The sequence below is a fragment of the Schistocerca nitens genome, chromosome 1 (genome assembly GCF_023898315.1).
Source record: "Schistocerca nitens isolate TAMUIC-IGC-003100 chromosome 1, iqSchNite1.1, whole genome shotgun sequence".
In the NCBI taxonomy this organism is placed as follows: domain Eukaryota; kingdom Metazoa; phylum Arthropoda; class Insecta; order Orthoptera; family Acrididae; genus Schistocerca; species Schistocerca nitens.
In genome coordinates this window covers 592,259,911-592,404,089 of record NC_064614.1, presented here as the reverse complement: position 1 = coordinate 592,404,089, position 144,179 = coordinate 592,259,911, and the positions used below count along the sequence as shown (strand labels likewise).

Genomic DNA, 144,179 nt, shown 5'->3' with positions numbered 1-144,179 from the left:
AACGGCCAAACGGAGACCAACAATGTGGCCACTTTCAAATTATGTCAGTTGCTGATAACAATGTCTCGGACGAGTACGCAGCATCTCTGAGTCCTTCACAGTGAGCACTCACAAGGGGAGGCCACGACGTTTGGAACGTGGATTTACTGTAAACTTCGTACACTCGTAGTAATCCATAAGGACAACAAAATGTGTAAGCAGGGGCGCTTACTTCTCAAGCGTTACTGAGAAAATCGCAAGATAATTTCGGTCGTCATATATATATATATATATATATATATATATATATATATATATATATATATATATGTGTGTGTGTGTGTGTGTGTGTGTGTGTGTGTGTGTGTGTGTGTGTGTGCGTGGCCAGTTTAACCATAAAGAGGCTGCAGCCTAGTGGTGCCGGTATGGTAGCTCAGCGTGTTCGGTCAGAGCGTCAGCTCTCCTTTTTAATAACAAAATTGAGCGAACGGATGAACGAAGAAGCTGAACGGGTGTCATCGGACGTCCGCCCTGAACAAATTCAGCGATCAATGTAGAACAATTTTTTTTTTTTTAAGTGGTTGGCGTTCAAGCTGCTATATCGCTAGATCGAGTTCCATTCGTCAGTTTTTTTTTTTTTTCGACACAGTCATTTTCTTTACTGTTTATATTACAGTTGATATAATGGGAAAAATACGTGTAATCGGATGGACTTTTATTAAATTATCAATGTTATTTGGCAGTCTACTAACTTTTATTATCACAAATAATATAATATTCATAACTATCGACTAGTAAACGACCAAACGCATAAAGTGGTACTGAAAATGTATGCTTGTCCGTGTCTTCAAAACTGTTCGTATTTAATCGAAAGAGAACGAGAATTTGCTTCTTGGAAGACGCTATTAAAATACACTCGATACTACATAACCAATTATCAGCGCCGATTTTAAGGAAATACTGCGTTATGCATGTTTGCTTCCAAACTATCGTCTGAAAGAGAAGTTTTTGAAAATGTTAACGAGGTTTGTTTTTCCATGGAAAACGTCAAAAGACCTTGTGTATGCGGAAACATAGCATTTATTCAGTGCAGCCGGTGCCGTTTAACTTTTTGTTTTCCATGTTTTTACGAAAAATACAATCCTGTAACTTGTACTCGTAAAGTCTAAAGCGATGATTAATTGTACATCTTTCGAAAGCCGTCTGTACCGGTCAAAACTCGGAGGTAACAAGTCGTTTCGGGCTCCTTCCAGGTATAAGGGATTTCTCAAATTACGGACAAGCATACATTTTCAGTATCACTTTATGCGTTTGGCCGTTTACTAGTCGATAGTTATGAATATTACATTATTTCTGATAATAAAAATTAGTAGATTTAATAAAAGTTCATCCGATTACACGTATTTTCCCCATTATATCAATTGTACTATAAATAATAAAGAAAATGACTGCGTTGAAAATTTAAAAAAAACCGACGAACGGAACTCGATCCAGCGGCTTGAACGCTAACCACTCTTTGAAAAAATTGTTATGTATTATTCGTTGAATTTATTCAGGGCGGACGTCCGATGATACCCGTTCAGTTGGTTCGATGACCGTTCGCTCAGTTCTTTAATTAGAAAGGAAAGCTAACGCTCTGACCGAATACGCTTTTTTTTATCTCATTTTGTTCGCTTTCGTTCATTGTATCTTCTCGGGGCGGACGTCGTAAGACATCCGTTTAAGTTCGTTGTTGATCGATTAACCCAGTTTTTTTTATTACAGAGGGCTGCTAACCCTCTGACCGAACACGCTGAGCTACCGTGCCGGCAACACGTTGAGCTACCGTGCCGCCACCACTCGGCTGCAGACTTCATGGTTAAAAGGGCCAAGCACAGATATATATTTGACGACCGAAATTATTTTGCAATTTTCTCAGTAACGCTTGAGAAGTGCGGGCTACTGCTTACACATTTTATTGTCCTCATGGAGTATTACGAGTGTACGAAGTTTGCAGTAAATCCACGTTCTGTGGGTATTTTTAGTATTTTGGAAACAGGGACCGATGACCTCTGCAGTTTGGTCCCTTTCATCCCTAAACCAACCAACCAACCAAATCCACGTTCCAGACGTCGTGGCCTCCCCTTGTCGGTATGTGACGCAGTTCTCGCCCTTTATATACTCTACCAGGCCTGGCAGCAGCATTTAGCTCTCTGGTAGCCGTACTACCTGCCACAGAGAATTGCAACTCTAAGCATTTACATACCCGCCGATGGTGTGTACGTCTACAAAGTTAACTGACATCCAGTCCTGTCTTCTGAGTGCTTCAAACATTTTTTTAAAGGCAGTAGGTTTAATGAAAATGGTTCATTATTCATAAAATATTACTGAAATAGACTACATTAACGGACAATATTGCACACAGTTAATTAAATATGTTAGTGTAGTAACTAACTTACGAATAGTATAAACTTCTAAGAAAAACTGAAAGTAAAACAAAATCTATATCTTATTGTTTATGCCAGGGACTGTACGTTGGTCCTCATAAGCATTACTAAGATTTACAGCGAAACTGGCTGTCCACTGTGATTTGATGCAAGTACTACACGGGTTAATCATTTACCACAGCGACTAGCAAAGTAACTTGAGACTTTCGGTGCTTTAGTGTGTGTCAGAGTTTCATTCGCAGTAGAATAACTGTAAAGTACCTAATATACAAGTATGGTCCACTTCCAGTGGTCTGACACGAATGTTTTAGCAGTCCAACGGATGACCAGTGACAGAGCATTTGTTTGTTTGCACGAGGATAAACGTAGTTGAAGAGAGTGCAACTATCGATAGGCACCATGATTAACGCTAACCCTCATATTATTAACCGGCAATAGAATATTAATGCTTGTATTGTTTTCTGTTTACGCAGCAGAATGTATCATCTGAAACTCGAGAGCAGTGAAGAGTACTGTCTGGAATGCAAGTAAGTTCACCTTTTTTTTTGCTTGCTTCCTTCACTGTCGCTGCTCTCTTCAGTCCAGGGTCGGCAGGAAATGGCATAAATCGGCAGCCTTCGGTCAAAGAGCATACAAATAGCGTGTCTGCTTCAGGCATCCGCGCGCTCACCTTTGAGACCCTACAATACCGTAGCGAAGATGCAGCAAGAACTCCTGTGTAGGCGGCAGCTGTGTGAACCAAGCACATTGATGCGCTGATGCTACATTAGCCGTGTTAGTGACAGTCGTTTGTTCGGTACTAGTCCCTTTATGTTGTTACTTGGACAAAATAAAGAAAAGACCCGTCGGAGGTTCGAGTCCTCCCTCGGGCATGGGTGTGTGTGTTGTCATTAGCGTAAGTTAGATTAAGTAGTGCGTAAGCTTAGGGACCGATGACCTCAGCAGTTTGGTCCCGTAAGACCTTACCACAAATTTCCAAATTTCCAACATGAAGCGTTTACACTTGCGGGCTGAGGAAAGACTACTCCTCGTAGGCACAACATAGCAAAACGAGGGTAGGAGAATTCGGGTTCCATCTTCCTTCACACACACACACACACACACACACACACACACACACACACAAACACACACACTCACACACACACACTCACACACACAGACAAGTCTGGCTGTCTAAAAAGAATAAAATTACAGAGCCTTTTTTCTGTCTTCCTGCAATTTCCTCATTGCCCATGGGTGTCGCTCACTTCTGGAAAAAGTACATTACCACGTTTTAATTTTATAATGACTGAAGTGAGGCATTACAGCACAGTAGCATTATGTGACAACGAAACCAAAGAAGGTAGAGCTGCCGTTGCAAAGGATGGTTATTCTCAGGAGACAACGCACGCTTGAATCTAGCAAAGCGACAATCTCATAAATAGTGTCTTGCACTAATTTACCCTAAGCGTGTACTGAGTTGGTGCATAAGTTCGTAGCGTTTTTCCGTAAGCTTGATAAACGCAGCAGATACACATAACAGAGACTTGAGTCATCCATAATGAAATCTCCTCCACTGTTTACAACAGTCCGCCAACGCTAAGGTAACTTTTCGATTCCGCGAATGTAGAAAGCAAGTTCATTTGAGGCGAAGAACTTTCGAGCCATTTTCAGAGCGCGTTTTCATCCGCCAGGGAAGTTGCACAGTCCCTGAAACAAAGGCGGTTTTCTTTGCGGCGTGATCTATTTACGAAATTTCAATCACCAGCTTTCTCTTCCGAATGCGAAAATATTTTGGTGACACCCACTTACGTAGGGAGAAATGATCATCATAATAAAATAAGAGAAATCAGAGCTCGAACGGAAAGATTTATGTGTTCCTTTTTCCCACGCGCTATTCGAGAGTGGAATGGTAGAGAAGTAGTATGAAAATGGTTCGATGAACCCTCTGCCAGGCAGAGTAACCATGTAAATGTAGATGTGGATGTAGATGCATGAAGGCTGTTTCACAGAGAGGGGAAAAGGTGAAAATCTGAAGACGCAAGATCAGGTGAATAAGGCGGGTGCGGAATCAGTTCCCGACCCAACTCCTGTATAGTGTCTAGCAGAATGTGGCCGAGCGTTATCGAGGAGTAGCATTGCTTCACTTAGTCTTCCTAATCGTTGTTCTTGGATTACATCTGCAAGACGTCTCAGCAGTGAACATTAAATGACAACAGCGACGGTTATACCTCGAGGAAGCAGTTCGTAGCACGCCACACTGTCGCTGTTCCACCAGATGCATAACATAATCGTTTGTGGATGCGCGTAGGTTTTTGTAAGGGGAGTTGCATCTTTGTTTGGGCTCAACCATTCCTTTCGTTTCATTATGTTAACGTACAGATACTGTTTCTCGTCACCAGTAACGATACAGGATAGGAATGGCCGGTATCATTCACGAGCCAAATGGTAACGAACAAGCAGAGATGCACATCTGGGCACCCGCTGATTTTTGTGATTTTGGCCTAGAGCTCGTTTTTGAACCTTCCCCATTGCATACAGCTGTCGCGCGATGGTGTAATGATCACATTTATCACATCTGCCAGTTCTCAAGTATACTAATGTGAACCATTGTGGATTAATGCGTTTAAACGATCTTCATCAAACCACGAAGGTCTTCCTGAATGTGGAGAGTCACTAATGCCAAAACGTTTCTCCTTAAAACGAGAATCATTGTTTTGTCATCCTCTATCCATTGACATTACCCTCATACACGGCGCAAATGTTTCTGGCTGCATCCGCTGCTGTCACTCCTCTGTTGAACTCAAACAGAAGAATATGTCGGAAGTGTTCCGATTTCTCCACTTGGCACTCCATTTTCTGGCGTCCACAGCTCCACTCAATATCTCCAAATGCCGGCCGGAGTGGCCGAGCGGTTCTAGGCGCTACAGTCTGGAACCGCGCGACCGCTAGGTCGCAGGTTCGAATCCTGCCTCGGTCATGGTTGTGTGTGATGTCCTTAGGTTAGTTAGGTTTAAGTAGTTCTAAGTTCTAGGGGCTGATGACCTCAGAAGTTAAGTCCTATAGTGCTCAGAGCCATTTTTTAACTATCTCCAAATGACAAAATAACAATATTTAAAATCAAACAGCGACTGTGAACTACAAATAAAAAATGACAATCGATAAATAAACCAATAGCAACCGGAATACCAACAAACAAAACAAAACGCTACCAACTTATGCACCAACCCAATAAAAACGACAGCCTTTATCAGTTTCTAGGTTGTGTGTCTAGCATGCCTGTGTTCGAAATGTGGGATTTCATGGCCTCTGTAACGCCTCTAGAAAAATTTGTTTTTTACAAATAAGGCAAAGCTACTTCTGCTTCTGAACTTATGTTTTAGGATTTTGTGGGGAAGAGCAAGAAATAATTGTTAATAGTTAGCAAGAAAGATAAATAAAGGAAATTCAGATGGAAGAAAGAAAGAGTGAAAAATAGAGAAGTGGAAAGCCGGAAGAGGTTCGACAATATACCAGAGGTATTGGTTCACTGTTGGACAGGAGAGAAGTAGTGAAACATATCGAGAGGATAACTACGCCAGTTATGACACGATAATTTTTCTGGAATGTAGTGTCGTTCCGCAGCATTTGCTATTTGCTGGAGAGTAATATGGCTAGCAGCTATCCAGAACACTTTGACTAACATTTAATCCCTGCCGACGTCAAATTTAGTCATTGACCTTCAAAGCGTCGCATCATCAATGAATTTAAATGAATGATGTCATTAAGCTGACAGTTGCAGAAAATTTAAAAATCAAATATGACCGACGGTAGAAAATTAAAAAAAAATCAAAGCTGACGTTCTTGGAAAATTTAAAAATATACAAGATGTCGTTGGTGGGAAACTTAAAATTGCAAGATGGTACTGGTGGAATAATTTGAAAACCCAAGATGGCGGCGGTAGGAAAATAGAAAAGTGCAAAATGGCACTGGCAGGAAAATTTTTTTAGCCATTCACAGTTGGTAAAGAAATTTTTCATTGAAACAGCTAATGACAATACTACATTTTTACCAAAGCTACATTGTTCAAAAATATCCAAATATATTACACAATTTCCACAAGCAATTGGGCACCAAGTTCAAAAGTATGCGATTACTTATAAAAAATTATGTAACCAAACGTACATACTCACGAAAGGGAGTATGCCGCCTTGATCCCCCTCATCCCCTGGTTGCTCCTCTTCTCTTCAACCCCCTCCCCCCTCTGACGCGCCTTCACCATTGTCCCCCCTACCCTCCACATCTACACCATCTCCTTTCCCAAGGTGGCTTCCGTCGACTCCCCCTCCCAGATAATGCCCTCTCTTTCTCCATTTATCCCTCCTATCAACTCTGATCCTCACCTCCCCCTCCCTTCCTCTGTCCTTTTCCCGGGCTCCCTCTCACCCCCTTCAAATGATTAAAATGGCTTTGAGCACTATGGGACACAACTTCTGAGGTCATTAGTCCCCTAGAACTTAGAACTAGTTAAACCTAACTAACCTAAGGACATCACACACATCCATGCCCGAGGCAGGATTCGAACCTGCGACCGTAGCGGTCTCCCCCTCTTCCATCCTGTTTTTTCCCCACCTACCCTCTCTCTGCCTCCCTTCTCTCCCCCAAGTCCTTTAGCACTCCCTTCCTCAGCCTTTGGCAACTTGCTCTCGTGTTTGACCTGCCCCCCCCCTCCCCCCCTCATGAGTCCACTACCTCCGTCGGCTCCTCCCCCTCCCCCACTTCGTTTTTCCTCTCCTTTACCCCTTTTTTCTCCTCATCTGTCCCGGTCCCCCCATTCGCCTTTGGCTGTGGTGTGACATCTTCGTGCGAACTTTTTAGTCCAGTGTTTTAAGTGAGTGTTCAGTGTTGTGCGTCTTTTCCGAAGTGTTGCGAACAGAAATCATACTGTCGCTGGGTGTGATTTTTATATCTCTTGCGATCAGAAATCAGAATATCGCCGTATTTTTTTAATTCTCTGTCTACTATTTTACCTATCTGCTTCCTGTGTATTTTATTTGCATCGCCCCTTTGTTTTATGTTTTACCTTCCGCAATTTTCCACCGTTTTACAATTGAAGTCACCGTTTTTGTCGCCTGCTTTTATTGTTTATTGTCTTCTTCTTCTAGTTTAAAAATATTGTTGGCTGAAGAGAGGCGTACTAAGCTGCTGCCAGCCCGCCCCCTTTGGCGGGGAATAGAAATTAGATAAAGGAAAAAAAAAGGTTGTACCAGAATTAGTTGTGTGCTGGTTGTCATTTGATGGCTGCAGAATGGAAAGTTCGAGTTGGATGTTGGCAAAAACTGGTGCTAAGGCGACGGCTTTTACGTTGCATAATTCGAGCCACGGTGATGTAGATGAGGATACTCAGCGTCTCCACGAAACAATGCCTAGCTATAACCATACTAAAATCCGAATCCGAAAGCAGGATTATCAGTGAAACACAATACTTAGCACTAAAAGCACGTTTACTATCAACGTAAGCGTATACCCAAAGCAGAACTGACATCATGGGCAGAGAGTACATAATGGTTTCATAAACCATGGTTAACTGTATCTTGACCTGTGTTGTCAACATTATTGTGTCGTAGTCCCACTACATTAACTTTGCCCTGCGATGGAGCTGATTAGTTGCTGTTTGCTTAGGTATCCACCTCAATACACAACTACTTTCTATGATAGAGGATTCACTTCCTGCCACCTTTACAAGGTATGTTGGAATGCAATTGTATTTGATGAACACAATACCGTAAGTCACCTTAAGTCATTTGATATTCCGAGAATTTTGTGACGGTGGGGAATCTTGACAAAGGCTTGCAGTACACATCGTAACACTTCCAAAACTTAAGCATAAAATCATAGCCGGCCGGAGTGGCCGTGCGGTTCTAGGCGCTTTAGTCTGGAACCGCGCGACCGCTACGGTCGCAGGTTCGAATCCTGCCTCGGACATGGGTGTGTGTGACGTCCTTAGGTTAGTTAGGTTTAAGTTCTAGGGGACTGCTGACCTCAGATGTTAAGTCCCATAGAGCTCAGAGCCATTTGAACAATAAAATCATAAGCTTTTTTAATGATTGGAAAGTTCTTTGCTGAATGGAACGTATGGTGTAATATGTATTTTTGTTTGAATATTCTAAAGCAGTTGCTTCAGATTTTGACAGTTGCAACAGATATTACCCCAAAAAACATTTTCTATCATAATTTAATTCAAGGGTGCTTCCACACTATTGCTTCAGATCTTAAGAAGAGTCTTTTCTACGTAAATTACAAAATGCAGAGTGTGAGTTACTATAAAATACTGCATCTTAGCTTCATATGTGAGTAGCCGTATTGGAAAATTTGGATCTTTGTAAGGAGCAGGTGATTGACGTTTTCGAAAAGGACAACGTTGTCCACCTTAACTGCTCCACCTTAACTGTTCTCCTGTGATAGTTCACCATGAAATGCGTCAACGTATACCGTTTCTTTTAAGAGGACACTGTCCTTGTGTCAACCATGTTTACGTGTTCCACGTGTATAAAATTACTTCCTGTAACAATATAATATCTCAAATCCATGTCACCTGCGCACAGAGTAATTTTTACATGTAGTCTTACTTTCTTTTATATAAATGAAGAAGAGGAAAATGTCCTTTTTAAAATACTGCAGGAACTAGTAAACAGAAAATAGAGGAGGAGCTCATTTAGAAGAAACACATTTCACTTAGCTTGTGTCTGGTATTAATTCGTAAGCGTATGTTCAATTAACAATTCGTGACAAATTCATCTGATTGGTTGAAGTTAGATCAGAGGAAGGAAGGTTAGAGGTAAACGTCCCGTCGACATCGAGGTCATTAGAGACGGAACACAAGTTCGGGCATGGGAACGACTGGGGTTGAAATCGGCTGTCCCTTATCAAAGGAACCATTCTGGTATTTACATGAAGCGGTTTAGAGACATCACGGAAAATCTACATCTAAATGGTCGGACGGGGATTTGAACCGTCATTGGATCGTAATATACCTGATCCGTGATCCAAGTTTCCGTATTTGAACTTTGTAACATAATTTTTATTTCACTCATTTTAAAAAATCAAATGAAAGTTAACAGCATGCTACAAACAGTTGACATAAGAGCGTACTTTAACTGAAACATTTCTCTCTGAATTCTCTGTTTTGCTCTGAAAGTTTTGAATATAGACATTTTTCCTACACATTTCGGTATTTTTTTGTATTTGGTACAACTTTTATCTTGATGACCGATTCTAAACTGAGTTTCCAGAACGTATCTTCTCATTGTGAATGTCACGGAATTGATCGTATGGGAATATATAGGATGTAATGGGTGTAAGTGCAAATACTTCTATTGGTGACAAAGAACACTGCGCTGAACAACATAACATCAGTATTTATGTCGTTCGCAGACTAATAATTACAGCCATTGCAAGTCGTATGTTTTTAGGTAGGTAGGTACCTCCAAGTACATGTGTCAAGAGCAAGCCATTAATGCTTACTGTCCCCTGGGAAGCGGGTCAAGTTTTGAACTGTGGTCGCGTGGACCTAAAACTGTGTATGCTGACAGGCGTAGATCACTGATGAGGAGAGCAAGGCAAATGCCATCACCGGAATTCCCAGGAACTTCGCTCAGCGGAAGAGAAGGAGTCAAAATAAGAGAACACATGTATCGGCGTATCTATAGATACATGACCGTTCCTAAAAACAATGGTCAAAGTTTCTGAGATATTTTCGAGGTATTTTATGTGCCATTTACTGTGCGATCTCCTCAGACGAAATGGTGGGTCAGTAGTTAGTATCAAAGCTTCATAATTTTACGCTCTGTGTTCGAAACCCGATTATTTCTATATCACTGGCCAACCCTACCTGGTCGTCTGCGACGAACACGACAGACAAACATTGATAGTTTGTTATCTGAATACCCAATCTTGCATATATCGTACTCCACAGTCTAAGATTGTCTGTATGTGTATCTTAAACAATGTTGGAGACAAGCTGCGTCCCTGTTTTAATTTTCTTGTACTTTTGAAAGGCTGTGACAAAATTTTATTCATCTCTTTGATTGCACACCCAACAATCGTGTGTAGGTTGCATATGCTTCTTTTCAATCTCACACCCCATCAGGGCTTCAGTTTCGTCAGTGGCGCTGTGCCATGCGCCTTCTTGCGAACTACACACATCAAAAAAAGTTTTGCATCAACCCGGTTCCCAGAACTCTTGAAGACAGATGTTGACTGTGGATATTGTATTACAGACATGATCCCTTTCACTGTTCAGAGATGTCACTAAACCCACCCGAAGATGTAAACAACCATGCATGAGCAGCGCCTATTAGACGGAGAGTGTCCGACAGCCGATCAGTTCCAGTCATTCCATCAGGAAGGAGGTACACGGCTCGTGTTGTCTGCTGTGCAACTATGCCTAGACGGTCAGTACCGCGGTTCGATCGCGTCCGCATTGTTACTTCGTGCCAGGAAGGGCCTCAACAAGGGAAATGTCCAGTCATCTCGGAGTAAACCAAAGCGATGTTGTTCGGACACGCAGGAGATACAGAGAGACAGGAACTGTCGATGACATGCCTCGCTCAGGCCGCCCAAGGGCTACTACTGCTGTGGATGACCGCTACCTATGGATTATGGCTCGGAGGAACCCTGACAGCAAAAATGGTTCAAGTGGCACTGAGCACTATGGGACTTAACTTCTGAGGTCATCAGTCCCCTAGAACTTAGAACTACTTGAACCTAACTAACCTAAGGACATCACATACATCCATGCCCGAGGCAGGATTCGAACCTGCGACCGTAGCGGTCTCGCGGTTCTAGACTGCAGCGCCTAGAACCGCTCGACCACCCAGGCCGGCCTGACAGCAACGCCACCATATTGCTTTTCGTGCAGCCACAGGACGTCGTGTTACGACTCAAACTATGCGCAACAAGCTGCATGATACGCAACTTCACTCACGACGTCCATGGTGAGGTCCATCTTTACAACGATGACACCATGCAGCGCTGTACAGATGGGCCCAGCAACATGCCGAATAGACCGCTCAGGATTGGCACCACGTTCTCTTCACCGATGAGTGTCGCATATGCCTTTAACGAGACAATCGTCGGAGACATGTCTGGAGGCAGCCCGGTCAGGCTTAACGCATTAGACACACTGTCCAGAGCGTGCAGCATGGTGTAGGTTTCCTGTTGCTTTCGGATGGCATTATGTGGTGATGACGTGCGCCGCTGGTGGTCTTGAAAGGTGCCGTAACAGCTGTACGATACGTGAATGCCATCCTCGGACCGGTAGTGCAACCATATCGCCAGCATATTGGCGAGGCATTCGTCTTCATGGACGACAATTCGCGCCCCCATCGTGAACATCTTGTGAATGACTTCCTTCGGGATAACGACATCGCTCGACTAGTGTGGCCAGCATGTTCTCCAGACATGAACCTTATCGAACATGCCTGGGGTAGATTGAAAAGGGCTGTTTATGGACGACGTGACCCATCAACCACTCTGAGGGATCTACGCCGAATCGCCGTTGAGAAGTGAGACAATCTGGACCAACAGTGCCTTGATGAACTTGTGGATAGTATGCCACGACGAATATAGGCATGCACAATGCAAGAGGACTTGCTACTGGGTGTTAGAGGTACCGGTGTGTACATCAATCTGGACCACCACCTCTGAAAGTCTCGCTGTATGGTGGTACAACATGCAATGTGTGGTTTTCATGAGCAACAAAAAGGACGAAAATGACGTTTATGTTTGATCTCTATTCCAATTCTGTGTACAGGTTCCGGAACTCTCGGAACCGAGGTGATTCAAAAATTTTTTTGATGTGTGTATGTGCGCTAAATGGCTACTCATCTTCATTTCCAGTCTCTTTGCCATTAGTTATGTTAAAGCAAAATGTTGTCATTACAAGATCTTCCCATTCAGGACTCCATTTTGCTCCACAACATGCATCGACATTACTTCTACTCTATCATTTTGAGACTCAATCACACAGTCTATTAATAGAGTTTCTAACATTGAGCCGGCCGGTGTGGCCGTGCGGTTCTAGGCGCTACAGTCTGGTACCGAGCGACCGCTACGGTCGCAGGTTCGAATCCTGCCTCGGGCATGGATGTGTGTGATGTCCTTAGGTTAGTTAGGTTTAATTAGTTCTAAGTTCTAGGGGACTGATGACCTCAGAAGTTAAGTCGCATAGTGCTCAGAGCCATTTAAACCATACACTGACTCCACGACAATTTTCACATACCTTCTTGTTAGCTTTCTTATAAATTGAACTTAGATATGGCCAACTCCATTTCTCGGGCACTTATTCTTCCTCTAACGTGCATCCGGTAAACTTGTTCATACATTTCCATTACACACTCGGCCCATACTTCACTAATTCTTTTGGTATGCCTCCTAATCTAGGAGATTTTTCATTTTCCTTTCCTTTAACAGATCTTCAAAGTTCTGCTGTATCTATTGAGTCTACATTTCTCACAGATAATTCATTCTCGAAATCCAGTTCTATGTCTTTATTCTGGGTTCTGTCTTCTGCAAGCAATTTCTTGAAATGATTTTTCATTCCCCCAAGCCAATAACTGTTATATTTGTCCCTTCTTTCATATCTCTTCTTAAATTCTTCACTGTTTTCCAGGCTTCTGCTCCCTTTGTAGCCCCGGTACATCTCTCTTCTCATGTCTCTTCTCCCACATCTTATTTTTCCAATCAATTATTTCTTTTTTGGTCTTCCAGTTTATTTCCACGTATTTGTTTCTTTCCTCTTTTCCGTTATTTTGTTTTAAACAAAAAAAACAGTAAATTCAAGTAGCACCGCATGCTCTGCACTCATACCTCCTACTGTAAGGCAACAGTGGCTATGGTGGTAAATATCACCTACATATCGTAGTTCAGGACATAAAACGTCATATACAATAAGATGCGAGAGAAACTGCCACATTGCGCATGATGTTTAAATTTATTACTTCTTTGCTACTAACGCTATTCGTAACATATTTCGCAGACAGTATTGAGACAAGCAGCTGAATGTAAAAAATTGTTCAAATGGCTCTAAGCACTATGGGACTTAACTGCTGAGGTCATCAGTCCCCTAGAACTTAGAACTACTTAAACCTAACTAACCTAAAGAGATCACACACATCCATGCCCGAGGCAGGATTCGAACCTGCGACCTTTGCGGCAGCGCGGTTCCGGACTGAAGCACCTAGAGCCGCTCGGCCACCGCGCCGGCAGCTGAATGTACACTCTTTGACATAAAACTTGACCGGCGGCCGGCCGCTTCAGAGGCTAAGTCCGCGCCGATCGCGACATGGGACATAAAAACTGGCCAACTCGCTAATTCTCTAAGTCCGGTTATCTGCACAATCTGGCAACACTGTAGACTGCGGCACTTCCTGGAGGAAAACTTGTCCCATGATAGAGAAACTCTAGGCTGATTACGCCTGTGGTCTAGCGGTAGCGTGCGTTGTTTCTGTTCATAATGTCAGTGGATCGAGGGCAGCTGGCATAAAATATTTTTATAGCCTCTTCTGTCTGAATGCTGAAGACGTGAATGTAATGGTAGCGCAGATTCAATCTATTTCGCTTTGTGACACACCGATATCAAAATTTTATCCAGTAACGATTTTGCGGCAGATTTCCTGCAGACTGTCCTCCTCTGGACGCCGTATGCGGCAAAGCTCCGGGATCCATTTGCTGGCTACTAGCAGCGGCCGTGGCGACAGCAGCGGCGCTGCACTCCCCCGTTCTTTATCGAAAGCGCCTGCTACTGCTCATCGCTTTTGATGATTTAAAACGCTTTATCATTAAATGTTGCTCCACAGAAAATTTCTACAATTTCCATTCACGCTCAAAAGCAACGGAGACAGACGCCCTGATTAGTAGGCGGGTATTATATTACATTAATCGGCAAGAGCTGAGTATGGCCCGAAATTAATTTTATAGACTGGGACGAAATTAAACCACCTCACTACATTCGATGAATTTATAAATGCTTCATACCTCGTTTCTTTTCCTTTCAAACTCAATTATTTGTGCAACTTTTGGTCAATGTTTGGATGTTTTCGTCAAGCCAGAGTGAGCGTCTGTGGTGTAAAGTGTATTACAGTTCTTGTTTCATTCCTTATGGTAAGTCTATGCGATAAACTGTGTGAATACCTTGCAATGCTTGCTCTGTAGCAGTGCAGGAACACTGCACATTTGGAGTTCCATGTATGGGTTCATGAAGTATTTATTGTTGATCGGAAGTGATAGTTAAGGTCATCAGATTTAAACCAGAAAAATTTGTCGTTTTGAAGGTTTCAGAGAACGGAAAGGAATTGCTAACGCCGGTGTTAGAAAACGTCCACAGTTAAATGCTATTGCAAAAATTTAGAAGAAGGGAACTACATTAATGAACATGTGCACTTCATAAACAACCTTCTGACATGTTAGACCTATATGACGAACAAAGCTCAAATTTATATCGTTGACAGTCGGTTTGAATCTTTTCAGGGTCTATTTTACAGTGAAGCACCTTGGAATTTGCAAAGCAGAAATCCATGATATTAACTTAATTTACTAAGTCGAAATCGGACGAAGATTGATGTTTAAAGGCATTCTTCAGATTTCGCATAAGAAATTTTTACTAGCAGTTTGCAACTCCATTAATTAAAATGGAAAATAAAAGGTTGTAGTCAGCGGCTTCTACCGTGATTCGAACTGCTATGTCTTATAGTACAAGCACTGCAACGCACAAGGGAACCTCTGAGCTAACGACACACTGGCGGCCAGAGGCGGAATATAGTCACTGCGATGTTGCCTGAGCCTCAAAACGCAACCTTAAACACACGAACAGAGGAGGTGGAGATTACTGTTTTAACGTCCCGTCGACAACGATGTCATTAGAGACGGAGCACAAGCTCGGATTAGGGAAGGATGGGGAAGGAAATCGGCCGTGCCCTTCCTAAGGAACCATCCCGGCATTTGCCTGAAGCGATTTAGGGAAATCATTGAAAACCTAAATCAGGATGGCCGGGCGCGGGATTGCACCGTCTTCCTCCCGAATGCACACACAAGCAGGTGTTACTTATGTGAAGAACGCCGTTCTTGGAGTCCAGAAATTAAATATACTTTCTAATTGTGTCATCTTGCAGTGGATTATATCGTACGAGTCTTCGATGTGGAAAACGAATGTCAAGTGAATTTAGCGAGGTAACGCCGACCTACACCCGGAAGTAAATGCACTATCAGAGTGTTGACAAATACTTGCTACGACGCTGCCATTTCTAGGCTCTCTGACGAGGCAGCTCTTCAGCGAAATGCTTGCCGTGATTCTCCGATACGGTTCTTCAGAGTGGAGACGCGCGCGCACGTTTGGTTTTTATGCGGCGTTCTCCCCTGATGGTTTCTGACGTCGCCTTGTGGGCTATGTATACATATGAGACATTCAATTATCATTAATCCAGAATGATACAAGTTTCAGCTTCCGGCGTGGAATAAGGCTGTTGACGCCGACATTATATCATTTCAACGTAGGGAAAGCAAAACGGATCATTCAATGTTTCTCATTAACATAAAGCATGTGAGATAATTTTCCGTATCGTTCATAATCATCTAAAAATACAAACGAAGTAAAAATACACCGGAAGCTTATTCGAACTGAATATAACGCTTTGCACCTCGATGTCGAATTCGTCCACTTGCAATCTTTTGCAGCATACACATAGAATGTCATGATTACCACGAGAATGAAGAAATATGTTGGTAAGGATGGAAGCAAGAAGAGACGCAGTCAACAAATATTCTATTCCTCATGGCATTCATTTCATTTGACACGTAAGAAGAGGTAAAGCGGGTATTTACTTTCGTTAACACGAAAGATATGCCGCACATATTGATAACGAGGAAGTCTGCGTCTTCATACGTTTCCTCCTTGAAATCTGTATGCTCTATTATATACTAAGTAGCCCGATCATTGTTTCAGTAATGTTACCCTCTTGTTTGACCCCGTAACGATGAAAAGATTTCAAATGCATGTCTCCCTTCCTGGGTTGTTTTTTGTGTTTTATTGCTTGGAATTCCTGAAGCAGACCACTGTGCCTTCCCCCCTCGTGGGTTAGGTCTCAAAACTAAACCGCTTTGTATCCAATGGCATAATTTATTCAGACAGCATCAGCATAAGACTATCAAACAAAGCCTTCCATTTACAGTTGCAGCACTCTAACCAGCACTGATCAAAGTGTAATCCACGGTCATGGTCCTAAATTACCAGCTGTCTGCTACTGTGGCAAAGTCCGTACTACACTGTCGATTCCGCAGCACCATTTTATCTGGTAACACTGTGTAGTGGCACAGTTGTGCTACCAGGTCTGTCCTCACACTGTCAACTTTATGTATCTCACTTCTCCTGTAGCGTAGATCACGAGGAGCCGAAGTAAAAGAGTGTATTCTGCATGACGTAACATTCAGTATTCCCTTCTTTCATAGCCACTCTTCATGTGCATCGATACCAAATAGGAATGCGAAAACTCTTGCGAGTGAGAGAATGACAATAACAATCGTAACAAGAACAAGCAAATAATGAATGATGTTTATTCCAACGCAGAACGAGAATGGCTTTAAATATAAAAATCTGTATCTATATCTATATCCATCTCTATTGATCTTTGAGTTGGCACAATGCAAATATATTCTTAGCATTTAGTTACTGCATTTAGTTCTGGATGTTTGCAGAGAAAAGGAAAAGTCGGTACTTCTCGCTAGTGTAATATAATGTGAACCAGCAACTACCCTTTCCTTAGAACACGACTCAAGCAGGTCCTCAAGTAGGTAGCAAGGCACTGCTGCATTCTGTTCCCTGACATTGCTCTGATGACGGTTAATGCAGATAGTTCCGATTATGAAATACAAAACGTATTGCAGGTTAATTCCTAGGATAGTAGCATTAAATTTGCGTTGTAGACGGCACATGAACGTGACGACTATCCATATTACTCATCAATATAAAAAGACAATATTTTGGGAATTTAGCAGGATTACTCAAAATGAATTCTGAAATTGGGTGACTGACTGCACAGGTGCTAAACGTCGTCAAGAGTATACGATGTCCTAATCGCATTAGGAATATGAAGAACGTCTTCGACAGCTCGCAACTTTCACATTGCTATCTCCACCCTACTCCAGACAGCCCTCGGTGGAGTTGCACTACGTTGCCGATGTTATGGGAGGCCTTCAAACCGACAACAGACCACATATTGAAAAATACAAGCGAATTCTCTTGCAGCGTAAGCTTATTGTAACTAATCTAAAAATTATTGGAGAGGAACATTGTCCTATTCAAAAAAAGCAAAATGTTACACACTGTTGACGTCAAACGGACATTATCTATGTCCTGTCTTGTGTCCTACTCATCTATAATATCAAGTGTACTATGAAAATGATTATATATATTGGATGATAGGGTAATGCATTGATACCAGATGGTGGGGGCTGGCCGGATTGGCGTGCGGTTCTAGGCGCTTCAGTCTGGAACCGCGTGACCGCTACGGTCGCAGGTTCGAATCCTGCCTCGGGCATGGATGTGAGTGATGTCCTTTGGTTAGCTAGGTTGAAGTTGTTCTAAGTTCTAGGGGACTGATGACCTTAGAAGTTAAGTCCCATAGTGCTCAGAGTCATTTGAACCATTTGAACTATTTAACACAAAATGACATTAAAAATTAAAGTTATTCACGAGCAGCTAGTTGAGAATATGTATGAACATTAAATGACACGACGAACTGAAATAATATGACGAAGAGTTCAGCGCTCACTGGGAATAGAGCCCCACACATATCGTTGTTGACTACACACAAATAGACGTCAGCTACCGAATTCTTCTCCACCAGCTGCTCAGAATAGCATCTTGAACTTACAGTCATCTCGCAAATAGTTCTGTGTCTCACTGGGAGTTAAAAACGTCAGATATCGTTAGTGTTGACAACGAATGAAAATACATTAAAAATCAAAATTATTATCCACCAGCAGATAGGTGTTCTCATGATAGAGCTTGATAATACATAATTAAATCTTTAGTGCCGGGCCAGGATTCGATCCCATTCACGCGTAATATGTGAAGGTGTTGAGGAATCTGCAGTTTTGAACAAACAACAAATTGTAGCCGAGCTGTATTGCCACGAAGGGATCAAATTCCGCGTTAAGGGCGGTCTGAGTTGCATTCCCAGTTTAGAACCAATTTTATCGACATACAGAAGCTCAAATAAAAGATGGAATAAGTTTCCTGTGACCATACATAGCGTTTGTGTCGTCACTTGAAATAAATAACTAGTATAAGAAAGGTTACTGGTGATAGAGTTTCTACATTTCGCCACTCCAGACTTTATTGTGGTTCAACCTACCGTCTACTTGGTAAAGAAGGAATATCATCTTTAATGTGAATTTTCAGACCACGCAGCCATTATATCTCCTTCACTTGGTGTAGCCAGGAGAGAATGGAATCTGTCTCTCCCTATCTAAAATCATTGACGGAAGTGGGAATCGAACCCAGACCATAGGTATAACAACCTACCATCCGTCCAACAGACCACGAAATCCTCTTCTCTACGAGTCATTTTTCTATCGTAACGCAGTTGCGCCACACTGGATGAGAATCCTGACACACAGGCTCCCTGTAGTAATTTGCAGCATGTTCAGTAAATTCATTTACTTGGTTGACCGAATCACCATGAACTAGCTGCCTCGGCTACCCAGTGCATACATTCGACTATTTTGTAATCACAGAAATAAAATCACGTAACTGCCACCTACACACAACTGCCAACAGTGTAGGATGCAGAAGTTTAAATAGGAAGTGTTCCTTTCCACTTGAGCTATTCTATTGCGCTATCTGTTACTAGAAAACGTCGTTCAGTCCAAAAGAAAAGCTGTAACTGTTTGTCTCTCAGAAGTCAAGACCTGGCCATATGCATAATCTCACAGTGCTGTGGAATCCAAAAGTTCTGGAGGAATAGTTGCCGAGCTCTGGAGCTGCTGTAGCTACGTGTCAGCTTGTAGCATAGATAAGATGTCGCGAGTTCGAATACATTCAGTGCTACATTTTTTAAAACGCAATTCTGCTCTCTGCTGAAGGTATCAATCTAATGGAACTTTGAAATAATTCCCTTCACTTCTCAACCCAAAGTAGTCGCATGTGGAAAAAGGGCTAACTACTGTGACATTTTGTTCTATTCAGGTTTAATAGACAGCAGGCAGCAGATGCATCTCGAAGATGTGCAGGGAGAGCGCATCGTGCCATAATATGTCAGAAAAGTATTTTCTACATTAGCCGTCGTGTGGTAGTGATATTTTATTCTTCTTCAAACTTTGTTTGACAGCTTTAACTCAGAACAAGTTTTCTACATGCATGTAATCAATAAACTGCATGTGCATTGTCAGACTGTCATAGGTAACATCTGAGAATTCGCATATATCGTTGATGATTAATTTCTCTCTCATGTTTACTATTGTTTTAACAACACTAAAGGAAACCTTACGAAAATTGTGCACTGTATTATAAGAAATGAAATAAAACTAACCATGATAACCTTACGACGAAAGTATCTGTACACAAGCATGCCTCTATCGACACGAATTAGTAAAATACTACTCACTTAGATTTTGATTGGGTCTGTGTTTAATTGGTATGCTGTGTCATACTCAAGAGGTATGCAAATGTGGCATTTCTTAAATATAGTTACGTATTCCTAAAAACCCAAAATTCGCTTGTCAGCAGCGGAAAGAGGCCTTACCTGTTGTGCAGCATTGTAAGTTTTTTCAACATTGCACTATGAGCTGAAAGCATTTTCTTGCGATTTCCTTATTGATGGTTGATCTGACTGCTTGTAGCTCTTTCACAGAAGGGATAAAAACGTTACAGTCAGTGAGACTGGAACTGCGAACCGTAACAGACGCTTTTTCACAGGTCAGCACGTTACCACAGAGCTGGCGAGGAGGTATGGGTCTTAGCTTCCTATTACGAGAGCAATAGTAACTAGAACTCGTAAACCGCTATTTGAAGGTCGAGATTAGTTGCGGTTTCCACCTGCAACGACTTTCCTGGGCTGAAAACCGTAAATTTTCAATCTTTTGTTACCCTTCAAGCGATAATAACTCAGATTATTCAATGGAAATGACACGTAAAATCAAGTGAACTTCGAGGCTTAATTCCGTGCACACCAGGAAGTAACTCGTCGATCACAGAGTTGCCAAACATACGTTGCCTTGTTGCCAAATCTCAGTTACAGTACCAGCAGGAAGAAGACGAACCGATGTGATCCTACAGCGGTCTGGGAAGTGACCATAGCTGGTGTTGGTTGGTTGGTTTGGGGGATGAAAGGGACCACATAGCTGGTGTCTCCAAGTCACGGCTGCTACGGCCTGGAATACGTAATGCGTCTGATTCGCTTTCTGTAACTAGGTTTAGGGACTGGAGCGTAGTTACTAATAATACTCAGAACTGACTGCAAACTGAGCATCATAAATCAGTAACTCTCATTGTTGTATTTATATTTCTTTCGTAAGTGTACTCAAAACTAAGAAAGTCATTCACAGGCGTTTTCGTGCCTCGCCGATAGTCGGGCACAACATACAAATAAAAATAAAAAAGAATGTGTGTGTGTGTGTGTGTGTGTGTGTTTGTGTGTGTGAGAGAGAGAGAGAGAGAGATAAATAAAAAGCAATGAGAGAGTGTAAAAAATTGTTGTAAAGAAATTGAATCATGGTTTTTAAAGAAATCTTTCATTAAAATGACACGTTCCACATCATTACGAAATGTCGTATTCATGATCTATGGAACAAGAGTTAATCTAATGCAATCTAATCTAATCACATCATATTGATGATTAGCCATGAAGAGTCATGAATTACCGAAATTTTGGCCAATACCAGTAACCAAATCTAAACTTGAAAATAAAAGACGACAATTTTTGTAATAAACCGTGACTCCTATCAAGACCCTTTCGTCCCTGTTATCTAACCAAGAAAGATGTCTGATATACCTCCATTCTGAAGTAACAAAGTGTGCATGCATTTACAGATGAAGTGCATGATGTGAAGTTCTGTGACGGAGATACGAACCCAACACGTAATCCGATTGTTAACTAAGAAAAATCAAATGTTACGTATCGGTTTTTCTTACGAGCCGCTAGGTGTCTGAATCTAAAATAAGGATACAAACTTTTGTGCCTAAGCGACAATCGAACTGCACACCTACCGTGCATCCACGAATATAGCTTAAGTATCAGTTGCTTACTCATGAACAGTAAGATGTGTGCGTGTTTGGCCAGAAATAACGACACCTGTTGCGATTGTTGGAAACACATGAACAGACATTGAAATTGCGCGTTAATTTTCACTAGCAGGTGGGTGTGCACTTGATAAAGCTAGAAATGAAATTATGAATATTTTTGTACTGGATCAGGTTTCAGACCCACATACTTACCTTTGGAGGAGACCTAGAGAAGATTGCAGTCTTGGGAAAAGGAACGAAATGACTGAATTATACTGTTCCGAGAGATTCAGATCCTCGAAAGAGGAGATACGAATTCGAATCACAGTCCAGCACCAAATTTTTAAACGTCTCTAGTTCAATCAAGTACAAGTAAAATAAGAGCCCTGTCCCTTTAAATGGCTATCGGGTCATCAAATAAAATAAAATTTTCTAATTTAAGTAAGCTTACTGGCGACTGTATTTCTGTTTACCATGACTTCCGCTGTGTCATTTCCCAACGTAAACCGGCTCTGCCCAGTTGGTAATGAAGGAACGTGATGTTTAATGCGGATTCTGGATTATAACGTCTTTCTCTTGAGGTTACCAGAGGTAAAATAAATCTGTTTGTGCCTCTTAAAAGTAAATGCCTGAACCCACGCATTGCACCTGTGATAGCTCGTTCCACCATACCATTGTGGCCACATTACCCAGCCCCAAGAGTGTGCTGTAACGGATGATGTGCTTAGCTTACAAAATTAGTCACGGTGGAAAAAATGCGAATCAATTAAATGGTCAAGTAGAAGCAAGCTTCTGACGCAGAGATTATGCTATTCTCATGTCAGCAGGATGTAAAGACTCTTCTAGGCATCATAGGCTGGATGTGAAGCCATTTTGATTTTTCACAAATTCAGCAAATTTCTTAGTTCGAGAAAATCCACTGTGAAGTGTGAAGTTGCCGGATAATTCGATTATTACTGTTATTATGAATATCATTTTATTCATACCGCTGCTGTAACACAAGTGCTTGAACATCATTTAATGCCTTTTGGTCACTATAGATGTAGTTTCCCAAGAACAGGTTCTTTCCCTGTCTACGGAATCCTTTTCTTGTTAATATCAAACACCAGCAATTACTCGTAGATTACTTTAAAACTAAAGTAATTGACGAAGACGTTACTTGGTAACAAAAACGCACTGCCTTTCTTCATTTACTTTCGCCTAGAAATGGCTATCGAGTACTGACAAACCAAAAGGCAAGAGAACTTACTGCCTTCCGATATACGTTGCTGTTAGTTCTTCCACATGATTTGGTCGACATGACCTGTTTCAAGTTGTGTATGACAGACAGTGTTTTAGAAAATCTATTGTTTCCCTTTGAAATAAACAGAAGTATTTTCATTCTAAGCTGTCCAAGTACAAAATTTTCGCAATATTAGTTCAAATACAATATTCGCTTCTATAATGTAGGAAAGTATTTCACAGTCGCCTGTTCTTGGGAAACTACATCTATAGTGACCAAAAGGCATTAAATGATGTTCAAGCACTTGTGTTACAGCAGCGGTATGAATAAAATGATATTCATAATAACAGTAATAATCGAATTATCCGGCAACTCGCCACTTCACAGTGGATTTTCTCGAACTAAGAAATTTGCTGAATTTGTGAAAAATCAAAATGGCTTCACATCCAGCCTATGATGCCTAGAAGAGTCTTTACATCCTGCTGACATGAGAATAGCATAATCTCTGCGTCAGAAGCTTGCTTCTACTTGACCATTTAATTGATTCGCATTTTTTCCACCGTGACTAATTTTGTAAGCTAAGCACATCATCCGTTACAGCACACTCTTGGGGCTGGGTAATGTGGCCACAATGGTATGGTGGAACGAGCTATCACAGGTGCAATGCGTGGGTTCAGGCATTTACTTTTAAGAGGCACAAACAGATTTATTTTACCTCTGGTAACCTCAAGAGAAAGACGTTATAATCCAGAATCCGCATTAAACATCACGTTCCTTCATTACCAACTGGGCAGAGCCGGTTTACGTTGGGAAATGACACAGCGGAAGTCATGGTAAACAGAAATACAGTCGCCAGTAAGCTTACTTAAATTAGAAAATTTTATTTTATTTGATGACCCGATAGCCATTTAAAGGGACAGGGCTCTTATTTTACTTGTACTTGATTGAACTAGAGACGTTTAAAAATTTGGTGCTGGACTGTGATTCGAATTCGTATCTCCTCTTTCGAGGATCTGAATCTCTCGGAACAGTATAGTTCAGTCATTTCGTTCCTTTTCCCAAGACTGCAATCTTCTCTAGGTCTCCTCCAAAGGTAAGTATGTGGGTCTGAAACCTGATCCAGTACAAAAATATTCATAATTTCATTTCTAGCTTTATCAAGTGCACACCCACCTGCTAGTGAAAATTAACGCGCAATTTCAATGTCTGTTCATGTGTTTCCAACAATCGCAACAGGTGTCGTTATTTCTGGCCAAACACGCACACATCTTACTGTTCATGAGTAAGCAACTGATACTTAAGCTATATTCGTGGATGCACGGTAGGTGTGCAGTTCGATTGTCGCTTAGGCACAAAAGTTTGTATCCTTATTTTAGATTCAGACACCTAGCGGCTCGTAAGAAAAACCGATACGTAACCTTTGATTTTTCTTAGTTAACAATCGGATTACGTGTTGGGTTCGTATCTCCGTCACAGAACTTCACATCATGCACTTCATCTGTAAATGCATGCACACTTTGTTACTTCAGAATGGAGGTATATCAGACATCTTTCGTGGTTAGATAACAGGGACGAAAGGGTCTTGATAGGAGTCACGGTTTATTACAAAAATTGTCGTCTTTTATTTTCAAGTTTAGATTTGGTTACTGGTATTGGCCAAAATTTCGGTAATTCATGACTCTTCATGGCTAATCATCAATATGATGTGATTAGATTAGATTGCATTAGATTAACTCTTGTTCCATAGATCATGAATACGACATTTCGTAATGATGTGGAACGTGTCATTTTAATGAAAGATTTCTTTAAAAACCATGATTCAATTTCTTTACAACAATTTTTTACACTCTCTCATTGCTTTTTATTTATCTCTCTCTCTCTCTCTCTCACACACACAAACACACACACACACACACACACACACATTCTTTTTTATTTTTATTTGTATGTTGTGCCCGACTATCGGCGAGGCACGAAAACGCCTGTGAATGACTTTCTTAGTTTTGAGTACACTTACGAAAGAAATATAAATACAACAATGAGAGTTACTGATTTATGATGCTCAGTTTGCAGTCAGTTCTGAGTATTATTAGTAACTACGCTCCAGTCCCTAAACCTAGTTACAGAAAGCGAATCAGACGCATTACGTATTCCAGGCCGTAGCAGCCGTGACTTGGAGACACCAGCTATGTGGTCCCTTTCATCCCCCAAACCAACCAACCAACACCAGCTATGGTCACTTCCCAGACCGCTGTAGGATCACATCGGTTCGTCTTCTTCCTGCTGGTACTGTAACTGAGATTTGGCAACAAGGCAACGTATGTTTGGCAACTCTGTGATCGACGAGTTACTTCCTGGTGTGCACGGAATTAAGCCTCGAAGTTCACTTGATTTTACGTGTCATTTCCATTGAATAATCTGAGTTATTATCGCTTGAAGGGTAACAAAAGATTGAAAATTTACGGTTTTCAGCCCAGGAAAGTCGTTGCAGGTGGAAACCGCAACTAATCTCGACCTTCAAATAGCGGTTTACGAGTTCTAGTTACTATTGCTCTCGTAATAGGAAGCTAAGACCCATACCTCCTCGCCAGCTCTGTGGTAACGTGCTGACCTGTGAAAAAGCGTCTGTTACGGTTCGCAGTTCCAGTCTCACTGACTGTAACGTTTTTATCCCTTCTGTGAAAGAGCTACAAGCAGTCAGATCAACCATCAATAAGGAAATCGCAAGAAAATGCTTTCAGCTCATAGTGCAATGTTGAAAAAACTTACAATGCTGCACAACAGGTAAGGCCTCTTTCCGCTGCTGACAAGCGAATTTTGGGTTTTTAGGAATACGTAACTATATTTAAGAAATGCCACATTTGCATACCTCTTGAGTATGACACAGCATACCAATTAAACACAGACCCAATCAAAATCTAAGTGAGTAGTATTTTACTAATTCGTGTCGATAGAGGCATGCTTGTGTACAGATACTTTCGTCGTAAGGTTATCATGGTTAGTTTTATTTCATTTCTTATAATACAGTGCACAATTTTCGTAAGGTTTCCTTTAGTGTTGTTAAAACAATAGTAAACATGAGAGAGAAATTAATCATCAACGATATATGCGAATTCTCAGATGTTACCTATGACAGTCTGACAATGCACATGCAGTTTATTGATTACATGCATGTAGAAAACTTGTTCTGAGTTAAAGCTGTCAAACAAAGTTTGAAGAAGAATAAAATATCACTACCACACGACGGCTAATGTAGAAAATACTTTTCTGACATATTATGGCACGATGCGCTCTCCCTGCACATCTTCGAGATGCATCTGCTGCCTGCTGTCTATTAAACCTGAATAGAACAAAATGTCACAGTAGTTAGCCCTTTTTCCACATGCGACTACTTTGGGTTGAGAAGTGAAGGGAATTATTTCAAAGTTCCATTAGATTGATACCTTCAGCAGAGAGCAGAATTGCGTTTTAAAAAATGTAGCACTGAATGTATTCGAACTCGCGACATCTTATCTATGCTACAAGCTGACACGTAGCTACAGCAGCTCCAGAGCTCGGCAACTATTCCTCCAGAACTTTTGGATTCCACAGCACTGTGAGATTATGCATATGGCCAGGTCTTGACTTCTGAGAGACAAACAGTTACAGCTTTTCTTTTGGACTGAACGACGTTTTCTAGTAACAGATAGCGCAATAGAATAGCTCAAGTGGAAAGGAACACTTCCTATTTAAACTTCTGCATCCTACACTGTTGGCAGTTGTGTGTAGGTGGCAGTTACGTGATTTTATTTCTGTGATTACAAAATAGTCGAATGTATGCACTGGGTAGCCGAGGCAGCTAGTTCATGGTGATTCGGTCAACCAAGTAAATGAATTTACTGAACATGCTGCAAATTACTACAGGGAGCCTGTGTGTCAGGATTCTCATCCAGTGTGGCGCAACTGCGTTACGATAGAAAAATGACTCGTAGAGAAGAGGATTTCGTGGTCTGTTGGACGGATGGTAGGTTGTTATACCTATGGTCTGGGTTCGATTCCCACTTCCGTCAATGATTTTAGATAGGGAGAGACAGATTCCATTCTCTCCTGGCTACACCAAGTGAAGGAGATATAATGGCTGCGTGGTCTGAAAATTCACATTAAAGATGATATTCCTTCTTTACCAAGTAGACGGTAGGTTGAACCACAATAAAGTCTGGAGTGGCGAAATGTAGAAACTCTATCACCAGTAACCTTTCTTATACTAGTTATTTATTTCAAGTGACGACACAAACGCTATGTATGGTCACAGGAAACTTATTCCATCTTTTATTTGAGCTTCTGTATGTCGATAAAATTGGTTCTAAACTGGGAATGCAACTCAGACCGCCCTTAACGCGGAATTTGATCCCTTCGTGGCAATACAGCTCGGCTACAATTTGTTGTTTGTTCAAAACTGCAGATTCCTCAACACCTTCACATATTACGCGTGAATGGGATCGAATCCTGGCCCGGCACTAAAGATTTAATTATGTATTATCAAGCTCTATCATGAGAACACCTATCTGCTGGTGGATAATAATTTTGATTTTTAATGTATTTTCATTCGTTGTCAACACTAACGATATCTGACGTTTTTAACTCCCAGTGAGACACAGAACTATTTGCGAGATGACTGTAAGTTCAAGATGCTATTCTGAGCAGCTGGTGGAGAAGAATTCGGTAGCTGACGTCTATTTGTGTGTAGTCAACAACGATATGTGTGGGGCTCTATTCCCAGTGAGCGCTGAACTCTTCGTCATATTATTTCAGTTCGTCGTGTCATTTAATGTTCATACATATTCTCAACTAGCTGCTCGTGAATAACTTTAATTTTTAATGTCATTTTGTGTTAAATAGTTCAAATGGTTCAAATGACTCTGAGCACTATGGGACTTAACTTCTAAGGTCATCAGTCCCCTAGAACTTAGAACAACTTCAACCTAGCTAACCAAAGGACATCACTCACATCCATGCCCGAGGCAGGATTCGAACCTGCGACCGTAGCGGTCACGCGGTTCCAGACTGAAGCGCCTAGAACCGCACGCCAATCCGGCCAGCCCCCACCATCTGGTATCAATGCATTACCCTATCATCCAATATATATAATCATTTTCATAGTACACTTGATATTATAGATGAGTAGGACACAAGACAGGACATAGATAATGTCCGTTTGACGTCAACAGTGTGTAACATTTTGCTTTTTTTGAATAGGACAATGTTCCTCTCCAATAATTTTTAGATTAGTTACAATAAGCTTACGCTGCAAGAGAATTCGCTTGTATTTTTCAATATGTGGTCTGTTGTCGGTTTGAAGGCCTCCCATAACATCGGCAACGTAGTGCAACTCCACCGAGGGCTGTCTGGAGTAGGGTGGAGATAGCAATGTGAAAGTTGCGAGCTGTCGAAGACGTTCTTCATATTCCTAATGCGATTAGGACATCGTATACTCTTGACGACGTTTAGCACCTGTGCAGTCAGTCACCCAATTTCAGAATTCATTTTGAGTAATCCTGCTAAATTCCCAAAATATTGTCTTTTTATATTGATGAGTAATATGGATAGTCGTCACGTTCATGTGCCGTCTACAACGCAAATTTAATGTTACTATCCTAGGAATTAACCTGCAATACGTTTTGTATTTCATAATCGGAACTATCTGCATTAACCGTCATCAGAGCAATGTCAGGGAACAGAATGCAGCAGTGCCTTGCTACCTACTTGAGGACCTGCTTGAGTCGTGTTCTAAGGAAAGGGTAGTTGCTGGTTCACATTATATTACACTAGCGAGAAGTACCGACTTTTCCTTTTCTCTGCAAACATCCAGAACTAAATGCAGTAACTAAATGCTAAGAATATATTTGCATTGTGCCAACTCAAAGATCAATAGAGATGGATATAGATATAGATACAGATTTTTATATTTAAAGCCATTCTCGTTCTGCGTTGGAATAAACATCATTCATTATTTGCTTGTTCTTGTTACGATTGTTATTGTCATTCTCTCACTCGCAAGAGTTTTCGCATTCCTATTTGGTATCGATGCACATGAAGAGTGGCTATGAAAGAAGGGAATACTGAATGTTACGTCATGCAGAATACACTCTTTTACTTCGGCTCCTCGTGATCTACGCTACAGGAGAAGTGAGATACATAAAGTTGACAGTGTGAGGACAGACCTGGTAGCACAACTGTGCCACTACACAGTGTTACCAGATAAAATGGTGCTGCGGAATCGACAGTGTAGTACGGACTTTGCCACAGTAGCAGACAGCTGGTAATTTAGGACCATGACCGTGGATTACACTTTGATCAGTGCTGGTTAGAGTGCTGCAACTGTAAATGGAAGGCTTTGTTTGATAGTCTTATGCTGATGCTGTCTGAATAAATTATGCCATTGGATACAAAGCGGTTTAGTTTTGAGACCTAACCCACGAGGGGGGAAGGCACAGTGGTCTGCTTCAGGAATTCCAAGCAATAAAACACAAAAAACAACCCAGGAAGGGAGACATGCATTTGAAATCTTTTCATCGTTACGGGGTCAAACAAGAGGGTAACATTACTGAAACAATGATCGGGCTACTTAGTATATAATAGAGCATACAGATTTCAAGGAGGAAACGTATGAAGACGCAGACTTCCTCGTTATCAATATGTGCGGCATATCTTTCGTGTTAACGAAAGTAAATACCCGCTTTACCTCTTCTTACGTGTCAAATGAAATGAATGCCATGAGGAATAGAATATTTGTTGACTGCGTCTCTTCTTGCTTCCATCCTTACCAACATATTTCTTCATTCTCGTGGTAATCATGACATTCTATGTGTATGCTGCAAAAGATTGCAAGTGGACGAATTCGACATCGAGGTGCAAAGCGTTATATTCAGTTCGAATAAGCTTCCGGTGTATTTTTACTTCGTTTGTATTTTTAGATGATTATGAACGATACGGAAAATTATCTCACATGCTTTATGTTAATGAGAAACATTGAATGATCCGTTTTGCTTTCCCTACGTTGAAATGATATAATGTCGGCGTCAACAGCCTTATTCCACGCCGGAAGCTGAAACTTGTATCATTCTGGATTAATGATAATTGAATGTCTCATATGTATACATAGCCCACAAGGCGACGTCAGAAACCATCAGGGGAGAACGCCGCATAAAAACCAAACGTGCGCGCGCGTCTCCACTCTGAAGAACCGTATCGGAGAATCACGGCAAGCATTTCGCTGAAGAGCTGCCTCGTCAGAGAGCCTAGAAATGGCAGCGTCGTAGCAAGTATTTGTCAACACTCTGATAGTGCATTTACTTCCGGGTGTAGGTCGGCGTTACCTCGCTAAATTCACTTGACATTCGTTTTCCACATCGAAGACTCGTACGATATAATCCACTGCAAGATGACACAATTAGAAAGTATATTTAATTTCTGGACTCCAAGAACGGCGTTCTTCACATAAGTAACACCTGCTTGTGTGTGCATTCGGGAGGAAGACGGTGCAATCCCGCGCCCGGCCATCCTGATTTAGGTTTTCAATGATTTCCCTAAATCGCTTCAGGCAAATGCCGGGATGGTTCCTTAGGAAGGGCACGGCCGATTTCCTTCCCCATCCTTCCCTAATCCGAGCTTGTGCTCCGTCTCTAATGACATCGTTGTCGACGGGACGTTAAAACAGTAATCTCCACCTCCTCTGTTCGTGTGTTTAAGGTTGCGTTTTGAGGCTCAGGCAACATCGCAGTGACTATATTCCGCCTCTGGCCGCCAGTGTGTCGTTAGCTCAGAGGTTCCCTTGTGCGTTGCAGTGCTTGTACTATAAGACATAGCAGTTCGAATCACGGTAGAAGCCGCTGACTACAACCTTTTATTTTCCATTTTAATTAATGGAGTTGCAAACTGCTAGTAAAAATTTCTTATGCGAAATCTGAAGAATGCCTTTAAACATCAATCTTCGTCCGATTTCGACTTAGTAAATTAAGTTAATATCATGGATTTCTGCTTTGCAAATTCCAAGGTGCTTCACTGTAAAATAGACCCTGAAAAGATTCAAACCGACTGTCAACGATATAAATTTGAGCTTTGTTCGTCATATAGGTCTAACATGTCAGAAGGTTGTTTATGAAGTGCACATGTTCATTAATGTAGTTCCCTTCTTCTAAATTTTTGCAATAGCATTTAACTGTGGACGTTTTCTAACACCGGCGTTAGCAATTCCTTTCCGTTCTCTGAAACCTTCAAAACGACAAATTTTTCTGGTTTAAATCTGATGACCTTAACTATCACTTCCGATCAACAATAAATACTTCATGAACCCATACATGGAACTCCAAATGTGCAGTGTTCCTGCACTGCTACAGAGCAAGCATTGCAAGGTATTCACACAGTTTATCGCATAGACTTACCATAAGGAATGAAACAAGAACTGTAATACACTTTACACCACAGACGCTCACTCTGGCTTGACGAAAACATCCAAACATTGACCAAAAGTTGCACAAATAATTGAGTTTGAAAGGAAAAGAAACGAGGTATGAAGCATTTATAAATTCATCGAATGTAGTGAGGTGGTTTAATTTCGTTCCAGTCTATAAAATTAATTTCGGGCCATACTCAGCTCTTGCCGATTAATGTAATATAATACCCGCCTACTAATCAGGGCGTCTGTCTCCGTTGCTTTTGAGCGTGAATGGAAATTGTAGAAATTTTCTGTGGAGCAACATTTAATGATAAAGCGTTTTAAATCATCAAAAGCGATGAGCGGTAGCAGGCGCTTTCGATAAAGAACGGGGGAGTGCAGCGCCGCTGCTGTCGCCACGGCCGCTGCTAGTAGCCAGCAAATGGATCCCGGAGCTTTGCCGCATACGGCGTCCAGAGGAGGACAGTCTGTAGGAAATCTGCCGCAAAATCGTTACTGGATAAAATTTTGATATCGGTGTGTCACAAAGCGAAATAGATTGAATCTGCGCTACCATTACATTCACGTCTTCAGCATTCAGACAGAAGAGGCTATAAAAATATTTTATGCCAGCTGCCCTCGATCCACTGACATTATGAACAGAAACAACGCACGCTACCGCTAGACCACAGGCGTAATCAGCCTAGAGTTTCTCTATCATGGGACAAGTTTTCCTCCAGGAAGTGCCGCAGTCTACAGTGTTGCCAGATTGTGCAGATAACCGGACTTAGACAATTAGCGAGTTGGCCAGTTTTTTTGTCCCATGTCGCGATCGGCGCGGACTTAGCCTCTGAAGCGGCCGGCCGCCGGTCAAGTTTTATGTCAAAGAGTGTACCTACACAAATACATCGTTGTACGACACATAGATGAAGAGACAAGACGTCATAAACACTGTGATGCGTGAGAAAATGCTGCATCATTACATGAAGTTTTAATACATTTATTCTTTACTACTAAGACACTCGTACAGTAGAGTCAACTTTATCCCGTTATGCCTGCAAAACTTTTTATAAAAAATACTGAACATTTTGCACAGAATGGATGCAAATAAAGTCGAAGCAAGGATTACCGTGCAATGAAGGAGAAAGTACCACGGATATGATAAACGAATTAGGGTGGCAGTCATTAAAACAAAGGCGATATTCGCTGCAGCGGTATCTTCTCACGAAATTTCAATTACCAACTTTCTCCTCAGAGTGTGAAAATATTTTGAAATGATCATCATAATACAATAAGAGAAATCATAGTTCGCATGGGAAGATTTAATGGTTCGCTTTTCCCGCGCGCTGTTCTAGAGTGGAACGTTAGAGAAGTAGCTTGAAGAAGGTTCGATGAACCCTCTGCCAGGCACTTAGTTGTGAATTACAGAGTAATCACGTGGATGTAGATTTAATGTAATTTTGTATCATTTTGTCAAAAAGGTGTCCTTTTAAAAGCACAAGAGGAACATGGGCATATATTTTATCAGCATTTCTATAAAACTGTTATTTAGTCTTTTGTATGGTAGCTAGCAAAACATGTTACATGAAAGGCAGCATTAAACGTCTGACGAAGATGGCATCTTGTTTGTTTTTCTTGTATTATTATGAGGTGATCAGTTCTGTCATACCTTGAATCAGTGTTTTCCAAGCTAGATGGTCTGCTCCGTTTCCTACTGCAGAGTCATTGCAGGCGCACGGCGGAATGACAGCTGATTTAATCGTCCACCATCGTAATGATGTAACTGCCAGGCATTTCGTATAGCAACATTGATGCAGTGGGATATCAATAGCACTACGAATTGAAACACGGTAAAAACCTATATTTTGGGCACAACAGTCCAGTCCACCCCTACTCTGGTTATACAAGTGGACTGTACGTGGCTGGGTGACAGAAATTTTCTTCTTTTCTTTCCTGGAGCATGTTGTGCAATGGTTCGGCTGGAAAAGCATTTGAGGCAACATCTACTATGCTGTTGTCATTCCACTTTGTTATCACAATGGATGCATCCTCTGTCACTAGAAATTGATGAATCTCCGGGGCTTCCTTTCCATTTCATTGTTTTGGCATAAAGGGACACTCTGATGATCTATTTTCCCTTGTAGTTTCTGTCCTTCGTAGCTTGTGATTCTTCAGTTCTTCTAGAGGTGGTACTGTAAGTTGTGGAGAAGTTGTCAAAAACTAAGTGGAAAGGGAAGTTACGAATCCTTTCTGCGATTATACCTACATATTGCAAAACAATGGATGATCCTAGCTTGAACAACCTGTATATACCTAAAATTTTTCTTTTTAATCCTTAAAAAGGCTCTGTCCATAAAATGCAACCGCTTGAAGTGGCACGTACCCACAATTTTTTATCGGTATCTAATTGACTTGCCTCTTACAAACGGTTTGCACCAATGGCGCCCACAATGTGGCATAACTGACTTATCAACACTGTGGTTTTCATGGCGAGGAGCGAAATCTTGAAACAGGTAATTTAGAGCTTTGAAAAGAGGATGAACCTTTGAAAAACTATCATTCCAGTCAAGAGCATCATTATCACTACAGTGAGGTTGGAAAAAATAAATTCAAATCTGTCTCTAGAAAGTGCACTTGCAAGAGCTTCATTTTGAAAGTATCTTTATTTTTTTTCACAACACAGTCTTCGTCTCGGAAGTGGAACATAACCACTTAGAAGCAGGATACCTAAGAAACATTTTACTTCTTCAATGCTTATGTCACCAAGTTTGTTCTTTCTTGCAGCATATCTGTTGCTCTTGTCCACTAGAAGTTGCAGCACATCATTGCACTGTGTTTACTACAACATGTAATTGTTTTACTTTCGTCCACATTATTGTCTTCACGATTACTACTTAAGCACTGATATTACTACTTTTATCATTTCCTTGGAACTGATTTTCCATTAACTGCTGTTCTTGCCTTTGTTCATCTCTATCCGTACCCACAGTTTTAGAAATGCAGCGTTGAAAGATTTCTGTTTCAGCCCTCAACATACTCCCTGTAAGTTGTTGGGTGACATGCTATCTTCTTCCCCACGATCTTCGTCCGACAAGTCAACATTTGATGCATTCACTGGTGGCATTATAGCTATTTCTGAAGTTGTATCAAATGGTGTGTACTCTACCTCCCCGTCAAGAACACGCTGAGCTCCATCAAGTGTTAAACCTCTGAAACAAAATTGTACCGCTGAAATAATCCTGAAATGTCTGTAAGGATGACTATTACTCTTTAAAAGGACACCAGAATATATCTGTTGTATTAACAAGGCTATTATTGTTAAACTTTTATACATCGGGATCGCACTTTCAGGCACTATAGCACAACAAACCGAGAAGAAAAGGACGCCTCTTGGATAGACCTTTAATGCACTGTAGTATTGAAACTGCATATTTGCGCAATGAGCAGGTATAAATACAAAAACCACCAAATACTGCACGATAGCTTCGGAAACTGTTAAAACGAGATTGCACTGTACAATGTGTTTTATTAGGGAACGTGAACTCAGGACATGTGATCTAATTAGCCAATTACAGCGAGCATAGCAGACGTGATCTATTCAGCCAAGGGCAACGTGGCTATTTCATCGAGCGCACACAGAAATTAAGATACATACAATATACAAATAAGTGGAACTATGGCTTCACATACAATTCTGGTTCTGCCTTTTTTTCGTCAGATATGTGGTTAAGCTGCAATGTAGTTTTCTACATTACGATTTTCGAATTATAAGTCAGTGCCTCATTTCTCCTTCTTCATACCTCGAATACGGTATTTTATTGCATAAGCTCCCCACTAGAAATTTCCCTCCCCCAACATTATTCATCATTCAAAAATTATTTTATTAATATCGCGCGTAATTGCCTCTCCCGGCTCGTTCTCTTACTGGGGCGGCCGTCAGATGGCTTGACTGTGGACAACAAAAGACACAGCGGTACTTGGCATAAAAGTATTTCCATTGTCACAACATACCGTAAGTGAAGTTGCACACCTATTTCTAGGTCAGTTTGTTACAAGTCGTCACAATGTCTAAATATTCAAACTAAACGGCAAAATTTAAATTAAATGTGTTATCTTACGCCGTTACGAAGGGAGTGAAAGCTGTAGGAAGACAATTCTCCGTTAGTCCTAATTCAATACGGTATTGGCAGAGCAGAAAAGATAAACTCAAGACTGCAAAAGCAAGCTCCATATCTTTCCGTGGGCCTAAAAGAGGGAAATATCCCGAAATTGATAATGGTGTGATTGCTATTGTCAATGAACTTCGGAATGATGGTTGTGCTGTCTCTTACGAAATAATTCAGAGCAAAGCTCGCAAGATTGGTGCCGCTCTCAATATTGACAGAAACGATTTTAAAGCAAGTATTGGTTGGGAGATTCGTTTTATGAGATGGCAAAATCTCAGTCTACGAACGTCTTTGTATCAGCTTTTACCTCGAGACTACACAGGTAAGGTAAACGAGTTCCATTGTTACGTAATACAAGTGTGACAGCAATACATTTGCTCTCCCAGGTTGGTAACGGTGACCAGACGCCAGTGTTTTTTGGTATGCCATATAACACCGTCGTTGCTCCAATCGGCTCAAAAGTTGTTCTTGTGAAGACGACCTCCGGCCGGAGTGGCCGAGCGGTTCTAGGCGCTACAGTCTGAAACCGCGCGACCGCTACGGTCGCAAGTTCGAATTCTGCCTCGGGCATGGATGTATGTGATGTCCTTAAGTTTGTTAGGTTTAACTAGTTCTAAGTTCTAGGGGACTGATGACCTCAGAAGTTAAGTCCCATAATGCTCAGAGCCATTTTGAAGACGACCGGAGCGGAAAAACTAAGGTGCACAGGGATGTTGTTCATTACAGCAGACGACAATAAACTTATACCACATGCCATCTTTAAAAGGAAGACATTACCAAAGGTAGACGTCTCCACATGGAATTCACTTAAGATTTCAGGAAAGGGGCCGGATGACAGCAGATTTGATGGTGGATTGGTTGGACAAAGTCTGGGGAAGACGACCAGGGGCATTATTACAAAAGAAGTCGCTTCTTGTCGTAGACGGTTTTCGGGGTCACCCTGTGGAAGCTGTAAAGGAGAAAATGAAACAGATCTAGTCCCATCCTGTCATCATCCCTGGAGGTTTAACGTCCATTCTTCAACCTTTAGACGTCAGCGTCAACAGACCTTTCAGAGAACATCTTAGACGCCTGTATTCAGAATGCTTGGCGGCGGGATCTCATCAGCTGACTCCAGGAGGCAAGATAAGGAAGCCACCAATACGGACGATGTGCGAGAGGATAATCCGTGCAAGAGAGAAAATTAGTGGCCATGTTGTTAAGAAGAGTTTAAAAAACTGGAATTCCCAAGACGACATGTCGTGGAATAGTGAAAAAGGAGATGACGTGTTTTCTGAATCTGAAAATAGTGATGATAGTGACGAAAGTGAGGCCGCAGAATAGTGAGAGAAAAGAAACAATGAAACACTGCATTGCTGCTCTTCATTGTAGGCACAATGAAACTGTGGTATGAATCCAGTTCTTTTGCGTTAGATGCAAATAAATACCGGTAGGCACCAGTTTTTTCACAAGTTACCGTAAATATAACTTTTACCTACCTAATACATTGTTTCCTTTCCGTTCTGAATTCCTACTTGCATTATGCCCTCTCTAGTGTTTTCAAGAAAATTTTTCGAAGAAAAGGAGAAATTACGCGATAAAATACGGCAGTACTTCAGAACATCATTATTTTCATTATCAACTATGCGTGTTTCTGATTTATTTCTTGAACTCTACTGACCTTTAAAGAAATATTTGATTGCTTTAACAAAACTGTCTCTGTTGTTGAATCTGTGCCATCTGCTGTCTTAAATGATGAACTGTAATGTCTACCCAACGTAAGTTTGTCTTCAGTTTTCTTCATATTTTATGTTTCCGTGGTGTCTCGTGTCAGGCTTAGTTTTTTACGTTCTCCGGAATCCATTTACGAATAATTTTGTTTCGGTATATTAATAAGTATTCATTTTATCGGAATTTATTATAATAACAGCCCAACAGATCATTCGATAACTATTGAATGCAATGGCCTGTTTTAGTATCCTCGTACGGGCAGCTGACATCATAAGCCTATAGCGCACTGTAGACTCATTGTAGACTTCGTGACGCAGAATGTAAACAGGTTGTGTTCTTTAGGTAAATGAAACATCTAGATATTTCAGATCGTCAAGAATTAAATGAGACACCTCGGAACAGTTTTGCGATGTAGGATTTCATTTTACTATTTGCCGGACGTCGTAAGAGATTTTGCAATGCAGGGCAGAGTTTGGAGGCGATGTGCAGCGTCATGTTGGAACGGAAATGTGAGCACACTACGTAGCTTTGTTACGCCAGCTTCGTCACTTGCAGGCCGCAAGTCAGCGTAAAGTTTAGCTACAAGTCCGAAAATAGAGGCCGGTGTGCGTCCGTGACCCTGGCCTGCGGCGGTGACTCGCGAGATTCCAGCCAGCCAGAGACGGCATTGCACGAATTGACGTAAGCCAGAGAGGCGGAGCGGAAGGGCTCCACCGGTGAAACATGCACTTACAGTACGACTAAGAGCGTACCAAAATGGACTTCGAAGATATTCAGTTCCCTCTTATCGCTATACCTTCAAGTCACTTAATGTCTTATCCTCTAGAGTCCTGAAGCGTAATTTAAATAGCAAAAATACTGTATAGGTTGGTTCCATTACTGATACTATATAAGTTCACCCGACAAAATATTGGTCAGCTCCATAAAAGAGCACACTTCTCGCTTGGTATCGCTGTGTATAGAAATGATACCAGGCGGTCATGACATTGAAGTGTGGTGTATGTCCCGGTCAGTTGTACAGGGGTTGCGCAAAAATATGGAATGCCCGCGAGAAATGTGTAGCCTACTTCAACATAAATGCAGATGCTAGCTAGGCCTACAGGTTGTGCTGCTGTATTTAACCACGAACGGCCCCTATGCAGTATCCCCAATACGTTGCAAGTGTCATTAGTGGTCAGAACAGTGTTATGTATAGTTGTGAGTGCGTTATGTCGGACATGCGTGAATTCGAACGTGGGCATATGGTTGATGGTCGTATGGTCGGTGCTTCTGTAACAAGGTAGACGCAGTGTTTAGTGTTTCGAGAGGCACAGTATCGAAGATTTATGCTGCATATAAGGAAAGCGGAAAAACATAATCCGCTAAGTCACAAAGCGGTTGGAAGTGTTCGTTGAATGACTGTGACAGGCGGTCAAGATGATACAGAGGCGTGTGGCGAAAAATATGAGGACGGTAGCTGAAAAAGTCACTGCAGAACTGAATGTCGCACTCGCGAACCCTGTCAGCACCGAGCTCGAATTCCAAAACCACCCATCAGTGACAAAAATGCTCGTAGCAGGAAAACTTGCTGCCAAAACCATAAAATTTGAACTATGGAGCACTGGAAGATTGTCATTTGGTCGGATATGTCTTGTTTCGTAGTATTTCCAACTTCTGGCTGAGTTTACGCCTCAAGAGTGAAATATGGCGTGGGTTGTGGCGATTTGGGCAGACATTTCTTGCTATTCATTTGGCCCCACGGCTACCTTGCATGGTTGCATTACGGCCAAGGATTATGTGACCATTTTGGCTGATCAGGTCCACCCTATGGCACAGTGTTTGTTCCAAAGTGGTGACGCTATGTTTCAAGACAAGGCTCTTCTTCATACAGCTCGCATCGTCCAGGAGTGGTTTTGTGAGCATGAAGATGGACCGTCACATCTCACCTGACTACCATAGTCACTAGACCACAATATTTTCTTTTTTTGTTGTTTGGAAAGAAGGGTGCATGATCGCTATCCATCTCCAGCTTCGTTTCCTGAACTTGCCTCTGTTTTGAAGGAAGAATGATATAAGATTCCCTTGAAAACCACACAGTACCTGTATTTATCCATTCCGAGGCGACTGGAACCAGTTTTGAATGCCAACGGCTCTCCTACACCGTACTGAGTTCGATATGTTGTGCTCTGGCGTTTCCATATTTTTGTCCGACGTCAGTGTGTAATCAGTGATGAAGAATGGGTCGACGTGGAGATGTGATGAAGTGGCAGATAAGATTTCTCGTGTTTGATCATGCTCAAAACCACGTCGTGAATGAAGTTGCCCGGTATGTTTGTGTATTGATGCAAATGGTCAAACGTTGTTACGAGGAATGGTGTACACTCCGCAACCATGTAACGCAGCATAACAACAGCTGGAGAGATCTTCAACTCAAACCAAGTGTTAAATGATTATATGTTTTCATTGCACGCGTAACTGATGTTCTTCAACATCACTATGAGGTGCGACCCCTCCCGCTCCCCCCCCCCCCTCCTCCAGGAACATAAACGCTAATTTAATCGTTGTGGCTAGGATGCAAACAGCCTCTTAATCCCATCTTACCTCAAACACACGTGGTGTCAGTCCATAAATATATTTGGCCAGAGGCCAGTATGAAAGTATACGTATCCCCATAACATCACAGATATGCTCCATGGGTGATAAATCAGCGGACAGGGCAGGCCAGTCAAGGATTGATACCTTCCTCGAGGCGTTTGTGATGTGAACAATAGTGAGGTGCCCTGTGTTGTACAGCTTGAATATGCTATTTGTCAACATGATCATGAAGGGTGTGACAATAGGGTTTACCTTTCTTGCCCCATACTGACGAGCCTTCAGCCTCCCTTCATCAGTCCTATTATCATATCCGGCTGCTCCTCACATTATGGTTTCAGGAGTTGGAGAGTCCGAGAATCGGTGCGTCCTGCGATCTTTCATCGGGTCATAAACGGACTCGTTGTCGTCGATCTGTCCGCCACAGACAGAAGGGAGACTCATCGCTGAACGCCGAAGAACGTCACTCAATGTTTCAGAGGACTCTGGCTCCACTCCAAGCAAGTTTCTGTTGCCAGTGGTATAGTTTCATCGGTAAACGACGTACGGCAACTCCAGTTCTCAACCCAGCTTCCAGTAGTCTATACCCTGTTCGTGATGCCCAGATTTCATTTGTTGTCATCCATCCATTCCTCAGAATCAGCCGACCACCGTACGATCTTCTCACGGCCTAGTCCTTCTGGAACGAGCCATGCCTACTTTTCTGGGCACATTGTTGTCCTAGTCCACCCCTTAACCACTCGTCATTGCAATACAACCAGCTGTCTGTGCAATCTGTCGTTGTGACGTTCCAATGTGCCTCATGCCAATGATTCGACCATTCTCTTAAAGTCTGAAAGATCCAAAAAATGCAATAAACTGCACGTGCACGCTCTGTTTGGTAGCTTTCAGTCAAGGCGTTATCGGTATAACACTTTCCATTTCCGTCAGTGTATTCACCACAAAAATGGCCTGAAAGCTCTAGCACGACACCAAAGTGTTTTCAGTGTTTAGGCGATGAAAACACAAGAATAATTCTTCTAAAAGAAAATAAGAAGAAATCAACAAAGGATATGAACAGCGTGCTTCATCCTGCAACAATGTTGCAAGCGAGGGTTTCGACATGGTGAACAACATGCTGTAATGGATATCAACGAATCAGCTGCTTATTGAAATACAGAATTGTATCATAGAAATGAGATTTATTGCCTTGTTTCGTGACATGACTACTCTCGAGTACCTTGAAGTACCTGCTGCTATCAATACTTTTACATTCGATAATCAGCTTCGTCATCATGTCATAAAACCTCATGGGCTACGTTCTCGTTGACGAGCAATAACATTTTTATCTTATATAATCCTCGCTTTTCTGTCACCGCTTATTGTACCATCGAGAAAAAAAGCTTAAGGAGACGAGTATTGGGTAATCTGATAAGCGATGGCCTCAGACGGTGGATCGTGGTGTTCGGACGGATAGAGCCAATGCAACAGTGACGTAAATTGGTGAAGAAATACCATGAAAAATCTAGGAAAGAATAGCTATACGGTGTATTCACTTAGTGTATATGTCCAGGAGGCAACTAATGCAAAACGGTCCAACAGCAGTTGTATGTAGTACGTACTGCCGTAATACAAAAAAGCTCGTAGTTGAAGTACGATTCACAAACGAGGACGGTGCGCGGAGGTCGAAGCACGGACGGGCATTGTTGTCGGTTCCAAGTGACAGCTCCAAGACGCGCTTACACTTTCTTTGATCTTCAAGAAAGCGTGTATGCTGGAAATACGTCTCTCTCCCTTGCTTATGTAGAATTTGTCGCTTATCATCACCATCTGCTATGACAACTCTCAGCAAATGCAATAAGAATTCACTAAATAACTCCTTAAGATACGGCACTGGCTACGACATTCACAGCAGATTCCTCAGAACGCTACTGAACGCTCATTGGTTCTCAGAGAATGCGTGACGTAGATGCCCAGAACGAGCCTAAAGTAGACCGTCATCGTTTATGATTTCATCTACAGAGTGTTTGGAAATTCCCGTTGCAAACTCCTAGAACTTGTATAGGGGAGTGAGTACATAATATTTTGAATAGGAACACATGTCCGGAAACGTACCGTTTCCGTTCTACGACGGCTTCAAATCAGATGTGTAACTTGTCTATGTCCGCTGAGGGAAAGGGAAAAATCTCAGAATTGTATGCAATGGGTTAGACAGGATGACGTGTACTGCTTCAGTCACCTGATGTCAATTAACGTCTGCCTTGCAAAGTTTAATTTACAAGACTCCTGTATATTTGTTGACACGCGTTGTGGCCGCTGCACTAGAAATTGAAGAGACGTCAGGTGGGATGGAGATTATGTACCAGAACATGCTTCATACGTATAATGTCTGTAACAACATAGGTGGTCGCACATTGAGCCGCTGTTGTAATGCATCACTACTGTTCTGTGCGTACGGTTTGCTGGGATCTTTAGCTGGGTTCTTTCTCATTTTGGAACAATAATAAACACATAATGTTAAAGTGTTAATATGATCAAACGTGCTTAAGTGATAAATGGGTGTTTCGTTGTCTCCTTTCGAATTGTTATCCAGTTATTGTACTACCTCACGCCTCACGCCTAATTCAATTCTCAGTGGTTGTAGATGACAAACTGTGAAAAGAAACATCTGTAACACAAAATACAGAAAAACTCACGAAAACCACAGTACAGTGTATGTGAAGAAGGGAGCAACAAATAAAAAAATTATTTGTTCTGAAATTTGTGAATACTTTCGTAAAAACTGAAATTTCTATATTTACAGATAACAAAGAAAAATTTTCCACTTCTTTAGTAGAAGGAAAACAAACATCCCACTGATCATGCAATAACTTCAGCGAAACATATCTAGGTAAAAAGATGAGACAATTGTCCTTGTGCAAGACGGAACACATCCGTAAACAAATTTAGAGGGATTTCGGTTTGCGATTTTAAAGGAAGCATAGGAATTTTGGCATTAATAACTTTGTTTTATAGCTCCTGCTCTGCTTGTGCGAGTACGTATGATTGAAGATTTAAACATGGATTTAAACATGGACAGCCAGCTGATGAAATTATGACTCTCGAAACTTGTAGCTGTGTTTTATTGTTAGTAGTATGCTGATATGTAGGGATATTGTAGGAAATGACATGTTTTGTGGTGGTAAGATCCTAGTCTGAGGTTATGAGGAGGCAACATGACGAGCGTACGGAAGTTCACATATTAACTATATATGACGGTAGTATCTGTTCCCGAAAGAACAGTTACCGTGGATGACCATGCAGCTTTGCTAGAAATGAAATGACAATTAAATGGACACCCTAGCTGCAAACAGGCGTTGCTGTACTTCATTGGGGACATGTTGAAAATGTGTGCCCCGACCGGGACTCGAACCCGGGATCTCCTGCTTACATGGCAGACGCTCTATCCATCTGAGCCACCGCGGGCACAGAGGATAGTGCGTCTGCAGGGACTTATCCCTTGCACGCTCCCCGTGAGATCCACATTCCCAACATGTACACACCACTACATTCGTAGTGCGCCTAATAGGCAGATGGATAGAGCGTCTGCCATGTAAGCAGGAGATCCCGGGTTCGAGTCCCGGTCGGGGCACATATTTTCAACATGTCCCCAATGAAGTACAGCAACGCCTGTTTGCAGCTAGGGTGTCCATTTAATTGTCATTTCAGTTCACATATTGTCTTTGCTCAAGGCGGAACACATCCGTAAACAAATTTAGAGAGACTTCGGTTTGCGATTTTAAAGTAAGATCTCAGGCAACACGAGGTGACTACAGGAAGTAAATTATACGTGTCGTACCACGCTGTTTTTACATGTAGTGGAGTGGGTCCTCTGGTCCAAGTGAACGGATCATTGACTATAAATAGTTACGTTCGGCTACTTGGAGACCATTTACAGGCATTCGTGGACGTCATGTTACCAAACATGTCACAGGGCCACAACTGTTCGCGACTGATTTGAAGAACATTATGGCCACCCACATTGCCCGACATAACCTCATTTAACGTTTATGAGACATAATGGAGAGGTCAGTTTGTGCAGAAAATTCTGCACTGCCAACACTTTCGTAATTATGGACGGCTTAGAGGCAGCTTGGCTCAATATTTCTGCAAGGGGACTACCAACGACTTGTTTCGTCCATGCCACGTCGACCTGCTGTGCTACGCCGGACAAAAGGAGTTCCGACATGTTATTAGTAGGTACCTCATGACTTTTCTCACCTCAGTGTACACATGATACGCCAGGTGATGCAACATATTTTCTGGAAACTTGTGGCATGTGTTCTCTTAATAATTTGATAGGCTGACAGGTAATGACGCTCGGCTTCCGGTAGTCTTGTATTACAAAAATAACAATCATAAGGTTTGCCAGGGAAACAACGAGTTTACTCCGAGACAATTCGAATACTTGTAGATATCAAGTCTTCGATTGATGCACTTGTGAAACAATTTGAATTCACGAAATCCAGGGTATATGGCATTATCGTTTATTTTGAGAGATGCGTATGGGGCCTGAAGATGACATAGTGGAATTCCGAAACTGGTTGTCGTCAAGATAAAATAAAATAGTATCTTAGTTACACGGCTGCTGGAGAATTTCATTGATATTGATAATTACTTGTAGGTATGTCTTGACCACTCATCACAGCAGCCTGTGTCCCCATAGCCGCTCCAAAGCGACGTGCACTGCAACTGACCTTGAGTGGGGAACGAGATGAAACGTCGTCTCGAGTACCGACTGAATTGGCGTAGCACTTCAGAATCTGGACTCGTAATCGAGGAAAACTTATCTCCAACGAGACGACAGGGCACAGTTGCTATGCACTCTAATAGAACAACTTTCTAGAAACAGTACCACAAGCTGGTAAAATTTAAAGTTTAAATTAACTAATACAGCCAGACATCGTATTTGTATTTAATTTCATACATCTGTACTGCTGAGCATGCGTAACGTCTCTGTACTCTACACTGAAAATGGTATATGGTGCTAATATTAGCTACTTTTCCCCCGTCTCTGATGACGTCGTCGCCGACAAGACACAAACCCTAATATACCTTCCTTCACTCCTTTTTTATCGTTCACGGTAGTATTAGTTACATATTGAACGTACCTCCAACAGAGTTCTACAAGTCATGAACATAGTCAAATTTAGGTGAAGTTTATTTCAATATTTGCAGTTTGATCATAACAAGTGCACTGTCCGCTAATAATTTCACAAACTCCAGTTGCACCAGCCTGGAACGCGAGATCAGACCTACAAAATGGTTCAAATGGCTATGAGCACTATGGGACTCAACATCTTAGGTCATAAGTCCCCTAGAACTTAGAACTACTTCAACCTAACTAACCTAAGGACATCACACACACCCATGCCCGAGGCAGGATGCGAACCTGCGACCGCAGCAGTCCCGCGGTTCCGGACTGCAGCGCCAGAACCGAGATCAGACCTACACTTGAAGGCGGTGTTAAAGTATAACTGCTCTGTCTGCACCGTAATTTTTCCAAAGTTGACGCGTTTTGTGACTGATGTAGTTTATGGCAGGCTGAAAGATTATATCTCACCAAGCCTTCGTAATCACGCGCCATTGAGGAATGATTTGGTGACTTTAACCAACCGTTACAACCTGCTAAAAGCTTCGTCTTTTGAATTTTTTCAGATGGTTTCGCCAAACCAATGAAAGCGAGCACTAGGACGGTTTCCAACAACAGTTATGGCTGATACCTTCCTCATTCCGTGTACATTTATTTGTAATGTGAATTTAATATTCTATGCACACATATTGTCATGAAAATTTTTATTATTATTTACTTAATATTGTAATATATTTCACGAGACTGTGACAGTTATAGCATCCGTATGGCAGATAATTTAAAATAAATATTAGGCTGGAGCATAAGTTCGTAGCAGTTTATAAGTTTAATAGTAGACACAACGGTAACACATAACAGAGAACGGGGAGGCGTTATCGTGGAGTAACACCACTTCCCGCAGCCTTCCCGATCGTCGTTTCGTTGTTCTTGGATTGCGTCTGCAAGACGTTTCAGCTGTTGACAATAAATGTCAGCAGCGATGGTTACATCTTGGGGAAGCAATTCGTAGTACACCACATCGTCGCTACCAGATGCATAACATTATCTTTTGTGAATGCGCGCATGTCTTTGTATGGGGAGTAGTTGCTTTGTTTGCGCTCATTCATTCCCTTCGTTTCCTTATGTTAGCAGAAAGACACCATTTGAAGTCACCAGTAACGATACGGGATAGGAATGATTGCTGTTGTTCACGGGCCAAATGACGACGAGCGAGCACAGGTGCACATATGGCCACCCGCTGATTTCCTGATTTTGGTTTAAAACATGCAGTACCTATTTACGCAATTTTTGAAACTTCTCAATGCATGTTAATATCGCACGATGGTGGAATACTCACATTTCATCACATTTATGAGTTCTCAAGTACACTGACGTGGACCATTATGGGTTAATGCGTTTAAGCGATCTTAATCAAATCCCGAAAGTCTCCTGAAAGTGGAGAGACACTAACGTCAAAACGATCTTCCTTATAACTTGAAAACCGTTTTCTTTCCGTGATCTGTTCAGCAGCATTATCCTCATAGTGAGCACAAATGTTTCTGGCAGCATACCCGCTGCTGTCACCCCTCTACTGAACGCAAACAGAAGAAAATGTCGGAAACGTCCGATTTCTCCACTTGGAAAAAAAGCAACAGTGAACTACAAATGAACAATTAAAATCACTCCACTCCATAACTGCCGCAGTGGTACTGGTTACGGCAACCGTAATAGATCTTTAAAACAGGAAAAACAGTCTTGGTTGCACAAGACAGGTTTATTTGACCTTCATATGTGACGCGATTAGCCTATCTGATAATGCCTAGAATAGGCGAAACGCGTCAAACTTGAAAATTAAATAAACCTATATTGTTCTACCAAGATTGTTTGTTCTGTTCTAAACAAACAATGGCAAACAACGGCAGTCGATTAATAAACCTATGGCCTATAGCCTATAGCCTATACCGAGAAGAAGGACTCGCATTGGGGAGGACGACGGTTCAAACCCGGCCACCCAAATTTACGTTTTCCGTGATTTCCCTAAATCGCTCCAGACAAATACTGGGATGGTTCCTTTGAAAGGGCACGGCTGGTTTCCATGTCCTTCCTTGACACAATCCGAGTTTGTGGTCCGCCTCTACCGACCTCAGTGTCGACGGGATGTTAACCCCAATCTTATTTCCTTTTAATACATAAAATATAAATGCACGGATGCTTTATAAAAACAGCGAATGTTTTTAAGGTTCTCCCAAGAGATGGCAGTATGCGTTATAGACCGTACTCTCGCAGACACTCTGCTCACGGTGTAGCCTACCTGCTGGCGGCTGCGCAACGTTACACAACGGCTACCGCGTGAGTCAGCTCAACAGGCGCCGAGGTGCGCCGTGACGTCACGCCGCCGCCGGCCACGCCAGTCATGCTGAACCCGGGCGATGCCTGAAGGCGCTGCCTATCCTCCGTGATCCAGCGGTCTACAGGTGTTAACGCCAGAAACGCACCTGCGCAAGGACTCCGCTTCTTCTCCGTCAGCGAAACTTCCAGTTTTTCAATGATATGTCACAACTGTCCACCTAATTTGAGGCATGCTTCCATGAGGTACGACGTCGCGAAGAAACTTTCAGAAACATTGTTTAACGAAGTTCGGTGCCCTAAACATCAACACTGACGTAAAAAAACTCGCAAAACCAAAAAATAATTAATGTAGAGTAAGGAAATTTCGGGAATACATATTTAAGTATTAACACTGACAGATTACAGGCCAATGTAAGTGTGAGATAAGCCATTGCAAATGTGAAACGTTGGTACATTAATATCAGGTGTAAGCACTAGAATGGTGAATCCAAAAAAATGGTTCAAATGGCTCTGAGCACTATGCGACTTAACTTCTGAGGTCATCAGTCGCCTAGAACTTAGAACTAATTAAACCTAACTAACCTAAGGACATCACACACATCCATGCCCGAGGCAGGATTCGAACCTGCGACCGGAGAGGTCGCTCGGCGGCTCCAGACTGTAGCGCCTAGAACCGCACGGCCACTCCGGCCGGCTCTGTTGAATCCATGCATGCGAACATGGATGCATTGTGTTGTGTAGGTGCCGTATGTCAGTTTGTGGGTTAGAGTTCCATTACCGTTGCACTTGGTCGGTCAATACAAGGATGGTTAATGCTGGTTGTAGATTACACTCAAGTTGTCATCTTATGACGTCTCATATGTGCTCGACTGGAGAAGATCTGCTGATCGAGTAGGCCAAGGCAACATGTCGAAACTCTGTAGAGCATGTTGGCTGCAGCAGCGGTATGTGGCCAAGCGTTATCCTGTTGGAAAACACCCTGTGGAATGCTGTCCATGAATGGCACCACAACAGGTCGAATCACCAGGTGACATACAAATTAGCGGTCAAAAGTGCTTGGGATAACAAAGAGAGTGCTCCTATTAATAACTCCAGATGTAGATCCAGTGTGTCTAGCACGCAGACAGGTTGGTTGCAGGCCCTCAGTTGGCCAACACACTGGCACCGAGGCAGAACCAGCTTTCATCAGATCATGATAGGCAGTGAATACGATTAAAATAGGCATATGTACTGCAGTAAGACACACGAATGTGAGGTAGCTCTATTACAAGTTTTCTAGCAAGCGCGTACAAATCTGAGTGATTTGGCACGAAGCTACCTTGCTGCAGGTCAAGATATTAAACCAATACATCAAAACGCTTTGATGCTGAACGAGATTAAATCCAGTACCCAAGAGAGCAAGGAATGATTGAACGAGAGAACGATAAGATGCCAGCCAAGAGATCCAGAGCAAGGAATGATTGAACGAGAGAACGATAAGATGCCAGCCAAGAGATCCTTATAACGGGAAAGGAAGCAGGGCCGATCGAAAAAGCTTACCTCATTGAGACTGGTGAGATCGCTGTGTAAGCGGTGTAATTACTCGGTGGTAAACAGCTTGACTGCGCCAAGCTTCCGAACGCAAATCATGCTGATCTACACGGACGGCCCTAACACAATGTCGCTACCGAGGGGATGACAGACAACACTTGAAAAACAAAATGGCGGTAACTTCCGCAATACTATTGTCAGCGAAGTGAAGGCGTTCGAGATCAGCAAACGAATGGCATGGAGAATGCCTCTTGTGCTATGTGTAAACTCGGGCACCGCGTCGCAGTATGCGTTGCAGTTCGCAGTTCAGAAGTAGGTATCAGTAGCCAAGATACCACCGGGAGGAACGATCTGTTGGTGCAGCCTCCTCCGAAGGTCGGCTCGGTCTCTTTTCCACACAGGGTGAGACACCTGTTTCGGCGCGAATTCTGCGAACAAGTGCCTACACCACCACGTGGCTTCACCTTACTTTCAAACATTACGGCCAATAACTGTTAAGAAAATGCGCCATTTTGTGCATTATATACATTAACCAAATGGAGAATGTGAAAGTTACTCTGCCCCCTTCATTTGATTGTTCTCCATGTAAGGAATCCGACGGTAATGCTCGTTGGCTGAGGAAAATTATTCTGACTGCATAAAACGATCGATTTAGTTTTGTGACTTGTTAATTAAAGATCTGCCCGTTCTCAGATTATGATCTGCAAGTTTTAAATTTTGTAAGAAACTCGAATCTGTGGATAGAATTATGAGATTTATTTTATTTGGCTTTCTACCTTTGTTATTATGAATATCAGCCAGCTACCCTGCTCTATAAATGGTTTTTATTTTATAAGTCATTCACGATGAGCCTATTTCAGCATGTTGCTCTGTAAATACATAAGTAAGTGATGGTCTTAGTATAATGGTCTGTAACTACGATCAGAAAAGTTGTAATGCAGTCGTTTTGGTGTTTGTACCTGGCATGTAATATCGTTGCTTCCATTCTTTTTTTTCTGTTTTAGAATTGTTAATTTCTCCTTAGATGTACGTTGATGATGTATATCTGACTTCAGCCCTTCTTATGTATGATATTTTCTCTTGACAGCTTGGATGACAGTGGATCAGCGATATTACATGTTTACATAGTTACCATTATAAATAAGTGATGTGTGGAAAGTCGGTTGTTTTTTTATAATTTTAATAGGTTTGCTCTAATTATGTTTTTGCCGGAGTTTCGTTTTAGTTTTGGTTGAGATTTTTATGTTATATTTTTATTTTTTTCGTAATAATTTTGTTATTATCTATGAGTTGTGATGTTTTCTTTGTGTTATGTCTTTGTTGTATACTCTTCAAGCTATTATGGCTGTTGCTGTGGATATGTATTATTTAGTGTCTCTGATTTATTACTTTGCCCATTTTCTTGCTTCATAATGTGAATGAGTTTTCCATGTACTTTCTGTACTTTAGGTCGGTTTGTTCATTCAGTAAATTTGTGGGGCTCCCGTATGAATGTCAATATATCTCTATTTCCTCAAAGATATTCATGATTACTCCCTTTTGGGTAATACGGAGGATTTCTAATGCTTCGTTTATGGGTTTTACGTTGTGTTTTCCTGTTTGTAGACGTTGAAAAAATGTGGATGGATTGTTTTTAATTTCTCTGGCGCACAGAAAGTACATAGAAAACTTTATTCATTTTATAAAGCAAGAAAACGAGCAAAGTAATAAATCCGAGACGCTTAATAATTCATACCCATAGTAACAACCATAATAACATGAAGAGCAAGGTTACTAAATAATAAGGTTGGGCATTAAGCGCTCTGCTCTGCCATTGGCTGGCCAGTGACGTCAGCGTGGAAGCAAGCGCTCAGAAGCAGACGACACGACATGCGCGTTTACGTCAAGTTTTTGGCGGAAGATTTTGTTTATACGAGAATTGAGATGTCTAAACTGCTTTTCTACTGCTAAAATATTACAGTGAAAACTGATGAGTTATATTCTTTCGCAGCTTATGCCTCACACATCGGTAAAATATCAGATCACAACCACACTGACACACACTTGAAATTCGAAACCTCGGCTCAGATAAATCAGAAACTATTCATTTAATCGCATTGAAATAAATTTAATTAAGAGCTCGAAGTTGCACACACTTGTATGTAAGAACAGCATTCCTTATTTCTAAAGCCGCTATAGTATTCATCAAAGTAACTTTATCTGTGTCTGAAAAAAAAACTATGTGTACATGTGCTCTTATTATGATGTTTCTTATTTGGTGACAGCTTTTCCAGAGTTTCCAGAGATCTCTTATGTAGTTCTCGTTTCTTATACCATTTGATCTGTCTTCTTATTGCGGGTGACACATTGACAGTCGCACTACTGCACGGCAAATTGCACGAAGGAACTGCATCTGGCTTGAGCATTCTTTTTCGGGTCAAATTAAGCAATTCAGACTGTAAATACCTTAAGTAATCTGTTTCTGCGAAATGGCGAGAACATATTCGTGCATGCGCAACATTTACACTGCCTTTCCCACAACAATTCGACAACCATAGTTTTTCTAATGTTTCATTACGCGGGAAACTGTGACACATTACGTCAGCTCCCTTTGTGCTCCGGTTGTAGGAAAAACAGCCCGTAACAGCATAGCTTGGCATTGTAAAAATTAATTTTCTCACTCACTTGTAGATTCTCCAATAAGAATTTCACAGGACGAACCATAAACTATAGAGCTGGCGAACACAATGTTGATCCCGCTGTCCACTATCGCTAACTATTTCAGTTCCGAATCAAATATCAATTACAGCAAAAACCGTTAACACTCCCGAATTCCGAATGTTTCCGCTGTTGACTGAGTACCTCAGAAGAAAGAACTCAATCAAAATACTCCTTCAAACACAAAACAACACAATAAAAACAATCACACACAATTCGTACTGTGTACTGTTTGGCACACCTGCTTCCACCGTGACGTCATGCGCACTACTGAGAAAACACGTTGCTTTCTGCGCATATCTTTCTGCGCCCCCCCCCCCCCCCCCCCCGATGAAGAGTATACAACAAAGACATAACACAAAGAAAACATCACAACTCACTCATAGACAATAACAAAATTATTACGAAAAAATAAAAATATAATATAAAAATCTCAACTAAAACCAAAACAAAATCGAAGGCTAAAACATAATAAGAACCAAACCTTTAAAAATTATAAAAAACAGCCGAATTTTCACACATCACTTATTTATAATGGTAATTATGTAAACATGTAATATCGCTGATCCACTGTCATCCAAGCTATCAAGAGAAAAATAGCATACATAAAAAGGACTAAAGTCAGATATAAGTCTTCAATGTACATCTAAGGAAAAGTAATAATTGTAAAAAAAGGACAAGACATGGAAGCAACTACATTATATGCAATGTAGAAACACCAAACGAATCCATTACAACATTTCTGATCGGAGTTACAGACCATTATACTAAGGCCATCATTTACTTATGTATTTCCAGAGCACCTCATGATGGCACCATGCCGAAATGGGGTAATCGTAAGCGACTTATAAAATGAAAGCCATTTAAAGAGCAGTGTGTGGCTGATATTCATAACAATCATGTCACTAGAGAACATATTTTACACTACCGGCCTCAAAGAAGAAAAGTTATGCTCTTTCTTTGTTATAGAAACTGTGACTGCCATTGTGGACGCGCCCCGGGCGTTGTTAGCACTCAAAAAATCTTCGCGTTACAGACAGGACATTAAACAATAATTTTCCTTCTTTTTCCTTCTCACATAAATATAATCATCAGAAAATCCGATGACAGGATGAGATTTATTGGAAAAATCTTAAGAAAATATAACTGATCCACGAAATATGTCGTCTAGATACCACTAATTCGTCCTATTCTTGAATATTGTTCGTTACTCAGGTACTCTTACCAGGATGTATTAATAGAAGAGACAGAGATGTAATGAGAAGCGGCGCATTTAGTCACAGGTTCGTTTAGAAAAAAAAGAGCATTCCAGAGATGCTGAAGAAACTCCAGTGGCAGAAGCTGAAAGAGAGGCGTCGTGCATCACAGAAATTTTTAGAGCTGAAATTCAGAGAGCCTCTGTGCCTAGAAAAGTCGAGTAAAATATAGCTTCCTCGCATATATCTCTCTCTATACACTCCAGTGGCAGAAGCTGAAAGAGAGGCGTCGTGCATCACAGAAATTTTTGGAGCTGAAATTCAGAGAGCCTCTGTGCCTAGAAAAGTCGAGTAAAATATAGCTTCCTCGCATATATCTCTCTCTATACGACCACGACTAGAAAAACAGGGGAATTACTGCCTCATTTGGAAGTTTCCACAGTGTTTTTTTTTACAAACTGGAATAGGGTAAGAGGAAATAATAATTTTATATAAATACCCTCCACCACACAGTGTAAAGCAGCTCGCAGAATATGGATGAAGGTTTAGAAACTATATGCTGCAAGCCTTGGTATGCAGTGTTCGATGAAGTGCCTGGTTGGAAAACTTACGAAGCAGTTACTAACAATTGCTGACTCAAGTTGACAATGAACTACAGAATTGTCCGTCCATGAGTAAGCTGTCGCAGTAAACAGTATAAATGCAACGATGAGTTTCTCTTAATTTTTCGAAGTAATGGATGAAGAATTAATTGCATCCTTTCTGTTAAAGCGTACAAACGGAATGTCACCATTATGTACCAGTTACACGCTTCAGTTTTAGTTGTGCAAAGAACATCTGAACATTATCGTGAATATAGTGATTCTACTGTTATTCTGTGAACTTAATTCATCTCTATGACGAAATTCATTTCACTGTTCGCAAAGAAATTCATTGCTCTCAAAAGAATATTTACTCTTACTAATATCAGTTTATATTATTACACTCTAAGACGAAAAAAACGACGCACCACGAAGGAATTATCCGAATGAGGCGGAAATCGATAGATGTGATAGACATCGAAGGAAGGGGTGAAATGTGGGTAACAGGGGGCGTGACGACCTTCACATCGTGTGACTCCTCCAAGGTGCTGCTGGGCAGAATTATCGTGAAATATGGTGCGAAAGCAACGTCATTAACCCACTTCACACGTCACATGAATTTCTGAACGCTGTTTTCCCCGCACGTGTCTACACCTTGCTGACTGAAGCGTAGTCGGGCCCAAGAGCGACGTGGCAGGGCGCCACGCTTTTGCACCAACCAACAGACGAATGTTGTAGCACCTTTACGCCAAATTACAAACATATGCGTCTCAATGGGAAACGATTACGGGGTTTAGAAAAAAGTGTCCTTTAATTGCGTTGTTAAGGCATTCACACCACGTTCAGTTTGTGTGACAGACATATTCTAAAAGTTTTGTTTGTGTGTTCAAGGTCATCGTGAGTGAAGCATAATGATAAGGGTCCAAAAAAAGGCCCAGTGTGTGGAATGATTTATTCATACCAAACCGGACCCGCCGGTTCAAAGGAACTTCTAAAAACTGCATAGGAAGCAGCCACTCTCGCGGATGTCAATATACTGGTGGTACAGGAATTTTAGGCAGACAACAGGCATTGATGTGAAGCCCCTATATTGGACGACCTGGAACAAGTGAAGCTGATAAGAACGTATACGGCTGGCTTTCCAAAGTTCACCGCAGAAGTCTGTTCGGAGAGCGTCGCAAGAGACGCAAATCCTTAGCTGAATATCAGGCTGCAGATCGAAACTGGTTCAAAAGTTACGTGACCCAAAATTTTCGTCTGCCAGAATCAAAACTATAGCAATTAAATTCAACGTTATTTGGCCATTTGTATTTGATAATGTGTTGCGTCCTTTGGAAAACTTTAATTACGTAACAGTAATGATGAACAGTTCAAACAGAAGTGGAATAAAACTTGTTCCTATTATTATAAGGTATTTCAATCTGGAGGAGGGAATTCAAGTTAAGCTTCTAATTTTCGATGAAGTATCAGGCGGAACTGCTTAAATTTTGACTCACTATCTTTTGTAACGTGTGAAAAAATACAAGTTTGAGAAAAAGTTGGTTTGTTATACTGCAGATAATACTAACAGTAATTTTGGTGGTGTAAAGATAAAAGAAAAGAAAAATGTGTTCAGAAAAGTTCGTCGCGACTTAGACAGATCTATTTTAGTAATTGGTTGTTCATCCCACATCGTATACAATTCAGTACAAATACCTTGTGTTTCTCTACAACTGGATACAAAAGCTATTGTTACAAAAATTTTATAAATACGTATATTCATGCATATACAGTAAGAGGAACGATACTTAAAAAGTTCTGTGAATTTCTGGAAACAGATTACAAAAAGCTATTTATCTCATAGTAGCACAAGGTTCCTTAGTTTGTTAACAGCAATAGAAGAATTCTTTTCATTTTTGATGGCCTGAGATGATACTTCCTACCTTGTAACAAATGGCGAAAATCATTAATAGATTTTTTGGAGAATCTGGAAAGTAAAATATTTTTGAGTTTTTGTATGTTAATTCTACAGTTATTTAATAACATAGGTCTGAAATTGGAAGCTAATTCTGTCACACCAGCAGAAGCATTTCAGATATATTCTGAATCAATTTGTCAACTCCAGGAAAGAAAAACTCTCAAATTTATACCATCCTATTGCTATGCTCTCTAAAAGAAAAAAAATGTGTTCAGGAAGAACAATTTCTCTCAAGCATAGACAGTTTTTATAATTCCAATGTTCAATACTTAGAGTTGTGGAAAACGAGCTTTTGTAAAGTTAGTAACTTTCAGTGCATAAATTTACGAACTTATATTGCGTGGTCTGGTTTAAGAGAAAGTTTACAAATTGCTAATGCAGTTATAAAAAATCCCATAAATACTGATGACCTATTTGATGAATGTACATAGTTGAACCAGTTAACTCAAAACTAAAGGTTAGGTTGTGGTTCAGGTTCTGAAAAAGTGCCAAATACGAGAAGTGGAAAGCAATTTATAAGGTGTTTCAAAAGACTGATATTTCATGTTGCAATACTGAGTTTGCGATGTCTTTGCCTGGGACATCTACTCCAGATGAGAGTTTCTTTCAATTATGCGGAACAGTCGATCTGCGGAAAGTGAAACATTTCCAGTATTTACTGTTAAATATTTGGTAAATGTTAAAATTAATTAAGAACTTTCTTGGTGCGGATTTTATGAAATACAAGTAATTAAAAAAAGAAAACTATTCATGGAAAAAATCAAATCTAGTGTAAAATACAAATGAATGAATGAAGTATTGTAAGTAATTTCAAAAATCTGTGAAGGGTTGGACCCAATATGATACAGTAAGCCTTATAATACATTTTAAGAATGTACGTGTGGTAGCCAGAGAAAGTAAGATTTATAGAACGTAAGTTGATGAAGCGGCACAATATGTTGAGTACAATTTCAACAGAGATGATAGCTACAGGCTTCCGTTCGTGGCTACTCGCTATCACGGGAGTAAAAACCAGCAAAGGCGAGGAGGTACATGAACAGCTACGGAAACAATCGAGGCATTTGTAGTATTTTGAGTTCTTCCTCTCTTTCTGTATCTGTTTCCAGTATTTATATCATAACGACCGCCCAACTCAGTTTTCTCGAGAAAAAAAAATCGAACTTGAACTGTCTTTCGACGGTGTGCAGCTAACCAAGGATACCAGTGGACTATTGAAAAACATTCCAGCAGAGAAATGGAAACGCCGACCATTAAAGAAGTTTGAAGAGGAATATGACACGGCGTAACGGCATGGGTGTGTGTGTGTGTGTGTGTGTGTTGTCCATAGCGTAAGTTAGTTTAAGTCAACCTAAGTAGTGTGCAGGCTTAGGGACCGATGACCTAAGTAGTTTGGTCCCATAAGACCTCACCACAAAAAAATTTCAGCACCTGGGGCCAAAATTGGAACTAATTTTTTTTCCGCGTAAACTATTTCCGCATTAACACTAAAGCATATCTACCAAGTTTAATTACAGTCCACACTGTACCTCTGTGAGTAGCTGCTCGGCTCGACAGATTTGGCTGTATTTTTTGTTTATTTAATTTTTTTCCTTTTTCTTTTCGTAATTATCAGGATTGTCGCTTTGACAGTTCTGTTGTCACATGTTGTCATAACAAAAAACAGTTAACGTTCGATTTTACATTTCTGCTGTCACGTATTTGCATAGCAACTATAAATTCCGCATTGAATACTGATATTTTGCAAAAAAGGATATGATTGAAAACGATTTTTCAGTGTGTCATCGGTGGTGATCTTATCTTTGGTGTGTAGTAAAGATTGAATTGATGTCAATTCTTGTTAATTTTTTTGGGTAATTTGGTGTGTTGCAAACATTCAATTGACTTCAGTTCGTGTTATATTTCTTTGGGAAAAATGCCAACAGTGAGACGTCGAAATACCGGTCGGCGTGCGCGCAAAGAACTACGTGATCGTTGAGTCAGCGAGACTGACGAAGAGCGTAGACAGCGTTTGGAGGCAAATCGAATTAGAAATTCTCACGTGTTATTCATTATGACACTGGAACAACGGATGTTTGATTCGCTCAGTCGGAGTTTACACACAAACTAATTTGGAATGTCGACAGAACAGACGACCAAGCGTGTGTTATTGGTGGTGATTTCCCATGGCTAGTTGTACGCGGCGTGCCCGAGAGTCGGTAAACCATCGGTGTTATACGCCTTTTCGCAGTCATTTTTTACAGAAAACATCAAAGTTGTGTTTATGGCTAACTTTGTAATCCTACCTGTTCGTAGATTAAAACCATGCGAAATTCTGCCATTAAAGCTACTATCCTCAGAGATGCAACAGCTGGAAAGGTCTTTGTGGTTCCCCATGTACAAATGATTCCAACCGATTTACCCATTCGTTTTGAGTTCTATTCCCAATCAAGGTTCCCTTTGTAATAACAATAAATAAGGTGAGGGAGAGGAAGAAATGGACAGAGAAGGAGGGAGGAAATGGACATAAAGAACGGGAAAGACGAATGGACAGACAGATGAGGTAGGAGGAAATGGGCAGAGAGGGTGTGGAATAAGAGAGCTATGGGGTGATGGAGGAAGGTGATGGACAGATAGGGAGGAGGAGGAGGAGGAGGAGGAGGAGATGGACAAAAGGAGAGCGGAAGACGAGAGGGATGGAGAGAGGGAGAGAAGGAGATTAAGATGTATATCCAATTCCCATACATATTTAGCAACTGTGAAGCATTACCGGATTCGCCAGTTGTGCAATAAATAGCAAAGAACCGTTGAAGTTGCAATATTAATTTTTTTATTACTTGATGACTATTTTCGACCCTAAGCACATTATCCAATCATCCAACATGGTCCGAAGTAACATACATTACGACAATGACATGAGTGTTAATTATAGTTAAACACAACTCGTAATGCAGTGCAGGACTGAACTTCATTCACCTAACTACACTACTGGCCTTTAAAATTGCTACACCAAGAAGACGACGTGCTACAGACGCGAAATTTAACCGACAGGAAGAAGATGCTGTGATATTCAAATGATTAGCTTTTCAGAGCATTAACACAAGTTTGGCGCCGGTGGCGACACCTACAACGTGCTGACACGAGGAACGTTTCCAACCGATTTCTCATACACAAACAGCAGTTGACCGGCGTTGCCTGGTGAAACGTTGTTGCGATGCCTCGTGTAAGGAGGAGAAATGTGTACCATCACGTTTCCGACTTTGATAAAGGTCGGATTGTAGCCTATCGCGATTGCGGTTTATCGTATCGCGACATTGCTGCTCACGTTGGTCGAGATCCAATGACTGTTAGCAGAACATGGAATCGATGGGTGCAGGAGGGTAATACGGAACGCCGTGCTGGATCCCAACGGCCTCGTATCACTAGCAGACGAGATGACAGGCATCTTATCCACATGGCTGCAACGGATCATGCAGCCACGTCTCGATCCCTGAGGCAACAGATGGGGACGTTTGCAAGACAACAACCATCTGCATGAACAGTTCGACGACGTTTGCAGCAGCATGGACTATCAGCTCGGAGACCATGGCTGCATCACAGACAGGAACGCCTGCGATGGTGTACTCAACGACGAACCTGGGTGCACGAATGGAATAACGTCAGTTTTTCGGATGAATCCAGGTTCTGTTTACAGCATGATGATGGTCGCATCCGTGTTTGGCGACATCGCGGTGAACGCTCATTGGAAACGTGTATTCGTCATCGGCATACTGGCGTATCACCCGGCGTGATGGTGTGGGGTGCCACTGGTTACACGTGTCGGCCACCTCTTGTTCGCATTGATGGCACTTTGAACAGTGGACGTTACATTTCAGATGTGTTACGACCCTTGGCTCTACCCTTCATTCGATCCCTGCGAAACCCTACATTTCAGCAGGATAATGCACGACCGCATGTTGCAGGTCCTGTACGGTCCTTTCTGGATACAGAAAATGTTCGACTGCTGCCCTGGCCAGCACATTCTCCAGATCTCTCACCAACTGAAAACGTCTGGTCAATGGTGGCCGAGCAACTGGCTCGTCACAATACGCCAGTCACTACTCTTGATGAACTGTGGTATCGTGTTGAAGCTGCATGGGCAGCTGTACCTGTACACGCCATCCGAGTTCTGTTTGACTCAATGCCCAGGCGTATCAAGGCCGTTATTACGGCCAGAGGTGGTTGTTTTGGGTACTGATTTCTCAGGATCTGTGAACCCAAATTGCGTGAAAATGTAATCACATGTCAGTTCTAGCTAATATATTTGTTCAATGAATACCCGTTTATCATCTGCATTTCTTCTTAGTGTAGCAATTTTAATGGCCAGTAGTGTAGTTAGATGAAAGCATTACTGCTCATTCTAATTAAACACATCTTGTAAAGTAATGCAGAGCTGAACTTCAGACACCTAACTAGTTAGGTGAATGAAGTTCAGCTGTGCACTGCTTTAAAACATGTGTTTAACAAGAATGACCAATCATGTACCTGTCGTAGTGTATGTCATTCCATAGCTTATTATATGATTTGATAATGAACTTCGGCTCGAAAATAGTCATCAAGTGATAAAGAAAATTAATATTGCGACTTCGACGGTTTTCTGCAATTTATTGTATAATTTGGTAAACCATACAGTCGCTGACGTCATGTCTTCCATAATGCTGGAAATTAGTAAAGTATGTGAGGATATTTGCTGCGGTCACAGTTCCTGCTTCTTCAGTGAGAACCTCGACATACACGAGACGGAATTCTCTTTAATGTCCCTCTCTTTTGTTACGCCAGCGAGATGGCACACTGGTTAAGACTGGCAGGTACTCTGGGGAACCAAGCTCTGGTTCCGCGTACGGATTTTCAGATTTATGTTTTCTAGTGTATCCCTACATCGCTTAAGCACTATTACGGTAATGGATACTTTGATGTGAATCCAGTTGCTTTTTCTCATTCGTGATTGTACTGCTAAGCATGAACTGCTGGGACAGTAGAGTCACATATCACCTTGTGATAATAACTAAATTTCGCAGATGTAGTTTCTTAACTTTTCTGGAGGGAAATACATAGCTAGTCGCTTCTGGAGTAAGATTGTTGAATTTCTCTTCCCTGAGGCTGGCCTGGGTGGATGTGTTGCGAGAAACCCGTGCGGTATCGGCGCTTTGACTACGGGACGTCTTAGAACCACTTGTTGGGCTGCTGGTTAGCAGAACTGCTTGGCTACAAACTGGCCAGTTTCCGTTGTCGACGAGACGGCCCGAGCCTATGAAGTTACAGGTCCCTTGAGTCATGGTGGGGTGACGATTCCTGAGGCTGATGCAAATACACGACACCGCCATTTTACCATACCCAGTACGGGAAAATTTCAGAGTCTTACATTCCGGATGTTATTGGCCAACGGGATTGCTCATCACCATAGGTGCCGTGGCGTGAATGTGACTGGCGACACAACAAATACAGTGTATCAACGCCTGGTCAGTTAATCGACATACAGTAAGCGAAGGTGGAGAAGTTTTGGGAGGGTTCCCTGCGTTCCTGTCTGACAAGTAAGCAGTGATACCTTACGTGCAATGTGCGTATGAGATACACTGTGTCCCAGAATGAGTGGTCAGTATTTATGGATGTGACAGAAACGATCATTTGAAGCAAAAACCTCATACGGACTTACATCTCATTCCGAATGGTTTTCGAGATAAAACACGTTTATTGTTCATTTGTTTTTGGGCTCAGTCGCACTATCCTAATCGCTGGATTGGCCGTGGTAATACAATTAACTGGCAACCAAGACTGCCAGACCTTACGCCATTAAATTTTTGCTTGTGGGATTGGATAAAGTCTGAGGTGTGCAAAGGAAAGGTGAACAAGCGAGATAAATTACTTGGTTGCATCATGGATGCCGCTGTCCCTTTTAGGGGATGTGCAGAGGTGCTCAGGCAACAGCACATTTTCTCCCAAGAGTGCACAAATGCAATGAAGTCCGTGGAATGTAAGAACATTTATTGTGAACTGTAATATGACATGTACGATACGGCTTAAAGGTGAATGCGTTAAAACACATATTTTCAATTGATATCCGTGTTGTAATGTCTACTAACAGTTGAACGTGTGGAAACCTGACAAGATGCTGAATAACACAGAAACTAACAATGCACATTAAATTTGATGTATCTCGGAAGCCCTTCGGAGTATTCTATACCTCCATACGAAGTTTTTTGCTTCAAACGATCCTTCCTGTCGTATCACACGCTGTATGTGTGATGCAATATGTTGTGTTATGAGAGATAAAATATGAGGAGACACGGTGACATTGACTTATTGCTGTGCCGTCATCTTCTGAGTCAGGCGTAAAGGTTCCTGATATTACGATACAAAAGTGTTGACATACATGTACTCTTACGCGTCAAACATTCCGAGTCACTGAATATGAGTGTGTAGGAATCCGCACGCCAGAAGTGTGTGCATGCGGTTTACGTTATCATTAATTCTGGGTACCATTCTTTTCAGTTTTAAAGTCCATGGCATGCCAGCTACTAACGTCATAAAAATTTATTATGCAGATGACCTGGTTTTAATATGTTAGAACAAATTGCACATTCAGTGTGAGAGAACACTCAAGTGACCTCCCATATTGAATGAGCACTTTTGCAAATCCATGTAAAATAGAAGTCACAGCGTTACATACCAATAATATAGTGCCTCACAAGAAGCTACAAGTGCTATTTGATGGAACTGAAGTTCCCTGTAACCACTCCCTAAATATTTAGGTGTTACCCTCGACCAGATACTGTCGTTTAAGGAACACAGTATGAACCAGACGACGAAGATTGGCCCTAGAGTAAATCTGCTCCACACAATAGTCGGAAAAACTGAGGATGAAATGCAGATATATTTCGCGATGCTGTAGTATCATCGGTGTACTCAGCTGCTGAATTGTGCCGCTGAATGGAAATGCAGCGCACAGACCCCTAAGGTAGACGTGTGTGGATGTGTGAATGAGGTCATGAGAACCATTGCTGGCACTGTTAGAGCTGTTGTCTGGCCTTTCTAGTATTCCTCCCCTGCATCTCAGAAGAAAATATGCAATAAGCAAATTCTTAAAACCACATAGCCCTACAGGGAAACAGTGGGGGTGCGACGTGTAGACAACCTCCTAAATGGTGTACGCCTAGCAACGGACGGCTAAGGCACGACGGCGAGAAAACTACATCACCGGAGCCGTTCTAGATCAAAGATTTCTTATGGCTATTCAAGACAACAGCAGAAGAAAACGGGCTGCAACAAAGGCTTTTCTCAGAGCCGAACAAAGATGACAAAGAATTCAGGACGAAGTATCCATATTTCACAGCTAAATGTAAAAGGACTATCAAAAGACAAATGTGAATACCTTAGAAAACTAGCCATTGATCATAATAGCGATATCATAGCTTTCCAAGAACCCCATCTAAATGAAGATCATATAACAAAGGGTAAGGCTGCAGGATACAAAATGTTAGGATACCTGCCATCATCAGTACATGGCTCTATCACTTATGTAAGAAATAGCCTTCCTGATACTAAGGGAGTGACTTGCCAAGAGATCAGCAGCATCGAAATAATCACTGTGGAGCTGAGTGGCTTAACTGTTGTTTCAGTGTACAAACCACCGAACGTCCACTGGCCCATTCCAGTCTTACCTCTGTACCTCAGCCGTGTATATACTTAGATGATTTCAGCAGCCATCACAATACCTAGGGTAATAAAAACAGTGATGATAATGGAAGGAAACTAGTAGAATGGGGCCGGCCGAAGTGGCCGTGCGGTTAAAGGCGCTGCAGCCTGGAACCGCGAGACCGCTACGGTCGCAGGTTCGAATCCTGCCTCGGGCATGGTTGTTTGTGATGTCATTAGGTTAGTTAGGTTTAACTAGTTGTAAGTTCTAGCGGACTAATGACCTCAGCAGTTGAGTCCCATAGTGCTCAGAACCATTTGAACCATTTAGTAGAATGGGCAGAAGGAGAAATAGTCTTAGTTATGACGCCAAAGAAATGAAAATCTTTTGCTCTACTACCTAACCCTGACATGTGCTTTGTCTCCAGTGACGAAAAGACACTTCATTTGAGTCGTACTAGAAAAGTTCTAAAGAGCTTCCCCATAAAATAATCAGTACAGGGTTTGAGATACCTATCATAAATTCTATTAATAAGGTAAGCTGGAATTTCAGGAAAGCTAACTGGGATCGGTATACTCATGAGGTCGACGACAACTTACGATGGATAGTGCCAAAAGTAGAAAATTATAAGAGATTTGTGGGAGTCATCATTGGTGCAGCCAAACACGATATACCACGAGGGCTCAGGGAACATTACACCCCTTGCTAGGATGACGCAACACAAAACATGTACGCAGGATACCAACAGACTGAAAACCCTGATACTGCTAGAAGAATTCTATAACAGCTAAACGAAGCGAGAAAGAGGAAATAGATGGATGGCCCTGACTTCCGGTTTAAATTTCACTCATTCAAGCAGAAAGGCGTGGCCGTTATTAAGGAAACTTGACACTGCAATGTTTGCAATCAGCAACCGAAGATAATCAGAACTAGCATTACACATCAAATCAAGAGCTAAGAAGGTCCCTGTAGATTTATCCACCAAAGAAAAGATAAAGGGTGAGCTGAATGAAGTCAATAGCTACCTTCATGATAACACCACCTTATCAGACCCCTTTAATGAAAGAGATACGAATGAGGCTATCAATCCGGAGCCGCGCGACTGCTACGGTCGCAGGTTCGAATCCTGCCTCGGGTATGGTTGTGTGTGATGTCCTTAGGTTAGTTAGGTTTAAGTAGTTCTAAGTTATAGGGGACTGATGACCACAGATGTTAAGTCCCATAGTGCTCAGAGCCATTTTTTGAGGCTATCAAAACATTGAAAATGAGGAAAGCAGTAGGACTGGATGGCATATTCCCTGAATTTATAAAAAATATTGTGGAACATGGAAGGACTTGGCTGAAGAGGTTCTAAAACGACATACTCGACATTAGAAAAGTGCCTCAACAGTTCGAGATCGCACATACACTACCAACCCTCAAGTCCAGAAAGCCAGTTGATGACCCCTGAAGTTACCGCCCAACTTCGATACTCAGCTTGTGCTTCAAACTACTGGAACGACTTATTCTTAACAGAATTCAAGGTATAATAAATAATATAACTTCAACATACATCGGGCTGGGTTCAAAAGCTAGTGCGGCTGCTGTGAACAGGTTCTAGCCTTGACATCCTACAGTGAGGCTGGATTCCAGAAGAAACTAAAGACATCGGTGGCCTTTGTTGATTTGTCAGCAGCATATGATACTGTATGGCTAGATAGACTACTGCTGAAGCTAAAGAAGGATGTACCAAGTAAGAAACTGACGACACTTGAGGGAAATATGTTAACAAACCGTTACTTCAAGGTTAGCGTTGAACAAAAACAGAGTAAGTCATATACCATAAAAAATGGGCTTCCCCAAGGATCCGTCCTAGCGCCCCTGCTCTTCAACCTGTATACCAGTGACGTGCCAAACACTACTAGCAAAACGTTTTGCTGCGCCAATGACCTTGCCACAACCATACAAACCAGCACACTCGAGGAAGGAGAAAATGTTGTCTACAGACTTAGAAGGCATGGAGTCTCCAACCAAACGCAGCCAAGACATAAATCTCCGCATACCACTTAAACAACACAATCGCAAACCAACAGTTCAACGTGTATTCCTGCCAACAGAGGATTAGACACAATTTCCAGCCTAAATATCTTGGTGTCACCCTCGATCGGTCGTTAACATACAAAAAACACCTGGAAAGCTCTAGCCGAAAGCTAAAGACTCGAAATAATATCATAAAGAAACTGGCTGGCATAATCTGTGGTGCTGAAGCTTCCACTTTATGGGCGGAAGCTCTGACACTGTTATACCCAGTAGCTAAATGCTGTGCCCAAGCATGACAACACAGTGCTCATACAATGAAATTAGACATCCATCTGTATGAATCAACGAGATTACTACAAGTTAACTAACATACACACAGATCCCTTGGCTACACACCATCAGTAACATTCCGCAAGCTGAATTGCGACGCCAAGAAGCAACCGACAGAGAAAGGAGGAAGCTGCGTCACTCCAACTACCTCTAAGACCCTCCAATTCATACAGTCTTAAATGAGCCTCCTCTAGACCGCTTGATGTCACGCACTCTACTGTGGCATAACGGAAAAAACTACAAGAAGCTTGACCTTAAAGAAGAGTGATGAAAAATATGGAATGCTGCAAAAATAAAACACCAAGGTGTTCAAGAGCCATCTGCAAGTCTACCAGGACTTGATCTGAAGAGAAGTGAGTGGTCACGACTAAATAGGATATGAACCGGTCACGCCAGGTGCTCTGCTCTGTTGCACTAGTGGGGACTCCGGGACTATCCCTGTTGAGCCCAAGAACAAACCGTTCAATATATTGTCACAGACTGTCCTCTGAGAAAGTACCTAGGACCATTCAGTGATTTTATTAATTCTACTTCCTTTGCTATCAACTAGTTTCATTCAGTAATGTTAAACTCTTACTAAATGTATCTGTTTTAATTAACAGTCCTAAATTTATGGTTTAAATATCCTTCTTTTAGTACTGAATTATTAACTTTAAGAATTTGAACATATTTTCTGAGTTCCAAAATCCTTAAATGTATAATTGCAAACTGCATGCATTTCCAGTATTTGCTGTTGTCGCCATACGATAAATTCATAAATCAGTTCTAAACAGTGTTTTCCAGACCCACGAGCTACAGACACATGAAGCACCCAAGACATCTGGGCTCGATCTTCAGGCCAGACAGTTTTACTTTCGATATCACTGACAAGTGTCAATGAACGGTCTTGATGAAACTTGGTCGGTGTGTAGAGGGATGAAAAGATGCAATACGTATATTTTTGTGCTCAAATTCACTTTTAAGAGGTGGAACGCACCCCAAAAGGTAATTTGGCACACTAAGTTTCGAAGGAATAGCTTCAAAACCATGAAATATAAAAAATGTGTTGTATATAAAAGATGAAATTTAACTAACGTACTTGAAAACTGCATAATCAACTTTTGAAATAACTGACAATTTCCAAATTACTCCATCACTATTAAGGAATTTTGAAAAATGGTAACTTTTGTTACAACATAAATCAGAGAAGCTTTTACACCATATACATCCAGATGTAATAAAGCTGGTTTTTGTACACAATGTGCTATCGGAGTATGTGCAACATGGTTAAAATATCGAAACGTTAATTACTATTCTAATTATTTACTTATTTTGGTTTATGTTTTAAACTGTTATCTTATTTTGTAAATTAATTTTGTTTTACTTTTTTTAGTTTGCTGTGTCACATATGTGTATTCTGTTAATTGAAAATAGTAAGTAACCTATTATTATGACACAAAATCGTTACAATAATGATAATCTATGAACGAATTTTCTCCCAAAATGGAAAAGACAACGTCTGTCAAAGATCGTTTGACTAGTTGAGACGTTGGCTTCTCGGAAGTTCGGTCCAAACTCTCCATTTATTTCTTTTAAAACTATGAGAATGGGACAAGCAATTTGCCGGTGCTTAGGTTGATGACTGAATCGTGTAAGTGAAGTTCTCTTGGTGGTGCGTCTCTGTAGACTCTCGAAGAGAAGATCTCACAAAAAGCATACGTAATGTCAGCAATCGCCGGTCTGTTCGGATGATGCCTTCGGATACGTACAGCTCAGTGCGCTTTCCGTTGAAAACAGTCGCTGCGACGAGTGCTTCATGACATGACGACGGCGATTTCGGAACTTGTTTCGTACATTAATAGCTGTTTCTGAAGACTATTATCTGAAGATTACAAACGGACTGCAACTGCTGTAACACGCTCCCACTGACCGGCCCTGTCCAACGCCACATCTCGCTCGCCGCAGCCCAGAGATGCTGCACTTCCCAGCCGGCTGTTCACCGAGGTTCGCCAGCTAGGAGGAGCTCGTGGAGTACACGGGTGTACCGCTGGTTGACGACGCCATAGACCACGAAGCGAGTCTACCGACAGCTGTGCGTGCTAGTGTCTTCTCATTGGTGCCTTTTGCTTGAACAGCCTGCGCCGACAGCTCTGCAGCAGTCTCGTCTGCGATTTGCTGTTTCTACGGAATGTACATCGCCGCACGACTTCTGGACCTCGTTCCATTCATCAGGGCCTCTCTTTCACGGAACGGTCTTTCCGTTATTACGCATCGCTCGGATTTATGGACGTGGCCATCAGCACTGACGTTTCTTCGGATTCATCGAACTGCTGTACTTGTCAGTATTCACTGAACCTGTAGTGTTGAAAAAACTTGTTTTCGAACTGACGTGAGACCTTGTGTTGTGTACAAAGTACATCTGTTAACAAATAGGGAAGATGGCAATCGTTAACGCAATTAATATTTGCCGAACGCTAAATGATCATTTCAGCAGTGTGGAATTCTCTGAGAGTTCTGTCAGTCCGCAGGAAGTGGAACTGAAAGACACCATTGTATCATTGATTTGTGACAGCATGGATGGACATTCGACTATTATGAAACAAGATAATGGGCTATGGTTTGATGGATCGGAGCTCCATGATATAGCAATGGTTGACTATGATTGTGTATTTGATTGTGAAACACGTGAGGAGTTCTTCATCCCAGGCAATGTCCTGTCTTCGGAAATCGAATTAGATTTCGAATAAAAGAAATCTGCGGTTGAATTCTGGAAAAACGGAAAGAAGGGAGAAAGGTCGCTTTCAACCATGCAGCATAAATACGCAAAGTTACGTACCATAGTTCACTGCTTGACTTTATAAGTTCTGGAGGCTATGGATCATCGACTGTTTATCCACGATATTGAACTTCAAAAGTGGCCCTTGCAATTGAGCAGGGAAGAAAACTTACATAATTTCAAGACAAGCCCCACATAGCTGCTGAAACTTAAAAAGGCGCACGGAATTGTTCAAAAATGGTTCAAATGGCTGTGAGCACTATGGGACTTAACTTCTGAGGTCATCAGTCCCCTAGAACTTAGAACTACTTAAACCTAACTAACCTAAGGACATCAGACACATCCATGCCCAAGGCAGGATTCGAACCTCCGACCGTAGCGGTCGCGCGGTTCCGGACTGTAGCGCTTACAACCGCTCGGTCACTCCGGCAGGCGCTCGGAATTGTATCTCGGAACATAACGAAGTTTATAATTAGACTCTATACAAACGATAAAAATGATCTCGAAGAGGTCAATTTTACGATTTGTAGTGCAAATTAAGAAGTATATCAGCGTTTTGGAGTCTGAAAATGTGTACAGCTCTGATCAGAGCGGATTCAACCTGGAGTTGCACTTTGGAACTTCCTTGTTCCAAAAGGGTGCAAAGAAAGTTGAATCCATGGTGCAGTCATTGTTATCAGTTACACAAAATTACACTGTTCAACCTACAATTTCTGCATTTGGCAAGCTGCTTAACCCCCCTTTCATAGTTTTAAAAGAAACTAATGGGGAATTTGGACCGAGAATCAGAGAAACTCTTTTTGGAGTCCCAAATGTTCTTGTGGCGGCATCGAAATCAGGTAAGCTAACGTGTGAACAAGACAAACGATGTGCGGCGGACGTCGTCTTTCCCAGTCTGGGAGAAAAATCTGTATTATTGTTAGATTCCCTGGGGTGGTCAGTGTCAAAGAACTATTTTGAGTGTCGCACCTGAGAAGATGGAACTTATTCACATGGTGATCCCAAAAGGCTTGACGGGGCAGGGAAAGCCATTGGACGTATAAGGCTTTCGACCCTGAAAGAACTTTGTGAAAAGATTTTCAGATGTAGATCTGTTACATGATTACGATGTCACACTCTACTTGGGAAACAATTTAATAAAGTTACAGTCACTAGTACGTAGTCAATTCTTTTCGCCGAGTTTTTCCGTTGTATTGCCCGGTACAAATCGGAAAAATTTAGAGGATCGCCCGCCACAATTTGAGACACCTGCCAAATTTTGTTTTTTAGTGTCTTGTCCATCGTGTGTATTATGTGCAGAAATGTCGTTCATTTGTTGCGCAAGGTGTACAAAAATGATATGTTTTAAGCGTTTCTAAAAAGATTATCGTTATTGTAACAACTTTGTATTAAAATTATAAGTTACTTATTATTTTCAGTTAACAGAATACACATATGCGAAATAATAAACTAAAAACAGAAAAACATGAATTGAAAACGTAAAACAACAAAAAAACGCGAGAAATATGTACAACAAAGAACTGGAATAATAATGAACTTTTAGATATTTTGATTAGGTATGTTGCATATACTCACACAGCATATTTTGTATAACTTATTTTGCAAAATTGTTGTTACAGAAACCAGCTGTATTACACGTGGATGTATTTGGCGCGTAAGCTTCTCCAACTTACGTTGTAACAAAAGTTTCTATTTTGCAATATTGAGAGACTTTGAAAATTTTGAAATTATTTCAAACGTAGATTATGCAGTTTTTAAGAATGTTAATTGAATTTCAAATTTTATATTTCATGGTTTTGGAGTTATTCCCTCTGACCCTTTAAAGGTGGAATTGAGCGCAAATAAAAAAATACATATTGCGTTATTTTGTCCCCTCTACACACCCAAGAATTTTCGTAAGGATCGTCCATTGACGCTTGTGAATGTTCCCTTGTGAGGGGTGCAAAGAAAGCTGGAATAATATCCATCCTAGGAACGCTCACCATTTGAAAATCCAACGAGGAATGTTGAGGGGGTTGATCTTCCCCGTAGCTAATGGTCGAGTCTCAACCGCAACTGTGCGTGACAAGGGAGATGCGGGCACATCTTAAAGAAGTTAGATGATTGTGAAAGAGCTCCGTGTGACTGTGGTTTGATGATTCAGATGCCACTCTTGGCTGGCTGTGTACCGGAAAATTTTGCGTCAGACATTAAACTACATTTGAATCCTAGAACATAAGATGTGCTTTGAAAACTGTCCACTCCACGCTTTGAAAGTGGTCTGAAAGAGGATTCAAATGAGTGAACAGTATATGTTGCAATTATGTAATTGTTTTATTGTTTCCAATTATGCATATCACACGGTTAGCGCATTATCAGTCTGGAACAATAAGCAAATAATTACAGGTGAAATACGTGAACCTAGCGAGCAGCAGATCTAATATCGCTAAAAGATGAGCAGATTTGAAAAACTTTAAAATTTACTTGGTTGAACGCAGGAAGCGGTAAGTAAGGAATCCGACTGCCAAATAAAATAGCGGTTGACAACAACCTTGTCATGAACTACAACTTAATATAGGGAAACCCTAGAAGAAGGTAAAAATATAGACAGCAAAAACATTGAATATAACGGATTAGGGGGAAGAGGAAGGAAGCGAATGAAATACGAAACTAGTAAGGAAGAAGGTGTCATCTAATTAAAACTCGCCATAGCAGAAAGAAGAATCGGTGCAGCGGTATGTAGACGTTTACAACCATCAGACTGAGTGAGGTTTAACTGCAGTGCCCTCGCCGATCGTAAACACCGAAATGGCACCGCGTGCTTACATAACGGGTACTGAGTGAGTTGAAGGCCAGCCATATGGCAGTGCTGAAGCAGCGGGAATGTACACTGATTAGTCAGAAATTGTGATCACCTACATAATAGCCGCTATGGCCACCTTTGGCACGGGTAACTGGCACCACATCTGCACAAATAAGTCACCTAATTCCTGTAAATTCCGGGGAGGGGGCTGATGAGTTCTGACGCCACATTCAGTCACATCCCAGATGTGTTCGATCGTGTTCACAACTGGCGAGTTGGCGAGCTAACACATCAACTGGAACTTTAGTAGTTTATCTTCTCGCGAAATTGAAGTAGATACTTCCTGTGGGTTACTATGGGCAGAGGTCATTGTTGGCAACCGGAACAAAATAATCATTGGATCCTTTTACCGACCTCCCAGTTCAGATGATACAGTTGCTGAAAGGTTCAAAGAAAACTTGAGTTTGATTTCAAACACGTCCCGACTCAGACAATAATAGTTGATGGTGACTTTAATTTACCCTCGATATGTTGGCGAAAATACCTGTTTAATTCCGCAGGTACGCATAAAATATCATCCGAAATTGTGCTAAACGCATTCTCTGAAAATTATTTCGAGCCGTTAGTTCATGAGCCCACGCGAACAGTACACGGTTGTGAAAACACACTTGCCTCTTAGCAACAAATAATCCTGAGTTAATAACGAGCATCAAAACCGATTCAGGGATTAGTGAACACAGGGTTGTCACAGCGAGATTGAATATTGTAATCCCCAAATCCTCGAAAAATAAGCGAAAAAGATACCTACTGAAAAAAGCAGATAAAATTCACTTGACGCCTTCCTGAGAGACAATCTCCACTCATTCCAAATTAATAATATAAACGTAGACCAGACATGACTTAAATTCAAAGAAATAGTATCGGCAGCAATTGAGAGATTTATACCAAATAAATTAACAAACGACGGAGCTGATCCTCCTTGGTACACAAAACGGGTTAGAACACTGTTGCAGAAACAGCAAAACAAACATGCCAAATTTAAACAGACTCAAAATCCCCAAGATTGGCGATCTTTCACACAAGCTCGAAATTTAGCGCCGACTTCAGTGCGAGATGCCTATAACAGTTTTCACAATGAAGCTTTGTCTCGAAGCCTGGCAGAAAACCCAAAGAGATTCTGGTCGTATGTGAAGTACGAGGTGCATTCAAGTTCTAAGGCCTCCGATTTTTTCTCTCCGGACTGGAAAGAGATAGAAACATGCGCACTGTTTTAAAATGAGGCCGCGTTCATTGTCAATACGTCCCAGAGATGGCAGCACCGTACGGCAGACGGAATTTTACCGCCAGCGGCGAGAATGAGAACTGTTTTAAATACTTAAAATGGCGACGTTTTCCTTACTTGAACAGCGTGCAATCATTCGTTTTCTAAATTTGCGTGGTGTGAAACCAATTGAAATTCATCGACAGTTGAAGGAGACATGTGGTGATGAAGTTATGGATGTGTCGAAAGTGCGTTCGTGGGTGCGACAGTTTAATGAAGGCAGAACATCGTGTGACAACAAACCGAAACAACCTTGGGCTCGCACAAGCCGGTCTGACGACATGATCGAGAAAGTGGAGAGAATTGTTTTGGGGGATCGCCGAATGACTGTTGAACAGATCGCCTCCAGAGTTGGCATTTCTGTGGGTTCTGTGCACACAATCCTGCATGACGACCTGAAAATGCGAAAAGTGTCATCCCGGTGGGTGCCACGAATGCTGACAGATGACCACATGGCTGCCCGTGTGGCATGTTGCCAAGCAATATTGACGCGCAACGACAGCATGAATGGGACTTTCTTTTTGTCGGTTGTGACAATGGATGAGACGTGGATGCCATTTTTCAATCCAGAAACAAAGCGCCAGTCAGCTCAATGGAAGCACACAGATTCACCACCACCAAAAAAATTTCGGGTAACCGCCAGTGCTGAAAAAATGGTGTCCATGTTCTGGGACAGCGAGGGCGTAATCCTTACCCATTGCGTTCCAAAGGGAACTATAGTAACAGGTGCATCCTACGATAATGTTTTGAAGAACAAATTCCTTCCTGCACTGCAACAAAAACGTCCGGGAAGGGCTGCGCATGTGCTGTTTCACCAAGATAACGCACCCGCACATCGAGCTAACGTTACGCAACAGTTTCTTCGTGATAACAACTTTGAAGTGATTCCTCATGCTCCCTACTCACCTGACCTGGCACCTAGTGGCTTTTGACTTTTTCCAACAATGAAAGACACTCTCCGTGGCCGCACATTCACCAGTCGTGCTGCTATTGCCTCAGCGATTTTCCAGTGGTCAAAACAGACTCCTAAAGAAGCCTTCGCCGCTGCCATGGAATCATGGCGTCAGCGTTGTGAAAAATGTGTACGTCTGCAGGGCGATTACGTCGAGAAGTAACGCCAGTTTCATCGATTTCGGGTGAGTAGTTAATTAGAAAAAAAATCGGTGGCCTTAGAACTTGAATGCACCTCGTATGTTAGCGGGAAGAAACAATCAATGCCTTCTCTGCATGATAGCAATGGAGATACTATCGAACACAGTGCTGCCAAAGCAGAGTTACTAAACACAGCCTTCCGTAATGCCTTCACGAAAGAAGACGAAGTACATATTCCAGAATTCGAATCTAGAGCAGCTGCCAACATGAGTAACGGAGTAGTGAAGCAACCTAAATCACTTAAAAAAGCAAGTCTTCTGGTCCAGACTGTATGCCAATTAGGTTCCTTTCGGAGTATGCTGATGCATTAGCTCCATACTTAACAATCATTTACAAGCGTTCGCTTGACGAAAGATCCGTACCCAAAGACTGGAAAGTTGCACAGGTCACACCAATATTCAAGAAAGGTAGTAGGAGTAACCCACTAAATTACAGGCCCATATCGTTAACATTGATATGCAGCAGGATTTTAGAACATATATTGTGTTCGAACATTATGAATTACCTCGAAGGAAACCGTCTATTGACACACAGTCAACATGAGTTTAGAAAACATCGTTCCTGTGAAACACAACTAGCTCTTTATTCACAGGAAGTGCTGAGTGCTATCGACAAGGGATTTCAGACCGATTCCGTATTCCTGGATTTCCGGAAGGCTTTTGACACTGTACCACACAAGCGGCTCGTAGTAAAATTGCGTGCTTATGAAATATCGTCTCAGTTATGTGACTGGATCTGTGATTTCCTGTCAGAGAGGTCACAGTTCGTAGTAATTGACGGAAAGTCATCGAGTAAAACAGAAGTGATTTCTGGCGTTCTCAAAGGTAGTGTTATAGGCCCTTTGCTCTTCCTTATCTATATAAACGATTTGGGAGACAATCTGAGCAGCCGTCTTCGGTTGTTTGCAGATGACGCTGTCGTTTATCGACTAATAAAGTCATCAGAAGATCAAAACAAACTGCAAAACGATTTAGAAGAAATATCGGAATGGTGCGAAAATTGGCAGTTGACCTTAAATAACGAAATGTGTGAGGTCATTCACATGAGTGCTAAAAGGAACTCGTTAAACTTGGTTGCACGATAAATCAGTATAATCTAAAAGCCGTAAATTCAACTAAATACCTAGGTATTACAATTACGAACAACTTAAATTGGAAGGAACACATAGAAATTGTTGTGGGGAAGGCTAACCGAAGACTGCGTTTTATTGGCTGGACACTTAGAAAATGTAACAGACCTACTAAGGAGATTGCCTACACTACGCTTGTCCGTCCTCTTTTGCAGTACTGCTGCGCGTGTGGAATCCTTACCGCATAGGACTGACGGAGTACATCGAAAAAGTTCAAAGAAGGGCAGCACGTTTTGTATTATCGCGAAATTTGGGAGAGAGTGTCACAGAAATGATACAGGATTTGGGATGGACATCATTAAAAGAAGTGAGTTTTTCGTTGCGACGGAAACTTCTCACGAAATTCCAATCACCAGCTTTCTCCTCCGAATGCGAAAATATTTTGTTGACACCGACCTACGTGGGGAGGAACGATCACCAAGATAAAATCAGAGCTTATACGGAAAGATATAGGTGTTCATTCTTTCCGCGCGCCGGCCGGTGTGGCCGAGCGGCTCTAGGCGCTTCAGTCTGGAACCGCGCGACCGCTTCGGTCTGAGGTTCGAATCCTGCCTCGGGCATGGATGTGTGTGATGTCCTTAGGATAGTTAGGTTTAAGTAGTTCTAGAGGACTGATGACCTCAGATGTTAAGTCCCATAGTACTCAGAGCCATGTGAACCATTTTCTTTCCGCGCGCTATACGAGATTGGAATAATAGAGAATTGTGAAGGAGGTTCGATGAACCCTCTGCCAGGCACTTTGTAGAGTACCATGTAGACGTAGATGTAGAACTCGGCACTTTCTTCCTCGAACCACACCCCTACACTCCTGGCCTTGTGGCAGGGCACATTATGTTGAAAAATGTCACCGCCATCGGGTGACAAGATCGTCATGAAGGGGGTGTACGTGGTCTGCAACCAGTGTACGATAGTGCTTTGTATTAGCTCCACTCGACCCATGGATGCCCATGTGAACGTTCCCCAGAACATAATGGAGCCGCCGCCAGCTTGTTTCCGTCCCGTCGTACAGGTGTCAACGGCGTGATGAAGAAGGTATCGGGATTCATTAGACCATGGAATGCTCTGCCACGGCGCCAAAGTCCAGTGCCGATGGTCACGTGCCCGTTTCAATCGTAGTTCCCGATGTCGTGGCATTGGCACGAGCATGAGTCGTCGCTGCAGAGGCCCATCGTTAGGAGTGTTCGGTGCACAGTGTGTTCAGACACATTTGTACTCTGGCCAGCATTAAATTCAGAAATTAGTTCCGTCACTGTTCGCCGCCTTTCCTGTTTTACCTGTCTGCCCAGCCTTGATCGTCCGACATCTGTGATGAGGGGTGGCCGCACGGCCCCACGACATCTGGATGTGGTTTCACCTAGGTTTCGCCACGTGTTGAAGACACTCACCCCAGAACTCCTCGAACACACGACAAATCGTACAGTTCCTGAAATGCTCGTGTCGAACTTCTGGGCCATCACAATCCATCACAATCCGCCCTCGGTCAAATTTCGATGGATTGTGCGCCTTTATACACACGGGCAGTACGCTCACTGATACTACACGTACCATGCATGTGTCTGACTAGCAGTCATTCCTCACCAGGTAACGCTGCTATCGCCTGGACGGTAGTTCTGGCTGATCAATGTAAATGACATGCAGGGGAAAGGAGAGGAAGGATGAGAGACTGAACGTAGGGAAACCTTATGCATTAATATTGTAAGTAGACTGTTTAGGTTTTTATGGTGGTAACGCCACGTAGCGCTCTGTATGAAAATCACTGGCAGTGCTGTTTGTAGTCTGTGGCTGGTTGGCATTGTTGGAATATTCGCTATTGTAGTGTTGGGCAGCTGGATGTGAACAGCGCTTAGCGTTGTGTAGTTGGAGGTGAGCCGCCAGCAGTGGTGGATGTGAGGGGAGAGATGGCAGAATTTTGAGAGCGGACATTCTGGACGTGTGTCCGTCAGAAAAAGGAAATTTGTAAGACTGGATGTCATGAACTGATATATATATATATATATATATATATATATATATATATATATATATATATGTGTGTGTGTGTGTGTGTGTGTGTGTGTGTGTGTGTGTGTATATTGTGCCTTTTGAACACTATTAAGGTAAATACGTTGTTTGTTCTCTATCAAAATCTTTCATTTGCTAACTGTGCCTATCAGTAGTTAGTGTCTTCAGTAGTTACAATCTTTCATTTAGCTGGCAGTATTGGCGCTCGCTGTATTGCAGTAGTCGAGTAACGAAGATTTTTGTGAGGTAAGTGATTCATGAAAGGTATAGGTTATTGTTAGCCAGGGCCATTCTTTTGTAGGGATTATTGAAAGTCAGATTGCGTAGCACTAAAAATATTGTGCCTCAGTTTAGTGATGAACACAACAAGTAAAGTGAGAAATGTCTGAGTACATTCAGTTTTGCTCAGCTGTTTGAAAATCAAATAAAGTAAGAGGTTTACCAGCACAGTCATTCATAATTTTCCAAAGGGGAAGTTTCAATATGAAAGAACAGAAAAAAGGAGGATGGAAAAGGAAATGACATGACGTGAGGTTCAGGCAAGATGGAGGATAATGTTGTGATGAAGGAAAGGGAACTTGTCGTACTGTTGCAGCAAAATTTTGACATGGAAAGAATGCAGAGAAAGGTGTCATACTTTACTCACCTTTCAGCAATATTAGATCGGCTGCTCGCTAGGTTCACGTACTGAGCTGTAATTATTTCTTTATTGTTCCAGTCTGAAGATGCGCTAACTGCGTGAAACGCTTAACTGGAGTCAATAAAACAATCACATAATTGCAACAGAGACTGTTCACTCACTTGAATCAAATTTCTACTATTGCTGCATCTGTCATAATGGAATGGAATATATAGTCTGAAAGACGTGCGTGACTTGGCTCCGGGTGACGTGATCTGGCTGTCAAATTTAAACATTATCCTATAAATACATCGCGTGAGTTTATTTCCATGTTCCGTAGTGTCGTACGATAACTATAATATAAAAAACATCACTGCAAACGCAGCGAGTACATTGGACAGTGAACAGTCACCATTGCTGCCACCAGCGGGAGAATGTACAACTTTTTGTACGGGACGTGTCCGGAACAAAAACATGAAACTGGTAGGATCTGCGTTTCTCGTGTCGCAGCGCACGATGACTCACCCTCGTTGTGGTCGGGGCTGTACGATAGGAATTCCACTCGGCGTGTGCGGTAGCTGTCACCTGTACAATCTCCCCTTCATTCATCCATTCATTCTCACATCATGTTCCGTAAATCTCATCATGAAGGGAATTCATGCCTATTTAACACCTATACTCTGCAAGCCCCTTACGGTGTGTGGGGGAGGGTACTTCTGGTACCACACTCTGATACCCACTTTCCGTTCCAGTTATGAATGGGGTGTGGGAAGAATGACTACTGCTAGAGCTCCGTATGACATTTACTTTCTCTAGTTTTCTCGTCGTGATCATTTCGTGAGACGTTTGTGGGAGGAAGTAATATGTTGCCCGACACTTACCAGAACTTACCCTCTCGAAATTCCAACAGCAATTTTCAGTATTTCTCTCCGTGGTTTACGACACTTCTCTTGCAGCGTCTCCGCTGGATTTTGTTCGGCATCTCCGTAATGCTCTCGCGCCGAATTAACTGATATTAATCGACCCACATTGATATAAGAATTACTCTTAGACAGACTATTTTGCAGTGCGTTTAAAATTAGTGGCGACTTTTGACGTTTGGCTCACCACAGCTGACGGGACACCGTGCCCAGGTAACACTAATGGCGAGCCGGCTTTCCCTACCACGCAGACTGCTGTTCGGTGGGCAAAACGCTCCCGTTGCCACGCGGTAGATAAACAGTACCACCCAGGATCGCGCATTAGATACATCTACGTTCATTAGATGCATCTACGTTCATTCTGGCGTTGAAACGTTCAGCAGTCGTCAGCTGTTGTGAACAAGTGTGCTGTGATGGCGTCGCATTAATAATAACAGTGCAGCACGTCTGAACATGAAATTCGCAATAAAAGTGGTCGCCCAAGAATATGTTCACATGCTGTGTAGATAATGTTCTTCTGCAAAATATTTCTCCGAATTCTTCAATAGTAATGGACAGTGCGCCTCACTACACCGTTATGATGGATAAGGCTCCAATAATGCAGTGGAAGAAGGCGGATATTTTGCTCTGGGTACAAAGAAATGTTTCGTTGGATAAAGCTGAACCTAACATGTTTAAGGGAGAGTTACTGGAACTTTTAGTGCTGCACAAGCCACGCTACCAGGTCGACGAACTGGTTAAAGAGATAGTTGAATCAGGCTTCCTCCGTATCATGCAACTAGAAATTTACTCTCAGTGATGTTGAAATGCTGGCAAATGAAGCTATTGCAAATGTTACGCTATAGGACTGGTTTCGAATTGTCAGCCGTACCAAGAAGGTAATTGAGGAGAATGGGTTTCATGAAGGACTTTGACGAGTTTTGAGTGACACTTAACTTATCTTGTTCCCAATTTGCCAAAACACAGCAGAGTTGACAAATATCATCTCACTAACATTCTAATGCAGTTGAAATTGTGACAGAATCCTGAAACAATGTGTTATTAAACTAGCAACTGAGGGCACGACAGGTCAGTTTTTATGCAAAAGCCCATTCTCAGTGTAAAAATAAACGTAACTAGTTATTCTATATTGGTGCAAAACCACAGTAATTCTCATTTCACCAGCTATTAATGGTCCTTAAAAACTACATTATTTCATTTAAAAAACTGTAGTTCGTTGAATATCGCGGTAGGTATAGAAGTTTCCTATATATTAATCGTATGGCAAAATAATCTCCAATTTTCGTGCTATCGTTTGCCACAATCATGTTGAGATATCTCAGTCCGTTGGTGAGGTACGAGGGATTTATGAATATTTCATTCTGGCTCTTTCAGTGGCGCTTGCTTTCGTGACGGAGTGTTTTTCATAAACTTTATTTTCTCAACATTGGAGACAGATAGCGATATCCTTCCAACTTTAAAGTATAATTCAATGCTTCATATGCAGAAACATTTGGCTTAATACGCACCAAACCCAAATTCATGGTGATCCCCGGTTTTCACTGCAAATTTTAAGAATTTCTTGCAGTACTTCACCTAGTGTCGAAATATCATGATAACTATTTGATTTGAGGTAAGTTCCTGTAGAGCCAAACTACTGAGGTCATCGGTCCCTTGGCTTACACACTACTTAATCTAACTGAAACCAACTTACGCTAAGGACAGTACACACGCCCATACTCCAGGGGGGGGACTGGAAACTACGACGGGGGGAACCCGCGTAAGGCGCCGCAGACCGCGCGGCACGGTAACGATGACCATTAATGAAAAGATAGGCAGTTCATCACGGAGCTGACGAATTAAGCTGTAAGATGTGCTAGAATCAGAGCTTATTAACGAATAGTTTCTTTAAAATCATTTTAGAGAAAGTGCAGATCGGCCGGCTGCGCGGATTGCTGTTTATATAGTCAAGCGAGCTTGACAGGCTCAGCGCCGAGTTGGTCTGGCATTATCGTCATTTACCTGCTGACGCGGTCAGCACATGCTGGCAACTACGCTTCCCTCTACTCGCTCCGTATCGAACTGTCAAATGTCGTACATATACGTACATTAGCAGAAAAGCAGCTACTTTGAAAAAAAGGCTGGTACTCTTCCTGCTGCACTATCTGTTTCATACAAAGGATCTACGGAAATTTCCCCAATTTAAATACGACTCTCAGCTGTCTATAAAGGGTGTTACAAAAAGGTACGGCCAAACTTTCAGGAAACATTCCTCACACACAAAGAAAGAAAATATGTTATGTGGACATGTGTCCGGAAACGCTTACTTTCCATGTTAGAGCTCATTTTATTACTTCTCTTCAAATCACATTAATCAGGGAATGGAAACACACAGCAACAGAACGTACCAGCGTGACTTCAAACACTTTGTTACAGGAAATGTTCAAAATGTCCTCCGTTAGCGAGGATACATGCATCCGCCCTCCGTCGCATGGAATCCCTAATGCGCTGATGCAGCCCTGGAGAATGGCGTATTGTATCACAGCCGTCCACAATACGAGCACGAAGAGTCTCTACATTTGGTACCGGGGTTGCGTAGACAAGAGCTTTCAAATGCCCGCATAAATGAAATTCAAGAGGGTTGAGGCCAGGAGAGCGTGGAGGCCATGGAATTGGTCCGCCTCTACCATTCCATCGGTCACCGAATCTGTTGTTGAGAAGCGTACGAACACTTCGACTGAAATGTGCAGGAGCTCCATCGTGCATGAACCACATGTTGTGTCGTACTTGTAAAGGCACATGTTCTAGCAGCACAGGTAGAGTATCCCGTATGAAATCTTGATAACGTGCACCATTGAGCGTAGGTGGAAGAACATGGGGCCCAATCAAGACATCACCAACAATGCCTGCCCAAACGTTCACAGAAAATCTGTGTTGATGACGTGATTGCACAATTGCGTGCGGATTCTTGTCAGTCCACACATGTTGAGTGTGAAAATTTACAATTTGATCACGTTGGAATGAAGCCTCATCCGTAAAGAGAACATTTGCACTGAAATGAGGATTGCCACATTGTTGGATGAACCATCCGCTGAAATGTACCCATGGAGGCCAATCAGCTGCTGATAGTGCCTGCACACACTGTGCATGGTACGGAAACAACTGGTTCTCCCGTAGCACTCTCCATACAGTGACGTGGTCAACGTTACCTTGTACAGCAGCAACTTCTCTGACGCTGACATTAGGGTTATCGTCAACTGCACGAAGAATTGCCTCGTCCATTGCAGGTGTCCTCGTCGTTCTAGGTCTTGCCCTGTCGCGAGTCATAGGCTGGAATGTTCCGTGCTCCCTAAGACGCCGATCAATTGCTTCGAACGTCTTCCTGTCGTTCTGGAAATCTGTCTCGATACAAACGTACCGCGCCACGGCTATTGCCCCGTGCTAATCCATACATCAAATGGGCATGTGCCAACTCAGCATTTGTAAACATTGCACTGACGGCAAAACCACGTTCGTGATAAGCACTAACCTGTTGATGCTACGTACTGATGTGCTTGATGCTAGTACTGTAGAGCAATGAGTCGCATGTCAACACAAGCACCGAAGTCAACATTACCTTCCTTCAATTGGGCCAACTGGCGGTGAATCGAGGAAGTACAGTACATACTGACGAAACTAAAATGAGCTCTAACATGGAAATTAAGCGTTTCCGGACACATGTCCACATAACATCTTTTCTTTATTTGTGTGTGAGGAATGTTTCCTGAAAGTTTGGCCGTACCTTTTTGTAACACCCTGTATAAGGGACTCCATTCATAAGCCTAGACAGTGATGTGTAGTCTGTGTGGAAATTACTTTTACTTCTAGTATGGTAGTTGTAAATTTCACAGTTCATTATTAATTCTTTCTTATAATTAACGACAAATACAACGTCAGAAGTAAATCTGTCGGTATGTAAGTGTGAACCCAATGTCCCTGTAAAGACCCCAGAAAGATGTCTGGTTATAAACTTCACATAAGATTCTTACGACAGCAGATACTTTTTTATCTTAGCTCAATTTCCACAGTACAGTATTAAGCCACTGTATGGAGAGTATACTAGAAACCTTCTACAGGCCAAAACGATGAGAGAGATTTATAACTGCAAAACAGGTAGAACTGAGGTTTTTCAGAAACTTATCCACGTATAGGCTGACTCTTACACAGAAGATAACACCAAACATCTACTTTGGTTGCTGTTATCTTCTTGTAAGAGTCAACCTATATTTTGTGCACAAATACGGATTCAGAATGTCAGCTTTTTACAAAATAGCACTTATCCAGGTGCTGATGCCCCCCCTCCCCCCCCCCCCCAGTTTATTGCCGGCCGAAGTGGCCGAGCGGTTCTAGGCGCTACAGTCTGGAACCGCGCGACCGCTACGGTCGCAGGTTCGAATCCTGCCTCGGGCATGGATGTGTGTGATGTCGTTGGGTTAGTTAGGTTTAAGTAGTTCTAAGTTCTAGGGGACTGATGACCTCAGCAGTTAAGTCCCATAGTGCTCAGGGCCATTTGAACCATTTGAACCCAGTTTATTATCCATCTGGATGCGTACAAAATTCACACACGGAGCCTCATCCAGGGCGTACCCATTGAACTGTACTTCTGTTACCTCCAAGTCATTTTTGGTCGGAACTGTATAATATGACTCCTTATCAGATTAAGGGTTAAGCTGTTTTCTACGAGCCCGCATCTCGTGGTCGTGCGGTAGCGTTCTCGCTTCCCACGCCCGGGTTCCCGGGTTCGATTCCCGGCGGGGTCAGGGATTTTCTCTGCCTCGTGATGGCTGGGTGTTGTGTGCTGCCCTTAGGTTAGTTAGGTTTAAGTAGTTCTAAGTTCTAGGGGACTTATGACCACAGCAGTTGAGTCCCATAGTGCTCAGAGCCATTTGAACCATTTTTGTTTCCTACGAACAAATTGTGAGCCTGTTCCAATATTTACCTGGCTGTGTCTAGTAGGAATTTATATTGGCCCTCTATCAATGTGCTCGTGTCATCGGCAAATATGAAAATTTTTGGAGTTATTCAGTGTCCCTGGTAAATCATTTACGAAGGTCAAGAAAAGAAATGGGACATCATATTTGGTGTCTCTTCAGCCCATCTTTAGTTATTCCTACAACATCATTAATCAACGTGACCCTCAATTTTCTGTTGTTTGTGTAAGATGCTGTCAATGCAAGGGGAATACTTTTGAAGACATCATTTTAATTTTCCTTGTAAAGTTTTATCACCTACACAACCCAAGCTCTTGTAAAGATCATAAAAAATGCCAACTAGTAGTTTGAGAGGAGATTGTAGTATCACTTCTGTGAGCAGACATATGGGGTTGCGACTGGGAGTTCTTTGTCACATATTGTTGCTAATCTTCTTACGGAAGATTTCAAGCAACGTGTCGTGGAGCCGGAGGCATTGAAAGGTGCAAATATATATATATATATTGCATATGTCAGTTTCGTTATTTGGTGTAGCGGCAGCTAGGATTTGCGCAACTTCTTTGCACATCTCAGTTCAATCCACCCGAATATCTGTTTCCCTATGGACGTGGAAGAGAGTGGCTGCGTTTCCTTCTCTGATGCTTGGCTGGAGGAAGGATAATGGTAAGCTGTGATATGCCTATTTTCATAGTAAGCTAAGCTACGCATTTCTGTCTTCAGGTTCATGTTGTCACCATATGTTTCAGTGTGAAGGGGTGATTTCCTATCTTGGTTCATAGAGCTCATGTCATCTCAGACCCTGGAAGTTTTTCAGCTAAATTAGCCCACCTTGAGGTTATCTTTGGCCAGAACGGATCTAATGAGAGACAGATCAGGTGCGCGTTGGTCTATCAACCAATTGTGAATCAGGGAAGTGCTGAGGAAAACCAGGTGGCTCTTGAGTCTATAGCTTTTTTTTGTTTTTTGTTCTTGTAGGTAGCAGTTTCAAAACCATTGACTGTATGCTAAGGAAACATGGTGTAAATAATGTTTTTCGACCACTATCTAATTTCAACGCTCTTTTAGGGTCTGTAAAGGATGATCTTGGTTTGCGCAAGACGGTTGTCTACCGTATCTGATGCAGGTATGGCATGTCACATCAGGACCGTGGAGTACAGTATAAGCACGTGCATCACACACGCTTACAACAGCCGGGAGACTCTGCAACTGCAGACCGCTGCCTTGGCACAACTCATCCTCTGGAATGTAACAACACAGGAATTCTAGCGTGCATTCGAGTCAGTGGGATAGTTTATTAAGGAAGCTGTTAAGATTAAACTATCAAATGACATAGTTGTTGGTTAAAATTTCTCCGTGTATAACGACTAGCATTGGTCGTCTTTGGTTGTATGGAGGCGCTCTTGGTTTACACCGTGAGTTGTCCCTCTGCATATGCTGCCTTTTGGTTTACTTCAAATGTTCAAATGTGTGTGAAATCTTATGGGACTTAACTGCTAAGGTCATCAGACCCTAAGGTTACACACTACTTAACCTAAATTATCCTAAGGACAAACACAAACACACACCCATGCCCGAGGGAGGACTCGAACCTCCGCCGGGTTTGGTTTACTGGTTGGCTTAGAGCCGTCCAGCGAGGGCTTACATTGTCATCATGCACAACGATCTCTAGTTTCATTTGTGCCTCGAGAATGACAGGGTGTTAAGTGTCGAAATGCATCGGCTGTTGTCGAGAACGTTACTCGGCTGCATTCGCGTAAGTTGTTGAACATTCGATACACCGGGTACTGTTTAAGTTTCACTTTCAGTTTTTTTCTTTTCACTGATCTTGCCATTTGTAAGGCCAGTCAATTATTTTTCAGTTGTCTTCATTCACTTATCCTGACAAGAAGTACAAGTCGTGCTCTTGCATTGACTTTCCTCGTATATACTCGTCGGTACTAATAGTGACTTCATACAGAGTTCGTTCGAGGTAGCTCAGTGGTAGACCTAAGCCACTGGATACGTATCTGGGAGGACGGCAGTTCGAAACCCAATCCGTCCATCCAGGTTTAGGTTTTCGGTAATTTCCCTACGTCGCTTAAGACAAATGTCGGGACTGGTCCTTTGAAAGGGCACGGCCGATTTCCTTCCCTGCCTTTCTCAGCTCCGGCTCTAACGATCTCGTCTTCAACGGGGCGTTGAATTCTGGTAGTCCATCCTTCTTTTTTTTTACAAAGAAAGTGGTAGGTGCGTTCGCGGGGGGATTATGGCGATAGAAACAGATCATAGTGATCTTAAAAACAAGCGTTTTTCAAAAAATTTATGTATAAAGCGAACAAATAAATAGCTCTAATCTATATTACAAAGCGACTATTCCGGAACGCGGAACCGAGCACCAATGCCACGATGCCTATCTAACGTTTGCCAGGGCAATAAAAATTTGATTTTCAAAATTTATCGTAATTTTTGAGTAGACTTAAAAATTTAAAATTCTGTCATAAGCTACTTATTAACATGTAAAATTTTACCATGATAAGACAGTTGAAAACTGTGTGTTTTCTTGAGATTCCGTAACTCATGGCGTGCAAATATTCGGACTTTATGCAACCAGTATTTGAGAATGAGAGCTCTTAACGACTTCCAACAAACTATAGGTATAATTTCAAAACTTTACTAAACTTTTTCTTGCTGACGCCGCCCACAAAATAATGGAAAGAAAAAACTTTGGTATAAGGAACGATCGAAAAGCTTCCGTTCGAAGGCCGTACATGCCAGCATCGGTACGCCAGTGATCACTGAGCCAATCGTGCCACCGACGCACCATGTTGAAGATACCGCGTGCTGCTGCGTGAGGAAGTCCGTAGCTGCCTACTGCACAGCCTCGTCCGACAGGAATCGTCGGTTCTTTAAGGCCTTCTTTAACGGACCGAAGCCGTGATAATCGCATGGGGACAGATCAGGACTGTGTGTTGCGTGCTCGAGTGTCTCCCACTTCAGTTGGCGTATATTTTGTGTTACGTGTGCGATATGGGGACGTGCGTTACCATGATGCGGCAGCACTCCTTGGCGCACCATTCCACAACGGCGTTTCTCGAGACATACTGCCGCATACACATTCTTCATTCTCCGATGTATGTTTACCGGTGTTTTTTCTTTGGCAACCAAGAAAAGAATAACAGCAGATTGGTCCTGTTTGGACACATTGGTAATAAAGTCGTCACAGAAACACCCTCAGACGGAATGATCGCTCCCTTATGTACACTACTGCCCATTAAAATTGCTACACCACGAAGATGACGTGCTACAGACGCGAACTTTAATCGACAGGAAGAAGATGCTGTGATATGCAAATGATTAGCTTTTCAGAGCATTCACACAAGGTTGGCGCCGGTGGCGACACCTATAACGTGCTGACATGAGGAAAGTTTCTAACCGATTTCTCATACACAAACAGCAGTTGACCGGCGTTGCCTGGTGAAACGTTATTGTGATGCCTCGTGTAAGGAGGAGAAATGCGTACCATCACGTTTCCAACTTTGATAAAGGACGTATCGTAGCCTATCGCGATTGCGGTTTATCGTATCGCGACATTGCTGCTCGCGTTGGTCGAGATCCAATGACTGTTAGCAGAATATGGAATCGGTGGGTTCAGGAGGGTAATACGGAACGCCGTGCTGGATCCCAACGGCCTCGTATCACTATCAGTCGAGATGACATGCATCTTATCCGCATGGCTGTAACGGATCGTGCAGCCACGTCTCGATCCCTGAGTCAACAGATGGGGACGTTTGCAAGACAACAACCATCTGCACGAACAGTTCGACGGCGTTTGCAGCAGCATGGACTATCAGCTCGGAGACCATGACTGCGGTTACCCTTGACGCTGCATCACAGAAAGGAGCGCCTGCGATGGTGTACTCAACGACGAACCTGGGTGCACGAATGAAAAAAGTCATTTTTTCGGATGAATCCAGGTTCTGTTTACGGCATCATGATGGTCGCATCCGTATTTAGCGACACCGCGGTGAACGCACATTGGAAGCGTGTATTCGTCATGGTGTAATGGTATGGGGTGCCATTGGTTACACGTCTCGGTCACCTCTTGTTCGCATTGACTGCGCTTTGAACAGTGGACGTTACATTTCAGATGTGTTACGACCTGTGGCTCTACCCTTCATTCGATCCCTGCGAAACCCTACATTTCAGCAGGATAATGCACGGCCGCATGTAGCAGGTCCTGTACGGGCCTTTCTGGATACAGAAAATGTTCGACTGCTGCCCTGGCCAGCATATTCTCCAGATCTCCCACCAATTGAAAACGTCTGGTCAATGGTGGACGAGCAACTGGCTCGTCACAATACGCCAATCACTACTCTTGATGAACTGTGGTATCGTGTTGAAGGTGCATGGGCAGCTGTACCTGTACACGCCATCCAAACTCTGTTTGACTCAACGGCCAGGATCTATGCACCCAAACTGCGTGAAAATGGAATCACATGTCTGTTCTAGTATAATGTATTTGTCCAATGAATACCCGTTTATCATCTGCATTTCTTCTTGGTGTAGCAATTTTAATGGCCAGTAGTGTATTTTCACTGTTCAAGCATTAAAACTTCAGCATCAGAGCTAACGTTTTAATATATTACTTATTTATTACCGAAACTATTCGCAACACAGTTGGCACACGGTACCTACATGTACCACTGAATACAGCTGCAAAAGTATATTACTGTGAGACTCGTAGTTCAGGACGTATGATGGCATAAACATTTAGATGTATGCGGTACTAGCCTCTGTTTAAAATGGGGCGCAGTAAAACTTAAACATCAGACATGACCTTTCAGTTTATAACATATTCACCACTACAATTCTGCAGACAGTATCTACATACACCGCTGAATGTATCTGTAAAATTGTGCTTTGTACGACCACAGTTCAGGAGAAATGACTCCAGAAACATTAAGAAGCTTGAAAAACTTACTTTTGCTTAAAATGGAGCTCATATTACCCAGGCTATACTCAACCAGTGTTACACAACAAGGGCGCTTAGTGACTTCTTGAGGCATAATTTCAAACCTTTTCTAAACTTTTTCTCGCTTATGTGATTAATGTTCAATATTTTAACGCTATAAATCATTTGTAATGCAATTACATGTTTCAAGCTGTTTCATGCATTGGAGTTCGAGTCTTTAAAGAATCGGTGGTTTACTGGTACGTTACTAACATCAATAAACCCCTACACAGACTTTAATTTCCATTGTCTCTGTAAAGCCACTATATTTTGCTCTTAGTTTTTGTCGAATATCAGCGCAAAAAACTTATTTACGTGTAAAAAAAGTTTAGATGTGGCCAATAACTATTGAAGAGTATAGTTCAAACTAGAACACTTCTGTTCAGAACACGTAGGAAATCACAAGCACCATTAAACACTTGTTTCATGGTTACTAGAGATGAAAGACAATAAACTGAAAAACTGATTGTTGAAATCGTCTGAAGTATGTGGTAGATATCTTAATGACAAACAGGTGTATTGCAAATTGTTAAATTGTTACCTCCACTCACCCAAGCGGAAAACCTCGCCTTTTTCTTTTTTTTTTTTTTACACATAGAGACAAATCTTATCTTGAGCTGTTATCATAGCATGTAATTTATGACGTGGAGTAATTTCACAATTTACAAAGAGTTAAAGAGTTTATTTCGGGAAATAATCCGCCCGAGCGTGCGTTGTGTACCCCCTAATTCGGCCAACTACATATGATCTGTCCCAAATCTGGTCGAAAAAGGACTTATGGCCCAAAGGCCTGGCTGGGAGAAAGAAGAGCGACATCTTCCTTCCCACAGGCCATCAGCGACTGACACAGGAAAGGGAGTGGGGTAAGGGGGAGGGAGGAAGGGTTATTCTGATATACATGCTGTCCCACGATTAACTCAATGGTCAATATTCAGTAATACGACAGGCATAATCATTCAAAGCAAAAAAGTCTAGTAAACACAGACTCTAAATGGGTGCCTTAAAACTATGAGTACTTCATTTTCGATACTGTGAAAAAATCTCTTTACCTGCAAAGCTCTTTGCTTTCCATTTATTGGAAAGATATAGTACTGGCCAAAACAAGAAAAAATTGTCTGCTAAACATGGACGCTAAAATGCACACCTTAAGAGCTATGAGCTCTTGTTCGATAGAAGAGATGTGTTTCACAGTAGGGAAGATGAACCAGTGCTCAATAGCTCTTAAGGAATGCATTTTACAGCACACGTTTACTGGACTTTTTTTCTTGTTTTCTTCATACTACCGTTTCTCAAAATATGGAAAACAAAGAGCTTGCAGATAAAGACATTTATTTCACATTATCGAAGATGAAGAAGTGCTCATGGCTCTTAAGATTTGCATTTTAGCGCCCATGCTTACTGGACATTTTGCTTCGAATAAAACCGTTCCTGTTATATCCTTGAACATTGACCGTTCCTCCTAGGACATCCTGTTAATGCACTTTCTGCCATACATCGTTCGGCGGCGACTTCCAGAGCAGAAAACGTTGATTTGTATTAGGTATTCTAAATAGTAGTACTTTAGTTGCCACTGGCATGTAACATTTGTCTTTTGAACTGTAGCACTGTGGCTACCGGCGATCTTCATCTATTCCAGTTTCCGGGATCAGGAGTCACAGAAAACTGACGCCTGAAGGCGTGTTCTCGTCATCTTTTACCCGTATGTCTGCTGTCACAAATTTCAGAAACAAATGTTTTGCTCCAACCACATGGCATGCATAATTCGTATCTTTTTTTAGTCGTAAGTCTCTTTTCCAGTACTCTTCTAGAGGTCGCAGTCAACCGCTACTTACAGGCACCTGTGTAATGTAGAAACGTAAACCTGCGTCCTGAGTGTCATTCGACAGAGTGTGGTTTGCCTCCAGTCGTGAACGGGACAACGCAATTTCTGTACAATATTCAGTCTGTCAAAATGCCTTAATGGAACATTTCAAGCTTTAGAGCGTTTGAACATTATCATTTTATGGGAAGAAGAGTTGTTGGTACGGAGAAATGCCCGCCGAATTGACGCACACCATAGCGACGTCAGCAACTGTAGTTGATGGCCTCTACGTACAAATTATGACTCATAGGTATCTCGAGGAGAACGCAATAGAACTGCGCCCAACCCTTCCGGAGGGCACTGGGAGCGCTGCGTCGGTCCAAACAACAGGCAACAGCCCGCACACTATGGAACTGATCCCTAGGCGTTCATTACAAACAACAGTAGAAACCCGCCAGCATTCTGTTACGCGAAAAAGGTGGGAAAACAAATACCTGGAATGGAACCAGGATTAACGACGTCAAGTTCTCTTCATCTATTAGTCCACGATCAATTTGAAGCCTGATGACCGTCGCAGAAGATTGTGGGAGTGGTCGCTGTCCCATACGTTCAGTAAGAAGGTCGGTCGAACGCATCTAATCGTTATCGAAATTAATATGAGGAGTGTGAGGTATCGAGATTTCTAGACGATAATCCTCGAGCACACCGCGTCCACGCTGTCTACAAACTGGATGAAACCTGGATGGCCGCCGTTGAAGAGTAAAACAGGCTTGAACAGTAGTTTCTCTACCACCTTGTGGATAAACTGTCGAGGAGAACCGAAGCAATCTGCAGTGCATAGAGTAAAATGTAAATGTCGTGTGACTAGGGTCTCCCGTCGGGTAGACCGTTCGCCGGGTGCAAGTCTTTCGATTTGATGCCACTTCGGCGACTTGCGCGTCGATGGTGACGAAATGATGATGATTAGGACAACACAACACCCAGTCCACGAGCGGAGAAAAGCTCCGATCCAGCCGGGAATCGAACCCGGGCCCTTAGGATGGACTTTCTGTCGCCCTGACCACTCAGCTACCGGGGGCGGACAGTGCATAGAGTGAAGTAATATGGTGTTGAATATCACCCAGCACCACATGCTGATTTCGAATATCTGCACTTTCGAAGAGACTGTCTTTATTTTTATTATTCCTTTGTTTTTATTTCACTGTAAAGTTATTTTCAGTTCCATAACGATTATCTTTTCAATCCCATATCCTCTTGAATCTAAGCCTACACAAAAAATGTTCAAATGTGTGTGAAATCTTATGGGACTTAACTGCTGAGGTCATCAGTCCCTAAGCTTACACACTACTTAGCCTAAATTATCCTAAGGGCAAACACGCACACCGATGCCCGAGGGAGGACTCGAACCTCCGCCGGGACCTAAGCCTACACATTTAGGATGGCATATTGAGGATTTGAACTCTGTTACGCTCGAATGCAGTCGGTGCCTCTAACATTACGCAGGCACGTCATGTTTTTGTGATCGGATCTGAAGCATGCAAAAGCCTGTTTAGAAATGCAGTGAGATTTTTATTAGTTGCTCCAAACACTATCAAATGAAATACCGTGAATAATAAAACATGTAATATCTACAAATAATATTTTATTGAAACTATTCGCGCTTTGGAAAGAATGTTCCGTCATCGGGGTCTACAGCCACTATAGAAGATTCACTAAGGAAATAAATGGTTTCATCTCCGATTGACGTATTAAGTTATGAGATGGAGTAATACGAGTAAATTCTGAAGCATAATGCCTCCGAATTTTTTATGTGAAAACTCTTAAAGCTTTTTTAAAATAAAACAAACGCTATTAATATTCAACATCTTAATTCTTCATCTTTACTTATTTGCAGCCCTCTGCCAGACCATAAACATGCGCTGCACCATTTACAACAATACGACGCATTGTGTTCACTGTCGTAAATCATTGTCCATATGGTCCCGACTTGGCTCCAGCTTACATCTGTCTCCATACAGTCCCAACTTGGCTCAACTTATTTTCATCTGCTTCCAAAGCTTAGAGAACACCTTCGAGGACTTCACTTTGATGGTGATGAAGCGATGCAAGCAGAGGTGAGGTTGTGGCCCCGTGAACGACGTCAAACATTCTACGGCGACGGTGCAACAAAATGCTCTCTGGGACAAATGTGTTGGTCGCAAAGGCGAGTATGTTTAGAAATTAATGTATAGACATTAAGAATAAATACGTAGAATGTTAATAACGTTTGTTTTATTTATAAAAGCTTGAAGAGTTTTCGCATAAAGAATTCGGAGGCATTACTTTTCAGCACGCCCTCGTGTAATATTCAGAAATTAGGAAAAAGAAAGGAACATAGAACCTAAACCAGTTCACATATTTCTCCTTTGTGCCGGAGCTTTCCTTCATATTGTCGATAAATATTTTTGCTTTCGCATTTCTCTTTTTTATTTTCGATTATTAAGGTGTCGCGTAATATTCAGAAATTAGGAAAAAGAAAGGAACATAGAACCTAAGCCAGTTCACATATTTCTCCTTTGTCCCGTAGCTTTCCTTCATATTGTCGAGAAATATTTTTTGCTTTCGCATTTCTCTTTTTTATTTTCGATTATTAAGGTGTGTCATAACCACACTCAGATGAAGCATATTATAACTTCAATTACGTTTAATCACAAAGGCAAGAAAACTACCGTCTTTTGCAATTGAAATTTATTCTAGAGTAGCAGACACGTTTCGCCTACTTACGAGAGGCATCTTCAATGGTCTATAACACAAATACAATTATTTAATTATACAAATTTTGATGTGAGATTCGTAGTGAGTCCAGCCATTTCTATTTACAACTGAAATTTTTGTGTCCTGTTCGAGCAGTTATTTGTTGTCTTATATGTTCTAAATGCATATGGCACAGGTTTCTCCCAGTAAATATATTTTGCCTATAGCCTATACTGAAGAAAACTGCACATGTTTGCATGCTCTTGGCGCTTGGTATAGATTTCTTCCAATTAATACTGTTTTCCTTTCTTTTTGCACATAACTTATACTGTAGAAAACTGCACATATCTGAGCTGCTCCAGGGCACATGGTTTAGAGCTGACTGAGGGACCATGGGAACATACTGAGGAATCCTGGGAGAGTGGAGTGGGGTATTGAGGTGGGGATGAGGAAGGGTGGGTAGTGGGTCTCTCTCTCTCTCTCTGTCTGTCTGTCTGTCTGTCTGTCTCTCTCTCTCTCTCTCTCTCTCTCTGTGTGTGTGTGTGTGTGTGTGTGTACACCTTTATTATTATTACTGTCATTATTATAAGATTTTAAAAATGTATTTGTGGTAGACTGTGAATTAGTTTGAATACTGGTCTTCTCTTGCCCTTTAATCACTGATAATATTTTCGTTTTTATTTAAGGACTTCTGTATGAAATATTATTCCTGTTGAGCGAACATTCTCTTTCTTTTGTTATTATGTCATAAGATTGACATGTCTGTTTTAATCCCCGTGTGATGGTGACTTTCCTTTATCAGATATTCAACAAATGTGGAGTGGGTGCATTCACTTTCAATGCCCTTATGTGTTCTTACAGTCGTCCCAAGCTATTCAGAGTTGCAACTATTACATGTTAATTCAAATATACCTGAACTACTGTATTTGTCTTTGTCTTCTGTCACAGTTTTTAGTTTCTTATGTATTGTGTTATTCGTCGTGAAGGATATACTGATTTTTTTGTTTTTGAAGATGTTACTAACTTTTTGTGCGAGCTTATTGTGGTATGTCATGGTGTGACATTTTTTATTGATTGCTATGTTTTCTGGTATGAGTATGCGTTGTGTACAGTTGTGCACTATTTTTCATTTTGCTGTCTTCTGCCTGTATTTTCTTTTTAATGGTGACATGTGATCTATGTACTGTGTTGCTGCTACGTCCATTCATTTGTACTATGTTAATGATCATGTTTAGTTCTTCTTGATAGTTCTTTTTGCTTACAGATATTTTGCATCTGTATATGTTTGATGGGTGCAAGCTTTTGAGTACGTGGGTGGTTTGATTTCTGGGGAATAAAAATGTCTGTTATTGATTTCATACTGAAAATGTTGAAGCTGTGTCGTTGTTAGAGTTTATGATTTTCAAGTCGAGGTTTTCTGTTTCCATGCTGAATTGAATGTTGTAGCCTATGTTATTTATTTGTCTGTGTAAACTTTTTATATGAGGCACATATCATCTACATACTTGTATCAATACATTGCTTTATAGTTTTTGTTCGTATTATTTCTGCAAGAAATCTGTTTTCAGTGTGGTTCATGAGGATATTTGCTAGTATGAATGACACTCGGCTTCCCAATGGCACACATTAACAACGGAAGCATATATCAACAATAGAAGCATATTATCATGCGGATCGGCCTAGCATAACCATTACACGCTCTGCTAGTGGAATATTTCCTCCAAGTTCCTTAGCTAACTAACCTAAGGACATCACACACATCGATGCCCGAGGCAGGATTCCAGACTGTAGCGCCTAGAACCGCTCGGCCACCCCGGCCGGCGTCATTTCATGTTCGTTACTTGTGAGTCAAAACATATTCCATGTCTACCGGGTTAATTAACAGAATTGCTGGATAGGAAACCCGGCCCATTGCAAAAATTTCCTTCATTTAATGTCAAGTTCGTATTTGCTAACGGAGTATATCACGTCTCTCTATGCCTAGCCTGCAATGGAACTCAGACCTGTGTTCGAGTCTCGGTCGGGTACAACTTTTTTTATCGAAATGTATACGCTGACTGCGGATGACTTGACATCAGCGATATTAGCTATCGGTCAGTGCACGCCAGTGAACGGTACCTATATGTTCCAAACAACCGCGAGCGAAAAGTGTGATTTTTCGGGGCGTCGTATCTCGGGTGGTCAAGTGTTTTGGGTAGCCTTTTACCTATCGACCGTCGACCGTTCGTATATCTGTCGGAAGAACGGGTATACTGTAGCTATTCCGCAGTACAGGGTCAAAATTTAAACTTTACACACTTCCTCCATCCCAGGCAATTGAGGAAATTGATTGGCTCTTTTGTATTAGCTGTGGCCTGGTGTGGACCTTAGGCGGCTTATAAAATCACCATTTGTTGATGAGCGGTTTTTGAGAAAACGCCGATAACACATGAGTTTCTGTACGAAAAATACCAGTTGTGTGGATTGCCACATCTACAATTTCCATTCATTGTAAATCGTCGAAGGCTCGAAATTATCGTAATTATGCGCCTAAAATATGCACGTATTCGTAAAATGCAATCTAAGATTTAAATGTAGTTTTAACTAGCTTAGCGACCACATGGCAATGGTTCCAAAGTCATCACAAGCGATCTGAGGTCACCAAGCCATGTTTTTAGTGAGTAGTTTTTCACCGGCAGAACTTTATGGCTCGCTGTCTCTGTATAATGTGTACTTCACGCCTGTGCCCAAAGTGGGACTGTAGCGGAAAAAAATAGGCTAAAAAGGTTCTTAACATGCCCGAAAAGAGCCCGAAATATCTGCCAAAATTTTGTAACACTGGAAAGACTGCAAGTTTAGTAAAATGTTTCTCATAATATTTTTACTCTTTTAAGATACAAATCATAAGCCGACCTTCTGATGAATTGTGATCGATGAGTAAAATATCGAGAAAAAATTTAAAGGAAATAATTTTGTGTTAATCTTATATTACGCGTACTTACTTGTTTATATGTATCAAGGTATGTAAATGCGTCGAAGTACATAAACAAACTGCCAGGACTTTATTGACCTATAGAATTCGTTTTATAGAAGTAGCACAAGTTGCCGTAGAAGCGATAAGAAGGAAGCCAGCGGAAAAATTCTCCTGTCGCAGCACAAAAAAGGCGAATTTGTTCCTCTTTAAAAGACTCTGAGAAAGAAGTGGGGAAACAGCTGTCTCAATTCTCACTCTGCTTTCCTCACAACAACTTTTGGGATGTGAACATATCCGCACTTTTTTGTGCTGAAAGAAAGTAGGAGAGAGACAGTGATGGTGGAATAGAGAGGAGACATTGCCATCAGGACAAAAAGAAACAGAAGACAGTAATGGCAAGAGAGAGTCAGCGGCAGTGAAAGAGAAAGGGGGATGGATGAAGACAATAGCACCGGGAGCCAAAGAGGGAGGAGATTCCGATGGTGGTGAGAGACAATGGCAGTAAAAGAGAACGAGAGGCGAATATAGGTAGAAGCGGTGGGAGCAAAGGAGAGAGGAGACAGTTGAAATGAAAAATACAGGTGAGTGGAGACCATATACAGGCTTGGTGGATGTGGGCTCTTCCAGACCGGCGAACTTCATAGCTTAGGTGTGGGACAGAGCGCATTTTGGACCGAAATTTCAAACACTTGGGTATAGTGGAAAAAAGAAGAAAGGAAGTTCGACCCTTCCAGAATATTTGAGCTGCGAGGCACTGTGGAGACAGTAGTAATGCTAAAGAAAGACAAAATGAGACAGTTAAAGTGAGAAAAAGTCAGTGGCAAGTGGGATATACCGCAAGTCAATGAGAGAATAAGTAGACAATGGAGCACATATAGACAATAGTATTGAAGGCGTAACTACAAAGAGACACTGGATTAAAAAAAGAAAAAACAGGGCGCGAATACTTCCGCACGCCACAACTTTTTGTGAGGAAGGCGGGATGAGGACTGAGGTAGTTGGTTCCCCAAGTTTCCGTCCGTCTTTTAAAGAGGATCATATTCGGCTTATTTGTGCTCCGATACTATCATTTTTCCGCTGTTAGATCTACTACCAGATAATCACACATGAAAATTTGTGCCGGACCAAGATTCCAGCGTAGATTTCCCAGTTACCGCGAGCAGTCGCCTTAACCACTTCAGGTACCTGTGAACGTTTCCTGGACTTACTGAGTCTTCCACCTGTCACACTGCGTAAATTCTTATACGAAAGGCCATTAAATTCATCATGTAAAGCTCGCAACATTAGTTGAATTCCTGCAACAGAGAGACTGAGACAACGACGAATTGCGGGAATCCAAGTAATGTTGCGAACGTTAGGTGCTCAGTTTAGTGGACTATGTCGTAAAGATGTAGACAGTGTGGCATGTGGAAGTTTGGGTCGATACATGGAGCGCACGCGGATAGCCGAAGTAGTTAAGGTGACCAGGAAATCCGAGTTCGAATCACGGTCCGGAACAAATTTTCATGCGTCACTGTCGGGTAGTAGATTTATTTCTAATACGGCTGATCTCAAGGAACTTGCAGTCGGCGAATAAATTTCATAGTATTTATTACAGCTGTGGATCGACAACAGTATCTGTCCTTTCAGACATCCCTGTAAGTACATCTAGTTAACATTGCCTATAGGTGCTGGGGTTGAGTTCAGCTGCAGAACAAAACAGTTCGTCATGCACTTTAAAATTACAACACATGCAGAAATAGCTGCCAATCAATAACAAAGATTCTTAATGCCACTTTACGTTAGACAGCATGGGTGATAGGTGTCTTCCGAACCACACATACGAGTAGATCGACTTGCCATCATGAATAAAGTGAAACTACTAGTGATACGTTATTGACGTTGATGATAGACGCTTCACGATGTTAATCATGCTTTTCCTAACTGGTTAGTTCGTTGGATAGCTTACACAAAGCCACTCGCCAACTGTTTGAAAACCTTCCGGACAGCTAAATACTTAGAATTATCATAGAACTATTATTCATACATTGTTGGAAAACCCATTATTGGCAAATGACTTTAGTTTTGGGTAAGAATTACAAAATTATTTATGTGGTAAAGTTACGGACAGTAGTGTTCTCAGATATTAATGGGAGTGGTAATATTTAGAAACGTCACTTACTGTAATAAGCTTCAGTTTACAAGCGTTAAGAACTATCTCTAATAAGGTGTTACTTGATATTCGTAGTATCACAGGATGTGTTTATATCAGGGGTTATTTATTGCCACAGAGCGCATTGTTCTCTAGTGGTCACCTGTGGCAACCAATTTGTTTAGTCAAGCGACTATACCGAAAAGTGATTAGAGGACCTGCAAGACAGTTACGTTATGCCGGCTGCATGCAAGTCAGGCGGTAAGCAATTCAGGTCTTTCAGATACTTTTGAGCTTGATAGTACATTATACACAAGGTGCTGTGCCCAGTGATTGATACGGTGGAGTGTCACTCGGATACGGCAGGGCGCAAATCTTTTCTGGACATCCAATTTTAGATATTTTATTGTTTCTCTCTAAATACCTTCAGACGAAACCATACGTGTCACGGTCAATTACTTTCTCAGTCATTCTCCTATGCGACATTGTGTACTGTCTCTGACGACACTGTCGTCGCATTTCTGTGTTTTGTTTTTTATTCCCATACAGCGTGGGTTGCTGTACCTAAGGACATGCACTGACATCTTACCAGAGCACAGCCATACCACGCCTCAGTTCAACAAAGCGACGAGCTTACAGGTAAAGTATGTTATTGATTACTTATTTCACTTGTTTGGACCAAAATCTACCAATCGAAAGAAGGATTTCATCAACATGTTATCAAAAAATTATAAAAATTTGCTCTTTCGTTTACAGTTCCTACAGTCACAACTTCGCAACGTGTGTATATTAATTTTGTCCACATGTAACATAATTTCTTATCCCTAGCGCTTATCGAAGTTATGCGGAGAAAACAGATTTCTGATCAAACTGAACATGATCCCTAGCTTCATCGTGTACTAACCTATCGAAAGTAGATCCTGTGGAAAACAAGGCATTTCATTCAATAACACTATTGATATTTGTAGCGTCGGAGCCATGCAAACGAGCTATGGAACTACTTGCGTTACGGCGGTTGTAGGGCCACAGGTAGTCCCTTTATGGATTGCATTTTCCTCTTCTCCTCCTAGAACTTCTTCAATCTTTCTCTTGTCTCCCGCTTTTCTTCCGTAATTTCCAGTGTCCTCTTCTGCTCCACTGGTAGCTCTCTATCCTTTTCTTGTGTCCTTCTCTGTCGTCGATCTCCGGCATATTATTTGGTGTGTACTTGCTACTTCGGTTTTCCTTTACTGCCACCTTGATACCGCCAGTTTCGACCAATCCTTCAGGAGTACAGAAGCCCAGTTGATTACTTTCTTTGGCCGTTGTGGCCGAGCGGTTCTAGGCGCTTCAGTCCGGAACCGCGCTGCTGCTACGTTTGCAGGTTTGAATCCTGCCTCGGGCATGGATGTATGTGATGTCTTTAGGTTAGTTAGGTTTAAGTAGTCTAGGGGACTGATGACCTCAGATGTTGAGTTCCATAGTGTTCAGAGCCATTTGAACCATTTTTTGATTACTCTCTTTCGTCTTGTCCTGTTGTTTCCAATAATCTTTACGTTATTCCGTCCAACGTCATCCTAATTACACGTCAGGCAAACCTTGTCCCTTTCAGTCTGATTTCTCCTGATACTGTCCGCATGCCCCGAGATAATTCTTCCCTAGAAATGGTCCTGTCTTCCACATTGTTGGGACTTCCAACGAAAACTGAGAGACAGATGAGAACATAACGTGTGAGATAGTATTCCTGCGTGTTTCCCAGTAAGGACCTATAATTTCCAACTACAGTACCTCTGAATAGTAACATTCAAATTAATAACCGAAATTTCGTAGACAACATAAACAGTAACTCCCTTGGCAGAAGCCTATTTTTTGCAGTATTAGGTCGGGTTAAGTTGTTTGGGGGAGGAGTCCAGACAGCGATGTCTTTGGTCTCATCGGATTAGGGAAGGACAGCGAAGGAAGGTGGCTGGGCCCCTTCAAAGGAACCATCCTAGCATTTGCCTTGAGTGATTTAGGGAAATCACGGAAAACCTAAATCAGGATGACCTGACGCGGGATTGAACCGTCGTCCTCCCGAATGCGAGTCCAGTGTGCTAACCACTGCGCCACCTCGCTCGGTAGTATTAGGTGTACCGCTGCAGGGATGTTTCGTAGCTTGTCCAGCGGCACAAAATATCTTAGAGGAAGGAAAGCTATTTTAAAAAGCATATTAAAATTGTTTACCCTAGACTAGGAATTGATAGCATAGTGCTCAGAGCCATTTGAACCATGAAATGACGTCGCGTAATTTTTTGTGCTGACCAGGGATTTGCATCCAGCAGCTAATTGGATTGTTCAGTAATCACAATCAAATGTCAGATATAGAATTTTCTCACAAGTAGCGAGACGTTTAAAACTAAAGAAACGAGACAAACAAATAAATTCTGCCTTCCCGGGTTTCGTGCCCTGAAATTATCGCTGATTTTTCTAGCCACGGATGGACAACAAATACAGGTTTCTTTCACCTGTGGTGAGGTGTAGGCATGTTTGAACTAACAATAACATGACGAAGTGTTCAATGCTGAATGGGAACCGAACCCTTCACATATCGTCTTTAACTGCACGGGAAGAGACGTTAACTACCGATTTGTTTTTCACCATTAGATATTAGCTTCGACAGGGCTCACTCACTCCCTTTTTTGGTTTTTGTGTTTTGTTTTTTATTCGCATTTAACGTGGGTGGCTGTACCTAAAGACATGAACCGACACCTCAGTAAAGCACAGCTACTGGTATATCACACCTCAGCGGTGCTGAGGGTGAAGCATGTATCAACAACGCGTCGAGTTCACAGTATGATATTTGTGATGTAGTTTGCTTGTTTTGACCTCAAATTACTAATCTGACAATGGATATCGTCAATATACTGTTAAAAATTATCAAAATTCTGCTCTTCATTTACCGTGCCTACAGTCACAACTTCGCACGCTGCATGGATTAATTTTGTCCACATGTAGCGTAATCACTTATCTCTGGAGTTTACCGAAGTTAACAGATTTGTGATCATACTGAACATGATTTGTCGAAAACCAGGCCACTTCATGCAATAACGTTGTTGACATGCTTGGTGTCGGAGGTTGAAGCTTCAAACCATGTAAAGGGGCTGTGGGAGTAAAATGGACCGATATGAAGGTCCTATCTTTTTCTTGCGTTATGGTGGGTATAGGGCCACAGGGTAGCGTTGTAAGATATCTATCATGGCATCAGGGAATAACGTTCATGATATTAGAGGGAGCAGTAGCGGGTAAAAACTGCAGTGGAAAACAGAAGTTGGAATACATCCAGCCAATAACCGAGGAGTACGTTGCAAGTGCTACTGGAGATGAAGAGGTTGGCATGGCAGAGAAACTCGTGGCGAGCTGCATCGAACTAGTCATGGATTGCATTTTTCTGTTCTCCTACTCGAACTTCGAACTTTAACCTTTCGTTTCTCTCCCGGTCTTTTTCGTGATCTTCAGTATCGCTTTCTGCTCCACCGGAGACTCACTGTCCCATTTTTGTGTCCTTCTCTATCGTCGATCTTCGGCATTTTGGTCTGTATGCTTACTTCTCCAGTTTTCTTTTCCTTCCAGCTTGATCGCCAGTTCCGATCAATCCTCCGCCAGTTCAACAACCCACTTGGTTCCTGTCTTTCCTCTTGCCCTACCTGTTGTTTCCAATACTCTTTTCGTCATTCTGTCCAAATTCATCCTGACTGCTTGACCGGCAAACCTTGTCCCTTTCAGTCTGATTTCTTCTGGTTCTGTCCTCATCCTCCGAGACAGGTTTTCGCTATAACTGGTTCTATCTCTCACACTTTTGCGACTTCCAATGAAAATTGAAATATATAATGTGCGAGATAAATTCCTGCGTCTTTTCCAATTACGAGAGGAAGTCAAAAAGTAAAGGATTTCTGAAATTTGTCGCCACAGGGCTTGGTGGAGTATTCTGGCGTCTTCGTTTGGAGCAAATCTCGGTGACGGGATTCCACGCATTATCCAGCTGATAGCCGCTGTGCCGGGCTGTGTGGCCGAGCGGTTCTAGGCGCTTCAGTCCGGAACCGCGCGACTGCTACGGTCGCAGGTTCGAATCCTGCCTCGAGCATGGATGTGTGTGATGTCCTTAGGTTAGTTAGGTTTAGGTAGTTCTAAGTTCTAGGGGACTGATGGCCTCAGATGTTAAATCCCATAGTGCTCAGAGCCATTTGAACCATTTTTTTGATAGCCGCTGTCGTAGTTCATTAGATTTTCCGCGATGCGTATTTCAAAGGATTTGTTTATAAGGGAGTCCGAAAAATATGTTGCTGTGGCCGAAATTAATGTTTTGTCATACTCCATTGAAGATCCGGTGCAGACACAATGTTCCGCAATTGCAGATTTGCTGGGTTGCAGAAGGCGAATGCAACGTTTATGTTATGTGTAACATTTTGCCACTGTGCGTGTCTGTTTGTCCTAGGTATAGGCCATACCACACTGACAAGGTGTTTTGTAAATTCCCGCCTTCCCTCACTGATCCCAGCAGGTCCGAAATCTTAGATGGTGGGCGAAAAATTACTTTCACCTGAAAATTATTACGGATTCTTGCTATTTTGAAGGAAATATTTGTAATGAAGGAAAGAAAAGTAAGGGACTTTGCTGGCACGCTCTCCTCTTTATCCTCCTCCCTATTCTTGGTTTTAGCTGAATATTCCCCTTTCAATTTTCAGGGTAGAGTATCCATGGTCCTGAACACTGTCCTTAAATGTACAAGCTCTTTAGGTAAACTATCTATATCCGACACTGTATAGCCTTGTGTTCAAGGGTTTTAAGCATACTAATGGTTTGGGGTTGGGGGATGACAACTTGGGGAGTGCAAGTACAAATCAGTGTGAGTGGGCGTACGGTAAACAGAATGTCCCAAAGATCCGTCACTCTTCCGTCTAAGCAAAACACCCAGGAATGGGAGACAACCATCTTTCTCTAATCCATAGTAAATCGAATGTTCTCATGAATGGGGTAAAGATGATGAAAAACTCAATTAACTTATCTTCTCCGTGGGGCCACACTGGATGTTTTGGATAGACTGAAGAGTGACAGCTCTTTGGGACATTCCGTTTACTGTAAGCCCACTCACACTGATTTGCTCTTGCACTCCTCAAGTTACCATCACCCATCCCAAACCATGAGTATGCTTAAAATCCTCGTGCACAGGGTCAATACAATGCCGGATGCAGATAGTTTACCTCAAAAGCTTGTACATTTAAGGACAGAGTTCAGAGACAGTGGGTACTCCACCCGGCAGATTAAGAGGGCATTCTCAGCTAAAACCAAGAACCGGGAAGTGTATAAAGAGGAGAAAGCGCCAGAAAAGTCCCTTGCTTTTCTTGCCTTCGTTGGAAATATTTCCTTCAAAATAGCTAGAATCCTTAATAATTTCCAGGTGAAAGTAATTTTCCGCCAACTACCTAAGATTTCGGACCTGTAGGGGATCAGTGAAGGATAATTTATTATTGAGAAAGCCGGAAATTTACAAAATACCTTGTCAGTATGGTATGGCCCATACGGGACAAGCAAACACGCACAGTGGAAGAATGTTGCACAGAACATAAACGTTGTATTCGCCTTCTGCAACCCAGCAAATCTGCAATTCCGGAACATTGTGTCTGCAACGGACATTCGATGGAGTATGACAAAACATTAATTTCGGTCACAGCAACATCTTTTTCGGGCTCCGTTATAAGCAAATCCTTTGAAATGCGCATCGCGGAAAATCTAATGAACTGCGACAACGACTACCAGTTGGATAATACGTGTAATCCCTCACCTCCGAGATTTGCTCCAGACGTAGATGCCGAAATACTCCGATAACTGCGACGATCGGCAACGTCGAAGACAGCTGATCCTTGCAGTTCCACCAGCGAGGGCGCTGCCGTCGGCCGGTGTGGTCCTTCTGTCACCGTGACTCTGATGCATACGCCGCAATACTATTTGCGCGCTATATAAGACGGAGCGGAGAACGTCTTCGTCCCCCCCCCCCCCCCTCCTTCCTGGCTGTCTTTGCGACCATGTATAACGTACTCCTCACCACCGGCTTTTACCCTGACCTGTGGAAGACTTGCCGGCCGAAGTGGCCGTGCGGTTAAAGGCGCTGCAGTCTGGAACCGCAAGACCGCTACGGTCGCAGGTTCGAATCCTGCCCCGGGCATGGATGTTTGTGATGTCCTTAGGTTAGTTAGGTTTAACTAGTTCTAAGTTATAGGGGACTAATGACCTCAGAAGTTGAGTCCCATAGTGCTCAGAGCCATTTGAACCATTTTTTTGTTGAAGACTTCCCGCGTCCTACTGTTCCCTAAACCCAACAAACCCTTACCTGACACCTCTTCCTATCGTCCCACCTGCCTCACTTCCGTATTCAATAAGGACTCCATCCTCTCCTGCCGTATTCATCACCACCTTAACCAGCACCATCTCCTTCCTCTTACCCAGTGTGGCTTTCGGCTCTCCTTCTCAGCCGATGACCAGTTCCTTTACCTTACCAATCTTCTTTCCCACCAATTTAACTGTCATCGTTCTGCTATCTTTGTTTCCAGAACGCCTTCGACCGTGTCTGGCATCCCGTGCTCCTCTTTGAACTTCAGACCTACCCTCTTCCCATCAATTTCGTCCGTCTCATTTCTTCCTTCCTCTTCCGTCGTCCCTCCTATATCACTATCCACAATAAGAAATCCCATACTTTCTATCTCACCGCATGCCCAAGGCTCCGTCCTTTCCCCTCTCCTCTATCTCCTTTATACTGCAGATATACCCAAGCATCCCCCACCTGTTCACCTGCTGCAATATGCTGATGACACCGCATTCCTAGCCCTTTATCGTACTCTTCAATGGCCCCAATGTACCCTTCAAACCCACCCCGACCAGTTCACCACCTAGTGCAACCAGTGGCTCATTCACATCAACTCTTCCAAGACCCAGGCAATCAACATAGGTTGTGCCACCCGCTCCTTCTGGCTCCACGATGTTCACTTCACCAATGTGGTCGTCCTATCCACCTCACTCCTACCTGAAATACCTTGGCCTAATCCTCGACTGTCACCTCATCTGGACTCCCCAGCTCCTTATGACCCAACAGAAAGTCCACGACAGACTGCGCCTCCTGAAACTCCTGTCCGGCCAGACATGGGGACTGCATCCTTCCACCACCCTTCACACCTATAAATCCTTGATCTGTCCCATCCTTTGTCATGCCAGCGTCACCTGGATTTCCACCCCTCTCAAAATCTATAAGGCCCTCCAAATCCTTGAATGCCATGCACTCGCCTTCTGTATCCACAGCTCATCCCCCACACAGATCCTCTACAACCTAATCCCCTTCCCACATCTTCTCCTTTTCCTTGAACACATCTGTAGACTTGATCCCCCCCAACCCTGGTGTCTTCTATCCCTTCTATTCCCAGCCCACTGCTGCATCTTTACTGTGGTGTCCCACCCTCTCTCCATCCCCACAACCTCCACCTCTTTTCCCAATGCAACTTCCAGCACCTACCCTCCCAGATGATGAGGTTTGCTCTGTTATCTACTCATCCTACCAACTCTAATCCCGCCTTCCCCCTCCCACTCCTCAGAGCTCCCTCTCCCGTCCTCTTCCCTTCTCTAAGCGGTTTTTTCCTCCCTTCTCTGCCCCCTTCCTTTCCAGTGCACCCCTTTGTGTCTCTGCACTGCCTCCTGACTTGCCTTCCCTCTCCTTCTCCCAACTCGCCATCCCCTGCCCCTTGGTGCGCCCCCCTCATCCCTCTTTCTTTTCATCCCACCCCATCCAGCCTCCCCTTCCCACTGTCTGTTCGTCTCCCCTCTTTTCCCCTCCTCTCAGGACTCCCCTCCCTTGGCATGTTCCTCCCAGCAGTTTTTATTCTTCTTCATGTGTGCTTCGTCTCATGTAGTGGTTTTAAAGTGTCTTTGTTCTGGAGTGTTTTAAGACAGTGGCCAGCTTTTAACTTGAGCCTGTGACTTCAGTGTATTTTACATGCTCCACAAATCGCCAATTGTGTCTTTGATCTTTATGTCAGCTTTTTTAACTGTCCCACAATGAACACTCTGTGTAAATGTATATTTGAATCCCCACTGACTCCCCTTATTTGTTCTAATGTCCCCCTCTTTATCGCCTTTTATATGGCTCATTTTCATCTTTTTATTAAATATATCATTTGGCTGAAGAGCGGCGGATTGTGCCGCTGCCAAACCTCCCCTGCCCATATGGGGCCAGGGAATGAAGTTACAATCAAGAAAAAAAAGTCTTCGTCAATTTTCAATGGCTCACCTGAAGATGACTGACAGGTGTCCAGTTGAAATATCATGGAATGACTGGCTGCAGCCCCGAAATCTCTTCAAACAATGCTTGTCATTCGCACATCCAACCAACGGCATAAACAAACAGCTAATGGCATTCACCCATTCGAGTTTATTTGGCTTAACTCGTATAGCTGCATCCCCTTTTGTCTGTGGGAAAGATTTTTGTTTCTATAAGCGATGGGGATTCCCCTGGCATCACATGTACTATGCACACATTCAAAAATCAACTTATGACTTGTCCAGAAACCAACTTAGAATATGTTTAGAAATGTCCAAAAACCTTCAGGGATGCGTTTCAAAATTAAATGAACAATCGATAGACCAACGTGCACTGGATGCTAGGCGCTTTGTGAAACAAGATGTTTTTCTTCAAGAACATGAATTTGGCACTCCCTGAAATTGCCACCTGGGGCAAAAATGTTCAAATGTGTGTGAAATCTTATGGGACTTAACTGCTAAGGTCATCAGTCCCTAAGCTTACACACTACTTAACCTAAATTATCCTAAAGACAAACACACACACCCATGCCCGAAGGAGGACTCGAACCTCCTTCGGGACCACCCTTATAGCCCATGACTGCAGCGTCCCAGACCGCTCGGCTAATCCCGCGCGGTCCGCCCGGGGCACATAACCCGGTTTGCCTGGGGTGAGAGTATTCCACCTTACACGCCAAGCTAAATTCTGCCAAACAGACTGCCGAAACAGTAAAAGAGTTGGGATTCGAATTGCTGGAACACTCGCTGTACAGTCCAGATTTGGCTCCAAACGATTTTGATATGTTTGGACCACTGAAGGAAGCGCCCAGGGGAAAAAGATTTGCAACCGATGCTGAAGTCACTGATGGGGTGCAAAACTGGTTATAGGTGCAACCAAAAACATTTTTTTGCGACAGAATTAGAAAACTTTTGAAAAGTTGGACAAAATGCGTTGGAATAAATATTTCTTTTCTCAAAAGTACCTTTACATTTTTACTTTCCCTCATGTTAATTCAAATGGCGAAACAGGTGACTAATTTCTGCCTTCCCGGGATTCAAGCCCAGTACCTATCGCCGTTGTTTTCTAGCCACGAATATAGGTTTGTTTCTCCAGCAGTGAGACGTAAGCAAGTCTGAACTAGGAATCTGACGAAGAGTTCAATGGTGACTGGGAGTCGATCCCCTCACATATCGTCTTTAACTACACATGAAGAGACATTAACTACCGAATTCTGTTTCTCCACTAATTAGGAGCGGAGGGTTTGAACTTCAAATGATGTGACGAAAAGTTCTGTGTCTCACTGGGAGTCGACTCCGTCACCTGTCTTTAACTCTGTCAACGAAAGGAGAGACGGTAAAAAGCAAAACTATTTTCCACAACCAGTAATCTGTGCTAACTCTAGAACTTGAAAAGACATAATGAAAGTTTTGTGCTGGACCAAGTTTCGAACCCAGACATACACAGTACGTGGAGACACTGAGGAATTAAGAATGTTGAACAAACACCGAATTGATGAACCTGTATCGTACGAAGGGATCAAACACCACGAATTGGAAGATCTGAGTTCGAATCCCAGTATATTCAACATATCGGTATCAGATAAACATGGAGTTTGGTTCATTACAAAAAAAATAAAGTAACGTGTGTAATAAAGTTTACTGGCAAAATGCGTTTCTACGCACCGCCACTTCCGCCTCTGTCGTAGACGAAACTAGCCTCTGGCCGCTGGCGAAGGGACATCATATTTAAAGCGAATTTGGAACCACGATGCACTCTTACGTTTATTACTTTGTAGAACCAGAAGTGACTAGGATTTTATGAACGCGTGGTGTCTGTTCTTTTGGACATGTCCTAAAGGACAGACACCGCGCATTCATGTAAACGATTTGCCTCGATCCAATGAATCCACAACCTCCAGTGCGGATGGACAGTTACGTTCGATCTCCAGTAGGCATCTAAAACATCTAAAACGAGCGAGAATGGTGGGCATGAACTGCGGATGGGTGGCTCTATGTGGTAGTCGGTCGGGGTGAGTGCCGAGAGAGCAGGGGCGATAAATACTGTGTTTGAGCGGGGCAGTGGTTAACGTAGCTGCCTAATAGGTAGGAGATTCTAGGTTCGAGACCCGGTGCGGCACACATTTTCATTCGTCACAGCTGATTCCACATGCAGCTGGTCTCGTTAGCTTCTTCCCTTTCCTTTCATTTCCTTTCCACCCCTTGGACCTTCAATTTACAATATGAATAGGATTTGTGTGTGCCTATTAAAAAATATCGCCTGACGTCGGAATCGGACCCAGACCTCGGGCATAACAACCCAGCATCGATCCACCAGGCAACACACCTCCACATGTGACTGGATCATGGATTGTTTGGAATGCAGGTGTTCACACATGTTGAGAATTCTGACACACTTACTCCCTAGAGTGGGTTACAGCCTGTTCAGTACATTCATTTTCTTGTTCGATCCAATCCACATTAATTAACTGCCCTGGCTACCCAGTGCGTGAATTCCACTTGACTGTGTAATCTCTGTGATAAAATCACATAATAGCCATCTACACTAGCTGGCAACACTGTAGGACGAGGAAGTTTCCACAGGAAGTACTGCCCTCCAGTTGAGCTACTCTGCTGCGCTACCTGTTCGTGGGAAACATCGCGCAGTGAAAAAGAAAAGCTGAGTGACTGGACCCGATTATAGCGTAATTTAATAAGCCACAATTTTTCTATTGTCAACAATGTCAGTCTGTTGGATGGGTAGCCCTATGTCAGCAGCTGAATTCGCATCAGTAAAAGAGGGTAATATCATAGAGCTAGAGACGCACCTATGCCAGGAACATTGTCTCACTGCTGTAGTAGCAGCTAATACAGAAAGATTAGCAGATCACTTACTAGTGAGAGATGAGAGAAATCAGTGTAATTTACCGGTAAAATTACCGCTTGCAGTCGAAAAAAATTAAATTTTCTAACTGTCACTTAGCATTTCGTAATCAGAATTACAAGAAAATCTAATCAATCTGGTAGGATAACTCAGCTCCAGTCCACAAAGGAAGTCAACGATCACAGACTTGGCAAACAAATTTTGTATTTCAGTTAAATATTTGTAACGGTTTTCACTTATGGCGTGCCATCTAACTATCAAATGCATGTTTTTAATTTGTCTAATGTGACAGAAGAAGAAACAGGAGTCGATTTAGAAGAGATAGGGGACCAAGTATTAAAATCAGAGTTTAAGGGAGCTATGGAGGACTTACGATCGATCAAATAAGGCAGAAGGGATAGCTAACATTCCATAAAAATTCCTAAAATCATTGGCGGAAGGGGCAACAAAACGGCTATTCCCGTTGGTGTGTAGAATGAATTAGTCTGGCGACATACCATCTGACTTTCGGAAAAATATCATCCACACAATTCCGAAGACAGCGAGAGCTGACAAGTACTAGTAGTAGTAGTAGCTTTATTCATCTGTAGATCTCTTTTTACAAGGATATATGACATGTAAAAGTATTTACAAATTTAAATCAATTTAAAATAAGCTAATTCGTATACACATATATCTACAGACTTCTAGTTAGAGACAATCATTAGATTTACTCCTGGTGTACAATACTTTTTTTACAAATAACTTATTAGATAATGTAATGCCACATTGTTCACTCATATCTCATTATCTGTCACTGCACACACTATACACATATTGTTTCATAACACTTCACTCACTACACACAAACACAAACACACACACACACACACACACACACACACACACACACACACACACAGACTGGTAATCTGTGGGCTATTTTCTGTACCGCAACTTCCCATTTTCTATCCTCAAAAACTGAGTCAGCGTCCCTCCATAATGAGTGCGATGTTGAGCGTTCCATGCATAGCTTGGGGGCAAGTATTTCTAGAAAGGAAAAAGATAAAGAAAAAAAAACATAAAGTGAAGGTGTTATGTGAAATGTTGGATATTTTATAATCATTATTATTATTATTATTATTATTATTATTTGTATAACATTTTTTATCAAATCCCTACTCCGTTTTTGATAAGTAATCCTTCATTGATTAAATGTATTGCATAACAGGTACTTTTAGCTGCCTTTTTAAATAAGTGTATTTTTGCAATTTCTTTAATCTCTTTTGGTAATTTATTGTACAGTTTTATTCCTTCCTAGAAAATGCTGTTTTGGGTTTTATGTTTATTTTTTCTTGGCAAATGTAAGTTGTGTATATCTCTTGTTGCATGGTCATGGACAGAGCTGTTTGTGCAGTAATTACCAATGTTATTTTTGATGTGTACAACTGACCGGTAAATGTATTCACATGGAGCAGTTAAAATCCCCAGTGTTCTGAACAGATCTTTACAATGAGCTCGACTAGTATTTTTGGTTATTATTCTTATGGCTCTTTTCTGGAGTTTGAAAATTGTGTTCATATTTTGTGAATTTGTTCCCAAAAAAGAATGCCTTGGCTAAGAATTGTGTGTACATATGAATAATATGTAACTAAAAGACACTGCATGTTACACACTGATGATATGATTCTAAGGGCATAACATGCTGATGACATTCTGTTTGCAAGTACCTTTGTGTGTTCACACCACTTCAACTGAGAATCAATGTTCATTCCTAGAAATTTTGCATTTGTTACATAGTCTAAGAGGTGCCATCTACAGTTTATTTTACATTGTCATTTTTCCTCTTCAAACTGATATTCATGTCATCAGTTTTCTTTATGTTCAATGTCACCTTATTACATATTGACCAATCATAAACTTCCTTGAGAGTTTCATTTGCTTTCTCGGCAAGGAAGTCTTTTGTTTTCTCAGTGACTATGATATTGTTGTCATCAGCGAAGAGGATTTTTTCACTATGAGTCACACTACTGGGAAAGTCACTGATGTATATCAGGAACAGTATGGGTCCTAATATGCTACCTTGCAGAACCCCTATATTAATGTATTTTCGTTATGGTAAATGTTTTACTAAATGTTTAGATCTATTTGAAGTATGTGTTATCTCTACTCTTTGAACCCTATCTGTTACGTATGATCGAAACCAGTCATTAACTACCCCTCTTATTCCTAATGCTTCTAATTTATTTAATAGAATATTATGGTCGACTGTATCAAACGCCTTAGAAAGATCCAAAAATGTGCCTGTGACACACTCATCTTTATCAAGAGCATCAAGTACAACGTTTGCGAATTCTTCTATGGCCGACTTCGTATTTTTGCCACTTTTGGAGACCAAACTGTGATTCACTAAAAATATTGTATTTATTCAGGTAATTCATTAATCTGTCTTTCATAATTGCTACTATTATTTTTGAGAATGCTGACAGGAGGGAAATGGGCTGGTAATTTTCTATGTCTTCTGCATTACCTTTCTTAAGCAAAGGTACAACTCTTGTCTGTTTTAACTGCTCTGGAAATGTCCCTGATGTGAAGGATTCATTTATTATATTTGTCAAGGGGCCTTGTATAATCCCTATGCATTCTTTCAGTACACACATTGGTACCTCATCTAATTCTAGTGACTTTTTCGTTTTTCGTTTTTGAATTGTTTTACTGACTTCATTCTCTTCGCTTGGAAGGAACATCAGTGTATTTAGCGCAACATTATTTACAGGTGTCATATTTGTTTGGGGGAATTTTTGCTGTAACTTCCCTGCAGTACTTGAAAAATGCTCGTTTACATAGTATGCTAAGCGCTGTGAATCATTTATTACTTTATCCCCCTCTCTTAGCAGTATGTTATTCTTCGTTTGTTTGCCTCTCCTCGTTTCCTTTTTCACAACATCCCAGACTGCTTTGCTTTTATTCTCTGCATTATATATTATTTTGTCACTAAATGAATTTTTTTGCAGCAATCAGCACCTCCCCATAGATCTTTTTGTATCTATGAAAGAAATTTAAGAATTTTGGATCATTGCGAATCTTTTTCATGGAACTGAGGTGTTTAAGTGGTTGGGAGGACTTCTTAATACCTACTACTATCCATCTGGTTTTGTGAGATTTTGATGCAGACATGCATGCTTTTGGGAATGCCTTTTCAAAGTTCAATTTAAACAATGTGGAGAATTTAGAGAATTTATTATTCACATTGGTTTCCTTATACACATCATCCAAGCTTTGTTTCTCTAGTTCCTTTGAAAAATCTTTTATTTTGATTTCGAATAGATGTCGTTTGGAGGCTTGTAGTTTAGGGAATGATTCGATGCCTGACTTTACTGTTGTTATTTGACAGAGATGGCCTGATAATCCGAGATCTTTTACAGCTACATCACATTTTTCCCTGTCCATATTTGTGGCCACATGGTTAATAACTGATGAAGTCATTGTGGTAACCCTTGTTGCACTATTGAACAATAGGGATATGCCAAAACGTTGAAGGATGTTCGTGAAGGTGCTGCTGGATTCACTTATGACGTTAGTGTTGATGTCAATGTCCCCACACAGAATTATTTTGACCTTTGTACTTGAGACTTTATCTAGAACTTCTGTTGACTTACTGAAAAAAGTGTCCACACTACCAGTGGGAGATCTATACACACACAAAATGATTAATTTCTTGGTGATATCAAACCCCGTTAATTCAATAGCTGATATTTCAAAGTGTTTGTCTTCACTTACGGTACTGAGGTCATGTCTTGATTTTAACTGTGTTCCTTTTCTGATATAAATGCATGATCTTCCACCCCTTGAAGTAGTTCTGCAGTAATAGTTTGCCTTTTCATACAATGATAATACTACATGTTGGATTTCTGTGTCTCTACACCAGTGCTCAGTAATACAAACTACTGTGCAGTTCATAGACAGGAGCTCAACTTCTAATAGTTGTATTTTATTTTTTATTGATTGCATGTTTTGATGGAGGATTTTAAGTCTGTGTAAGCTATGCATGGCTCTTGTTCACGCTATCATGTATTTTCCACCCTGTTTTTAACGTACTTCCACCTCACTACGTTAATTTAAATTACTGTTGTCACCGAGTTGCTGCTTTGCCTGACCGTGAACGGCGCTAGCACCACATGCCAATATATCCCCTCTCGTACTATCTTTGCTCCACTGCTGTTACTTCCCGGTCGTTGTCAGTCGTAAGCCAGTTCGGGTCGCGAGTTCGGGCTGCCAATCAGTTGGAACGTGTCTGGAGCACAGTCCGGACCTGCCAGTCGGGGAGTTGCAATGCGGCACTAGCACAGTCGTGTTGGAGCAGTGAGATCTGCGTCGACATGCCTCGCCTGACCATTGCCGCCACGCATTACTTGAGCCCGGTCACGGTCTTGATGGATCGTCGGTCGGTCGTCCTACCGGACGACGCGTCTTGGTCCGCTGATCGTGAGTCGGCTGTGTGTGTGAGTGTGTGTGTGTGTGTGTGTGTGTGTGTGTGTGTGTGTGTGTGTGCACGCGCATCTACTCTCGATTTGTCTTCATGTGTGCTTAATTGCTGTTGGTTATCGTTCAGGTCTTCATGCAAGAGTTTGTCAGGTTCTGTGTGTATTTGGCGTTATTTCCACTGATCACTATTTTAGATGTTGTCGGCATTCTGAAGGTAGTTGGTCGGTTGGTGCGGACCAGGGAGGATATCTCCGTGCGGCGCGGTCGGCTGAGTGCGCTGGCGGTCCCTGCGCAGTGTCAGCGGGTGTGTGCTGTCCGATCGCTACGAGCTTCGTGGCTCACCAACCCAGGATGTCAAAGTTGAGTGGTCTCTTAAGTACCCAAACCATGTCCGTTCATGTTGTGTCGTTCGTTTCGGTGGTTCGCTGTTGGGGAGCTTTTCCTGTGAACAACACAGTGTCTGTATTGGTGAAATCGAGCCGCCGTGCAGTGGAATTAACTACATTGGTTCACTACAATTCAAGTGCACCAGCGGAATTTTCTGCCTTGTGGCCGTTAGTGTTCTGGTTACCTGCCCTGGCCACTAACGTAATTTCAGGCAGTGTCCTTTCCTCACCTGTTGTCGCTGTCCAACACAGCGTGTAGTTTTGACAGCTTAATACATACACTCCTGGAAATGGAAAAAAGAACACATTGACACCGGTGTGTCAGACCCACCATACTTGCTCCGGACACTGCGAGAGGGCTGTACAAGCAATGATCACACGCACGGCACAGCGGACACACCAGGAACCGCGGAGTTGGCCGTCGAATGGCGCTAGCTGCGCAGCATTTGTGCACCGCCGCCGTCAGTGTCAGCCAGTTTGCCGTGGCATACGGAGCTCCATCGCAGTCTTTAACACTGGTAGCATGCCGCGACAGCGTGGACGTGAACCGTATGTGCAGTTGACGGACTTTGAGCGAGGGCGTATAGTGGGCATGCGGGAGGCCGGGTGGACGTACCGCCGAATTGCTCAACACGTGGGGCGTGAGGTCTCCACAGTACATCGATGTTGTCGCCAGTGGTCGGCGGAAGGTGCACGTGCCCGTCGACCTGGGACCGGACCGCAGCGACGCACGGATGCACGCCAAGACCGTAGGATCCTACGCAGTGCCGTAGGGGACCGCACCGCCACTTCCCAGCAAATTAGGGACACTGTTGCTCCTGGGGTATCGGCGAGGACCATTCGCAACCGTCTCCATGAAGCTGGGCTACGGTCCCGCACACCGTTAGGCCGTCTTCCGCTCACGCCCCAACATCGTGCAGCCCGCCTCCAGTGGTGTCGCGACAGGCGTGAATGGAGGGACGAATGGAGACGTGTCGTCTTCAGCGATGAGAGTCGCTTCTGCCTTGGTGCCAATGATGGTCGTATGCGTGTTTGGCGCCGTGCAGGTGAGCGCCACAATCAGGACTGCATACGACCGAGGCACACAGGGCCAACACCCGGCATCATGGTGTGGGGAGCGATCTCCTACACTGGCCGTACACCACTGGTGATCGTCGAGGGGACACTGAATAGTGCACGGTACATCCAAACCGTCATCGAACCCATCGTTCTACCATTCCTAGACCGGCAAGGGAACTTGCTGTTCCAACAGGACAATGCACGTCCGCATGTATCCCGTGCCACCCAACGTGCTCTAGAAGGTGTAAGTCAACTACCCTGGCCACCAAGATCTCCGGATCTGTCCCCCATTGAGCATGTTTGGGACTGGATGAAGCGTCGTCTCCCGCGGTCTGCACGTCCAGCACGAACGCTGGTCCAACTGAGGCGCCAGGTGGAAATGGCATGGCAAGCCGTTCCACAGGACTACATCCAGCATCTCTACGATCGTCTCCATGGGAGAATAGCAGCCTGCATTGCTGCGAAAGGTAGATATACACTGTACTAGTGCCGACATTGTGCATGCTCTGTTGCCTGTATCTATGTGCCTGTGGTTCTGTCAGTGTGATCATGTGATGTATCTGACCCCAGGAATGTGTCAATAAAGTTTCCCCTTCCTGGGACAATGAATTCACGGTGTTCTTATTTCAATTTCCAGGAGCGTATTTCATTGTGGATAATCACATCCATAACAGTTTGGTCTTTGGGTTTTCATGTACCGATTGGTGGCTAGCAAGTCGTTTGGTCGGTCGGTCCGTGACTTTCTTGGTTGGGTTACCGACAGATCAAGTGTAGTGGGGCCCACCACCTGTCTCACCTAAGTGAATGTTAATGTTTCGAGGGCAGCCCCCCCCCCCCCTTCCCCTGGAGGCGTCTTGAGTGTCTATACTGTCCTTTTCATGGGTGTTTAATGGTCTGTTGGTAATCTATTATAGCTAGTGCTTTAAAAATATATTTGCTTTATGTAAATCAAAGGCCTTCAGCCCATATAAGTAAGTTTCAATTCTGGCAAGTTTTGCTGATACTTACTGTTGTGCTATCTTTTCATTTAGTGCGCTGTCAGCCACTTAAAACTTAGATTTAAGGTATTTCTGAATTTTTGGAAAATCAACTGTGGGCCTTCAGCCGCTTAAAGCCTTATTCTTAAAATTTCCCCTTAAGCGAAAACATTGCGGTCTTTTGCCTTAAAAGACTAGGGTAATATATTTTAAAATTTAGTTGTGGCCTTTAGCCGTTTGTATTGCACCTTGTTTACGTTTGATCGATCCACTGTATATGTAATTATTTTATTGCAATTTTAACTGCGTGTCTCCAGTCACTTGAAATTTATCTTGTTGATTTTTAAGATTTCTTGTTTGGAGGCCTTCAGCCGTGAAAGAATTGGATTTTGAAACTCGTACTTGTAAAGGTTCGGCTATGTGCCGTTTTGGTTTAAATGTGTTATTAAATTACAATAAATTACAATTTTGAAGTGAAACTGACCCCCACCTTATATGGCCCTTTCCACAATCCTAATCACCTGTTCTGCCCTGTGAGTTTAGTGGGCGTTTCATGTGAAATGCCCCATGTTACTCTTTCCAGTGGTTTTCCTTTGTGACATCTGGTATATGCGATATTTGAGGTGTTAAAATCTGTCTTGTGAGAGATTTTTTCAGTATTTTATAAAGTATTGGAGATACTCTTTAGGCAGGGGAACCTGTTGTCTCGATTTATCCTAAAAACGACCTACTTTCCCTACCTATGACAACAGGTATTTGACCATGTGACCCGAGATCCACCCCCTATACTTTCATGAATCAGCTGTACCAATCTTGCCTTCCCAGTCCTGTTTAGATGTAAGCCGTGCCTAGTGAAACCCCATCTGTTGATAGTCCCGAAGGCACCAGAGAAACATGAGCGAAGTTGGCTGTCGTCAGAGCCATCCCTAACGCCACATTGATTCGCCTCACAGCTCCATCAAGGTGTGGTCGATCATGATGCTTCAACAGCTCAACAAAGTGTACGTTGGTGCCATGAGTCAGGGAAGCTATTTTGTCCAGGTCACCACATGTGTCATATGCCCCATTCCTGTACAAACTGTTTCCGGCCCCACCAACTATCATTACAGGGACCTCTTTTTGTAAAGTCTTTACATAAAGACCCTAGGTCCTCTATCACATGACTTGGCCCTACATGTGGCTTGAAGATACTGGTGGCCTGGTACGCTGCCCTAAACTTTCCAGTAGCTGAGGGCCTACACCTCGCCCATGGTTACCACCTAGAAGCAGCACTTTCTTCCTAACACTTTGTACATTCCTAGGCTTCTTGACCTCGATTGAAGTGTGCTGCATATTTCCTGCTCCTCATTCTACCTGAGGCTCTTCTCCACTTAACTCTGGCAGATATCTGTTTTTGGTGTCTATGATAAAACTGTCAGATAGCGTTCTATTTATTCCTATCTTCCTACCAGCTGCCAGTTCCCAACCACCCGCCTTCCCCCTGTCTCCCTTGATCCTTATGAGTTCCTTCCTTGCTTCCTCAAACTGTGCCTGAAGGGCACACATTTTCCTTTCCTGTTCCCCAATCAAAATTTTCATGCTGCATACTCTGCAGTTCCAGGAGAGAGCCTCTTCTGTTCTCCCAGCATCCTCCCCACTGCATCCCTCCCCCTCCTCCGCCCCCCAGATAAAATATTTCCTACAAGATTGACAACAAATCCCTCTACTCACTACCCTAAAACCGCTCCCACATTTCTCACTGTCAGTTTTGAAAGAATAATTAAGTTTAAAGAATGTTTTAAATTTGTCAAGAACGTGTTATTTCTTCAAGATTTAGTATGAGCACAGCTAACTGCTGGTGGAAAACAATTTTGATTTTTAACTTTTCTCCATTCATTACAGAAATAGACAGGTGACGATTTGACTCCCAGTGAGACACAGAACTTTCCGTCACACCACTTGAACTTCAAGCACGCCGGTTCTAAATAGTAATGAAAAATAATTCGATAGTTAACGTCTCTTCATGTGCAGTTAAAGATATGTTAGGGGTTCGATTCCTAGTCAGCATTATTGAACTCTTTGAGTTTATTCCTCGTTCAAACATCTGGACAACTCACTACTGTTGAAAGAAACCTTTATTTGATGTCCAATTGGGGCCAGAAAACAACAGCAAATAGTTGTTCGGCTCGGATCCCGGGAATACAGAAAGTATTCATTTTTCTCGTCATTTTAGCTGCAGACGTCTCGCTACTGGTGATGAAATTCGATATTTTACAGTTGATTGTTTAGTTAAGTTCGATTAGGAGCTGAGTCCGGATCCCCATCCAACACAAAACGTTACTTCACGTAGTTTGATTTATTACTTGTGAGTCAAATTATATTTAATGTCTTTCGTGGTTAGTAGAGACAATAGTTGCTGGGTAGGAGTCCCCGTCCAGCCAAAAATTTCCGTTATGCCATATAAAGTTCTTATTGGCTGATACGGGCTAAAACGAGGTATCTCGTCTACTCAGCAGTGAAAATCAGTCCTGTGTTTGGGCATCGGTCAGGCACGAAAACATTGCTTGGTTAACATAGCACCAATAGGCAATGTTTGAATCTAGATCTTGAACAAAGCAGTTCGTTATCATTTAAAATTCATGAACCTCCAGCACGAAGCGGTAAAAATGAGTCAGCAACTTACTTTTATTAAAACTATTGATTGTAGTTCTGTCGAAGTAGCGGCGAGAAAAATCCTTTCTTTCAGGTGACTAGTTTTGGACATGGCGTCTATTATCAAATCATTGACTTCATCGTAAGTACTCAAACGCAATATGATCAGCATACTTGGAAACAGCCATAATGGAAAAAATGAGTAAAATGTATAAACACATCTACAGTCAGTTATCAGTGCTTCTTGCCAGGCAGCGCCAGGACAACTCAATTTAATTGTGGGGAGTTGACTACAAACCCGCATGCGCTGGAACAACATGTCAATAGTACAGTTGCCCACCGTTGTAGTGTGTGGTCAGATTGTCCTCACGCTGTTTTGCATCAGGTGATGGTTTGATAATGCACGTCATGTGCGAACTAGTCATCACAAATAAAGTATTTTTCCCACGAAACTTCGACATAATTACAAATGATAGTTTTTATGTCTTTTAATGTTCAAACACATGCAGAACTACCTTCCCATGAAGAACGTAGATTTTTTAACGTCGCTTTATATTCGATAATAAGGGCGATAAGCGTTTCTCGAACTAGCATAGTTCACGTGCCATCAAGAATACAGTGAAATTACTAGCGATAAGTTATTAATGGTGATAATAGACGATTCATGTTGTTAATAATGTCTTTTCTAATTTTTTAGGTCATCAGCTATACAAAACCAGTCGCCAAGTGAATAACGATTAAAATGTTTTGAGAACCTTTTAGAGAACAAGAATACTTGAAATTATCGTAGAATTTTAATTAATACGTAATTACTACGTTCTTGAATAACCTCTTATCCGCAAATGAATTCATAAGGGACAGTCAAATGAAAGCGAGGCACATGGAAAATAAGTAATCTGTTTATTATTTCAAAATTAATCGCTGTAATTGTTATACACTTATCCCAATGTGAGCCATGACGGCCATCAGTGTCTTTCTTCAGGGCTCCAAAGATACGGAAATCGCATGGGGAGAGATTGGGGCTATATGGAGGATGTGTAAGGACATCCCAGCAAAACTTTTGCGGGGTAGTCGAAACAATCTTGGCAACATGTGCCCCCCGCAAACCTTCTGTCATGAAGGCACTGACCGTCTAGTCTCATAATGGGATAAATATATTAACGGTTATGGCGATTACTTTTGAAATAAGTTTTTTTTCCATCTGTGTCGCTCACATTTGACTGTCCCTCACAGTTCTCGTCGAGTTCAAAATGGCTCTGAGCACTATGGGACTTAACTTCTGAGGTCATCAGTCCCCTAGAACTTAGAACTAATTAAACCTAGCTAACCTAAGGACATCACGCACATCCATGCCCGAGGCAGGATTCGAACCTGCGACCGTAGCGGTCGCGCGGTTCCAGACTGTAGCGCCTAGAACCGCTCGGCCACCCCGGCCGGCTCTCGTTAAGTATTACGGAATTATATATGTTGTTGTGGTCTTCAGTCCTGAGACTGGTTTGATGCAGCTCTCCATGCTACTCTATCCTGTGCAAGCTTCTTCATCTCACAGTACCTACTGCAACCTACATCCTTCTGAATCTGCTTGGTGTATTCATCTCTTGGTCTCCCTCTACGATTTTTACCCTCCACGCTGCCCTCCAATGCTAAATTTGTGATCCCTTGATGCCTCAAAACATGTCCTACCAATCGATCCCTTCTTCTAGTCAAGTTGTGCCACAAACTTCTCTTCTCCCCAATCCTATTCAATACCTCCTCATTAGTTACGTGATCTACCCACCTTATCTTCAGCATTCTTCTGTAGCACCACATTTCGAAAGCTTCTATTCTCTTCTTGTCCAAACTGGTTATCGTCCATGTTTCACTTCCATACATGGCTACACTCCATACAAATACTTTCAGAAACGACTTCCTCACACTTAAATCTATACTCGATGTTAACAAATTTCTCTTCTTCAGAAACGATTTCCTTGCCATTGCCAGTCTACATTTTATATCCTCTCTACTTCGACCATCATCAGTTATTTTACTCCCTAAATAGCAAAACTCCTTTACTACTTTAAGTGTCTCATTTCCTAATCTAATCCCCTCAGCATCACCCGATTTAATTTGACTACATTCCATTATCCTCGTTTTGCTTTTGTTGATGTTCATCTTATATCCTCCTTTCAAGACACTGTCCATCCCGTTCAACTGCTCTTCCAAGTCCTTTGCTGTCTCTGACAGAATTACGATGTCATCGGCGAACCTCAAAGTTTTTACTTCTCCGTGAATTTTAATACCTACTCCGAATTTTTCTTTTGTTTCCTTTACTGCTTGCTCAATATACAGACTGAATAACATCGGGGAGAGGCTACAACCCTGTCTCACTCCTTTCCCAACCACTGCTTCCCTTTCATGCTCTTATAACTGCCATCTGGTTTCTGTACAAATTGTAAATAGCCTTTCGCTCCCTGTGTTTTACCCCTGCCACCTTCAGAATTTGAAAGAGTATTCCAGTTAACGTTGTCAAAAGCTTTCTCTAAGTCTACAAATGCTAGAAACGTAGGTTTGCCTTTTCTTAATCTTTCTTCTAAGATAAGTCGTAAGGTTAGTATTGCCTCACGTGTTCCAACATTTCTACGGAATCCAAACTGATCTTCCCCGAGATCCGCTTCTACCAGTTTTTCCATTCGTCTGTAAAGAATTCGCGTTAGTATTTTGCAGCTCTGACTTATTAAACTGATAGTTCGGTAATTTTCACATCTGTCAACACCTGCTTTCTTTGGTATTGGAATTATTATATTCTTCTTGAAGTCTGAAGGTATTTCGCCTGTCTCATACATTTTGCTCACCAGATGGTAGAGTTTTGTCATAACTGGCTCTCCCAAGGCCATCAGTAGTTCTAATGGAATGTTGTCTACTCCCGGGGCCTTGTTTCGACTCAGGTCTTTCAGTGCTCTGTCAAACTCTTCACGCAGTATCTTATCTCCCATTTCATCTTCATTTACATCCTCTTCCATTTCCATAATATTGTCCTCAAGTACATCGCCCTTGTATAAACCCTCTATATACTCCTTCCACCTTTCTGCCTTCCCTTCTTTGCTTAGAACTGGGTTGCCATCTGAGCTCTTGATATTCATACAAGTGGTTTTCTTCTCTCCAAAGGTCTCTTTAATTTTCCTGTAGGCAGTATCTATCTTACCCCTAGTGAGACAAGCCTCTACATCCTTACATTTGTCCTCTAGCCATCCCTGCTTAGCCATTTTGCACTTTCTGTCGATCTCATTTTTGAGACGTTTGTATTCCCTTTTGCCTGCTTCATTTACTGCATTTTATTTTCTCCTTTCATCAATTAAATTCAATATTTCTTCTGTTACCCAAGGATTTCTATTAGCCCTCGTCTTTTTACCTACTTGATCCTCTGCTGCCTTCACTACTGCATCCCTCAGAGCTACCCAATCTTCTTCTACTGTATTTCTTTCCCCCATTCCTGTCAATTGTTCCCTTATGCTCTCCCTGAAACTCTCTACAATCTCTGGTTCTTTCAGTTTATCCAGGTCCCATCTCCTTAAATTCCCACCTTTTTGCAATTTCTTCAGTTTCAATCTGCAGTTCATAACCAATAGATTGTGGTCAGAATCCACATCTGCCCCTGGAAATGTCTTACAATTTAAAACCTGGTTCCTAAATCTGTCTTACCATTATATAATCTATTTGATACCTATTAGTATCTCCAGGATTCTTCCAGGTATACAACCTTCTTTTATGATTCTTGAACCAAGTGTTAGCTATGATTAAGTTATGCTCTGTGCAAAATTCTATAAGGCGGCTTCCGCTTTCATTTCTTCCCCCCAATCCATATTCACCTACTATGTTTCCTTCTCTCCCTTTCCCTACTGACGAATTCCAGTCACCCACGACTATTAAATTTTCGTCTCCCTTCACTACCTGAATAATTTCTTTTATCTCGTCATACATTTCATCAATTTCTTCATCATCTGCAGAGCTAGTTGGCATATAAACTTGTACTACTGTGGTAGGCATGGGCTTTGTGTCTATCTTGGCCACAATAATGCGTTCACTATGCTGTTTGTAGTAGCTAACCCGCACTCCTATTTTTTATTCATTATTAAACCTACTCCTTCATTACCCCTATTTGATTTTGTATTTATAACCCTGTAATCACCTGACCAAAAGTCTTGTTCCTCCTGCCACCGAACTTCACTAATTCCCACTATATCTAACTTTAACCTATCCATTTCCCTTTTTAAATTTTCTAATCTACCTGCCCGATTAAGGGATCTGACATTCCACGCTCCGATCCGTAGAACGCCAGTTTTCTTTCTCCTGATAACGACGTCCTCTTGAGTAGTCCCCGCCCGGAGATCCGAATGGGGGACTATTTTACCTCCGGAATATTTTACCCAAGAGGACGCCATCATCATTTAATCATACAGTAAAGCTGCATGTCCTCGGGAAAAATTACGGCTGTAGTTTCCCCTTGCTTTCAGCATATATATATATATATATATATATATATATATATATATATATATATATATATATATATATATATATAGTTACAGGCGCTAGTTTATCAGATGAGTCGTTAGATTTTAGAGATGTCTAAATAGCAGTTATCTAATGTTTGCATTACCGTGGAATTAATTTACTCGGAGAGTTATTACCATACAGAGCACTGCACTTTATGGTCATTTGTGGTAACAATTTTGTTTAGTCAGACAACTGTAACGAAAAGTTATTAGAGGATCTGCAAGACAGTTACGTTATGTGGGCTGCATGCAAATCAGGCGGATCACGATTCACGTCTTCGGATACCTTTGAGCGTAATAGTACATCCACTGTCGATACGAGTGTGAAGGACATATAGACTGACAGAATGAGCTGTTCCATGAAGAACCACACGTACTGAGATCTAACGAGTACGTATCTCCAAAACCACAGCTGCAACCAAGTCGAACAATGACTATGTAAACTGATGTTATGCAAAATATGTAACGTTTTCGAACTCTAATACAGGGTACCAATTGCGCATTGCGTTATTGGCGATAAAGACCCAACTGAAAGCATCACGCAATACAATCAGCTTTCTCCACGCAAGCGAGGTGCGGTGGACGCATATCTTATCTACAACTTTGACGACGCACACAGCTAACAAAGGAGTTTAGTAAAAACCGAGGCCCGCTGACATACCCGTTGCATAAAGTGAGTTCTGTTTTTCTGATAAATCACTGTGAGAAGTTGATTAAGGAGCCGCATGAGTTAAAACAAGGGGTGTAAAAGAGCGTGTAGCATTCATGTCAATAGTACAGCTGGCCACCTGCAAGATACTCCTCGATGCTGTCTGTTTGCACGTAGAAAGTAGTCGATGGGTGAGGCTGCTTTACTAGGGATGATGGAGGGATGCATCCTTTGAAAAGGACAGGGTCCGTTTCTTTTCCCGTCCTTTCTTTATCCGACCTTGTTCCATTTCTAATGAATGACCTTATGGCCCACGGGATGGTAAACCCTATTCTTACTTCTTGCTTTCTTTATAAAAAAAATGCCGCATTTTTCCACCAATATTTATTATGAACTGGTTTTCTGCTTCAGTGGACCATCGTCAGGTGAGAGGTTCAATTGTTTTTCAACCTTAAATAAGAATGTGGCTACTAAGACTCGACGGAAGTATCCACAATACGAAAAACTATAATCCATCTTTGTTGTGGTAACTGTTGCGTCCTTACGGCGACGCTAACAACGATACGGCATAAATAAAGAAACTACGGTACACTTCAAAAATCAATCATCCAGCACGATCAGAGAAAGAGCCCTTTAGTCATCTTCGATTGGTTATTTTTTGGCTTCTCCATCCCTTTCAGACTATCTCGACCGAGCGAGGTACGCATCATTGTTATCTGCTTCAACCTCCACCGCTACATTTCCTAAAATACTACCTACATCACAATGATTACAGCAATTGCATTTTATGTCAGTTGAGATAACATTACATGCAGTCTCTGCCAAGTTTCTACTCACATCTAGTCTAGAAGCTGATACCGAAATTCTTCCCAAAAGTTTCCCGCTATTATCCTCTTCTTTCCCTGAATCAAATCTTTTATTCCCATTTACTCGTCACCTAATATGTGTTTCCCACATATTTCTCCCCCTTTACTGTTGCTCTGGCTCCGATTACTTTCTAGTTTAAAGTCCTCCTTTACAGTCTCCCTTTCTATAATTTCAGTCTTGCTTTCTAACTCCCTACATCCATTAGCATTCGCTGCCCATCTTGTCCTTCTCCACGCTGGCCTAGATTGCCATCCCCAGGCCGGAGATGCGGCGAAATCTAGTTTTACGGTCTCTTATCGTGGATATGCTGTCCTTGCGTTGCTCGTCCTTCGCAATTTCTCAAATTTCCTTCCTGGTCATTTCTCCCCTTTGATAACTGTTTCCAATCCTGTACTATCCCTGTGAAAGTTATTGGATTGATTCCTTCTATGCTGGCTATAATTTCCGTTGTAGTTACCGTTCTCTTACCTGCTGCTGAAACTCTGTGGTTTAAATTTCAGCGCTTCTTCCACTTTCGCTACAAAATATAAGAAATCTTCGTTGAGTGAGTTGGGCTATGTGCTAGGTCCCAGTAAAAAGATTCTGGCAATTGTCACATGAGCGTTGTAATTTCAGTTAGAATACCCAGCGGTCAAGTTATGTGTACCGGTGTAGCTAACTAGCTCACACAATATACTCTCATCGTCATACTGCCGTATCTATAACTTGGCCCACTCGAGAAATCGTTTTGGAGTCTCGTCTGTTTCACCTCACTCCTGAATTTATTTGCATAACATCTTTCAAACACCTCGTAACTGGTAAACAAACAATTCGACAAATTTGCCCACGATTGCGTGTCTCCTTCTAATTGTCTTTTCACTGGTTTTATTTTTGTCATATCAGACAATCCCAGTGTGAAAATGTCTTTACATAACAGCAAGAAAATCTATCGGACGTGTTTTCCATTATTAGCAAAACATTTTAAAGTTCCTGGTCCACGCCGTTGTACAATGATTACGATGGCGGCCTAAATGACCCTTTCGCAGTCGACAGTTTTTTTTTTCAGATATACTGTCCTGTATTCTGATGTGGCGTTTGCGTTTTCCTTCAAACGCATTCTGCCTCAGCGAACAGTTATCTGCACCAACTCTCGGATCATCAAACATCTTTTCCATCTTTAGCTCCATTAATTTTTTAACATAACTTACTTTCTCATTCGTGTAGCATACTTCATATATAATTTTGCCCATTTCGGTTCTAATTTCAGTTAACTTCTCCTCAGCCATATCCTCTAAAGCCGTTATAACAGCTTTTAGCTCATTTTTAATTTAGTGTTTCCGTCTTCTGTCTTTGAATTTACACTACTGGCCATTAAAATTGCTACACCACGAAGATGACGTGCTATGCTGTGATAAGCAAATGATTAGCTTTTCAGCGCTTTCACACAAGGTTGGCGCCGGTGGCGACACCTACAACGTGCTGACATGAGGAACGTTTACAAACAGATTTCTCATACACAAACAGCAGTAGACCGGCGTTGCCTGGTGAAACGCTGTTGATGCCTCGTGTAAGGAGGAGAAATTCGTACCATCACGTTTCCGACTTTGATAAAGGTCGGATTGTAGCCTATCGCGATTGCGGTTTATCGTATCGCGACATTGCTGCTCGCGTTGTTAGAGATCCAATGACTGTTAGCAGAATATGGAATCGGTAGGTTCAGGAGGGTAATACGGAACGCCGTGCTGGATCCCAACGGCCTCGTATCACTATCAGTCGAGATGACATGCATCTTATCCGCGTGGCTGTAACGGATCGTGCAGCCACGTCTCGATCCCTGAGTAAACAGATAGGGACGTTGGCAAGACAACCATCTGCACGAACAGTTCGACGACGTTTACAGCAGCATAGACTATCAGCTCGGAGACCATGGCTGCGGTTACCCTTGACGCTGCATCACAGACAGGAGAGCCTGCGATGGTGTACTCAACGACGAACCTGGGTGCACGAATGGCAACGTCATTTTTTTTTCGGATGAATCCAGGTTCAGTTTACAGCACCATGATGGTCGCATCCGTGTTTAGTGACATCGCGGTGAATGCACATTGGAAGCGTGTATTCGTCGCCATACTGGCGTATCACCCGGCGTGATGATATGGGGTGCCATTCGTTTCGTCTCGGTCACTTCTTGTTCACATTGACGGCACTTTGAACAGTGGACGTTACATTTCGGATGTGTTACGACCCGTGGCTCTACCATTCATTCGGTCCCTGCGAAACCCTACATTTCAGCAGGATAATGTACGACCGCATGTTGCAGGTCCTGTACGGGCCTTTCTGGATACAGAAAATGTTATACTGCTGCCCTGGCCAGCACATTCTCCGTATCTCTCACCAATTGAAAACGTCAGGTCAATGGTGGCCGAGCAAGGGCTCATCACAATCCGCCAGTCACTATTCTTGAACTGTGGGATCGTGTTGAAGCTGCATGGGCAGATGTTCCTGTACACGCCATCCAAGCTCTGTTTGACTCAATGCCCAGGCGTATTAAGGCCGTTATTACGGCCAGAGGTGGTTGTTCCGTGTACTGATTTCTCATGATCTGTGCACCCAAATTGCGTGAAAATGTAATCACATGTCAGTTCTAGTATAATGTATTTGTCCAATGAATACCCGTTTATCATCTGCATTTCATCTTGGCGTATCAATTTCAATGGCCAGTAGTGTAGTTCACTTTGAACGACTGAGATTTCACTTTTAACAGAGGAAATTTCAATTGAAATATCCGTTTTCATTTCCCTCCTAAGCTGTAAAGCCCCCGTCATCTGCAATATCTTACTACCTTATTGGATCTTCCAACTCTAAACTTTCCCGCTTCGACTTGAGGCTGTCAGAGTGCCTATTATCCTCTGAACCACAAGTACTCAGTGACTGTCTGAAAGTGACATCTTACGTTCCTGACGGTAGGCCTGCAGAGCTACACACGTAGACACATTTGCCGCCAGTACGTATCTTTTCTGCCATGACATACTGTATCTGCTGTGATGCTGCCACCAAAGAGCAAAGATGCTGCCGACACTGGATCTGCAGCTGATCCTTACAGTGAACCTCTCATAGCTCTAGCCGTGGCTGTACTGTCGGTTTCCGCTGCTGAAGCTGATGTCATATATTCAGCACACATTTATATTGATATTTTCTCCCCTCTTACACTGCTTCAGAGCACTCTCAACGTATTACTGCTGTTGAACGTCTCTAAGCTAGGATTCCCACAAAAATTGCCAACGCCTCTCAGAATCTGGATCACCGATACTTGTTTGTAAATTAACAACTAAATGAATTTAAGTCCGCATCTCAGACGAGTCCCCATTTTCGACTTAACTTCCCTTGGGCTAGCGTATGACTCTGTACATTAAAAACTTGGTTTGTAGATGTACGAGGTCGAGCTGTACTCCATCTGCTTTACGCCCTGATACGGTAGTCAGTCAATCCACTATACTGGTGATCCTGGGATCAAATGGGTGGTCCTTAACGAGTGGTCCTTAATGAAATAAAATAAGAGTTCGTCTAGTAAGAATGCCCTATTTGCAGCTTAACTTGCGGCACACGAGTGATGGTAGTCTCCACTTAATAAGCTCAAATTACTAAATGCTTTTATACACCAAGCCTTGTAAGAGCCAGTCACAATCGCAAGTATCTATTCAGAATCTATCACTTGGCTGCATTCCCGTCTCTAATGGGCATAACAAAACATCAAAAAACCGAAATACACTCCCTCCTCCTACCTATCCCTCTATAGTGGTCATAGGGCATAAAGTAACACGCCTCCTTGCATTTCAATAGCTCCCAAGAGCACATCTCACCTACCACATCCACTAACATCACCAAACTTAATCCAATGGAATCTCAAGGGTCGCCCCACTACATAACGCTCTTCTTACAACTCTTTGGCACACCGCGTGCAATTGAAATAAAATGAAAATTAACTGAAAATGTAAATGGAATTGGACTACCATTCCTACACTAAAAAGTTACACAAAACATTATTTGCTACTGCGTCTACTGACATTATTATCCCATTAAACATAGAAGTATGATTTACATATGCAAGGATGCACGTTTATAGCACATTTAATCAAATACCATCGATGAGGTTAATATGTTAAATTGATCTGATATACTAACTACACACCGCTTCATCTGCAAGTGTATGTGCGGAGTACATCCTCGTGTAGCATGCTTAATATAGACACTTATCATCATAGCATATTTAATAATAATTTAATTTACATTGCTACTCATGATAATGGCTACTGTGCAGTGCAGTTATCGAGTGTCATGTCTACCCCGTAAGACAGCCATGTTTGTTATTTGTAGTGTGTAAACGCTTGGTGTAGTCTAGTCATGCTTGTAATTACAACTGATGCTTGTGTAGGCTACATAGGACTGCAGCTGTTGAACTCGCATACAATCCTTAAGCTTACTGCATCAATATTCCTCTTCCCATTTTAAATTAGTAGAGTATTCATTATGTTAAGTCTTTGTAGTTCCAAACAACAGTTAGCTTCGGCGATCTGCAGCTGTCAGCAGCTTTTACCTGTAAGTGTCTTCCACTTAAAGCCAGTCGTTCTCTCCCTCTAACGCCTCCTTTGTCTGTAGGCCTTCATCATGCTTGCCCCGGTGGAACCCATTACCGGTTGTACATTCAATACACACACATCATAATGAGCAGTCTTCTATAGTAATTCCGTGTTGGATATGTTTCCCAAAAGGGAAACATTCCTGGCGTTCTTAAACTGCTTAAACTAATGTTTATGCCCTTTAGCTGCTCCAGCCTTTCTACAACACTCGTTACGGACGTTCACGCTTCTGAGCATTAGTGCAGCAATGGAACCTTACCTGATTTCCCCAATTTTAACTTATCACATAGCTCCAACTAACTTTGAATGAGAGTCTGAGGCTTTGTCTCCACCCCAGTAATGTTATGTAGTCTTAGGAATACATAAGAGAGCATGCAGACTGTGGTGTGGATGCACTACCTTAGCGTTCAAAAGGCATGGTGCCTGCATAGTGTAGGTAGAATCTGGATCACTTGGCCGTCACCTCTTGTTTGAAGGGTGTGTATTGTGTATTGAACTGGGGACCTAGGAACGATGGAGAGGCTTTGTCCTCCATAGCCCTCAGTGGTTCACAACCCAACAACAGGCCGCAGCAGTCCACCCACCCCACCACCGCCCCACACCGAACCCAGTGTTATTGTGCGGTTCAGCCCCCAGTGGACCCCCCCCCCCCCCCCCTCCCGTGGGAACATCTCATATCAGACGAGTGTAACCCCAAATGCTTGCGTGGTAGAGTAATTATGGTATACACGTACATAGAGACAGTGTTTGCGCAGCAATCGCTGACATAGTGTACCTGAGGTGGAATGAGGAGAACCAGCCTGCATTCGCCGAGGAAGGTGGAAAACAGCCCTAAAAGCCATCCACAGGCTGAACGGCACACCAGATCTCGACACTAATCCTCTGGGTGGATTCGTGCCAGGGACTGGCACACCTTCCCGCTTGGGAAGCAGGGCGTTAGACTGCGCGGCTAGCTGGGCGAGCTTGGTGGAAGGATAGTGCACAGTCCACGAGTCATCAGCGCAACGCCCGAGTCCCTAGGCGACTCGGGGTGGCAGCATTCGGCTGCGGCTCAGGCGACACTTAGCCCCAGTATCCACTTGACGTCGAGTGTTAGAGCAGATCAGCGGTGCCAGGTGGCACGGTGGCAGAGGGCACTCTCCCTCCCATCAGTGTTTGTTTAAATCAAGATCCAAGTGGAGACATCCAAACGGAGTTAGGAGAAGCAGTGACCCTACACCTCTGTGTGTATAGTAGCATGGGGAAACATATTAAGAAGGGAATCCTTTGTCCAGCATAAAGGCCTGGATCTGTATAAATCACCTTTTGATTCAGGAAATCTACTGTCGTAGAGAATGTCCCAGTAATCCAGGCCTCAGATTCTGACGTCACAAAGCCTGTTCCAGTATTCCAAGTCTTGGGTTCTGGTGCAATAGTGCCTGTCCCAGTAACCCATGTCAGCCAGCAAGACAAGACACAACCTAAAATTTTTGAATTTCCCACCTATTTATACTTGCAGCAACAACTCTGCTTCTATAGGAAACAAACTAGCGCAGTAGGACTAGTTTTTTCAATTTCCCTTCATTTTTTAAATTTTCTATTGTAACCACCCCGCAAAAATTTATGAATGATAATTGAAAATGGAGCCAAGCGTAACCTCCCCACAAAAATTAAGGAATGAAAATGCAAAGTGGAGCCACAACAACATTAATTAAATAATGAACCATGAACGAAATGTAACCTCCTAACAGAAATAATATCTGGTAAATTTTATAAGGACAGCAGCGCTGACCTTCGGCCCTGTATTCTGAATAACAAAAGCAAAAATTCTTACCTCAATAAAAACTGCAACTATTTCTGCTCTTATTTATCGACACAGCTTCGTGCAATGCTGGCGTATATTCTTTTTGATTCTTGGAAGCAATGATAATGCATTGGAAAAATTCTTTAAATTGAAATGAATGCTTTTTCTTCAAAAGAGTTACTTTATATTATAAAAATTATTATTGGGGCATTTTTTGAACAAATTAGATTACAATTAACATACATTATTAAATATGCGCAATGCTGCTTCTTTACCTTCTACAACAATACTCATCGTCCAGAATCCTGACCAGAGTCGCGAGCAGAGCACACAGCCGACGCATGCCGACTCCCGCAGACTACTCCTGTCCACTCACTACTAAAGCCGACCGACTACTACTGCATCCGACTGACTACTACTGCAGACTCGCGCAGACACGCGACAAGTAACAACTAACAATAAACTACTCTGGTCAGAAATTCTGTCATGCCTCGCCCATCGCCGGCGAAGCATACACCTTACACTATAATTTTTTAATTTCCCGCCAAAATTTAAATTTCTAGTCATTTTATTCATTGGGCTATTGGCCTTTATCGGAGAGGGAAGGGGGTGACCGTGGGAAATTCCCATGATTCATCGACGACGTTATCGATGATGTACTGGAATATTGCTCACGGAACATTCAGTACACCGACCGCTATCTTACGAGAAATCTTGGATAGGAATCTGGAGTTGTATAGACTTTGTTTCTGGCTGGTGTTATTATTTCTGTGTCTCGTTAACATTACATGAACGAGGGCCATTCGGCAAGTAAGGTCCGATCGATCGCGAAACAGAAACGACAGTGAAAATCCGATGAAACTTTGCACAGATGTGTTGGGCAGTGTCTCTAGTGTGCCCGTCTATCGCGTCAAGTCACTCTTTTCAGTTCTGAGCGCACAGTGAGCACGTATAGATGCATAGAAAAAAATGTCACCCCCCAAGTGTGAGGGTCTGGTGAGAGATGTCGCCTGAAGCTATTCAGCCAACATAGCATGACTGACTTGCATTTCATGACAATCCTCGCCCGCACTCTGCAGGGACAATGAAGATGCTCCTGCAATGTTTTCGATAGGTCACTTCCAGTGTCAGGCTACACCTGACCCAGAGAAGGTGTATCATATCATACCTGAGGCAATATTGTATGTGATACAAAGTCATGACTGAATCCAATACTGCTTCATCACAGTCGAGCACTTGTGTGTGGTGTATTCAGCTTAGTATACACCGCCCATGTATCTTGGGTGGGAAAGTGAAGGTCACCCCCTTCCTTCTGGACCAATAAGATTCAAGCACCCTGCCCACCTTTTCGCTTTCATTACTAGAGATAATGCGTGTCTTGTCATTTGAGGTCTGTGTACTATTGTGAAACGATCGGAGTTTGTTATAAGTAAATGAAGTTCTGAATTATTATTAACAATATTTTCTTCTCTCTATAGTTCAACTGTACTCTATAATGAGATGGGCCATGTTCTTTTTGTAAATAACACTGGATTAATAAATTAACTTATGGGTCATTATTAACAGTATTTCTGCATTATAATTCGCTAACAGTAATTGTTATTCTTATTTGAACTGTTTTTCAATCTCTTTTAAGTTTTTACTTACAGTTATGTACAACGTTATTTTACGATAGATAATTTTTTTGTTGACTTTTGTACCTGTATACAGTTTTTTGAAACATACTATCACGTAAATTTATACACCTAAAACTAGTAGAGAGAAGAAGAAGAATGTAACTACTACATTTCCCTTTGAATTAGTACCTTGTGAATTTTCCATTCAGTACATACAGTAGCTGTCATTCTTTTTTGCAAAATATTTAGTTTCAATCATTACTTTTCTGATTGGTTTGATCATATCAACACACATTTCTGTATACAGTATATAGGAAATGGGGACTATCAGCAGCAGGTGAAGGAAAACCACACATATATATACATATTAGTTGTTGTTGTTGTTGTGGTCTTCAGTCCTGAGACTGGTTTGATGCAGCTCTCCATGCTACTCTATCCTGTGCAAGCTTCTTCATCTCCCAGTACCTACTGCAACCTACATCCTTCTGAATCTGCTTAGTGTATTCATCTCTTGGTCTCCCTCTACGATTTTTACCCTCCACGCTGCCCTCCAATACTAAATTGGTGATCCCTTGAATGTTGGTAGAACATGTCTTACCAACATATTAGTATATATACAATATATACAAGCACACACGATGTCAGTCACATACATAGTACACACAATGTATATAATTTGTATGTATACACAGAGTGAGTCTTTCAGAGCTACTCATACACACACCTATGACAAACAGTTCATTCAGCTAATACACACACACACACACACACACACACACACACACACACAACGCTATGTACAAATAAATACACATCCACACTCTCAAGCACTAAAGTGAATCACGTAAGTACAAGAGGGTTTCTATCCCATCCACACAGATGAATCATTTGTCATCATGACATACTAGCCCAACTTTCAGCTGCAGAATATGTACCTCATGCCCACACAATAGAAAGACTACTTGGCACACCAGATTGGTGCGAACGCTCTTGAGCAGGCACCTCTTGCAATCTTCGTCGAGAAAGCTTTTGAGCCCCTTCTGGATTGAAGTTCATTTATGCAGTATGCATAAATTTTGGAGCTGAGCCTCACACACTCCACAATCTGTGAACCATTCACATCGTCTTAACAGGCCTAAAACCTTCTTGTTTTGAGGTATTATTCCATAAGGACTATCAGATGCATATTCAGACATGGCGAACACTTCGGGACTGATCTAATTACTTCATATGGATCAGTGTTTCAACCTGTAGATGAAGCTGTCTGCATCCATATAAAGTAATTCTGGATGAGCAAAGCTTGGTTTTGCAAGCTCTTAGTGGAATTGATACATGTGAAGTTTGGAGAGGTTCAGAACAGACATACCGACATGGTCTGATGATTTAATCTCTTGGTATATAATGACAACCCCCCTAACAGTAAAGTAAATGAGTTTTGCGGTATTCTCTAACATTTTCCACAGTTATCCCGAAAACTCAATTATTCCAGACAAAGCAACAAATCGCTGTGTATGTGTCATTGTGTCATGCAAATGGGAAGAACAAGCCACATCTGCATCTGAGAGGTACCCTTCACCAGAATCAGCACCCACAATATAGATATTTTCCTTCAGACTGGCGATTTTCTCTTCAGGCATCCATTAGAATCCTCCAAATGGCCAAGATTGTTGCGTAACACATCCATACAGATTGTTTACATCCAAGTAAAGGGTGTAGCTTAAATCGTCAGATGGCCTGTACACTTCCTCACTCATTCACGGTTTATTCACCTTGACTTATCTGCCCAAACACTGACAAATTTCCCAGTGAATTCCGCTTTCGAGCAAGAGCAACACATCAACATTTGTCAACAGTTTAATGCTCCCCCCTGCAGGTCCAGGGTAAGAAAAGGCCCGAGGTATTTCTGCCTGTCGTAAGAGGCGACTAAAAGGAGTTTCAACCATTTCGGCCTTCCATGTGATGGTCCCCCTTGGGGTTTGACCTCCATTTTTCAAAATTCTACAGAAGTACGAGCCTTTTGGGGAAGGACACCTTACGTGGTGTACCACTGGTCCTCAGTGCACTTACACCTTGGCACTCAGCATTGTACCGGCGTTGTAACCATACCCACTATTCCTCAAATTGGGCCTAAACGCCAGATGGGTTGTACAAGTTACGCCCATAGTGCGTCCCCATCTGCACCTACGATCATGATGGACTTTCCATGGCACCAGAAATCCAGCACGGTAGCCAGCCCGTTGTGGTGGGGCCGTCATGTACCCTCTAGGTTGTAACCCCCTGACAACACAGGGATCGTACTGCCGATACCTGAGCTGCACCCTCCCCACGTCGGCCAAGGAGTGGATGCCCGTCTCCTTGGGGCATCAGGACTCCCGGCAACGGTCATCCTGCCAGGTGGCCCTTGCTGAGGCTGGGTGGCGCCCGTGGGGAGAGCCCCTGGTCGGAGTGGGTGGTATCGGGGCGGACGTTTCGCAGATGAAACGTCAACACGTATCAGGTCGCTCTGCGGCCGAGTCTTTCAAAAGGAAAGGTACTGTTTCTAGTTCTGGTTCTCCTGCCCGTTCCCCCTTGGCCACTCCCTGGGAGGAGGGACAGGCCCGCCGGCTTGGGGCGAAGTACTTCCCCCGCTATTTGGTCTGTTCTCGAACCGATGGGGGGACGTTCGCCACCTCCAAGCCCATGTTCTTTGTTCAGCACATTGAGGACATCTTCGGGGAAATCGAGGCTCTCAGTAAGATGCATTCGGGGTCCGTTCTTATAAAGACCACCTCCGCCACACAGTCGGCGGCGCTCCAGGCGTGCGACTGCCTAGGGGACATCCCCAGTGTCCATTGTCCCGCATCTGGCACTAAATAGGACGCAGGGGATTATTTTTCATCGGGACCTCCTGCTGCAATCTGATGAGGAGCTCAGGGCCAACCTGGAGCGCCGAGGCGTGCATTTCGTCCGGCGAGTCCAGCGCGGCCCCAAAGACCGTCGCATCGACACCGGGGCCTTTATCCTCGCCTTCGAGGGGGACGTTCTCCCGGAGAAGGTAAAGGTGATGTGCTACCGGTGCGATGTGCGACCTTACGTCCCGCCTACTATGCGCTTTTTTCGGTGTTTGCACTTTGGGCACATGTCGTCACGGTGTGAGGCTGAGCCCCTTTGTGGCGATTGTGAACGTCCTCTTCGTCAGGAACATATATGCACCCCACCACCTCGGTGCGTTAATTGTCCTGGCATCCACTCGCCTAGATCCTCAGACTGCCCCGCATATCAGAAGGAGAAGAAGATACAAGAACTCAAAACTTTGGATCGGCTCTCTTATTCTGAGGCCAGGAAGAAGTATGACCGCCTCCATCCCGTGCCATTGACCACTTCGTTTGCCTCAGTTGTGTCCACTCCTTCCGCGGTATCCTCACCCTTATCCTGTCCCCCCTCCGCCTCCTCCCCCCATCCGGGGTCTCTGCCTCCGCCTCCCAAATCCCTCCCTTCCAAATCCTCCTCCCCCGTGGCCCCCGCCTCCTCTGCCCCAGGGGCCACCCTTCCTCCTCCTCCTCCTCCTCCTCCTCCTCCTCCTCCCCCCCCCCCCGCCGCCTGAGAAGCGATCCTCTTCTCAGGTGTCCATCGGGGAAACATTCCGGATCCCAGCTTCCGAGGTCCGGCGTTCCAAAACGGACCCCACGTGTGAGGACCTTCTTCAGGTCCAGCCCACCATCCCTGTGCCTCCTCGGCCTTCCAAGAAGGCCTCCAAGAAGAAGTCTCTATCCCCCTCTCCACCCCGGTGCGTTTCGTCTGACACTCCATCCGTGAGTCGCTGCTCCCGGCCGTCCTCAGTTTCGCCGGGACGCTCTGCTGCCAGGCGCTCAGCTGGCCTCTCGTCGGCAAATGATGCTGCCCCTCCTACACAACCTGGGACAGTGGCCGCAGCTGGCGACGACTCGATGGAACAGGATCCGCCTCCCGCCGGTTGTAGCGATGTTCCCTCAAAACCTGGCCCTCCGCGGCCGTCGAGGTGACCAGCTCTTCCCCTGTCTCGTTCCCCCCCTTTTTGACTAGCGATGGCCTTGTTACATAGGAACATAAGAGGTATTCGATCTAATCGGGAGGAATTACAACTGCTCCTCCGCCTGCACTGTCCGCTCGTCCTTGGTCTCCAGGAAACCAAGTTGCACCCGACTGACCGTATTGCCTTTACCCACTATACCTCGGAGCGGTATGACCTCACCCCTGTGGACGGTATCCCAGCTCATGGTGGGGTCGTGTTGCTCGTTCGGGACGATGTCTATTACCATCCCATCCCATTGACCACCTCACTCCAAGCAATAGCTGTCCGTTTTACTCTTTCTGCTTTTACTTTTTCAGTTTGTACCATCTACACTCCATCGTCATCTGCTGTTAGTCGGGCTGACATGATGGACCTGATCGTTCAGCTTCCCCCGCCGTTTTTATTGTTTGGCGACTTCAATGCCCATCATCCCCTTTGGGGCTCTCCTGCATCCTGTCAAAGAGGCTCACTCTTGGTGGATGTCTTCAACCATCTCAATCTTGTCTGCCTCAATACTGGCGCCCCGACTTTCCTCTCGGACTCTACTCATACCTACTCCCACTTGGACCTCTCGATCTGTTCTACCACTCTTGCCCGTCGGTTCGAGTGGTATGTCCTTTCTGACACCTATTCGAGCGACCACTTCCCCTGTGTCGTTCGTCTTCTGCACCACACCCCATCCCCACGTCCTTCGAGCTGGAACATACCGAAAGCTGACTGGGGACTTTACTCGTCCCTGGCGACCTTTCCGGATGACGATTTTCTCAGTTGTGACAGTCAGGTCGAATACCTCACGGCTGTTATCATCAATGCTGCCGAACGTTCCATTCCTCGTACTACCTCTTCTTCACGTCGCGTTTCCGTCCTCTGGTGGAACGAGGCTTGTAGGAACGCTATCCGTGCTCGACGACGTGCTTTACGCACCTTTCGCCGCCATCCTACGTTGGCGAATTGTATTGGATACAAACGACTCCGAGCGCAATGCCGTAGAGTCATCAAAGACAGCAAAAAAGCTTGTTGGGCCTCTTTCACCAGCTCCTTTAACAGTTTTACTCCCTCTTCTGTCGTATGGGGTGGCCTGCGCCGGCTGTCGGGCATTAAGGCCCACTGCTCGGTACCTGGCCTGACCTCAGGTAATGCGGTCCTCGTTGATCCTGTGGCTGTCTCCAACGCCTTTGGCCGGTTTTTCGCGGAGGTTTCAAGCTCCGCCCATTACCACCCTGCCTTCCTTCCCAGGAAAGAGGCAGAAGAGGCTCGGCGACCTTCCTTCCACTCGCTGAATCTGGAACCTTATAATGCCCCCTTTACTATGCAGGAACTCGAACGTGCGCTTGCACTGTCCCGGTCCTCTGCTCTGGGGCCAGATGCCATTCACGTTCAGATACTGGCACACCTTTCTCCGGCGGGCAAAAGCTTCCTTCTTCATACCTACAATCGTGTCTGGACCGAAGGTCAGGTCCCCATGCGTTGGCGTGACGCCGTCGTTGTTCCTATACCCAAACCCGGGAAGGATAGACACCTTCCTTCTAGTTACCGCCCCATTTCTCTTACAAGCTGTGTCTGTAAGGTGATGGAGCGCATGGTTAATGCTCGGTTAGTTTGGATTCTTGAATCTCGACAGCTGCTTACCAATGTCCAATGCGGTTTTCGTCGCCGCCGCCCTGCTGTTCACCACCTTGTGACCTTGTCGATATTCATCATGAACAACTTTTTGCGAAGGCGTCAAACGGTAGCCGTGTTCTTCGATTTGGAGAAGGCTTATGATACCTGTTGGAGAGGAGGTATCCTCCGCACTATGCACAGGTGGGGCCTACGCGGTCGCCTGCCCCTTTTTATTGATTCCTTTTTAATGGATCGAAAGTTTAGGGTACGTGTGGGTTCCGTATTGTCCGACGTCTTCCTCCAGGAGAACGGAGTGCCTCAGGGCTCCGTCTTGAGCGTAGCCCTTTTTGCCACTGCGATCAATCCAATTATGAATTGCATTCCACCTAATGTCTCAGGCTCTCTCTTTGTCAATGACTTCGCGATCTACTGCAGTGCCCAGAGAACATGCCTCCTGGAGCGCTGCCTTCAGCGTTGTCTACACAGCCTATACTCATGGAGCGTGGCAAATGGCTTCTGGTTCTCTGAAGAGAAGACGGTTTGTATCAACTTTTGGCGATATAAAGCGTTCCTTCCGCCATCCTTACATCTCGGTCCCGTTGTTCTCCCATTCGTGGAAACAACTAAGTTTCTAGGGCTCACGTTGGACAGGAAACTGTGTTGGTCTCCGCATGTCTCTTATTTGGCGGCCCGTTGTACACGTTCCCTTAATGTCCTCAGAGTTCTTAGTGGTTCATCTTGGGGAGCGGATCGCACTGTCCTGCTTCACTTGTATCGGTCCATAGTACGATCAAAGCTGGATCATGGGAGCTTCGTCTACTCGGCCATCCCTCTTACGCCGTCTCAACTCCATCCACCATCGGGGGTTACGTCTTGCGACCGGAGCCTTCTACACTAGTCCTGTCGAGAGTCTTTATGCTGAAGCTGCCGAATTACCATTGACCTACCGGCGCGACGTACTGCTGTGTCGGTATGCCTGCTGGCTGTTGTCTATGCCCGACCACTGCTCTTACCAGTCCTTCTTCGCCTATTCTCTCGACCGTCAGTACGGGTTGTATGTGTCTGCCCTGCTGCCCCCCAGAGTCCGCTTCCGTCGCCTGCTTCGACAATTGGATTTTACCCTCCCTACCACCTTCAGAGAGGGTGAGAGCCGGACACCACCTTGGCTCCAGGCTCCAGTTCATATTTATCTCGACCTCGGCTCACTCCCTTAGGAGGGTACTCCGGCTGCAGTGTATTGCTCACGGTTTGTCGAACTTCGTGCTCGACTTGCCGGTCACACCTTTATTTACACCGATGGCTCCAAAACTGACGATGGTGTCGGCTGTGCCTTTGTCGTCGGGGCCGCCACCTTTACATACCGGCTCCTCGACCAATGTTCGAGCTTTACGGCCGAGCTTTTTGCTCTCCATCAGGCCGTTCAGTATGCCCGCCGCCACCGCCATTCATCGTATGTACTCTGCTCTGACTCACTCAGTACTCTTCAGAGCCTTGGAGCTCCCTACCTGGTCCATCCCTTGATTCAACGGATACAGCAGTCCCTCCATTCTTTCGCTGATAATGGTTCTCCTGTCAGCTTTCTGTGGGTTCCCGGACATGTAGGAGTGCCTGGGAATGAGGCTGCGGATGCTGCAGCCAAGGCTGCAGTCCTCCTGCCTCGGCCAGCCTCCCATTGTGTCCCGTCATCTGACGTTCGTGAGGAGGTTTGTAAGAGGCTTGTGTCGTCGTGGTGGGATGCTTGGTCATCCCTCCAAGGAAACAAGCTCCGGGCAGTAAAACCGCTCCCAACTGCTTGGACAACCTCCTCCCGACCATCTCGGCGAGAGGAGGTCCTTCTGACCAGCTTGCGGAATGGGCATTTCCGGTTTAGCCACCGCTACCTGCTCTCCGGTGACCCAGCCCCGCAGTGCCCTTGTGGTCAGGCATTAACAGTGCGCCATGTTTTATTGTCGTGTCCCCGCTTTAGTCAATCTCGTGTTGTCCTTCCATCTACTTTACCAGATATTTTAGCTGAAGACTCTCGAGCAGCTGCTCGTGTTCTGCGTTTTATAACTTTGACTGGCTTGTCCAAAGACATCTAACCTTTTTACTTATTTTATCTGCATCTTTGTCAGGTCTTTCTGGTGTCCCCCCATCCCCTTGAGTTTTACTAGATTCCATGTGCTCTAACAACAGTGACTGAGCGCTAATGACCTCAGTAGTTGAGCGCCCTTAAAACCCAGCAAAAAAAAAAGTTCGATGCTGACTTGTGTTTTTCTTAAGATTGCGTGCCACGAAAACACAGATGTGGTGTAATAGAAGACAGGATCCAGAGAGTATATGCCCAGGCATAATAGACTCTGGAATTTCTAAAAGACGTCTGCAGGCAGGCGTATATTGGTGTTCATGCACACTCTAACATATTTCCCTAAATTAGGAATGTTGAACTTCTGTATCCACTGCATTCCCACAACCCACATCCGTTATCGCAGTGCCTGTGAGTCTGCTGGGGAATGCAGCTATGTCAGGCAATGTGGTTTTGTGGAGTCTCCCCACTGAATCCAGGTATTCATAAGAAGAGACCCCCTTCTTTTCACAAGCTGAATCATTACATCGTCAGTATTTGCAGCTCTGGCAATAAGTGTATCCTCTGACGCATTCTCTGAGCACGTTTTTCCAGAGATGCTTGCGTGGATCGCTATTTTTGGCATGATTCGCTTGGAAAATGAAACATATTTTTCAACAGTGTCAAATGTGAGAGTTACTCTATCATATTTCAAGTCGAAATCACTCAAGTGCCCAAAAAGAAAGTGAGTCTCACACCCACTCAAATGGGTACGTATGATTCAGAGCAATTTGTATTTCAAGTTGTGTGCACTGTGGGATGAACTGCAGAACTTCCACATTATATGTTAGTGGTCTGTATGCGGAGTTTCTGCTTCACTATCCAACAGTAGCCGGTAATATGACAGTCACCTGCCTGTTTGTATAAGGCGTCATTGTCCTGTGAGTTAGTCATGGAAATTTTGGTGCAATAAATCTCACAAACATGCAACATGAGTTTTCGAACTCAGAGTAACAGTCTCACAGAATTGTCCGAACATGTAATTCGAATTTGTTGAGGTTGGAGTCATACGAGTAAAAAACTTAATATGCTGCTGCATATGGTACATGTAATTCTATGAAGATAGTATGACAGGTAGTGAGATCACTTTCACAATGCGCCACAAGGGCTAGTAGGTACTCAGTCAGAATATATGATGAAGGGACGTCATACCTGGCGGAGGGCATTCTTAAACTTTAAGAACTTTTTATCCTCAGTAGGCATTTCCACATGTACATGTTCCTGACTAGAACAGTTAATGAGGTGCCTTTCTAGATACAAACTCTTGGTAAAAGAGTTGAGGCATATATGGCAAAAATACCTTGCCCCTTTATTTTTACTCTATTGGGAAGCATATAGAGGACATGTTTTTCATCCAGACATAAAGTTTCTTCTCGCTCTCGGAGAATAGCTACAAATCTGCGTGTCTGGGGCGCTGAGTGGTTAATTTTGAAAACTAGAAGAGTCCAACTACTTCGTGCTTTACTCCTTTCTGCACAGTGCGCTCCTCGCGATCTTCTGGCTTGCTAACGTCTTCTACCCCCAGACCATTAACATAAATTGAATAATCCGGCATCTGCTTCTCAGTTTTGCTATGACCTGGAGTTTAATGAGAAATGAGAGGGGTTTGATATTATAATGCTCACAGACGTTAGATGTTTTGTATATAGTCATATCTCCTGCGTTTTAGGGTAATTTCTATCACAAGTCAGAAGTGGCCATTCAAAGCAAAATTCATTCAGATACTGGACATTAATATACGCCTGTTTGGTAGCAATATCTCTCAAAAGGACATTTAAACTGCACCCATCATTATCTGGATCAAAAACATGCGACTATACAACAAGGTGGCAAACAAGGCTTAGTCCCTTATCAGAACCTTTTTCCTGCATTTTGGGAAAATGACCCAGTGTGACACTCTTAGTCATAGTTCCAAACCATTCTGTGATGACTTGCTTTGTGGTATTACACAGTTTCTCCGCCAAATGTAGACAATGATTTTTTCTTTAACATCACTACCTTCTTTGGAAGGGATGCACGAGTTTGCAGCAGAGAACTGCACATTCATGGCTTGATACTACGGGTCGTTGGCGAATTCAGGGATCTCGAATCGCAAACCACTTTGACAGGCACTGGGGAAAGTGGCAGATTCTCAGCACCCGGCATCAGTGTTCTCAATGCGAGCTTGTGAGATCTTGTCCCCAAAAACATCAACAAAGACAGAGTAGTCCAATGCATTTACCCGGAGATCAGTAACAGAGTTGTCAGGTGGCTGCTGCTGCTATGGCAGATGAACAAGAGGCATTGTCGATGGGCTGTGGTAAGGTGATGAACGCATCATCATAGTGTCCAGTCATGGAGTTGTTGCAGATGCAAGACCACATCCACACACATCCATCACATCTGCAAAGAAAAAACGATTAACACTGTTAAGTACCAAGTTTACGTAAAAACGATATATGCAGAAGTTTATAATAATAATGTGTAGTTGCACTTATGCTCAAAATTAAGTGTCTGATTCAGGCCAGTGGGATCCCATCACATCATCACCACCATTATTTGCCATAATATTGGCTAATATTTTATCCATTTCTGCCTGTTGTTCAACATTCATCTGACTCATCGCAATATTATCATAGAGTGCCCCTAGGAACAAACAAAATTTCATGAGAAACCAATTCAAGTGTGTGTGCAATAAAAGTATTATTGTTACAGTAGAAGAGAACGAAAATTGAAGCACTACTACTTATATATTTGCCACTTGGTGACTGGTGTTATCCCCCAACAGCCAATACTGGAGAATGGAATCATTCACTGGGTTAAATCATTTAATTGTATCACTGCAGCAGCTGCATCAGTCCATTCATCCATATTAATATCGTCATAAAGTGCATCTAGGAAGAAACAAAATCTCATAATTAATGCCTACAGGTACGTGTAAAAAAGTAGTATTGTAGGACAGAGAAAATAAACTACTACTGCTACTACATATTTGCTCCTGACTGATCAGTCATCCCCCATGAACGAATTCTAGAGTATGGTGTCAGGCTATTTGGATAGCTATCAGCAGCTACTGCTGCATCAAACCATGCCTCAATACCTACATCATTAATGACTGCACTTAGAAAGAAACTATGTAAACTCTAAGTAATAATTGCCACTATGTGTGTAGCAAACATAGTATAGAAAGTATGTGTTTACCCTTTGATGATTAGTGTCTTCTCCCATGAGATCACCCTGGAGAAAGGGGTCAGCTCAATAACGTGGATGTACGATACAGATGTACTAGTAGTTGGCTCAATTACTTGAACATCTAATGTAGGCGAACTTAGTGCTGAATCAACGTCAATAATAGACTGCAGCAAAGAGTGTAGTTACTGGGCTGGGCAGCAACTCATCCATACCCAAAGCAGCTATGTCATTCAAAAATTCTACAACAAACAGAGAAAATGCATTATATTAGATTACTACATTATTCACGCACACGCGCACGCAGCCATATATATAAACAAGCGTGTGCGCCTGCGCGTGTGCGTGCGCGTGTGCGTGCGCGTGTGTATATATATGGCTGCGCGCGCACGCGCACATAGTACGGCAAGCATCAGGCATAGCACACAAGGAGCAGCAGTGGCTGTGTCTGCCCCCATGGCATCGTAGATGCGCTGTGTATGATGGTGCCAGGCAGTCGCGGCCGTATCAGTCACCCCGCAGGCGTGTGGGCAGCACAGCGCGTGTGTGTGTGTCTGCGCGCGCGTGTGTGTGTGTCGGCGCGCGCGCGTGTGTGTGTGTCTGCGCGCGCGCGCGCGTGTGTGTGTGTCTGCGCGCGCGCGCGTGTGTGTGTGTCTGCGCGCGCGCGCGCGCGCGTGTGTGTGTGTGTGTCTGCGCGCGCGTGTGTGTGTGTCTGCGGGCGCGCGCGCGCGCGCGTGTGTGTGTGTCTGCGCGCGTGTGTGTGTGTGTCTGCGCGCGCGTGTGTGTGTGTCTGCGCGCGCGCGCGCGCGCGTGTGTGTGTGTGTGTCTGCGCGCGCGCGCGTGCGCGTGTGTGTGTGTGTCCGCGCGCGCGCGCGTGTGTGTGTGTGTGTCTGCGCGCGCGCGCGTGTGTGTGTGTGTCTGCGCGCGCGCGCTCGCGTGTGTATGTGTGTGTCTGCGCGCGCGCGCGCGCGTGTGTGTGTGTGTCTGCGCGCGCGCGCGCGTGTGTGTGTCTGCGCACGCACGCGCGCGCGCGCGCGCGTGTGTGTGTCTGCGCGCGCGCGCGTGTGTGTGTGTCTGCGCGCGCGCGCGCGTGTGTGTGTGTCTGCGCGCGCGCGCGTGTGTGTGTGCGCGCGCGCGCGCGCTTGTGTGTGTGTGTGTCTGCGCGC

General features: G+C 42.9%; 1 non-coding gene across 1 annotated transcript; it reads right to left on the bottom strand.

Moving 5' to 3' along the window:
* Window positions 1–43,094: 43,094 nt before the first annotated feature.
* On the bottom strand, window positions 43,095–43,169 carry Trnat-ugu (transfer RNA threonine (anticodon UGU)). Its single transcript has one exon. It is a non-coding gene; the product is annotated as a tRNA-Thr (tRNA).
* Between the last annotated feature and the right edge of the window lie 101,010 nt (window positions 43,170–144,179).